General features: G+C 45.0%; 3 protein-coding genes and 1 pseudogene across 8 annotated transcripts; 3 read left to right on the top strand and 1 right to left on the bottom strand.

Moving 5' to 3' along the window:
• Nucleotides 1–22,663: 22,663 nt before the first annotated feature.
• Nucleotides 22,664–137,074, bottom strand: LOC147436252 (Urb2/Npa2 family protein). 6 transcript variants are annotated; one of them, XM_086489179.1, is made up of 13 exons: nt 136,665–136,801; nt 107,625–107,921; nt 107,070–107,550; nt 91,357–93,148; nt 89,806–91,239; nt 87,331–87,668; nt 85,743–87,240; nt 85,379–85,631; nt 84,824–85,295; nt 82,282–82,444; nt 81,961–82,064; nt 23,756–23,847; nt 22,664–23,638 (listed from the first exon to the last, which is right to left on the bottom strand). In XM_086489179.1, exons 4-13 carry the CDS (start codon nt 93,058–93,060, stop codon nt 23,562–23,564), a joined length of 6,135 nt encoding a protein of 2,044 aa, XP_086345305.1. In that variant the 5' UTR covers nt 93,061–93,148; nt 107,070–107,550; nt 107,625–107,921; nt 136,665–136,801; the 3' UTR covers nt 22,664–23,561. The 6 variants fall into 6 exon arrangements, with proteins under 6 accessions (XP_086345305.1, XP_086345303.1, XP_086345307.1 ...); XM_086489177.1 differs by lacking the exons at nt 107,070–107,550; nt 107,625–107,921 and having other exon boundaries at nt 136,665–137,074; XM_086489181.1 differs by lacking the exons at nt 107,070–107,550; nt 107,625–107,921 and having other exon boundaries at nt 91,357–93,006; nt 136,665–136,800.
• On the top strand, nt 116,232–117,076 carry LOC147436255 (uncharacterized). Its single transcript, XM_086488122.1, has one exon. It carries the CDS (start codon nt 116,329–116,331, stop codon nt 116,983–116,985), a length of 657 nt encoding a protein of 218 aa, XP_086344248.1. The 5' UTR covers nt 116,232–116,328; the 3' UTR covers nt 116,986–117,076.
• On the top strand, nt 117,354–118,907 carry LOC147436254 (uncharacterized). The gene is made up of 2 exons (XM_086488827.1): nt 117,354–118,795; nt 118,900–118,907. The coding sequence occupies exons 1-2, from the start codon at nt 118,210–118,212 to the stop codon at nt 118,905–118,907; spliced, it is 594 nt and encodes a 197-aa protein (XP_086344953.1). The 5' UTR covers nt 117,354–118,209.
• LOC147436253 (uncharacterized) lies at nt 118,790–121,423 on the top strand (annotated as a pseudogene).
• Nucleotides 137,075–144,179: the final 7,105 nt, after the last annotated feature.

Below are 144,179 nucleotides of genomic sequence, written 5' to 3'. Positions count from 1 at the left end.
TCAATTGATATTTTCGCCTTGAAATAGGTAAGTCCAAGTCACCATTAAAAATACATGACATAAAAAGTCAAAGTTGGGCAACAAAGCCACTAAATGAGCAAGGCATTAGTTCCAAAGCTTTAAGTAATATTTTTTGTGGTCTAAGAGTCTTATCTATCACGGGTACTGCTCAAGCTGGAAGAGTTGAGCATGTTTACATTGTGTTGTTCATGCTTCTATAGGTGAGCATAAGAGTCAAAGTCTATATCTATTTAAGTCGGGGTAAGACAAGGAAGAAGTCCAAAAGACACTGAGCACTGAGCACACTGAGGAATGAGTGGAGAAACTTCTACATTAAAAACCCTTCTAGGAAAAGTGGAAGCTATTGAGATGGCAGCGGATATCACATGTGCTATGTTCTTTCCTTAAAGTACCCATCAACTCCATTTCTCACACTGCATGCTTTTGTTGAACAGATTTCTCATGTGCATATAGAGTGTCCCATAGTTTGCACTTGCATTAGGCACTCTTTATTGTTTCTCCAAGACACTCACCTTCGTGGCAATTCGCAAACAGAGGATCATAGGGCTGGTTTTTGGCTTGCAAACGTAGATCTTGAAGTTTTAAATGATCTGATCCAGACAGCTTGTCAAACAGAGCAAGAGTGTGCAAGATACTAAAGTTTGAAACTAGAGGAGTTTGCAAAATCGAGACGGATAGGCCAACACCAGATGGGGATTAGAGTTGAGTTAAATGCATGGGCTTGAAGTGTTCATCTTGTGGAGCATGTCAATCTTTTTAGATCATCATTTGGAGTTCTGGATGTCAAGATATTGCTAGTTGAAGTTTTACCAAGGGCCAGTTTTGTGCCAGATTGGTCGCCTCAATCTGCCATTTGAGGTCTTTGGGGCCTCGGCAGCATTTGTATGTGAAGTATGCAGCAACAGAAGGCCATAGAAGTCTATGGCTCATCCACCGGGCTCACGGTTGCAAAGTTACCAGCCGAGGAAGCTTAGTGCAATTGACAGTGAAGCACCACCAGGTGGTTTTTCCAGTTTTTGGTCGCATTGGTTGGAGAGCCCGCGGCAAAGTCAAAAGACTTCATGGTTAGTACAAAGTGAATTCAGGGACCCAGTATGCAAGGGGGGTTTGACGGCTTGGCAAGCAGGTCATTGAGCAAGAAATGGTAAGCAGAGGAAGCACGGGAAGTGAAGGAAGGAAATGCAATTTTTGTTCTAAAGTTTTCTGTGAGCCTTTTGAATATTTTGGAGCCATTGAGGGTGTGTTTCCCTATGGCCTACCACATGGTGACCGATATAGTTCCATATTTGCAAGTCCAAGGTGAGGGCAGAGAGTATATGGTTTGTTGCATGGAACTGATAAGGGCATGAAAGGCGTGGTGTGGAGCTTTGGGCCCCTGGGCTATGGCAACTATGCGGTGGCACTGTGTGCGACGTGTGGCAGCGATCGATGGCCGTCAAGCCTTGTCGTGTAGCGGCCTGAACTTTGGAGGGGTTGTTACCCCATGTCAAATGGCACCTCGTTGCTATGCTAACGTGACAATGTCGCATGGGGGTGTTCCCACGTGGCCCTTTAAAGGCCGCGTCCTTTTTTAATTATGGAGAGAAAAGGGGGGTCTCCCACCCTTGTCACGGCTCTGTGACAACAGGGGGGGCTTCCCACATGACTTAGAGCTCAAGGCTGACCCAAAATAGCATAAAGGAGTGGTGTTCCATGCAGAGAAAGGCCAAAAATAGAAACAAGAGTTTGACTAAATTGGAGAGGCCTCACACACCCTAGCGGACAACTTTTTGGGATTTTTCAAAGGAGGTCTTTTAAGGAAGAGCTTACGGGGGGGGGGGGAGTTCTTAGAGCTAGAGAGGAAAGCTCTTGGAGAAGGAGATTTAGAGCCAGCAAAGGCACAACAACAGAGGGATTTTGATGCCGCTCTAAGTGAGGAGAGCTGCACAAAGGCGGATCCAGTGATTGTCAGGTTTCTTTTGTGCTTGATGGTGTCGTGCTGAGCCAGATGGTAGCGAGTTTTGATGGGTGTTTGTAGAAGTTCTTTTTGCCATAATTGAAGCAGGCCATAGCCAAATTCTCTGTTGTTTCTTCCCCCATTCTCGTGTTTGCTTTGCTCAAATTTTCTGGATTCGTGTGTGTGAGCTGCATGTGTCTCCCCAGGCCTCTGTGTGTGTGTGTGTGTGTGTGTGTGTGTGTGTGTGTGTGTGTGTGTGTGTGTGTGTGTGTGTGTGTGTGTGTGTGTGTGTGTGTGTGTGTGTGTGTGTGTGTGTGTGTGTGTGTGTGTGTGTGTGAGAGAGAGAGAGAGAGAGAGAGTGGTGTGCATTGTGCAAAGGTTGAAAACAGGCAAGATTGGTGTGGTGTGTTGTCAGTTGATTGCGTGAAGCATGCATGCAATGGTAGGCGTGCAGACGGTGATCTGTAGGTGTTGAGTTTTGAAGGTGAATTCTAGTGGATTGGGGTGCAATGAGTATCTTGGGCTATAGAGAGTCATATTGGTTGTGTGTTGGGTGTATATCCCTTTCCCCCTATCCATCTTCCGGTGTCCCCCACTGAGGAGCGTGTTGATGCTCTGAGTTGAAGTTGGAAGCGGCATTTGAAAGCTAACAAACGGTTGGCGTATGGTTGAAGAATGTTTGGTGGTCGGATTTGAAGCTAGCAGAGATGATGGAGCCAAGCTTTGGTCCCATATTTACAGGTTTTGAAGACCCAGAAGATTTGTTAGTTGATTTTGAGTTATGGATGTTGTCTATGCATATTCTGACAGATGCGAAGAAGTTTTACACGGTACCACCGCTGATGCACGAACGTGCAAATATTTGGTTTGATGGTCTAAAAAAAGCAAAGGTCAAAGTTCATGGCAAGAGCTACAGAGTTGGTTTTTAAAGCGGATTCAAGCGGTGATTACTCCTGAGGAGGCTGGTGCAAAGCTAAAGGCGGTACACCAAGATGTAAGTAAAGGCTTTGCAATTTTCTTTGATCAATTTGAAGCATGTTGGAAGTAGTTAGAGCTTGCTACTAGGGTCAAAGGCAGCCAGTACCTAGGGTTGTTAAAGTTTCTTCAGTGCCTGCATCCAAAGATCAGAGAAAAGGCATTCGGTGGGATACCTATGAAGATATTGTGTATTTAGCCAAGGTGAAATTCAGAAAGGTGATGCAAAAGCTAGAGTTGGGATTGCTAAAGCCTACAGATTATGGGCATGTGGCAGTTGTGGTGTGTCATATGGTTCAACCAAAGGCAGTGCCGATTGTTCAAAGTGCAAAGCCTGCTGAGGTAAGTCCTATGGTTGGTTATGTTCCTTGGAGGTTTCCAATTCATGATGTGCATGTGCTAATGGGGGACAAGCTTGTCAACAAGGATAAGCCCCTTGTCAAAGTGAACCAGTGTGCAAAAGATCTAGCAGGTGTTGGGTTTCAAGAGCAAATTGAAGGGGTAAATCATGTTCTTGTGGAGAGTTTGTATGAAAAGGTAGAAGAGTGCAATCAAGCTGCAGATGTCGAGTGCTTGGAAGGAGATGAAGGAAGTGTGAAAAGCCTAGATGAAGGTCAAGTTTTTGTGGAGCAACAAGAGAACATGGATGCAGATATGAAATTGGCATGTGATGCTAATGGAGATGAAGATACGATCTCGAGCTTTGGGGGAACAAGTGAGGAAGATAGAGTGGATGAATCCACATACTATGGCGGGAGACGGAGTGGGATGATCATGTTCTGATAAAGGTAAATATGCCTTATTATGTGTCTAATGATATGATGATTGCTAATATTCAAGAAGAGTAGGTTGAAGTCCCAAAGCAAATCAAAGAGGATGTGTTGTCAAAGGGGGCATGCAATGCTATATTGGTGACCATGCTGATGGGAAATGCATATCAAAGGAACCCATGTCTATCAACTTTGTGCGTGTCTTTAGGGGAAAAAATCACCCTACCTTTGTCTACAGAGATTCTGAGAACACTTGATGTGTCTCATTGGAGCAATCTCACTCCACCTTTGTCTATATAAATTTCACTGACATATCCTACATATCTGTTACCATATACATGTGGTAGTGATGTGTGTGAACACACTTAGGACTGCCGGGGCATTTTTTCCCTCTCTAGGAGGTTTTTACCCCCTTGCATTGTATATACGCCCATCACTCTAGGGCTAACTTATCTTTCTGTTGCACACTAAGTATTACACCTCCGTTGTGTGCCTTCACCTTCCTTTGTCTTCTCCAAGTTGTGTGTGCTTTCTTGCAACCCTAATTCCAACAATAGGTATCAAAGCAGGTTGCATCCTCCCGAGCTTAGTTGCCAGCAGCTCCATCACACATCTGCTCACTTCCTTTGATTTTTGTGAGCTTTGGTAAGCGTTCACAGGTCGACAAAATTTTTGGGCGAGCTCGTAGAGCTCACTCTGCTCAGATTTTGGATTCAGGCTCATTTCGGTCATCGTTTCCACTACAAGTAGTACTGTGCAGGCTATTTTGTCATTTTGTGTAGAAATTTTGTCAATGCCATTTTTGCATAACAGGTCCCTTACAGTCTTCTATGATTTGTGCTATATAGCATGTGTCGGTCCTGCTTTCCTTCTCCTCTTTCCGAGCAGTTTTCATATCAGGTGCAGAATTTACCATGGCTGACAATAACACAGATGTATTCAAGATGTTTGCTGCTGCTGAGGAAAAATTGGATGGGGCCAATTACCCTATGTGGGCTTATATGATGCAACATATTCTTGTGTCAAAGGGCGTTTGGAACATTGTGCAGGGCATTGATGTACGTCTTGGTTCTGAGGATACAGGCGATGTTGAGGATGTTGCAGGTCTTGCTGCAAGAATTGATGATGTTAGAGTTGTTTTGCCTACCATTGAGAAAGCTCGTTGGGGTGTAAAGGATGCATAGGCTCATGCATTGATTGCTTTGTCTGTGAAGCACACCATTACTCCTCACATTCGTTCAGCGAAATCTGCAAAACATGCTTGGAATATTCTGACTGGTCTTTATGCAAGTCGTAATGAGGCTAAAATTGCATTGCTGCATAAAGAGTTGGAGTCAAATATTATGCATGAGGAAGATGACATGGAAACTTTATTTGTTGGTGTCAAGGATATCAATGAGAAACTTATTTTTGCATGTGAAGTCATTTCAGACAGTTCTCTTATGCAGGCTGTTCTTGATGCCTTTTCAAATTCTTACCAGACTTTTTCTAGTACTTGGAGACTTATGACCCAAGGAAATCCCGAGTTGTCAAGTTTGATGCATTATGCACATTGCTATTGTAAGTCAATTTCCAAAAAAAAAAGGACTAGACAGCGTGCAGTTGAATAGGCCTTTGCTGCTGCTCAAAGAAAAGGTAGTAACAATAATGCAGTCACTTCTCGTCGTTCTTCTGCGACTGGAAAGTGACCTGTTTCTAATGCTTCTTCTGGAAACAATTCATCTGGAAATTCTAGCGATAAGAGAAAAAAGAAGATGTGTTGCCATTATTGTAAAGCTAATGATCACTTGATCAAGCAGTGTCCTAAGTTGAAGGCCAAAGAGGCTAAGAAGAAAGAGGGTGGTTCCACTGCAAATGTTGGTTCCACTACAAATACAGCTATTGTTGTGTCTTCTGTGAAAGGAGATTGTGATGCTGATGTTGATTCAGAATGGGCTTTTAGTGCAGAGTGCATCTATAATCATGTTGTCCATGATGCATGCATGTCAATTGTTGAAGATTCACATGCGTGGTATTTTGACAGTGGTGGTACAAAGCACATTACCTCACATCATGATTTTTTCACCTCTCTTGAGTTTGTCCCTCATGGGAATTCACTTACTTGTGCCAACAATGCCTCTTATCTAGTTCCGGGAGTTGGAAAGATTGTGCTTACTGTTGCAAATGGTAGTTCTTTCATACTTGTTGATGCACTTTATGTACCTAGGATCACAAAGAATCTTTTGTCTATATCTGCACTTGCTAGACTTGGACTTGTAGTCAAATTTGTGGATTATAGATGTACAATACATGATCTCAGCTTTGGTGATGAAATTGTTGCATATGGCATTTTATGGATGGATTGTATAAGCTCACTTTGTATGACAAGTGTGGGCAAAAGTTTGCAAATGCAATTGTGGATTCAAAGGCTATTTAAGATGCAAAACTTTGGCATGCACGTTTTGGTCATCTGAATTTTTCCAGTTTGCTGCGTTTGCAAAAATCTGATATGGTTGCTTCTTTGCTGCCTCTTGAAGCACCTATCAAACATGGTTGTGAAGGTTGTATTCTCGGTAAGATGCAGTGTTCTAAGTTTCCAAAGAATGGTTCAATTACAGCCACATGCAGGTTGCAACTTGTGCACAGTGATGTTTGTGGGCCCATGCAAACTCCGTCCTTGGGCAATAACCTTTACTTTGTGACTTTTATTGATGATTATTTCAGCCATGTATGGGTATATCCACTTAAAGCGAATTCCAAAGTATTTATGTGCTTCAAACAATTTCTCGCTATGACTGAAAATGTCTCGAAATGTACTATGGGCACCCTCTGTTCTGATCGAGGGGGGGAGTATATGTCTCATGAATTAAATGCATTTCTGGCTAGTCGTGGGATAAAACACCAATGTACTCTGCCTTATATACCTCAACAAAATGGTATTGCTGAGAGGAACAACACGTCACTTACGAAATTGGCACGATGTATGGTCAAAAGTCAAGCTTTACCGCGTTTGTTTTGGCTTGAGGCCATCATGTGTGCCACTTATGTACTTAACAGGTGTCCTACAAAATCTTTGAAGTCTATGACTCCATATGAAGCAGGGCATGATAGAAAGCCTTCTATTGAGCACTTGCGTGTTTTTTATTGTTTGGCATATGCTTTTGTGCCACGAACACAATGCAAAAAATTTGGATGATAAGGTTGTCAAATGTATTTTTGTTGGTTATAGTGCTGAAAGCAAAGGTTACAGGTTGTATCATCCACAAACAAAGCGTATCTGGTTTCACAAGATATTGTGTTTGTGGAAGATTCTATTCAGCCCTTGTTGTCATGTACTAGAGACAGTAATGTAAGCTCACAGAACATTTATGACACTTTGTTGCCTCTTTTTAGTGATGGAAGTTCGAATGTAAACTCCAATGAGGAAAATGTACAGCCTATGGGGTTTTCAAACAATGTTACGGATTAGCCTATCACTTATGCAGATGTACATGATGTACTTGATGAGGAAAGGGCTGAAAATGAGCAGGCTAGAGGTATGCCAAAATGGCTGGTGCATACATTGCGTGACAGTAAATTGGATGCACTTTTGTCTATTCACACTCATTCGGGCTCTTGCCATGCATCTTATGCATCAGATTGTTATGCTTTGGCTGTGTCTCGCTTACATGATGGTAAGGAACCTCTGTCTTTTGATGAAGCACAGAATTCAAAAAACTGGATGGCTGCCATGCAATCAAAATATGATGCACTTATAGAAAATGACACATGGACTTTATGTAATTTGCCTCTTGGCAAAAAGACCATTGATACAAAGTGGGTTTACAAGTTGAAACACAAGCGGAATGGTGAGAATGATTGCTATAAGGCTTGACTTGTTGCAAAGGGTTATGCACATCAGACAGGCATAGATTATGAAGAGATTTTTTCTCCCACTTGTCATATGATTACTGTGCATGTTTTATGTGCATTGGCAGCTCATTTTGGTTGGGATGTACATCAATCAGACATTGTTACTGCTTTCTTGAATGGTGACATATTTGAGGAAGTTCATGTAACGCAACCTCACGGTTTTGTCAAGAAAGGACAAGAGGATAAGGTGTGCTAATGTAACAAAACTTTGTATGGGTTGAGGCAATCTCCTCGTGCTTGGTATGAGAAGGCTGACACTCATTTTTTTAAACGAGGCTTTCGTAATAATCCAACAGAAAGCACATTGTATGTAAAGTGTGAGGGTGATGTACTTCTCACTGTGGTTCTTTATGCGGATGGTTTGTTGATCACTAGACCAAATGACAGACATATTTCTGAATTTAAGGCTGATTTGAATGCTACTTTCAAGATGAAAGATTTGGGGATGTTGCACCATTACTTGGGTATACAACTTGAGCAGTGTGATGGTGGTATTGCCTTGTGTCAAAAAAGTTACATAGAGACATTGCTATGTAAGTTTGGACTTGAGAATTGAAAACCTATTACCACTCCCATGGAAATAGGTTTGAAATTGAGTCTTCATGATACTATTGATCCTACAGATGGCACTCTTTACCAAACTGTTGTTGGATGCCTCATTTATATATGCAACACGAGGCCAGATATTCAGTTTGTAGTCTCACACATCAGCAAATTTATGCATAGCTCGGGGTCTAAGCATTGGCAGGATGTCAAGAGAATTTTTTCCTACTTGAGTGGAACTTTACATCTTGGCTTCTTTTATTCCAAGGGGGGATCATTGCCGCCAGACTTACATGATTTTTCGGACTCAAATTGGGCTGGTTGTTTTGACACACGTGTCTACAATTGGTTTTTGTTTCATGCTTGGCAGCTCATGCATATCATGGTTGAGCAAGAAGAAACCTATTGTGGTCACTTCCAGTTGTGAGGCTGAGTACAAGGCAGTCTTCACAGCTACGATTGAGTGTGTATAGCTCAGAGGCCTTATGGATGATTTGGGTGTTGGACAGGACACTGCCAACACTATCTACACTGACAGTCAGAGTGCATTGGTAGTTGCGAGGAACCCAATTTTTCATACTTGCACAAAGCACATTAAGGTGCATTACCACTATGTCAGGGAGAGGCTCTCAGCCAGACGCATCAGCTTGGCTTATGTGCCAACGCAGGAAAACCTTGCAGATCTTTTCATAAAGGTATTGTCTTGTGAGAAGTGAGAAGCATTCTGCAAAGCTTTGGGCTTACTCCCCTTTGTGGATTGATCATGTCCTTAAGGCATGGCACTTCCCTTTAATCTATGTGCCAGCTCTCGTTCATCGCATCCCTCCAGGGGGGATTTGTTACCATATACATGTGGTAGTGATGTGTGTGAACACACTTAGGACCACCGAGGCATTTTTTCCCTCACTAGGAGGTTTTTCCCCCCGTGCATTGTATTTACACCCATCACTCTAGAGCTAACTTATCTTTCCATTGCACACTAAGTAATACATTCTCTGTTGTGTACCTTGAGCTTTCTTCGTCTTCTCCAAGCTATGTGTGTTATCCTACAACCCTAATTTCAACAAATAGCTACATGCTCTATCTCCTGAGCATATTGGAGCTCACTCGCAAATGAGACATGTCTTGTCTCTTGCTCCTCACACGTAAGTGTCATCATTGAGACTATGTCATCTCACACCTCAGAAACTTGTAGTGGGTAGATGATATTGGACAACTACTGTCTATCAAGCATCTCATTGAGATCAAGCTTTATGCAATCTCAAAAACATAATACAATTGTCATCGCATAATATATTCACCATTAGATAATGATTAGCATACATTTCCTATACCCTCAATGTCACATGTTGATCCATCAACTAGATGCAAACGACCAAGTAGAATGTTGCATACTCATCTAGCATCCATCACGAGAAAGTGTCATCTCTATCAAACATAAAATCAAGAGGAACACTAGAGGTAAACATAACATCGACATCACTGATATACGAAGCCACCTCTCTAGTCTATGTCAAATCCATCTCTGCATCATGCATACATCTCCACCACTGCCTCATACGTCTGAAACAATGAAGTCTAATGTGCCATGTCTGACCACGATGCCAACAATGCATGTATCAACAAGAGCGAGATTGACATCTCTCACAAATCATCACTATTGACTTTGATTTGTCACACATGATGGATTTCATATCAGTGAAGAGAAATGCATATGCATCAAAGTGGGAGATCACTTGACCACTACATTTATCAAGCATAAAACCGCATCGATGCAAAACTCGTATATGCAATTAGTATCTCGACTAAGCTCTACCATGGATGTATAGAAGCAATGTCCAAGGTCTTCTCTAAACCAAGCAGGGTCCGCGCATAAACAAGTGTCAAGTGATAACGTAGGCACAAAGAGTATCACCTCAAGACTCAGATAAACAGCTCCCAACTGAGCATAAAGCTCATAACCATACATGCAAGTTGTGACTAAACACTATTCTCAAAGACGCATTTGACAAATAGTGTTGTGAATCTGATAATTGCATGACTCTACACCTATAAGCATTTAGAACCTGTAACTAGTGACTACTTGTAAACTGTATACAAAAGACTCACAATCATAATGTCCATCAATAAAAAAATAGTGCATACCAAATAGTGCCATGGATTTGATAATTGCATAAATCTACGGCTGTATACATTTAGAACCGATAACTAGTGACTACCTATGAGCTATATGCAAAAGACTCACAATCGAAATGTCCATCAATCAAAAATAGTGCATACCATATATTGCAGCCACTATGAGCATATAAATCTCACTCCTACAGGAGTCTATACAAGAACACTAAATCCCATCTCCAAGCTAACAACATCTACCAAAGAGAGTAAAAACTTGATCAGTGTCAAAAGTGGGAGTAGATCTTGACCACTAAAGCATCAGAGAGTAAGCTGCAAATACATACAAAGCACGGTGAGAATTTGGGGAAAAACAAACAAAGTTTTTAGCAAAATCCAAAAATCTCACCAAAACCGCACAAACCATATACACTATATCCATCAATCAAAAATAGTGCATACCATAAATCTACCTGCAACCACTATGAGCATATCATAAATCTCATTCCTACAAGAGTCTATACAAGAACACTAAATCCCATGTCCAAGCTGAGAAAATATACCAAAGAACTTGATCAGTGTCAAAAGTGGGAGTAGATCTAGACCACTAAAGTATCAGAGAGTAAGCTACAAATACATACAAAGCATGGTGAGAATTTGGGGGGGGGAAAACAGAGTTTTTAGCAAAATCCAGAAATCTCAGCAAAACCACACAAACCTTATACCGACACTCAGTGTCTTGGTAGAAAAATCCACATCTGGTATACATGAGCTGCCAAATCCTAGCAATCGAGCTCATTCTTGCACACATGGCTCTACGGACAACTACAACTGTTCAAAATCCCTGTAAACCTATCAATCTACCACTTGCGAGCTATAACTAGCTTACTCGTTATTAGCATATGCAGACATAGCAAATACCGCACAAAACATATTGGAAAACTTTTTGAAGTGATCCACATTGTCATACATGAGCATAATGGTTGTGCTGCATAATCCACACTGAAAAAAGTGCAACTTGTGAGTAGAATGTCTTGAACCTAGCACACTATGTCATCAGCCAGAAAGTTTGTCAACCAAAAATCAAACACATAGAACAAACAACCACTAGCAGTGGTTGAAGATTGCCGTTCAAGAATCGATGCCACTTATCGGAAGAAACTGCTTTGAAATGGTTAGTCGAAGCCGCTATGTGTCGATGTGTGTCATCACATAAGAAATCAATTTCAAGAGGGTCGTCAAGGAGACTACATCACAGCCAAGCCACTTTGGATGTGTACTAGAGGAGAGGCAATGCATCTCTCTCTCTCTCTCTCTCTCTCTCTCTCTCTCTCTCTCTCTCTCTCTCTCTCTCTCTCTCTCTCTCTCTCTCTCTCTCTCTCTCTCTCTCTCTCTCTCTCTCTCTCTCTCTCTCTCTCTCTCTCTCTCTCTCTCTCTCTCTCTATTTGTCTCTTGCTATGTCGAGGTCGAGAAAACAAGTTGTCGATATTGAGAAAACTGTGTGTCGATGCTAACTTCTGCCATCGACAGAAGTGCCTCGCCTGCTCAAGGAGGTGGGAGTTGCTCAAGTAAAAGTTTGGAGTGTGTCTGAGGGGAGAACTTGCCAATGCCAATGGTGTGTGTGTTCAAAAGCACACACCCTGCTTCTCTTTCTCCGATGCCGAATAAGAAGCACCTAATCTCCCTCTATCTCCAAAGTCAATGTCCAATGTTGGAGAAGCATCAATGCAAGAGTCAAATCTTATGCCCAAAACATTGACTAAAAGCTACCTTTTGATGTGCTATTCAAATGGAGATTCTGAGGACATAAACAGCTTCAAAAATGGGGTAAAACCTCAGGACACTCATTGGAAAGACTCTCAGCACGACGAAGAAGCTGTAGCAACAACCTAAACCAAAATCTAGCATAAACTACATGCAGGGAAGTGAATACTAGCTCTCTCTCTCTCTCTCTCTCTCTCTCTCTCTCTCTCTCTCTCTCTCTCTCTCTCTCTCTCTCTCTCTCTCTCTCTCTCTCTCTCTCACCTGCTCTAAGCTTTCTCTCTATTCCTACTACCATACTCCAAGCTTTACTTTACTTTCTACACAGCTTACTGTCAACTGTCGATTTGATCCAAACGGACCTTAGTTTGTGAAAAGCTTAGTTTTGTTGTGAAGCTCGTGTGCATACGATAGGGAGTGGGTAACCATTGGCTTTGATATCACTTGTGAGCATGTGATGTGTGCATGCCTAGGGGGAAGGCGGAGAAGCAAAAGCACTTTGTGTGGGTGGAGAATACAGAAGCAAGCTCTATCCCCTTATTATATTGTATATAAATAATAAGGATTGAGTGGTTGATGAGTCAGTGAGCGGTCAAAGATTGGAAGTTCGGCCCGGGACAAGGCACATCGCCTTTACCCCAACAGAGTATTCCTAGCATCAGAGCATTAGTGAGCCCAAAAAACATCATTGTCAATTTTTAGTGTTTGTATCTAGTATTGAAAGTTGGGACGATTCCTTAATCTTAATGTGGTATATCCGGATCGAATGTCAATCTTGGTGAATATTTTTCTCCATGGAACATTGCAAGCATTCAAAATAGTATTTCATAACCTTAATCCAAGCTTCTGCATCGTGCTCAATATGGGTTTCTTCCCCTTTGAATCTAGCGGGTTGGGCTTGTTTCATGATAAGGTTTTTCCTCTTGTATAACGGTATACAAGGTAGTGGATGGTACCTATGCAATAATACACTTATCAATGGCTTTATTTAAGACTTAAGACAATTTTTTCAAGGCAATTTACTTCCAAGAGCTCAAGGAAAAAACTCAATACACACTTTGAAAAGAATAGAACTGTTTTAGTATCATTATAAAGTATTTATAAGGTTTTCTTATCATAACAAGCTTCATGATTCTCTGAACAGATTTTCCTCAAACATATTGGTACAGGCGATACCTGTTCATAGCACCACTCTACAATGTACTCTCTCATGAGTACGGTAATCCTTTTATACATCATTCCTAGGTTCATAAATTACAAAGTGCACTTGTGATCATAAGAAAATTCTTGATGAGAGAAAATCCACTCACTAGGATGGAACAACTTTGATAACTCTATTGTAGATCTACTTGTTTTGAGTGACTACATGTTTTCCAATAAGGAAGTTTCCATCTTGTTTCTTGGTGGTGAGTTGAGGTTTGGAGCGAGCTTTCTAAGGGAGCTTGAGATGGAGCTTTTTTAGACATACCCTTGCTTGACTAACATTAAACAAAATCTCTCTTAATGGTCGTTCAAAAAAGCTCACTCAAAGTACGAATAAACTTTCTATGTTCTCTTTCATATTTTTATCTCCTATTTTTGTCACACCATCTCTCTAGCTCTATGCTCGTGTAAATCTATCTTTGTTTCTTTCACAACTAGCTTAAACAATCCATAGTGCATTGCAAAACCGATCCACTCCCCCCCCCCCTTCTCTCTCATATTTTAATCTCCAATGTCTTTTACACTACCTCTCTGTCTCGATGCAAAATCAATCCACTCCTCCCCCCCCCCCCCCCACCCCCCCTCTCTCTCTCTCTCTCTCTCTCTCTCTCTCTCTCTCTCTCTCTCTCTCTCTCTCTCTCTCTCTCTCTCATATTTTTATCTCCAATGTCTTTTACACTATCTCTCTCTCTTGATGCTCATGTAAATCCATCCCTATTTGTTTCTCAACTAACTTAAACATTCCATAGTGCATTGCAAAATCAAACCACTCCTCTCTCTCTCTCTCTCTCTCTCTCTCTCTCTCTCTCTCTCTCTCTCTCTCTCTCTCTCTCTCTCTCAATTAATTTAACTAAATTTCAAGAATTTCAAACAATTGGGAGTAATTTTTCAAAAACAACTCTTCCTTTAATTTCAAAATAAGGTGTGACGGCCCAATGAGGATACAAAAATTTCAAGGGTCAAATATGAACTCACTCTAGTACAAAATGTTTATTTTTCTCAATGGATTGTTGGCTCTACCTCTACAATACTTGGCTTTGGCATCGTGCATACTCCTTCAGTCGTCTTATGTGTATCAATCACTTATATCTTTCCCCGCTCTTGCATCCCTCTCAGGTCAATGGCATGTTTGTCCAAGATCATATGAAGTTTGTTGGCATATTCTTCGTTGTTTTTAAAAATGGTAACCATTTGACCCATTTCGCTCCCTAGAAATGCCAATGTGCCACAATCTCTATCGTACTGCACCACCACGTCATGTTTTCTTATGTACTGAGCGAGCACTTGGTACATTAGCCATGTCCACATTACACGTCTACTGTAGAAAACGCACTTCTTTAGGATGAACAATATATCAAAACACATTTGCACTTGTATAAAATGCCTCAATTTACCTCTCAATGGTGTGACATCTTCTTGTTTCGTCTAGTCTTCCTCCTTGATAGGATCAAACCAAGTGTCCTCCCATAATAATTCGATGGCTGTCAAAGATGATGGTAGCTCTATCTTAATCACAGAGACAATGAACGAACAATTCTGTTGTCACATTTTGGAATGTTCTATCATATTTCTTGATTTATTTCATGTATTTTCTACGTTATGTTGCCTTGCTGCTCATTAGACATGCTTTCTTTTCTCTCTCTTCAATATAAACCTCTAAAAGACCATTGAAATCTCCTAATGCATTTTGCATTCAAAAGTTGTCCGTTGATTCATTTCTTAATACAAAAAGTTTGATTCCGTTTAACTGTCAAATAAAGAGGTCCTCCTCAACCCCATAATGAAAGGGCAAAAAAGCTAGATATTTGACACCTAATAAGAATTTTCTTGGATTACCCCTCCTTCGCTTTTCTATTTGGAGTATTGTTTACTACCTTCAAACTGCAATCACCTAGCATTTCATCTTCTAAAATAACTGGAAACTAGTTGCTTTTTATGAAAACTACTATACCTCCAACTCACTTAGTTATGAGTGTTGCATTCATAAACTGAGAAGAATCATATTGGCACTTCATTGTGTGATCCAATCCTATTTCTTTATATGGTACATCTCATCTCCACTTTGCCAATTTGGCGATTGAGCTCATATTCTTTGGGACCAAGGTAGACTTTTGTGGGGGTGTAGATGGGTTTTGCATTTAAAGTGAGAATTTCTAATTTTATGGTTGGTATTTGTAAGGGCTCTTATTGGTACAATTCACTTGCTGTATATACTATATGTGGTTTGATTCCCTGATGGGGCCCAAATAAGTACATAATTTTCAATTATTTTGCTATTAATTCTAATTTTGAGGCCTTGGATATTGGCTTTTCCTAAGCTTCATTAAAACATAACTAGGAACCATGACTCGATTTATTCCTTCAAGATTGAAAACAACACTAGCACTTTCGACCACAAAAAAACAAAACAATTCATGACTGGATTGTATAGACTCCCATTCCACACTCTAGTATCTCCTTTTAGTATTAATAGGAAGGGTCAAAATGTTTCTCCAACATGCTCTCCTAGCCTTTCATTGTTGAAAAAAACTTTTCTGTTTTCTCTTCTTTTTTAAAGCATACAAGGCTCATGTTGAGTTACATTTTCTCTGGAAGTTTGAAAGTTTAGCTTTGTGTTGGGGTATAAAGCCCAATGTGGTCACCCAGATAAGTGGGCGGGCCACCAGGTATGTACACATATTCTTTTGTAAAAATCTAATAAGAACTCACTATGCTCTACACATTACAGTAGAGTGAGTTCACCATATCGTCGTGCTCTTCTTCTCGCACTCTCTCTCGCGTCGTACTTTGGCTCGTACTCCTTCAACTGGTATCAGAGCTCAGATCGAGGCTCGGGGCAGCACTGCAGGAGGCTAGAGTCACCAACTCAGATTGGAGTTAAATTCGACAGGCGAAGACACGGCCCCAAATCTCGTGGGCAAGCCCGATGGGCTTGGTGTTCTCAGAATTTCATTCTGAGGTCATCTCGGCCACCGTTCGGCTTCGACAAAGGTCTGCGCAGGCCATTTTCGACTACGTGGTCTCAGTGGGTGCAGATCCGACTCTGCAAATTTGGGGTTTTCGGCCTACGACTGCAGGTGCTGAGGATATCGACACTCCCAGAGTGTTGATTTGTGGTTGTCTACACATCGAAGGACGGCTCACAGTTCTTTGAGGCGTGTCACATACGACACGGGCGCATCTACACACAGATTGTAGGCGACATCCACTAGTTCATCAGGTAGCTTGTGTTTGCTGCTTGATATTCCAGATTTCATCCTGACATTGCAGGTACTTCCACATGGGATGTATTGTCAGAGATGATGCATGTCTGTTGAGGGTTTGCTGGCTGTGAGTCACGTAGCAAACAACCGCCGCAGCGATTACAGCATACAGTGGGAAATTTGTGGATGTATGAATTTGTGGGAAGTCTATGTACTGTCAGATTTACTGCAGCCTTTGTTGAGGGTCGAGTGAGGTTTTATTGAGCTGGGGGATTCTCGAATGTTGAGATCCTTTCGATGATACAGGTCTTGGAGCGATCCCTCGAGCACCCTTAGATAGGCAGCTAGGATCTATTGACTGTGAGTTAGACAGTTGGGATTGCATCTTTGCTTTACTGCCGTTGAGGCATTGTCGCAGTCTATGCTTACAGGACAGTAACAGAACAGTCAGAGACAGTACATGTGCAGGACAGGTTTACCCACAGCTTACAGTGTCAGAGAGACAGTGGTTTTTTGAGCTGTTTTTTGGTCTGTTTTTTGAGTACACCAGAGCCATTTTACAAAGGAGACTCCGCCGAAATTTATGCAGAATCCGAAGCTTTCTTGGTTCATTTGACAGGTTGATATTGGTTCAGAGGTCAGTTTACAGGGGAAACTCTGCCGAATTTTTCCCAGGAAAGTAAACTACTGTGAAGCGTAGCTATGGCTAGATCATAGGACACTGCTCTTTACAATATCAAGAAGCTGGATGGAACCAATTTCCCATTGTGGAAGAAGCAGATTTGGCACGTGTTGGTACAAAAGAAGCAGATAAAACCTATAAAGCTCAACGGGATAAAACCAGAAGATATGGACGAAGATGAATGGAGCGAAATGGATAAATTGGCACTTTCTACCATTATGCTGACTTTGGCAGAAAGCGTTTACTTCAATGTAGCAGAGGAGATGTCGGCTTATCAAGCATGGTTAAAGCTGAGTGATCTTTATGAGAAGCAGAGTGCAGCTTCACAGGTATACTGGCTTAAGAAGCTTGTTGACTTGAAGATGAAAGAAGGGACACCTATGTCCAATCATCTGAATGAATTCAACACAATCTATAGTCAGTTGTCAGCTCAAGGTGTCAAGTTTGATGAACCTGTTAGAGCTATGTTCCTATTGATCACATTGCCGGAAAGTTGGGACACTTTTCGCACAGCTTTGAGTAATTCTGTACCTCCAGATGGTTTGAACATAGCAGGTGTAGAAGGAAGTCTGCTTACTGAAGAAACCAATAGAAAGACAATGGACAAAGGCAAAGGAACAGCCTTAGTTGTCAGGGGAAGGACCAAAGAAAAGTACAAAGGTGGAAAGAGGAATCAGTCTCGTAGCAAGTCCCGCAGTGCTAAAGGCAAGAGTGACATAGAATGCTACCATTGTGGCAAGAAGGGTCACATGAAAAGAGACTGCAGAGAATGGAAAGCAGAAAAAGGCAAAGAGAAAGCTGAAGACCATGGTGAGAAGAACAAGTCCTCAGTGAAGATCCAAGAAATAAATGTGACAAACACTGTTGCAGAGGATGACAGTCTAGTGTCAGGAGACATCTACTTCTTGAAGAATACAATGGACTCAGCTCTTCTTACAGCATCTGATGGAAATGCACTGAGTGACTGGATTATAGACTCAAGGGCATCACTTCATGTGTCTCCAAACAAGGAGTGGTTTACCTCTTATGTGACCACTAAAGATCATGTTCGGCTAGGCAATGGGCAGACATGTGAGATCTTAGGTGTTGGAGATGTTCAATTGAAGTTTCAGAATGGATCTTCTTTCACACTGAAGAATGTGAGACATGTTCCCGCAATTACAAAGAGCTTGATCAGCACAGGTTTACTTGATGACGCTGGCTACGTCACCACTTTTGGACAAAACATGTGGAAGATATCCAAGGGTTCTATGACAGTAGCACATGGAGTAAAGTCTGGAGGACTTTACATGATTTATGTATCAAATGTCTCTAAAAATGTAATCAATGTAACCGAGCAGCCGAACGTTTCTTTGTGGCATAGCCGGTTAGGACATATGTCCAAGAAGGGAATGGAAATCTTGTCTCGTTCTGGTTATTTGCCTGGCTTTTCATTTAATGATTTTGAATTCTGTGAACATTGTCTGTATGGTAAGCAAACACAGCAGCCACATAAGCATAGAAGCAGAAGAAGAGATACACAGTTGGCACTTGTTCATAGTGATTTGTGTGGACCTATGCCTAACCTATCTCTAGGGGGAGCTTCTTACTTTATGACATTTATAGATGATTACTCGAGAAAAGTATGGGTTTACTTTCTCAAGCACAAGGATGAAGCGTTTAGTGTTTTCAAAACGTTTGTGACACTTGTGGAGAATCAGAGTGGCAAGAAGCTTAAATGCTTACGCACTGACAATGGTGGAGAGTATGTTTCAAAGGCCTTTCAGGACTTTTGTGAGTCAAAAGGTATAAAACGTGAACTTACTGCTCCTTACAATCCTCCTCAAAATGGTGTTGCTGAGAGGATGAATAGGACCATACAAGAGAAGGTCAGAAGTATGTTGTCTAATGCACAGCTTCCAAATGGGTTTTGGGATGAAGCTGTATCAACAGCTGTTCATCTTGTAAATAGATCTCCTAGCAAGGTTTTGCAGAAGGATTCAGTGTCAGAGATGGTATGGTCAAGCAAAATGCCCTCATACAAGCATCTCAGAGTCTTTGGTTGTGAGGCATATACTCACGTTCCAAAGAAATTTAGGAACAAACTTGAGCCAAAGAGTAGAAAGTGCATCTTTCTAGGCTATGGTAATTCTAATGAGATGGAGTACAGACTTTGGGATCCCGAATCCAGAAAGGTTGTCCGCAGCAATAATGTTCACTTTAATGAATCCAAATACCATTCTAAACCAGAGAGGGTTGAGGAGATTAGAAGAGTTGTCTTGCAAGAAGATGGACCTGCACGTGCAAGACAAAATGTCAGGGCTCAAGAGGAGCAAGGACAGGATAGATTGGAACCACAGGTTGTGGCTGAGCCTGAGCCACCTATTGTGCGTAGATCTGGACGTGTCACGCGACCTCCTGATAGGTTTGTTCCATCTATGAACTATGTCATGTTGACTGATTGCAATGAGCCTTCATGTTACAAGGAAGCAGTGCAAATGAAGGACTCCGGGAATTGGCAATTGGCCATGCAGTCAGAGATGACAGCTCTGCATAAAAACAAGACATGGAAGCTAGTTAAATTACCATAGGTAAAAAAGGCTCTACCTTGTAAATGGGTTTACAGGTATAAGATCACCGCTCATGATAGTCAGCCAAAGTACAAAGCAAAGCTTGTTGCCAAGGGCTTTAAGCAAAAACAAGGCATTGACTTTGATGAAGTCTTCTCTCCGGTGGTCAAGATGACTACATTGAGAAGCTTTCTTGCACTGGTTGCCATATTAGATTTGGTGTTGCACCAAATGGATGTCAAGACAGCGTTCTTGTATGGTGATTTAGATGTGGAAATCTATATGCAGCAGCCAGAAGGGTTTGTTGAGAAAGGCAAGGAAGATTGGGTATGCCAGTTGTTAAAGAGTCTTTATGGCTTAAAACAATCACCGAGGGCATGGTACCATAAATTCCACAACTTTATGCTTTCTCAAGGCTACAAACGTAGTGAGTTCGATTACTGTCTATATACAAAGAAGGCTAAGGATGGCAGTTGGCTGATCCTTATTTTGTATGTGGATGACATATTGATTGCTGGCAAGCACTTGGAAGAAATTTCAGCTTTGAAGTCAAAGATGGCAAAATCGTTTGACATGAAAGACATGGGTGAGGCAAGTCATATACTTGGTATGGGCATTGAGAGAGACAGATCAAAGAAGTTGATTTGGTTATCTCAAACAGAGTATATTGACAAGGTTTTGCAACGTTTCAATATGGAGAAGGGAAAGGCACTGAGTGTTCCATTGCCACCATATGTGAAACTTAGCAAACAAGATTGTCCTGTGTTTGAGGAAGAACGGGCTAAAATAGATAAGATTCCATATGCGTCTGCAGTGGGTAGTTTGATGTATGCAATGATTGCTACTCGCCCAGACATTGCATTTGCAGTGGGAGTAGTAAGTCGATACATGTCAAACCCAGGCAAGAAACATTGGGAGGCAGTGAAAGGAATATTGAGATACCTGAAAGCTACAAAGAGTATGCGTATATGATATGGGAGTCAAGAGCTAAGTGTAAAGGGTTTTACAGACTCAGATTATGCAGGTGACTTAGACAACCGAAGGTCTACGTCAGGGTATGTCTTTACATTGGCTGGTGGAGCAGTATCATGGCGTTCTAGATTACAAGATTGTGTTACTCAGTCTACTACAGAGGCTGAATATGTTGCAGCATCAGAGGCATGCAAAGAATCAATTTGGCTTAATCGACTAGTAACAGATTTGGGAATCAAAGAAGAGATGCCTGTGTTATATTGTGATAGTCAAAGTGCTATACAATTGGCTCACAATCCAGTTTATCACTCAAAGACAAAGCATGTGGAAGTGAAGTATCATTTCATCAGGGAAATGCTCGAGGATAAGCAACTTCAGCTTGTCAAAGTTCACACCACAGAAAATCCTTCTGATCTACTTACAAAAGGACTTCCCTCAGAGAGCTTTGCACATTTTCGCAAGCAGAGAGGTGTAGGGTAGTACATCACTTCTCTACATCTCTTGTATATTAGCTTGTATAGTAGCTTCTCTCACACTTAAAGTACCACATTGGACTTTAAGTGAAAGGTTGTTGGGGTATAAAGCCCAATGTGGTCGCCCAGGTAAGTGGGCGGGCCGCCAAGTATGTACACATATTCTTTTGTAAAAACCTAATAAGAACTCACTATGCTCTACACATTACAGTAGAGCGAGTTCACCATATCGTCGTGCTCTTCTTCTCGCACTCTCTCTCGCGTCGCACTTCCACTCGTACTCCTTCACTTTGTTGCCACACTAATAAGTTCATAGGATAATGAGCCAAAGGTAATTTGGACCAATATGTGGCCAAAATTATCAAGGCTCTCCTGAAAGCTTCCACGTGCCTTAGGGGAAAAAAGAAACCATGAGCACCTAAGAATAGGACACTTAAGCAACACAAAATAACATAATTGAAGGATGCCAATCTTTTGCCTTGTTTGTCATCCCAAAAACACACACACACAAGAAACTTGAACAAGTATGACCATTCCCGCTAATCAAGGGGATCGACACAAGTTGGGAGCACTGATTATGTGAATGTTTCATGCAAGACCATTCTCGACCGTCACAAGGCCAAGGGAGTTGGGTCAATGCCATGTTGACACCTCATCTGTAGCAATGGACCGCACGTTACAATCACGTTCTGTTGCACAAAGCTCACCGACATTGTTATAGTCGGATGCAACTCAACATTCCTTGCATTTACTTCGATACCAACAATTGGTTGTGCAGGCTACACATTACCACCGCTAAGTTGCCACACCCAGAGCTCGACAACAACATTCTACAATTTAACTGACACTTGGACAACTACTATCTACAACCCCCCAACACAATCCTTTGGCAGTTATAAGGCCTTTGACAGTTAACACCTTCAAAAAAAAATTATGACAAATTTCTAACCACATGCAAACGAATGTATCATTTCATTTCGCTAGAAAAAAGGGGAAATTCAAACCAAATCAATCTTATCAAGGAAGATATCTCCACATCTTGAAAATACAAATCACACACGAAAAGACTAAGAAGGGCATTGAATGGTGCACAAATGTAACCTTCAAAGTCAAACTCAACACAAAGATGAAGAGAGAGACAACATAATCACTCAATAAATCACATACTTATTATAAATTTCTGAATTGCTTTCTAGAATACTCTACTCTTGGATTACAACACTTTTGGTCAAGAGGAATTTTTACAAGCATTACATGCTCATTGCAACTAGTATGCATAATTAAACGAACCTCTCCATGGCAAGCCCTTTTGTTGTAGTCATTCTTGTATTTTAACGACTGATTTATTCAATCAAACACATTCAAACACTGAGATGAGTAAGTGTGGTATATGATGTGGTTGGGACCAAGGGGGAAATTGTCTTGTTGCATGATGTGGATTTGGTTATGATGGAGGTAGAATCACATTGAGTGGCATGCTGAAATGTACAAAGGGGCACAAACTTTTGAATCAAAGAGATTCTAAAGACATTGGGCATGTCCAAATAATGGTCTCTATAAAAGTGCAAAGGAGAAAAGAAAAAGAATGATTCATGATTTCCAGCTAAAACAAGGTAGCAAATAGTGATGCCCGAGGGATTTGCAAACAGATATTTTCATAGAGAGTGTAGTGCAAAAGAGCAACATCGAAAGGCAGGATCACCTTGAAAGCACGTGTCACAACATAAACCTACATGTCATCCACAAGAAGGCGATATGATTTATCCACTGTATGTTAATCTTGTGACAAAATCAAGTGGTGTCCTTAGGGCAAATCATCCACCCTCATCACCTTGCCAATTGCTATGCATGGAGCACTATTTCAAAATGAGGCCACAATTTCCCTTTCACAAAAAGAGAGTCAAAGCACTACAACAGATGTAGGTCTGATGCTGCCAACTCAGAACCTCACTACTATTGGTACAAGATAAGTGAATGCAGCATGGCCTACATGAGGCACAGCAAGTGGGAGAAGCAAAGACCAAAAGGAAAAGAGGAAATGGGGCAAAGGGTTTACAATGATGTCACCGACTTCTCGTTTCTTCAGGGCTAGCAACCAAACATGCTGCCGGAGCAGCAAAAGCAATTTGTGCTTATATTGCCTTCAAAGTTGTGCTCCTTTTTCAAACCATATTACAATGTAATCTATAATCTAATAACATTCTTTTCCACTCTTAAATCTTTCTAAATGATGTGTTAAGTCCACACAGAGGGTTTTTTGCTATTGTACAAGATGGGCACATCATCTATGACTTCAGCAGCTTAATTTGTACTTCACTGCAAAGGCTGACAAAATGCACATCAACTGGATATGGATGGGTATCAGCAAGCATTTTGCTTGCACTCTTATGCCCACAAGGTAGAAAATGGGGCAGCTTACTCAACTCCGCAAGAAATAGAACAACTCATTCTTGCACTGAGAAAAAGAACTTCACACTTTTCCTGTATATTTGAAGTGTTGCTCATACTCACGCCGTAGAGCTGTGAGCGTGCTTCTTCTTGGGCCCTCTGCAAAAGGAGATAACGTCAGAATGTTTTTTAACCGAAGAAAACAAGAATTTTGAATTAACTTCTCTGCGCTGCAATACATGAGGTCAAAAGGAATAGATGCCATGTTGCTTTTACCTCCAAGAACAGCATGTAGTTGTTGAAGATCATCAGTTGAGCATATGTCCACCAAAGCAAAGGCACCTGGACGGAGAGTTGCCTCCACCTCTCTAAACCACAAACCATAAAACGTCACAAGCAATCAATAAAAAGGAGGCTAAAACCATAATAAATCACAAAAGTCCTCCCTCCATGGAAACTTCTTGAGGATCACAACGACTCCTTTCACATCCCCATGACGTCAACTGTCTTGATCAGTTTCCATGCAAATCGCTCACAAATGTAAAATTTAAAGCTCTCTAGCACATGCAAATGTTAATGATAATGTGTGTGCAAAAATTTATTGACCAAAATTACACATGTAGGGATATAAACAAGCACTAGGCTCATAATTCCCTAGCTCTGAGCCCATTGTAAAATTTTGGGATCCTTATTAGCCTAGGAGAGCATACATTGAGCACAAACACAATGGTGGCTTGAACCAACATCCAGGATTCCATGATTAGAGAGAGTAGTGGGGGGGTGCAGCGCATCTTCTGGTCCCAGTTCTGGTATCAAGTCTCTTCTGATGCAATCTTTCTTCCATCCACCTCCGCCCTACCATGTAGTACTTTCAGTTTTTAGTAGTCTTATTTGTACCTTTTGTCCTCTTTTTCTAGATAGCCTAATGACACACCCATGTACATCATAGGCCAAATTCAGCAAGCCTTCTCTTCTTTGACTATTAGTCTATCTAATAAGCAAACATCTATCTCCATGATATTTATGCACTCATCTATGACAAAGTGAGTCCGCTAGCATCAACAAAGTTGTCCTGACATCTTTTTCTTTTTCAAGAAAACAATCATCTATTAATTAAAACATCTCATGGGCACTCGGCACAGTCCTACAGATAAAATGTAAAGCAATATGCCGATCATCACAGAGGGGTCATCCCAAAGTTCAAAGAATATACAATGAAACAGAACCAAGTCTATTTCTTGGTTCTGTCTCTCAAGCCTCCTAAGATATACATTTTTATCAAAGAAAATTCTCAGCACATCTCTGTCTAAAGAACATGAAGGGACTAAAGTATCCTCAGGAGAGTGCTCGGGCTCGCTGCTGCCCCCCCCCCGCTGCTCCTGCTCCCCCTCGCCATAGCCCCCCTTCGCCTTCGCCCTCGCGCTGCCCTCTGCCTGCGCGCTGTCTGCCCGCGAGCGCTGCTGCGCCTGCACCCAGCCAGCACGCAGCCCCGTCCGCTGCCCCCCCCGTTCGCTGCCCACTACCCTCGCCTCTCCAGCCCCCTTATCCTTCCCTTTCCCCCCCCCCCCCCCCCCCCGTTCCGAAGGCCTCGCTTGAACTGCCTGACAGTGGATTATCAGTTGGTTTCTTCTTGCCGAGCTCTCAAGCGTTTGCCTTCTCGTCCTCCCTTCTCCTTTAGAGCAGCAGACACTAATGGAGGCTCATGCTCCGCCCCAGAGGGACTCCTCCGAAGCCCCCTCGCCCGACTCCGCTGAGCCCACCATTCGACTTGCTCTTTCACCAACAGAGCAAGCGAGCCTAGCCGCAAAGGTAGTGCGTATGGTCATCTGCAAGATTCTCGGCACCCGACCCAGCAGAGGAGAGTTGCGTGACCTTCTCCAGGCCCGCCTTCTCGTAGAGGTGGGCAAGATCTTGGACCTTCAGATACTCGGACGAGGCTACTATCAGATCGAGTTTGAGGCCTCCGAGATGGCGTCCAAGGTCATCGCCATGAGTCCTTTGACCATCTGAATAGCCCGAGCCCACTTTCGACAGTGGAGACATGGTTTTGACCCTGCTTCGGATGTTCTGGTAGAGGAGGAAGACATCCCCATTTCCGTCTGCTTCCTAGGTTTGCGGACGGAGTACTTACCACTTTTGTCCAGAATCGGCTCAGCCATTGGGACGGTCCCGGAGACACCTCGCACGATAGCCTCAGTAGCTGCCAAGGCGGCTGGCATTCCCTCAGTTCGCGTTTTGGTCAGAGACACTCACACGCTCTCGAAGGTTATTCTTTTGCCTCGAGTGAGTGGAGGTTGGTTTAAACAGAGTGTGGAGTTTTCGTGCCTCCCGAACCAGTGCTTCATTTGTCGACAGACGGGCCATCTAGCGAAGGCTTGTCCACGGCGGAGGCCTCGGCCTACACAACCTCAGCCCCAGCCTGCAAGGGCTCGCCAACAGCCACAGGCAGAGACACAGCACACACATGCAGAGCCACCCTCTGAGCTTAGGGCTCCAGCGGAGGAGGGATGGCAGCAGGCCCGTGGTAGACGACGACAGGGGCCACCGCGTCAGCCTGGCACTCAGAGTGGTCCTCAGGCGCCTACTCAGCAGCAGTGGGTTCCCACGGGGAACCGTTTTGATCCTCTTGAGCAGGAGGACACCCTAGCTTCACCCTCGACCGCCTTGCCCCCCCCCCCCCCCCCCCCCCCCCCAAAGTTTCCCCCCTCTTCTCATCCTCCCCCCCCCCCCCCCCGGCGCCTCTCCTCCCCGCCCCTATGCCTTTGTCCCCCCCTCCCACCCCTCCTCTCCACCGCTTTCCCCAGCTCCTTCTCCCCCCTCTCCTGCTCTAGTTCCACAGTCGACCCAGGGGGTAGGGCCTTCTCCGGCGGCTAGGAGATCTCTTGGCAACGCCTTTGCCACGAGTCGCCTAGCGAGAGAGGGTCGGCCTTTCTTACGGCCCCCTCTGCAAGTACAGACATCTTCCCTTCCAACTATCCCTTGAGGTCTGACGAGCATTGACATCCGACGCCGATGGGACTTCTTCGACTACGGCTTCACTCGTTTTCTCGGCGACCCCTCAGCAGACCATGAGGCAACCTGCTTCAAGGTCCATGTTCTGTTCCTTGCCGCTAGGGGGACAGAGGCCTTGGACTCAGCAATTGGTTTCTCCTTCCCCCTTTGCGGCAGGGCCTAGACAGAGTGGAATCTCGACGTAGTGTTGGGATGGTTGCACACATGGGTCCTAGAGTTCTCTCACCACATGGGAAAACTAAGAGTTATAGACATGCCAAGTTTGCGATGACACCTCCAGACTCAGCAGGATGTAAGCACATTGTGGTTTACTTCTTTGCTGATACACAGTGCTTGCCATGCTATGTATATATTCATGAGGACTCATGGACAGAAGAGGTTGCTTTACGTACGGCTCGCTCTGCTTGGGCTTGGGCCAGGCACTCGTTGCAGTCACGCCTATCTAGAGGACGCTCGGATCAGATTACTCCCCATCAGTGTTACCAGGGAACGGACATTTCGGGCCTTGGAACGCCGGAACGGCGTTCCGGCCGGCTGGGATTTTCTGGAACGCGTCGGAACGGAACGGCGTTCCGGCTGGAAACTGTCACCGGAACGGGACGACCGGAACGGGCTGGAATGGGACGGAATGGACCGGAACGGCCGGAACAGCCCCAACGGCCATAAACGGCAGTTTTTGAAATTGAAAAAAATGACTGTTAGGCAGCCAAAGGCCATTTTCAGCAGTCAAAAAAGTATATAATGCCCCCCTCCTCCCCCATTCTTCACACACTCATCAAGCCTCAAGGCCCATTCTCCCTTGCTTGAGCCTTGCTCTCAACTCTCAAGCCAAGCTCATTCTCCCTAGCTTGCTCTCAACTCTCAAGCCATAGTGTGGCGCCGCGGCATGCCTCAAGGCTCAAGCTCTCAACCTCTCTCTCTCTTGGGCTAACTTCTAAGTTCTAACCCTCAACTTTCAAGGCTCAAGGCTCAAGCTCTCACGGAATCAAGCGGCAAGCCTCTCTCTCTCAATCCCTCTCTCTCTCTCTCAAAGTTCAAGATCAAGCTCTCTCTTTCACGGATAATCCATCATCCATGGCCTCTTCTTCTCGTTCAACCCCCTCCGTTCATGCGGGCAACACTCAAAAGGCGAAGGAATGGTCGTGGTGGGATGAAGTGACCTCGGAGGGCACCTTGTCGGCGGCGGGAGGTTCTCGTGCATGGGGATGCAAGCTATGCTCTTACACGCGGAAAGGGGGGCATGACAAAGTGAGGGCACACTTTTTTCGAGTGCCGGGACATGAGGTGAAATTTTGTGCCAACGTAACCATCGAGAAGAGGAAGGAGCTCGAGGAAAAGGATCGGCAATTCAACCATAAAGCCAAGCCGGCACGCAAAGGTATTGATCCAAAGACCCTCATTTTCCCTTCTTCCTCTCTACCCGGTGTAGGTGTTGGTGCATCTTCAAAAGGTCCAATTCGTCGCCAAAAGACCCTTACCACCTCTTGGGACCCAAAGAAGAAAGAAGAGGTGGATGCGGCCGTGGCCCGATTCTTCTATCACGACCATATCCCATTTGTCGCAGCGAGGTATGTACATTGTTTTATGATTCATCAATCTTCTCTCATTTCTTTCGTTATCGTCGTTTCCACTTTTTTGATACTAATCTCTTCTATGTTTGATCGAAATAGGTCGGAGTATTGGAAAGTCATGGTGCAACGGATAGGAGAGTATGGCACCGGCTATGTGCCGCCATCTTCAGAGGCTCTCCGAACCACCTTGCTCGATCGAGAGAAGGCTATCGTGGAGCAAGCAACCCTCAACATTCAACGTCTTTGGGCAAAACATGTCGTTTCCCTCATTGCTGACGGATGGAGCGATACAAGGAAGAGATCTATCCATGGTCTCGTCGCATACTCCAGTGGAGAGATGTACTTTGTGCACTCTCATGATGCCACTGAGAGTGGCAAGTCCGCCGATGTCCTCTCTGCAGAGTGGACAGCGGCCATAGAAACCATCGGTGAGCAACATGTGGTGGCCTTTGTCACAGATGGGGAGGCATCAAACAGGGCAGCAGCAGCTATCATAGAGGGCCACTATCCGCATGTGACAGTGTGCTTTTGCATGGCACACTGCTTGAACAACCTTCTGAAAGACATCGGCAAGCTAGACTGGATTGCTCCAGTCATTGCTGATGCAGTGAAGATGGTTACTTTCATCAACAATCACAACTTGGTTCGGAGTGAGTACCTCAAGAGGTCGGGCGGCAAAGTGCTTCTAAAGTATTCAGATACCCGCTTCGCATTCAACTTTCTTCTTGTACGCAGGCTGTCTGAATGTCAAAATGCGGTCCGACAGGTCTTCATCAGTGATGAGTTCACCACCTCCCCCTATGCAAAGACAGTTGCAGGGATTTTGTGCAAGGATAAGGCAGAGGATCTTGAGTTCTGGAAGGAGCTCAAGAGTCTAGATGCACAGGTAAAACCGGTGGTTCATTTGCTTCGAGTTCTGGATGGCATGGATCCTTGCATTGGCAAGATTTATGAGGCAATGGACCGCATGATTGAGCAGCTTGCACAGCTTGAGCCGAACGCAGGGCGATATGAGGAGATCCATGCGCTTTGCAGCTCGAGGTGGAATTCATATGCCTCTCCTTTACACGGGGCAGCGTACATGGTGGATCCAGAGTTCCAAGGTGCAGGGCAAGAGACAGATAGGGAAGTCATGAACCAATTTACAGAGATCTTAAACAAGATGGTTCTAGACAGAGATGGGCGACGCATTGTCAGAGATCAGCTGAGACAGTACAGAGAGATGCGAGGGTCATTTGGCAGTCCAGATGCTCAGATTGATCGCAGGAAAATAGGTTCAGTGCTTTGGTGGGAGGACTATGGCTATGATGGCCCTGAGCTTCAGAGATTGGCGATCCGTATTCTCAACCAGTCAGTTAGTACCTCATGCTTGGAGCAATTGTGGAGTACCTTTAGCCACATTGCTTCCAAGAAGAGGAATCGGCTTGGAGTGGAGAAGGCTAATGATCTTGTCTTCGTCAGCGCAAATTTGAAAATGCTTTGCAAGAGTACAGACAAACAGACAGATCCCTTTTACACAGTGGGAGATGGAGCAAGAGGCTTCTCAGGCGGGTGGAGATGCACATCCACCAACACCGGACCTAGACCTCGATGATGAGGAATGGGAGGATGTGCATGATTTACAGCCGGCTACTACGGATTGGGAGGCCTCTCAGGCTAGTGGCTCTTGAGTCTTGAGTCTTTGCCATTTATCCACCTTTTTGTATGGCTGCTTGAGCCTTGCCCTATTTGCCATTTGTAGTTACTAGCATCTTTATGGTATTTGTCACCTTCAGTCTTTTGGTATTGTGGTCACTGAAGTCTGGTTTGAACTTTGCCCCCCTTTGGTTTTTTTGTAGCACCTTGGCCGTTGGCGGCCCTTGAGGCTGGTTACTATGTTAGCCATAATTAATTCCAAAGTGTTATCTCTGACTACTACTCTTGCAATTATTTGAGAGCATTGTGTATGTACTATGGGCATTGTGTTTGCTCATTGTTGTTCATCTGGCTATGTACTCTGGGCGCCTCACATCCCAATCAAGTCATAATAAGGTTAAATGGTCTTCGAATCGTGTTTTTTGTGGGTATTAGAGTCAAAGGACTCTAATACTACTTGTATTCAAACACATAACGCTAAAAAAAATAATATTTGGGTGTTTTTTTAGCCTGCCGTTCCGCGCCGTTCCCGTTCCGGGCCCATTCCCGTTCCCCCGTTCCGCAGGGAGGCCCGTCGCCGTTCCTGTTCCGCGTTCCGGGTAACTCTGCTCCCCATCCAAGCCAGCTTCGAAGATAGCCCGTCTAGCTGCTGCGGCAGCATCTGTTCTCTCTCGCTCCCCATGAGGATCGTCTCATGGAACGTGCAGGGACTAGGTGGGCCCCAATTTCAACGTCAGCGAGGCCGATTGCGTCAGGAGCTTCAGCGTTGCCTTGTGGGAGGAGAGATTGATCTCCTTATGCTTCAGGAGCACCATCTATGTGAGAGCCGCATTAGACATTGTGGTCAGCTGCTTTTGGACCTGGAGCCATCCAGGGTGGGGTATGTATGACTATTGCGGACTCATTGCAGCAGGCCATTGTGGGCAAAGGGATTATTGTGCCAGGCAGGGCTCAGTGGATTACTATGCAGGTTCAGGGTAGCCTAGTGGGTTTCCTGAACATCTATGCGTCCAATGTGGCGAGTGCTCGTGCAAAGTTTTGGTCATAGATTGTTGAGTCTCTGCCGCAGGCAGAACATTGGTGCATAGGAGGGGACTTCAACATGTTGGAGGACCCTTCTGATAGGATTGGTGGCAGCCATGCTACTGTGCATGGAGTTGAGTTGGCAGCTTGGGAGAGGTTTTGTATGACTTTGAGGGTCTCGGATGCGTGACAGCACTCTGGTTTTGTGAGGCCCCCAGACAGTCTCGCCTTCTCTCGATCGGACCGCAGAGTGGGCGGAGTGAATCTATTGCGGATAGATCGCTTCTACACTAGTGACCACTTCAGTGACTTGGGAGGGTCAGTGGGCATTCTGGCAGGGACCTTCTCGGACCATGCATCAGTGATCCTCACAATGGGAGACAGGCAGAGGAGTGGGAGCACGATGCTTCGCATCCCAGAGAGGGTCTTGTTGGACTCAACACTCAGAGAGAGGGTAGAGTCTCTTTGGACAGAGGGCATGGACAGGCAGGATTCTCCTGCTGACAGAGTGGCCTCAGGCCTAGCTCACATTAGCCATTTTTTTCTCCAGGAGTCTCTGGCTCGCCGGGCTGCAGCGAGAGAGGCAGAGCAGCGTCTCAGACGGGGCATTGCTTAGTTACAGAGGATGCAGGAGCAGCATCCAGACAGTCCTTGGTTGGAGGAGCAGTTACAGCAGGCTCGACAGGAGCTTGCTAGCACAGAGGAGAGGCGACATGAGTTTGTTTTCCACCGACAGGCATCTCAGTGGACCCAGGTGGGCGAGTGACTGGTGCTTTCTTTGAGGTAGTGGGACCTCGGCACTCGCATGCCAAGGTCAGTCAGTTGAGGAGGCCCAACGGGTCAGTTGCTTTTGAGCCCGAGGATATGCGTGCAGTTGCTACTGACTTTTACCGTGAGCTACAGTCTGCAGAGCCCCAGTCAGAGCGTCAGGATGCATGCAAGGAGCAAGTTTAGGCACAGATGCCTTGTCTTGTGACTGAGGAGATGCGTCAAGGGTTAGAGCTGCCACTTCAGCTTGAGAAGCTGCACACAGCTCTTAGGGCCCTCCCCCGTGGTAGCTGTCCAGGTGAGGATGGGTTGACTCCCAGTTTTTTCTTGGAGTACTGGGACCTGCTTGGCCCAGATCTCTGTAGTGCTTTTCATTACATTTTGCACACAGGAGTGATGCCTGACAGCATGAGTGAGGGCCTGATCTACCTCATTCCCAAGGAGGGTGGCTCCTTGGATGAGATTCGACAGTGGCGCCCCATCACCATCCTCAACTCAGCCTACAAAATTCTTTCCAAGGCTCTGAGTTTGAGGATTCAGCCACTTCTAGAGAGCCTTATACATGGGACCCAGACAGGTTTTGTCAAGGAACGTAGTATCCTTGACAACATCTTTACTTTTTGGGAGGCTTCTGCCCTGGCACGGCTCCGTGGTGAGGACCTCGTGATTCTTCTTGGAAGGAGTTCTTGCTACATCGGCTTCGTGCTAGGGTGCCTCAATCAGGAGGCCCTTGGCAACCTTCGACCAGATAGATCTTTACAGAGATGCGCAGAGTTGGTTTGAGCAGGAGACTGGAGGACCGCTTCGTTGTGAGTTTGCTTCGATCTTGGGAGCTCTCACGGCGTGGCCTGGAGCAGAGACAGCCTACGTGCACGGAGGAGCGCCTACGGCAGCCCCTCGTCTGGAACCCTATGGTTAGCACTCAGAGAGGCCACTTGGTTGGTAGTCGGCCTCATGTTTCCTGGGGTCCCATGGCAGCAGGTCCAACACGTTCTTTAGGTGACTGGCTAGAGTTCACAGGTTTGTCAAATGAGGTGCAGGGGCTCCAGCTACAGGGCATGAGAGGGGTGCCAGGTGCAGAGCATGTGTCAGGACATCTCAGAGTCAGTTCCTGCTGAGTGGCTCACGCCTCTCGAGCCAGTAGCGCCCCGGTGGACGGGAGCCTTCACACAACTGGAGGTTCTCATCTCAGTCAGGGCCTGCTCAGAGACTGTCCCAGCCAGGGTTGTTCTCATCCGTCGGACGGAACGAGGCGTACGGTGGCGTCCGGTGGCGTCCGGTCCGGTCAAGGCATCCGTTGCGTCCGATGGTTTTTTAGTACGTTTGACCGGTTTTTTAGTCCGTTGACTGTGCTTTTTTTTGGGAGGTTTTTGGGTTACCTTTTGGCATAGGATCCCTCCCACCTATCCCCCTCCCCCCACCTCCCACATGCCCTGAGCCTCCTCTCTTTCTCTCTCTCTCTCTCTCTCTCTCTCTCTCTCTCTCTCTCTCTCTCTCTCTCTCTCTCTCTCTCTCTCTCTCTCACACACACACACACACACACACACACATTGCTTTGGATTCCATTAGACTCCTCTCTCTCTTCCTCTCCCTCTCCCTCTCTCTCATTGCTTTGGTCCTTCACCTTGGATTCCATTAGGCTCCTCTCTCTCTCTCTCATCCATCCTCTTATCTAACTCTCTCTTGTTCAAGGGCAAGTATCTACACTCTAAATCTATATATGGATGCCCTCTTTCTGTTCTTCTCCATTATGTTCCAACTCAAGGCTCAAGCTCATGAGTCATTCTCAAGCTCTCTCATCAGTCATGAGAGATTGCTCAATGGCTCAATGAATCCAGGATAAGCCCAGATTCACCCTTAAAAGGAAAGTGCAAGGTATAGACCCATGGTAGTCACCCACAAGACAATATAACCATCAGCTCCATCATGCATAGTATTGACTAAATACCACGACATCCCCACTGTGATAATCAATTGTCGAATTGTCCCAAGTGTAAAATCTAGGGTTAAGAATTACATGTTTTTATTTTTGAACGTACGTAACCATGTCGTACGACGTCTCATTTTCTAGTTCGATGAGTACCGTACGTCTTCGTATGTGGACAAAACGTACGTGACCGTACGAGACCACCCTGGTCCCAGCCCTGTTCTTCGAGCTTCAGGGTGGGGAACGCCTACAGCGAGTTGCAGTAGAGGTCTCGCAGGTAGCAGAGTGCTATTTTCAGAGGATCCGAGTAGTGGGCATCTGTGGGAGGACTTGTGTCATAGACCCTGACCCAACAGCTCTTAAGACTGGACACTGGAGGCTGTGGGCTTGGGAGTTGTCCTCTGGCACGAGTACAGTGGGATCCTAGTGAGTGGCTATGGAGGGACCCCTTCTCTTCTACAGACCACCCAAGAGTCCCGTTCTTTCAGTACACTGTTCGACTGGGACGTCATATACTAGCAGCACAGAGAGAGGCCCGCCCCGCTGCAACACCTCATTGGCAGGAGGGTCTCACAGTTGAGTTCTTGGCAGCCTTTTGGGAGAGACTGTGGGACTCCAGACAGCCGAGGCGAGTCACCTTGTTTCAGTGGTTGGTCGCACACAGAGCTACAGCAGTAGGGAGCTAGCTAGTGCATAGTGGTCTCTCGGCCGCATTTGCAGTTTGTGACCATTTGGTGGAGAGTCAGCGTCACTGTCTATGGGACTGTCCCTCGGCCCAGCAAGTGTGGCTACGATTTCTTTGGCTGATGCCTGCTCTCTCCACGGCTCGACAGTACACTTGGGAAGCAGCGGCTTGGTCCACCCTCACGGGCCCGGCACTTCAGTTTGAGCTATCTTCCATCAGTAGGATGATAGTGATGCAGGAGGGGCGACCTACACTCCAGCATGCTACAGAGCTTACTCCACAGGAGTGGTGCAGAGTGAGAGAGGAGTGTTGGGAGCTCATCAGTGGCCTGACACTCTTGTTCATCTGGCGGGCCCGCTGCTTCCGCATCTTTGAGGCTCGCCCTGTGCCACCAACAGAGACTGTTCGTGAGTTTTGGCTAGAGCTGATCCATACTCTCAGAGGACAGCTTGAGGGACTACAGGGCAGCTCCGACCGCATGCGGGAGTGCCGCGAGGCTTTCCTTCGACTCTGGCATCCTGGGCCTTTTTACACCATAGTCCGGGGTGTACTCCGATGGCATTACCGACCACCTGTGTGGCTCTTCCCTCCCCCCATCTCTTGATTTAGCCCCATTGTACATATACTGGTTTTTTCATTGGGAGAGTCTCCCACCATGTTTGTTGTAGCCCTCTCTTGAAGAGGTGGTTGTAGGCCTATGGGCAGTTTCAGTAACTAATAGAAGGATCTTTTTCTCGGAAAAAAAAACTATCCTCGGGAGCCTTATCAAGCTACAAGTCTTCTCCTCCTTTCCTTTGCTTCCCTCCTCACACTCTGAATCTAGCTTCCTAGTACCTAGATCCCTACAGAGGCTCCTGTCTCTCTAGAGCATCTATCTGTTTGTCTACCCTAGGTGCTCCACTCTCTGTGCACATCCAGCTGCTATATGTCCTGCTCTACCATAAACAAAACAGTGTCCTGGTAGCACGATAAAGAACTCTGTAAAAAATGTCAACTTATGTATCAAAGGGGGAGAGAGAGAGAGAGAGAGAGAGAGAGAGAGAGAGAGAGAGAGAGAGAGGAGCCAAGGAGGATTCCTCACAAGAGAAGAGAATCAGTCGGAGAGTGGGAGTGTGAAACGTCTTCAGACGCTAGTCCACCCTCACTCAAAACTACTCCCAAGCTGCCACCAATCGCTCAGATCTGTGACTAGACCACTGGTAATCAACTTGAAAATGACAGTGACAGCTAGACCCTCGCCCAAACCAGTAAAGATCCATCCCCTATCTCCATCTGTATAGATAACAATATGCTCTCCCAAATGTCAAGGAGATTCTGCGCAAGAACTGAACTAACCTGGTCTGATGTCTCAAACTGGACCCTGAAGCAGCCTCTCCCCAACGGGGATACAACTACAATCCTAGGGAAGGGCATGTCAAGAAAGCTAGCCTTGGGGTAGCAGCGGCGTGTATCCCACCACCTTGCATCCTCCAATGTGATCACTGAACTGTGAATGGGGCTAAGAGTACCTGTTGAGAATCTGACTCCAAATGGAAGAGCAACCAGGATCCAGTAAAAAGAAAGATCACACCTCCAAATTACTAGCGTCACACCAAGCGCGACTTAGATGTATCTATCGGTGCAGGTGACCCAATAAGGCTCCCTGGCCAAGAAAGCGGGTTGTGACTTACCAAAGTCTAGAACCAAGAAGGCTCATTACCACCAAGACCAAATAACTCCCCAGAGAGGGAAAATCCTACCTATTGCACAACAGATAGAAAATCCTTGCAACATGTCTCTGTATGAGGGTTAGCGTGAGGATGAGGGTGCAAGTTGCGTGATTGTGAGTGGGTTAATTGTATGCACGCTTAAGGGCTATACGGATTGCGAGAATAAAGAATAGTAGCTATGCAAGCTATGTATGCAGGCAGTTGAGAATGGAGCTAGCAGACTGCACTACAAGGAAAGAGGTGCAACGGGCACGAGGTGGTGCCACGCAGGTAGCAACACAGAAACAGCTTGGCACGATAGTCGATTGTATCCTGACATCTATCTTGGTAGCTATCTCATGATCTTGTGAAACCAGCCCGTAGGGCGGTAGACTTTAGCTTTCACCCGATCTTTACAATGTTAGCTTTCTGACACACAGGAACTTCACGAATAAGCCTGTGATTGGAAGTAACACTTCAAACAAACCACGGCCTGGTAGCTAGAGTGCTACCAAGCAGACAACAACACCCTGTAGGTCCCAAAGACTGGCGCCCCTTTCGGTATTTCTTTATTCTTATTGCAAATAAACAATCCGAACACTTTAACCTAACTCTCACCAAGCTGTCCAAACCTGTCCATGGCTGTAATTGTGGGTTTTTGACCCATTTTGCAACATAACGGCGCAAAAACCTCTGTAGGTCAAAAGTACACGTCAAGGACACTTTCCCCTGCGATTTGGAAGCTTTCCAGTGAGCTGCAGGTCAATTTCAACGTGCTGTAAATCCCTGTTTTATCACTGTCAGGTGCCCAAAGCCCTCTTTAAGCATCCCAAGGCTTTCCCGAGGCTCCCTTGGCAATGTCCTGCAGTTTCGGTGCAAAACCCTAAACCTACAGAAAAACACACAGGCTGTAATTTTCTGTTTTGGATCGTTTTGGGTGGAGCGAACACGTCTACGCGTGTCTCACGTGCTCCCGCACGCAATGGAACAGTTCCCTTTTGAAACGGACGAGTTTTCACGCGTCAGGAGAGATGCCTGACAGCATGAGTGAGTGCCTGATTTACCTCATTCCCAAGGAGGGTGGCTCCTTGGATGAGATTCAACAGTGACGCCCCATCACCATCCTCAACGCAGCCTACAAAATTCTTGCCAAGGCTCTGAGTTTGAGGATTCAACCACTTCTTGAGAGCATTATACATGGGACTCAGACAGGTTTTGTCAAGGAGCATAGTATCCTTGACATCATCTTTACTTTTTGGGAGGCTTTTGCCCTCGCGCAGCTCCATGGTGAGGATTTGGTGATTCCTCTTCTCGATTTTGAGAAGGCTTATGACAGAGTTGACTGGGACTTTTTGGAGGGCACTCTACGCATGATGGGCTTCTCAGATGCCTGGATTAGAGGGGTGTCAGCTCTGTGCAGATGGGCACACAGTCAGGTGTTGTTGTCAAGAGGTAGAGGTGATCGTTTCATGCTCACACGTTCAGTCAGATACGGCTGCCCTCTTGTCCCCTTCCTCTTTCTGTTCTATGCTGAGGCGATGAGCAGGTTTTTGGTTTCACAGCAGGTTAATTTACATGGCTTAGCGCTCCCTGTTCGGGGAGATGAGCTATTGGACGCTGAGTTTACAGACAACTCAGCCTTGTACTTGGATGGCCAGAGGCCAACCTACACAGAGGTGAGCAGGCTCTTGAGACTTTCTGTTGTGCATCTGGCGCACTGATCAATTGGAGAAAGACAGTGGCTTTCTCGGTTGGTAGTGCTCCTACGCCCGATTGGATGCCAGGTGAGGGTTTTAGGTGGATTCCCCCAGGGACTGCAGTTCGGTACTTGGGCTGTCAGGTTGGTTTGGACTTGTCTCTCCAATAGCAGATTGCTCCCCTCCTCTTGTCTATCAGGAGGAAATTGTTACATTGGAGCTCCGCACGACTTTCTCTGGCAGGCAGAGTTGTAGTGGCCAACCAAGTGTTGTTGGCTACTATGTGGTACATCACTTCTTGTTGGATCTTCTCGAGTTCTTGTATCAGCTAGGTAGAGAGGCTGATCAGGAACTTCCTTTGGTCAGGGCGTGATACTCAGATAGCCCGGGCCAGAGTGGCATGGTAGGTCATCACTCTTCCTTGTTCTCAGGGAGGGTTGGGGATCATAGACCCTGCACAGCACAGCAGAGACCCTCATCGTCAGAGGACTTCTTCCAGGTGAAGAGCCCTAGAAGGAGTTCTTGCTTCAGTGGCTTAGTGCTAGGGTGCCTCAGGCTAGAGGCCCCTGGCGACCCTCGACTCGATGGATTTTCACAGAGATGCGCAGAGTTGGCTTGAGCAGGAGACTTCGCTGTGAGTCTGCTCCGGTCTTGGGAGCAACTCCGGCAAGGCCTAGAGCAACGTCAGCCTACTTGCACGGACAAGCGCCTGAGACAACCCCTTGTTTGGAACCCCATGGTTAGCACTCAGAGAGGCCACTTGGTTGGTAGTCGGCCTCATGTTTCCTGGGGTCCCATGGCAAGGGGTCTAGCAAGCTCTTTAGGTGACTGGTTACAGTTTTCAAGCTTGTCAAAGGAGCTTCAAGGCATTCAGCTACATGGCATGAGAGGGGTGCAGAGCATGTGTTAGGGCATCGCAGAGGCAGTACCAGCTGAGTGGCTCACACCTCTCGAGTCAGCAGCGTCCAGATGGATGGGAGCTTTCACGCGACTGGAGGTTCTCCTCTCAGTTCGGGCTTGCTCAGAGACTATACCCTCCCTGTTTTTCGAGCTATAGAGTGAGGGACGTTTACACAGAGTTTCAATAGAGGCTCCACAAGTGGCAGAGTGTTGTTTTCAGAGGATCCAGTGGTGGGCATCTATGGGAGGACTTGTGTCATAGATCTTGACCCAGCAACTCTTGAGACTGGCCACTGGGAGACTATGGGTTTGGGAGAGCTATCCACTGGCACGAGTACAGTGGAATCCTGGAAAGTGGCTTTGGAGGGACCCTTTCTCCTCAGCAGACCATCCACGTGTCCCTTTCTTTCAGTACACTATTCGACTTGGACGTCACATACTGGCAGCACAGAGGGAGGCTCGTCCTGCTGCAGCACCTCATTGGCAGGAGGAGGGTCTCACAGCTGAGTTCTTGGCAGCTTTTTGGGAGAGGTTGTGGGACTCCAGACAGCCGAGGCGAGTCACTTTGTTCCAGTGGCTGGTTGCACACAGAGCTACAGCAGTTGGGAGTTGGCTTGTACATAGTGGTCTCTCAGCTGCATGTGCAGCTTGTGACTATCCTGTGGAGAGTCAGCGTCACTGTCTTTGGGACTATCCTTTGGCACAGCAAGTGTGGCTTCGTGTCCTTCGATTGATGCCAGCTCTTTCCACAGCTCGGCACTACACCTGGGATATTTTTGAGCGACGCAAATCTCAGCTTTTGGCCAGAAAAGCATAATTGCTTTTTGTTGCTCTCATTGAGAGAGAGAGAGAGAGAGAGAGAGAGAGAGAGAGAGAGAGAGAGAGAGAGAGAGAGAATTTGCTCTTGCTTTTTACTGACTCTCATTGAGAGAGAGAGAGAGAGAGAGAGAGAGAGAGAATCTGCTTTTGCTTTCAAGCTTTTGGGGCTCTGCTTTTGGGCATCCCTTGTAATCTTTAAATTAGTGGTGATGCCTCACTTCTCAGAGCATCTGGAAGCAGAGTCTGAGTGAAACCCTAACCGCTCTCTTGTACTTTGAACTGATTAATACAAAAAGAAATACCGAAAGGGGCGCCAGTCTTTGGGGCCAATATCTCTAGGCAAGGAACTCCGTCGGGCCAGTGCAAATCGATTGTGATCTGTGAATTGTTTTGAAGTGGTTATTTGGTGCTGTCACGATTGATTCTTGACTTGGAGTGTCCAAGTCAGTTACATGCTCCCTTCCTTGCCGGGACGCACAACAAGGGACCAAGGCTTGAGCCTCAACAGGCTCTACTGCGTGAGACAATTGTCTTGTCTACTATGACACTGGTGGCGCTTGCAGAAATTCCATCAACCTAGGATTCTGCACCAACCGAGAGAACACATTCACAGCGGCAACCAATTGTGTCCTAAACGCATCCTCGTCTAGTTGCCCAATCATACCCTTGACCTTGTGGAGCACTCAAATCAATAAAAGGTACAAACAAGGGTGGCCGCGAGCTCTCGCCACGCTCGAACACTGGAGGAGGAACAACATGTCTGTCCTATCAAGAGGAACCCTCTTCCCTGGCGTCGTTTGTCCTATCAGCCATAGTGTAATTCCAAGTTCCAGTGCTCTATGTCTTTGCCGCAAACCAACCAAGGCTCACTCTTTAAGGAAAAAGTGATTCTGTCCCGACGACGGAACCATGAAACTGGCCCAGTAGGGCTATAGATTTTAGCTCTCACCTAATCTTTACAATGTTAACTTTATAACACAAAGGAACTTCACGAATAAGCATGTGACAAAATTAACACTTCAAGCAAACCACAGCCTGGCAGCTAGAGTGCTACCAAGCAGATAGCGACACCTTGTAGGCCCCAAGGATTGGCGCCCCTTTCGGTATTTCTTTATTCTTATTGCAAATAAACGATCCGAACACTTTCATCTACCTCTCACTAAGCTGTCCAAACATGTCCATGGCTGTTATTGCGGGTTCATGGTTGCCACAACCTCGTGACAATCTTGTACATCTATGAATGGGTCAAAATATATACGTAGCACAAGTATAAAGCTAGTGGTAGTCGTAGATCCGAGACTAAAGGTACCCTAGCCTCAGTTTTATAGGTGTCCAATAGCAACTTAAAAATCACTCGTTATGTTAACAAGTATTAACAACACCAAAACTTATATAACAACTTTAACCATCACACAAAAGCGACTAAAAATCACTAAAAACCATTTGCGGGCTGCTTCTGTCAGCTTTGGATCTTTCAATTCAAATCCAGCTAGGCCCTTCCCTTTTTGGTCCAAAGCAAGCATGCCACATCATCACTTTGAGACTGTCATGGCACTGTTATTGACCATGATTATTTTGCCAAACTGAAATCTAATCATATCTGCAACTTGTCTCATCTTTGTCAAAAGTATGAGTATCACATCTGCAACTTGATTATTGCCTTTGTCAAAGTCATTTGTAACTCCGAGCTTTGTCCAAGAAAAAAATGAATCTGTATCTGTTTCGAGTTAAATTATTGGTAAACTGACTTGAGTTTTCTGTTGAGTTATGACCATTGGTTGGAAATCTGTAAGGTATTCCATTGGTTTGTTTGGAACAGTAAAATCCTCCTGAAGGGAAGTTGTAGATTGAGACAGAGTAGTGTTTGGAGGTATATCCATCTCTAAAGGCTTTTCTGTGGAACAAGCTGTGTCCAAAGATTCATTTGTAGCGACTAAAGTTGTGCTGCAAGAGTCTGTATCTGCTTTATCCTTTGTATCATTGAAGGTAAAGGCTGGAGTGTTCAAGTTTGAAGAATTATCATTCACCATAGCATCTGGTATCTATTTAGAGACAAAGACCGTATTCTGCAAGGGCGGTGACGAGGCAAATTTTCCTGCCTGGATCACGGCCAAAGAAGGGGTTATGTGCTTGTTGGTTGTCACATAAGAACTGGAATCTTCTGAATCTTCAGCTTTCTCAGCGGGTATTAAGGCTTCCAATTGAGAAGGGGGGGTTCGAGGGAGTTGTTGCTTCTTAGACCTCTGAAGGATCCTCTTGCACAAGGAAAGGATCAATAAATCTTCAACTTTACCACCATCAGACAAGAAAGACTTAAATGTAGGGTGTGTAACAGACTTGGACACTCCAAGTCAAGAATCTACTGCGACAACACCAAATAACCACTTCAAAACAGTTCACAGTACACAATTTAATTTGACACTGGCCCGGCGGAGTTCCGTGCCTAGAGAACAATCGGCTCTTGTAAGCAATGACATGGCCTTGTTGCATTAAGACCGCATCCAGACTACGACCACAATTATCACAATATACTTCAAACGACTTCTGCAAGTCTGGCAAAGTCAAAACTGGTCCAATAGTCAACTTCTCTTTCAAAGTCTGAAAGGCAATCACCTCTGTGCGTCCCCACGAGAAAGGGATTCCTTTCTGTGTCAAGATATGCAAAGGGGAAGCAACCTCTGCAAACTTTCGTATGGACCGCCTGAAGTACGAACACGGTCCCAAGAAGCTTCTAACTTCATGGACATTCTTTCTGTGTCAAGATATGCAAAGGGGAAGCAACCTCTGCAAACTTTCGTATGAACCGCCTGAAGTACGAACACAATCCCAAGAAGCTTCTAACTTCATGGACATTCTTCAAATCGGGCCAATCACGGATAGTGTCTATCTTGGCCGGATCCATTTGCACTCCTGCTACTGAGACAATGTGTCCCAAAAGTGTATCTCTGGTAGGAAAAATTCACTTTTCTTCGAATTAATCACTATCTTGTGATCTCATTGATTTCTCCAAGAATGAGGCAGAACATAGAGATCATCTGCTTCAAGTCTTTCAGGCATTACGAAATACACAAAGAAATACCGAAAGGGACGCCAGTCTTTGGGCCCAATATCTCTAGGCACGGAACTCCGTCGGGCCAGTGCAAATCTATTGTGATCTGTGAATTGTTTTGAAGTGGTTATTTGGTGCTGTCACGATTGATTCTTGACTTGGAGTGTCCAAGTCTGTTACATAGGGCATGGCTCGCGAGGGGGAACCTGTCCAACGTCGCAGCATTCACGACCGAGTACTCGACTAGGGTCGGATATATGTGCCACTAAGTAAGCCCATCTTGATATTGCTGATGATCCGTTGGAAGCTTCATATTGCTGCTTCTGTTTGCTAATCATTCAAATAAGAAGTTGGTTGCTGACAACTGTAACATTTCCAAGAATATTCATGCTGAGACTTTTGTTGCTCGCATGAAGGTACTTTGCGTCTCGTTGTCTCTGAGAAACCATGCTTTGGGTGAGAAAATTTGAGTTCCGAAGGCTTTTGTTTGAGTGGTTCTTCTTGGTCGACCATTGAAGCGTCGGAAGAAGATGGCGGATAAGCAGCATTAATCGTCCGAGAAGCTGTTGGGTGACTCCGAGAAGAGGTTTCTATTTGCATTTGATCCAAGCGAATGTGAATCGATGCGAGGGTTGATAAAATTGCTGCCATCTCCTTTTTGAAAACTGCTATCGGATCTTGGGGTAAAATATTGTCATCGCCATCTTGTAATTCGGCCATGCCGACTGTTGAGCGAAAGTAACTCTTTCTCTGAATAAGCTTAAGAACTGATACTTCGGAAGCGGAAACTGCGTCTGGAACAGGTTTCGGCTTTGGAGTCGGGGAATCGAGAATAATGATAACCTCCGGCTTGGGTAGGGTGAATCCGGAATGACAAGAATCTCGTGAAGGGAACAAATTTGCCATTGCTTGCGGGAACTTTATCTATGTACAAGAGATAGGGTACCGGAACCTCGAAGTCCTTGTCCATGGTAGAGGGGAGCCCCATACGTGCAAGGAGCCAGTGGCAAGGGCTATGCAGGAAGAGAACATACGAGGAATACGGTTGCCCACAAGGAAAAAGCCACATTGTTGTCCCATTTTCTTTTAATATCTCTTAGTGAGTTCACATTGGGTAAGTTTAGAGGTGGTCACTTAAAAGGTGTGTCCACATGGGCTTTTAAAAAATTGGGGCTGGCTGGTCAATTTAAATAAAAACCTTTGGGCTGAGTTCTTTTAAAGTATTACGCTGCTGGAATTGTACGTAAAAAAAAACTTGCGCTGCTTAAAAGGCTGACGCTGTTGGTTTTAGACATTACATGCTGCTGAAGTTTTATGTATAATAAAGGGCAGCGAAGAGGCATGCCAGCGAAAGGTCACAAGGGGTAGCCAGCGAAAGGGCAAGGGCAGCCAGCGAAGAGGTGTAAAGGCAGCCAGCGAAGGGGTTTTTTTTCAGCCAGCGATTCAGAAAATTGCAGCCAGCGCTTGCAGAAGTCAGCCCAGCGTTTGCAAAATTCAGGCCAGCCTTTTCGTAATTCAGCCCGTATGTGCAGAAATTCCGCCAAAGGGGTGTGCACACCAAGGGGTACTCAACTGAAGAGGTACACACTGGCGCTTGAAAGGGCACACTCTTTCGCATTAACCCATGCATCACCACGAGCACGACCGATACGGGTACACACGGCCATGCTGCTGTCTCTGGTGTGCTGTAGTATGTATTATACGAGAACACAAGTAAATTAAGTTACCTCATGTCGAGATGTGTGCGTAGGCCACCGTTCTTCGGATTCCATACAACACCAGGAAAGGGGTAGAGTGTAGCGTCAAGGGTGAGAGGCTCACAACCGTAGGGTCCCGGGAAAAAATTTTCTCTAATACCACTGTGAGGATTCTAGGTACTAATCCTTTATTAAGTACTTAAACTCATGATTAAGACTTAAGAAACTTGAACTGAACTCGGAAACAAGACTTAGAAGTCTCTGTGTTGATTGATCGAATGATTGTTAAAAACTGAGTACAATAGGCTCCTTATATAGGAGACAAAGAGACAGAAATGAAAAGATATGTCTCCTGGTGAAGAGACATGATTTTAGACGTAAAGACACATTCTTTCGGCGAAGAGCTGCAACCATTGGGCGAAGAGTCGCACCCGTGAGCGAAGGGGTGTGACCAGTCGTCCAAGGAGTGTGGCTTTTGGCGAAGAGGCACGCCTCTTGGGCGAAGGGGTGTGACCATCCAAGCGCAAGGGTTCTGCTTGGCATGGCCCTTCGCATATCTGCATCAACGAGTAAGTATGTAATGTAACTAAGTCACAAACGTGACAAACTCAGACATGCCAATGACCTATCCCCACATGACAATACATACACTAAAAATGCACCAATTGTCACAAACTGTTGACGTGTCAAGCCACTGAAGAACGGAGCCAACCTGCAAATCGCGGCCGAGGGCCTAAACCCTAAGAAGCAGCAGCAGAAGAAGAAGAAGTCCTACCAACTTATGGGACCCCGTCGGATGGGGCCCAGGGGACCTAAAGGCATCAAAGCTAAAGCAAGACCAACACACACACACACACACACACACACACACACACACACACACACACACAAAACGTAGAAGATAATGACGTGGCAGTTGTACCAACAAGTCGCAATGCGCACTGACATGCTGACGTGGCACCTGTACAGATTTCCGTGTTTTATGTTGATGACGCGGTAGTTGTACGGATTTTCGTAATTTGCGCTGCCAGCTTTTCACGCCAGTTTTTGGGACCAGATGCTTTTGAGTTTGAAGCTTTTCATGTAACTACTTTTCATAAGCCAAGGGCCTTTAAATTTGTGAAATGGGCTCATTCTCTGGCACGCTTCCAGGTGAAGGTGCAAAGCGTGGAGTACCGGCTTGTACAGAGTTGAAGCAATATAAAGAAATACCGAAAGGGGGGCCAAGGTTTGGGGCTAGTGCTCCCTTGGGGTGGAACTCCGCCACTCCCCGTCTCATGTGTTGTGCATCTCTTTCAATTCAGTTGTTATTTGAACTGCTTAAAGTTGTTCAATCTGTTCTTTTCCGTTGGCACGTGGTGCCCGTCCCCATTACAATGGTATCAGAGCTTCAGCCTTGTGCTTTTCTGAAAGCATACCGGTCCCACCAAAGAGCAGACAGAGCAAGTTGGCGCTTCCAAAGCTTACACGAGAAATTTTGCTCAAAGAATCTCCGTGTGTCCCGACCCCGAACTTATTAGCCACTGCCACCCTTACTCCATCGCACATCGGACGTGCTCACGTCTTCATCGCTCTGTCTTACAGGGCATAATCCATAAAGATCACTTGCAAGAGAAGGATCAAGGATTTCTTTTTCAAGCCACTCTTTTTTCTCAGAGGCAGTGCCATGCAGTGGTGGATGTCTATAGCTACCAAGCCACACACTCCCAAGGACTTGGCAAGCTTTCAAGAAAATTTTTGCCCGAAGTTTCCTTTAAGTTGCAGTTTTTGGCAGAGTGGGGTATCCCAAAAGGCTTGCCACAAAAATCCTAGCAGATTACAACTTGAAATTTCTGTTTATGAACTTGTTTGGTGATCCTGTTTGGAATTTGTTTGAAATGGATGGTATCTTTTTTAAACATGTCTTGGTGCCGAATTGAATTGTTTGACTTTGGTTTCAGTGCTTCGTGATTTACTCCCGGGTGGAGTAGTGAGAAATGTTGTTTTGGTATTGTCTGAACCTCGAAATGACGCAGATAGGATGTCTGGGGAGTGTTTTATTGTATGCTCGAAAACCTTGGAACGACACAGACGGGATGTCTGGGGAGCGTTTCGTTGTATGCTTAAAAACCTCCGAACGATGCAAACGCGATGTCTGGGGAGCGTTTGGTTGTATGCTTGAACCTCCAAGCGACGCAAGCTCGGTCAGGGGAGTGTTTGGTTGTACCAGTCCTCTAAACTCATGGCCCGGACCTTTTTAGGTTATTTGCAAGGGGGAATGACGAGGTACTTGTTGAGCAGCTTCATACCGCAGACCATCTGTCTCGGGAGAGTGCTTAGCGGCAGCGTTCGTTGTGTCTTGTAACATGCATATGTGAGCATTTGTGTTGCATTGTGATGTGCCAACCATTGAATATTCCTTATTGGATGAGATTTTTCTGGGAAGCCAACGACCCAGGATATTAAGAGCTCCAATCTGGAATGAGACTCCTTATCGGATGAGATTTTCTTGGAAAGCCAACGACCTAGGATATCAAGAGCTTCAATCTTGAATGAGAAAACTGATTGTCCCTTGGATTGTCCGTCGAAATGTCCCTCAGAATGACCATCGGAACTTTTTGAGCTACCTTGAGTTGTTTTGCAGATATACGGTAATTGCGGACGATTGCTCTCTTTCAAGAAGGGGGGATGTCACAAACTGCTTATATGTCAAGCCATTGAAGAACGGAGCCAACCTACAGATCTCAGCCGAGGGAAAAAAACCCTAAGAAGAAGAACCAGAAGAAGAAGAAGTCCTACCAACTTATGGGACCCCATCTGATGGGGGCCCACGGGACCTAAAGGCATTAAAACTAAAGCGGGACCAACACACACACACACACAAAGCGTAGAAGATAATGACGTGGCAGCGATACGGACAACCTACAAAACACGCTGACATGTTGACATGGCACCTGTACAGATTTACGCATTTTACGTTGATGACGTGGCAACTGTACAAATTTCCATAATTTGTGCTAGCAGCTTTTCACGCCAGTTTTTGGGACTAGATGCTTTTGAGTTTGAAGCTTTCCATGTAATTGCTTTTCAAGGCCAAGGACCTTTAAATTTGTGCCATGGGCTCATTCTCTGGCACGCTTCGAGGTGAAGGTGCAGAGCGTGGAGTACCGGCTTGTACCGAGTTGAAGCAATATAAAGAAATACCGAAAGGGGCGCCAAGGTTTGGGGCTAGTGCTCTCTTGGGGTGGAACTCCGCCACTCCCCGTCTCGTGTGGTGTGCATCTCTACAGTTCAGTTGTTATTTGAAGTGCTTAAAGTTGTTCAGTCTGTTCTTTCCGTTGGCACATGGTGCCCGTCCCCATTACACCAACACATATCCCAATCCTCACCGGATTTCGGATAACAATCACAGAATTCACACTGAACATTCATACTCAAATCCAATCTAGACCTTGGATAACAATCACCAATCACATTCACATATTGGTCCTCACAGGACTTTGGATGCTATCAATCCATCTAGCCATCACATGAAGGTCTCTATACCGATGGCTTGATGCACTAAAATCACCTCACCGGTGAAATCTCTTGATACAGAATGTTGCAATCAATCTTCTCATAGAAGCGTAAAAGTCCTCAGGTAGAATATGGTTAGCCACAGTACTGATTACTATGCTAAAAAGGCATAACCATAAGACTCCCACTCACAATCCTATAGATCTATTAGGAAGTGTGAATTGGCTCTCCTTATGCATCAAGCACTACATAATGTAGCAAGAAAAGTGTGTCGTGCTCTCTACTGTGGGTGCTCCTCAGTGCAATATGCGTGAAACCTCATTCCAACACAAAGAAAACACAACACAACAATGGAACGAGAAACTCAAGACACAACAATAGACTCAGAACATCATGGAACTCGACTAACTCACAGAACCAGAACAGACTCTGGCTGGCAACACAATCAGTTCCAAGCTCAGGACTCACAGGTACAATAAGGGTATCGAGGCTCCAATGTGCAGGGAGAGTGCAGACGTGCAGTGTTGGACATAACACCCAAGACTCAAGACGCTAGACCATAGAAAATATATGAAGCATACAACAACTAGACCCAATCACACATAAAAATACATTCATAAAGAGCGACCAACAGGCTCGCAAAATATCCAGTCCAACTACGTTTATCTCCAAACAGTGGTGGTGGTGAGTTCCGCCCATTTTGAACCCAAGACCGGTTGTAATTGTAACTGAAACTGCCTGTCCTGTGCAAGTGACATTGTAGTCCTGCTACAGGTTGCCCGCCATAAGACCACTCACCGTCTCGATGAGAGAAACACTAGAAAACCAAAGATGTTTGAGACCCCACTAGGGGACCTTCTCGTTGCGGCCAAACCTGAAGATATGTCTATGAAAAACTACAGTGTGATACGTGCCGTTGAAGAATGAGAGAGGATCAACTGGGGCAGCTCAATGTTGAGAGTCTTGTTGTGAGGGCAATATTATCGATGCAGCAAGGAGGCCATAATGTGGTGCATGCACGCCTCAAAGCTCTAGCACAGAGCGCCCCAGAGGATCAGCAAGAAAAGAGGATGCATGTCAGCAGTAGATCCTCTTCAGATGTAGACTAGTGATATGTAGGGAAAAGGCTTGCGGCAAAGAACTCACGAATTTCTGAGCATGAATCCAAACCAAATTCTGAGCATGAGCCCTAACCAGCGGTAGGCTCAAGCAATGAAATGCACCCAAGAGCTCTTAGCCTCCTTCCTGAAGAACTAGGGAGCTAGCCAAGAAGAGCATCTCAAAGAACCGGGTGAGGGGGGTGTTAGAGTTTTGCATCTCTAATGAACTTCCCAATGTGATCCCATTATTTATTTTGGATTTTACTTATTTGTCAAAGTCTGGGTAGGGCAATTTACTGAGGTTGGTATATATGCAACCCCTTGCCTCCATTGTATTATACAGTCAGTTATTCATTGCCAAGGTTGATTGGTTCTAGAGACTCTCTCTCTCTCTCTCTCTCTCTCTCTCTCTCTCTCTCTCTCTCTCTCTCTCTCTCTCTCTCTCTCTTTCCTTCCTTCCTTCCGCATCGTCCACTTTGACATGGTATCAGAGCCGTGTCGTTGAAGAACCTTGGTGGAGGCCGAGCTGCACCTTGAGAAGAAGAAGAAGCCGTGAGGAGTCTACCCTCCCCTCGTCGTCGGCATAAACTTCCCCACCTCTGCCTCCTGCAACGTTTTGAAACGCTGGCTGCCAGACCCTTTGGTGACTTCCCCTTGCTCCTTCCATAGTTGTCGCCAGCGTTTTAGAACACTAGCGTTTACAAGCGATACCTCCATCCGCGCAAGACTCCCTCCCCAGAACCCAGATTCTCCAACCCCGGCGTTTTAAAACGCCCACAACCTTGGCCGCGGCACTGTTCTTTTTTTTCTGCGCACGTGTTGAAACATCACAAACGGAAACCTTCCCTTCCACCCACGTATTGAGATGCTTCCGGCAGTAGGCGACTTTTTGTTGGAGCAGTGGTGCTAGGGAGTATGGAGACAAAGTGCCATGGCGTGTAGAGCGCAGAGAGAGAGAGAGAGAGAGAGAGAGAGAGAGAGAGAGAGAGAGAGAGAGAGAGAGAGAGAGAGAGAGAGAAGATCTCGACACACCAAAAAGCACGCTATAGTATTTGAAGAAAAAAACCTTACATATAGATGAGCTATCTTTCCCATGCAAGTTTCTAAAAGAAGTGAAGTTCACATGCATGCCTTAGGAGGAGTTTCCCACAGGCTTTGACACACAAACTAGATCCGGGCTTGAATACCCAACAACCCAAACCACCACCCCCCCCCCCCCCCTCCCCTAAAACCCCCCAAGCCCGAACCACTAACAACAGACTTGATACAAACTATGGCAGAGTTCAATCACCTGAAACCGTGAGTAGAAGTCCCTCCCCCTTGACAAAAACATAGGTGTGTGTGTGCACTTCCCCCAAACAACCATCAGTGTGAGACTACAAGAACTCAGAACCAAACATAAAAGGGTAGTCTTACCACCACTGATGTGTGGCAATGTCTATAACCCGTACATTTCATTAACAAATGACTGACATAAAAGCAACATAAAACAAACTGAAAACTACAAGACATCACTATATACGAGAAGCATCGGTGCTTCACCATCTTCATCACCTTCAACCATGTTGAGTTGTCGTTTTTTTTCTTTTTAAAACACTTATCCAAAGAATGATTGGTCTTTCCACAGTGGATGCAAGGATTTTTGTTGAAACAATCCTTAGTTTGATGATTGTTGCGGCTACATATCGCACAATGTCGAGTGCTAGTAGTAGGTGTTGTGGAAGTTGCAGTTCTAGTTGAAGTTGCAATCGAAGTGCAACCACGGGCTACATATGCACTAGGTTTGGAAGAACTAACACGTGATACTCGTTTCTCTTCTTCCTGCAATGAATTAATAATACCATCCAAAGAAGGCAGCGGATCCTTCTGCTTTAAAATAGTTACAATTTGACGAAAATCTGCAGGTAGGCTGTTAAGGAAAACAGCTATAAGGTCTTCATCTGGCACAGGGACTTCAACATAAATCAGTTGAGTGTGGATGCTTTTCAATCTGTTAGCTAAAGCTACAATATTCTCGTCATCGCGTATAGAAAGAGAATACAGCTCCATTTTAAGGCTCATTTTGGAGTATTTGGCTTTAGGACCAAACACTTTCTCTAGTTCCATCCAAGCAGCGTTTGAAGATTGCGTATCATCCAAATACTGAATAAAATCATCTTCAAAAGATACGCTTGCTCATCCTTGCGTTGTTGCTCGGCAGATAGCGCTCTCGTAACAGCAGCGGATTTGCCAGCGTCGTCTATTGATAGAGGCTTGACTACGCTCCAGAGATTCTTGCGCATTAGATAGCCCTTCACTTTGATTTGCCAGGTGTGGAAGCCAAATTACCTTTGATGCCATGCTTGATATGCTTTGCAGATTGAAGCGAGGTGTATTAATCGTCGCAGACAAAAAGCTTGTAGTAACTTTCTTTTGATATGCTAGAAAAATTTACCCAATGATAGCCTGTCTCCAACCTTTGTGATATGCCAAAAAAGCCCCTTGCTGATCAACCTCTCAAGCGGCATTTTGAAGTGCTTTGGTAATCCCACCAATTAATGTGCAAATGCCGGTAAAATTCTTCGACATGTTGCTCTACTGTCCATCCACACCTTGGCCATGCAGCATTTCAATATGCATGCAAAAATTGTACACAATTGAAGTCTACAGGCGTTTTGAGATGCAGCACGTCGGGCTCCTTTACTAGACAGCACCCAAAGAGACACCGTTTTGAATGTGAGCTTGTTGCCATAGCGTTTCAGAACGCATGCCGTTTCCATTGTCAATGTCTTCAACTGCAAGCGTTTCAAAATGTCTTGCAAAAGCTGTAGGACTTGTTGTTTCTGCTTGTGAGCGTTTTGAAATGCTTAAGATCACTACTACGCAGCGCGTTTTGAGATGCTCCGCCTGCGCCTAGGCCTACGAGATCTACCTACACAAAGATCCTTTGTCCTGTGCCTCTTGACACCTTGCTAGCGACGGTGTTTCAACATGTTGTTTCATGCCTAGATCTCCACACCTGCACGGCTCTGATACCAGTTGTTGGGGTAGTGACGCTAGGAAGGATGGAGCTAGAGTGCCATGGCGTTTAGAGGGCGAACAGAGAGAGAGAGAGAGAGAGAGAGAGAGAGAGAGAGAGAGAGAGAGAGAGAGAGAGAGAGAGAAATGAAATGAAATGATATATTAACGTCTGTAAAAGGCCAAAATGTAACGTGCACATCCAACCCTATGTGTACGTGGACAAGCTACTTTATGACAAGGGTTCAGTTAGCCTAGCTTAGGAAGTGTTCTGGCACTTTTGAGAGTCTGTTCGCAGACCGTGCGTGTCCAGACACTTAGAGTAGATGCATATCCTCTAGTTGCACACAGCATGATCATCATATTACAGTCAATACCCATCAGGAGCATTTTACAGTGCATAGAACCCATTTTCCCTATTTTAGCCATTTTTCACTTATTATTAATAAGTGACTTTGTTGGGAAACTAGGTAGGGAAAAATGACTAAGGAACTATATGAGAAAAGCTAGCGCTAGCACTTTCTGGCAGAAGAGGCAGCAGGACCAAGTGTCCAACAGTGCATCTTCTCAACAAGACTCCCCGGCAAGCAACCTAGCGTTTCCAGCCACCAAAGAAGCCAGCGCTTTCAACATTTGCAGATCAGCCCAGCGTTTGCAGTTGCAGATGAAGCCTAGCGACAGCAGATCATAGCAGACTCCCTAGCGTTTTTGCATCAAGCAGCAGATCAGCCCAGCATTTTTGCATTGCAGACCAACTTCAGCGTTTTGCAAATTCCCAACGACAGATCAGCATAGAGCATCAGCGTTTTGCATTTTCAGCACTTAGACTCCGTACCGCAGCCCCCAAACCTCGCAGATCTCACCTTCCCGCAACAGATCATCCCCGCACGGTCAGATCAGCAAGCGTTTGCAGATTCAGCCCGCTATTCGCAGATTTCAGCATCTGCGTTTTCAGTGCATCGTCCTCGCGTCGTCATCATCGCCGTCGTCACCGACATAGAGTCAATCAAAATTCAGCAGATACAAGATTTGCAGATTTCAGCCCTTAGCGTTTTCAGTTTTCAGCCCGTCTCGTTGTCGCCATCATTGTCGTCGACATCGTCGGCAAGACCACTGCATTCAGACCATTGTAGAGATTTGTGCAATCAATAGTAGACCGCTCTCGCCATAGAGAGAGGGACTCTTGGAGGAGGGTTTGACAACATTCTGGTGTCGTATTCTTCTCTCTCTATCTCTCAGTCTAAGCACCTTTATTCATAGTGTCTCCAACTTTGTTTGTGATCATTTGCACTCCCTCACTAAAGGATCGGAAGGCTCTCCCTTCCGTAAGTAGAAGGAACCTTGAACACAGTTCGGAGCACTCATCTTGAGCAAAGTTCAACATTCACTTCCGCTGCACCTTACATTGGTATCAGAGCTTTGGCAATGTTCTGTATCACTCAAGAAAAGAACCACAAGAATATTTTTTTTGCTTGTTGCGGTCACACATAACCCAAGCCCACTTGGGCGTGTCTATTCCTAATCGTGTTTTTGAAGAGTGACAGGAAATCCAAGAAAGAAGGGCTTGTCCAGCCTCCCCTTGTTTCTCTTTTCCTCATTCAGAGCGGGCCGTGCACTTAGTGGCCGGCCAATCGACGTGAGGTGGGGAAAAGCAACCTTGGTGTGAGCGCAAGGCCCCCAAGGGGTGCGCCCGCGGGAAAGAGAAGATCTTGGGTAAGAGAATATCCTTCTCTAACACAGATTGCAAGCAAAAGAAGAACCTCAAGAACTCAAGAACCCGAGAACCACAAGAACTCAAGTTCCTCGTGAACTCACGAACCCAAGACTTCAGTGTATGGTCACCACCCGAAGCGGAATGGATACTTCACATGGAGGTGATGAGCATGGAAGTGGCGAAGAAGAATTTTCCCCACCAAGAGGTTTTTCTGACCCTCCCCCTTCCCATCTACACCAAGGATTGCACCAAATCTTATGGAGGCTTTGGTCGAGACAATGATGGACATAATGTTACAACAAGAAGCGCAACGCGCTGCCTTGGAGCGCAAGCGCAAAGAAAGAAAGGCAATCTTGGATCGCAAGCGCGAAGAAAGAAAAGCAGAATTGGATCACGATCACGAAGAAAGAAAAGCAGAAAGAAAGGCCGACTCGGAGTGTGAGCACGAGCAAGTGTGCTTGGCGGCCGAAGAAAGAAAGGCAGCTATTGGGCTTGAGCGTGAGCAAGCACGCGAAGCCCAACGAGTAGCGACCGAAGACAGACGAGTGGCCTTGGAGTTAGAGCGTGAAGCACAGAGAGGCCAGCGTATGGAAGAGCTGGTCCTACAGGTACTCACCTCGAAACCCGAGCCGGTCAAAGATGTTGGTAGTTCATCAAGTATCAGAGACTCGAACTCCAACAACCCCGTCACAGAGAAGATCGCGTTCAATAAGTATGACGGTAAGATGGATGCTAGTGTTATTCATTCTTGGTTGCATCAATTTAATGCTTATTTTGCGACAAATAAGAACACAGGGAATAGCAAGGTTTTAACGGCAGCCATGTACCTTGCCGATGATGCCATTAATTAGTACCACGCATGACAAGAGGCACAGTTGGCCGCGCACCTAGGGGCAACCGACGAAGACGTGCCCCTTTCCTTCAATTGGGCCGACTTCCAAGATAAGCTCAAGGCGCGGTTCATGCCACCCCAGTACCTAGCACGATTGAAGGACGATTGGCGCGGTCTCAAGCAAAATGGTATGCCAGTCATGTCTTTTTCTAATCGTATTTTGCAACTCGGTATCCAATTACGCAAATCGAATGATGAGCGCAAAGACGCATTCCTTTATGGATTGGATGAGTATATCAAGTATGATGTCGAAGTACTTGATCCAATCGATCTCAACAAGGCGGTAGCGATTGCTCTCGCACAGGAGATGAAGCACAATAAGGGAAAGCCGAAGGAGAACGAGACTTCTCAAGGTACCACTCAAACTTCTCAGAACCCTCAGAACCCTCAGAACGGTAAGAACGGTAAGAATGGTAACTCTTCTATCCAATCTTCCTCTAGTCTCTCAGAAAAGAACTCTCCAACTGAAACTAAGGGTAAAGCAAACACAATTGCTAAACCTAAGCTCACCCCAGATGAAAAAGCAACACAAGGAATTTTAGGAGGATACATCACGTCAGAAGAACATAGCATTTATTCTAAGGAAGGTCGATGTTATCATTGTCACATCAAGGGTCACATAAAAAGAACATGTCCTAAGATTGAATCTAATGGATCTAAAGAACCCACAGAACCCACATCCTTTGTTAATGCCATAAATGAGAACACGAGTGTGACCCAAGTTTCTCATGATCCTCCCATTGATGAGTCTCTCATTAAGTCTTATGGTCATGTGAATGGTCAACACATGGTGGTCTTGTTTGATTCTGGTAGTATGCATGATGTGATTAGTCCCTCTCTTGTCGAAAGAGCCCGCTTGGAGGTTCACATGACATCTCCTTTCGAGGTGTCGAGCTTCGCTCCTGGTATGGACTCTCTCGTTATAGGAGAATGCCTTGATGTGTTGTTCATTGTTCAACAAGCGTCCTTCCGCAGAAAATTTGTCGTATCTCCTCTCTCAGGATGTGATATGCTTTTAGGCATTCGATGGTTTCGTGAGCATAACCCTCTCATTGATTGGGCGGAAAATACTCACTTTCAATGCCAAAAGTGACTCCCATTGTTATTCGTGGAGAGGAAGTTGTTCATTCTTCATCTCTCATTTCAAATGTGCAAGCGAAGATTGAAAACAATCAAGAGAAAGATACTCTCTCAATCTTGTCTTCTCCAAAGCACAACACACATGATTTGCATGATAAAGATGTGATTATTCACAATGATGATGATTTGCATGATAAAGATATGATTGTTCACAAGGATAATGGTTTAGTGGATACTTTGTCTAGTGAAGCTAACCTCATTGCAGATTCGATCAATCACGAAGAACCGATCTTGGCTCTTGAGTCGGAGTCCCAAGAACCCCCACAGGAAGTATTATGTGTGCGCATGATTAGTCAGCATGCATTGTTCGAGTGTTTCATTCGTGATGGTTTCCTGTATTTTAGCAACCGTCCTTATGTGATCCCTTTTCATAGGCATGCCATATGGTACAATGAACACAATTCACTCATGAATGAGCACAGATGTATGCGTATTACTTATGAGAAGATGAAATGTTTGCATTCAAGGAATTCACATTCCATGTCTCTTCTTGGGCATGACACAGTATCCGAAAGAGCACAAGAAGAATTGAGCATCAAGCATCGGCATTTCCATTGTGATTTGCCACAGTTGATAGCTTTAGATCAGAACGACAAGTTTCAATTCCATTGTTTGCGTGTGTTTGATGGACGGTTTGGCACTCCGTCTATATGTTCATTTACATTGCATGCACAGTCTTTAGAGAAGACTAGAATTTTTCCAGTCACTTTACATGAAATAGGTATGTTCATGTTTTTGTGTTGGAAGTGGTTTCAGGAATTTTCATCCTCGGGGATTCTTGAAGAAGGTAGATGCATGACTATAGATGAAGTTGAAGCATTGAAGGAGCCACAGATGACTTTGTGTCGCTTTCGACGCGGCCCAAAAAAGTAAACGTTACAGACCTTTATGAAGTTCAAGTATCGCATGACCCACGCATCAGAGTGGGCCGGCGAAGAGTCCTTTCCAGGATTCCTTACGCTGTTGGCGATCTCCCTTGACGCCATACAGTTCGGTACTAGTAACTCACTTTAAAAAGAAGGGGATGTCACGTGCACATCTAACCCTATGTGTACGTGGACAAGCTACTTCATGACAAGGGTTCAGTTAGCCTAGCTTAGGAAGTGTTCTGACACTTTTGTGAGTCTGTTCGCAGACCGTGCATGTCCAAACACTTAGAGTAGATACATATCCTCTGGTTGCACACAACATGATCATCATATTACAGTCAGTACCCATCAGGAGCATTTTACAGTGCATAGAACCCATTTTCCCTATTTTAGACATTTTTCACTTATTATTAATAAGTGACTATGTTGGGAAACTGGATAGGGCAAAATGACTAAGGAACTATATAAGAAAAGCTAGCGCTAGCACTTTTTGGCAGAAGAGGCAACAGGGACCAAGTGTCCAACAGTGCACCTTCGCAGCAAGACTCCCCGACAGGCAACCTAGCGTTTTCAGCCACCAAAGAAGCCAAGCTTTTCAGCATTTGCAGATCAGCCCAGCGTTTTGCAGTTGCAGATGAAGCCTGGCGACAACAGATCATAGCAGACTCCCTAACGTTTTTGCATCAAGCAGCAAATCAGCCTAGCCAACCTCAACGTTTTGCAGATTCCCGACGACAGATCAGCATAGAGCATCAGCGCTTTGCATTTTCAGCACTTAGACTCCGTATCACAGTCCCCAAACCTCGCAGATCTCACCTTCCCATAGCAGATCCTCGCCGCACGGTCAGATCAGCAAGCGTTTGCAGATTCTGCCCGCTATTCGCAGATTTCAGCATCTGCGTATTCAACGCGTCGTCGTCGTCGCCGTCGTCACCGACATAGAGTCAGAATTCAGCAGATACAAGATTTGCTGATTTCAGCCCTTAGCGTTTTGAGTTTTCGGCCCGTCTCATCGTCGTCATCGTCGACAAGACCATTGCATTCAGACCATGTAGAGATTTGTGAAATCAATAGTAGACCTCTCTCGCCATAGAGAGTGGGGCCCTTGGAGGAGGGTTTGACAACATTCTAGTGTCGTATTCTTCTCTCTCTATCTCTCAGCCTCAGCACCTTCATTCACAGTGTCTCCCACTTTGTTTGTGATCATTTGCACTCTCTCACTAAAGGATCGGAAGGCTCTCCCTTCCGTAAGTAAAAGGAACCTTGAGCACAGTTCAGAGCACTCATCTTGAGCAAAGTTCAACATTCAATTCCGCTACACCTTACACAAAATGACCTATGAGTCCAAGCTGTTACAACATAGTGAATCTGATACCATGTCCGAAACCAAAAAGAACTGAAACAAAAAATACTACTACTACAAACTGGGAATGTATGGATGTGCCAGCTAATACAAAAGGTGCCCAATACAATGTGTAGTACAATGAGAGGGGGAGAGGGGGGGGGGAGGGGGGGGGGGATATATGGTAGAGATCCATCCTCATCTGCACTCTGGACGTCAAGAAAGTATGGTTCGAATCCTCTGCTATAGTCTCCGTCGATACTGTGTAGTTCCTCTCCTTAATCGCGGTCATCTAGATCTCCCTAGCTCCAATGCTCAGTCTATGGAAATGCCAGTAGTGATAGTATGAGTGCGGGCAGAGCTCTGCAATGGTGGCTACTGCTCTGGGTGTCCAATATCTAGTGTAAAGAAACCTGTAATCTGTCTCTGGGACTGTCTCTCTCCAGCTCTCCTCAGTAAAGTGTCTCTATGCCTGTGTAACTCAAGTAGATATAGTCCAAGACATCTCTGATCCTCATAACTCATGACCCTAGAAAGAGGCCCAAAACCCTCTTTGAATAGACAATGAAAACGGCGTCGTATCTCATAGTACACTGTGCTATGGCATATGTAATGGGACTCTCTGGCTCTAGATGACATAAGCGGCATATCCTGCTATCTGCTGGTATCCTTCTGAATCTGCCAGTCTCAATCTCGAGTTGATGTGAGGATGTGCGTATCTGGCCAATGGCACAACGCAAACCATGAGAAAGATGTGTGTCCATATAGCTAGGTCGAATGTCAAACCCATCCCCTGTGAGGTGGAGAAGATGCTCTCTATAGAAAGCCATCTTCGTGCCGAACTCGACACACCAAAAAGAACGCTATATTATTATGAAGAAACAAACCTTACATATAGTTGAGCTATCTTTCCCATGCAAGTTTCTAAAAGAAGTGAAGTTCACTTGCATGCATAGTTACATGGGACGGCGGGTCAGGGTCGGGAACGGGGACGGGGACGGGACGGCAAAAGTCAGGAAACGGGGTCAGGACGGCAAAAAAAATTTTAGAGTTTTTTTGGCATTTTTTGACCTATACACATGCCACACACATAGAGCATCACTTTGACCACAAATTTACACTAAATAGACCAAAGAATATGAGTCATATAGACGCAAATGTGCTAATAAAACATCGAGAAATGAGGACCCAAAGGGTGGCTTTTATAGCCATTGGGGTGCTTCAAAGTTCAAACATATGTCTATTAGAGAGAAACTAGCCTCTAGAAATGATCACGTTTTCAAATTTTAAAAAAAGTCCCCTCCCATCCCTTGCCGTCCCCTCCCGTCCCCTGCAATCCCCGGGACGTTTTGCCTACGTTCCCACTTGGCAACCATTTTTCCGTCCGTCCCCTGCCGTCCCCACCCGTCCCCGTCCCGGAAATGGGCGTCCCCTGTCCCTAGGGTCCGTCCCCTGTAACTATGCTTGCATGCCTTAGGAGGAGTTTCCCACAGACTTTGACACACAAACTAGACACGGGCTTAAATACCCAACACTTTCCCCCTTGTACGGTCAAAACCCCAAACCCCCCCCCCCCCCCCCCCCCCCCCCCAAAAAAAAAACCAGCGTTTTAAAACGCTGTGGGTTGAGGAGGATCGGCCATCTTTGAGCTTTAAGGAGGGACAAGTTGGCTTGCCTTTGTGGCTTGAAGGGAAGTAACGAGAGAGGTGGGAAAAAGTTGCTGCGGAGTGGCTTGGGAGACAAAGCGGCGGACATTGGAGCCCAAGAGAGGGACAACAAAGTTTGCGGAGCCCACCTCGTGAGGAGCTCTCTATGCAAAGGAGTGGACCAGCTTGGAGACTTTCCGGCTTGGTTAGTGCGGCCACCCTTGGAGTGCGAGAAGGATTACCAGATTTCCAGATCTTGCAACTTCAACATGGGCCCCCCTTGCTCGAGCGTCAGCGACAAATTCAACGGCAACAACTACACTCATTGGAATTGGATCATGCGGCTCTCTCACTGAAAGGCTTATGGGATATTGTCAACGGCTCGAAGGCCCGTCCCACGAGAGATCCCAACAACAAGTACACCCGCCTTCAAGATGACAAATATCTCAAATCGTGTGTCAATTGGGATGCGGCTAATGCGAAGGCAATGTCGGCCATTGCGGAATCTCTTACAAAGGACATTTCTCCAACCATTCAGACTTTGAAGACTGCCAATGATATGTGGTTCAAGCTCATTGGAATGTTTGATCGGGATTCTAAGATGCAAGCAGTCACTCTTCTTGGACAGTTATTTGCCATCCAATTTCCACGAAGAAGTCCCATGCAATCATGTCTTATGAAGGCTAAAGTTATTCATGATCAACTATCGGCTATGAAAAGTGCACTGACGAGTACTCTGTTAGCTGCTTTGATTCTCACAAAGTTGCATGAGACATATGAAACAGTGTCTACGACACTTCAGCTACAAGTCACGAAGGAAAAGCTTGAATTTGATGACCTCAACTCTTTTCTCATTGAGGAGGAAGCCGTGTTGATAACTCAAGGCAAAATTCAAATTCCCAAGAGACAAGTGGGGAAGCACTTGCTACTTCGGATTCCAGAAAGAGGACCAAAAACCGTTGTTACAATTTTGGAAAACGTGTTCATTTGGCTAAGGATTGCAGATCCAAAGGCAAGACAGAGATTCTACCAAGGACAACGGTAAAAGCATGCATCAGGAGAAAAGCAATGATAGTGACTCAAGGAAGGACAACAAAGAGGTTGCTGAGTCTACACTGGCAAGGTCTCCCGAGTCCCGTCTTCTAGTCACATAGAGATTGGTGCCGCCACCAGCTTCAGCCAGAGAGAGGCTTGTGAGTGGCAAAGAGGGGCAAGAAGTGCTCCATATAATTTAATTGGACCCTTGTGTTGGAGTTCAAGTTATTGGTGTTTGAACCCGTAGGTTGGAGTTCAAGGCACATGCATCTCGCAAGGAACCAATCAAACATATCTAAAACACTATCGATGAGTGCACCAATCCATTATTCTTGGTCGGATCATGGGCAAGATATGTTCCACAGGTTTTTATCTTGGAGTATTATTTTTAGACGTATGTGTTCACAGTTCACGAATGGGGATTCTGTTACCATATACATGTGGTAGTGATGTGTGTGAACACACTTAGGACCGCTGGGGCATTTTTTCCCTCACTAGGAGGGTTTTTCCCCCGTGCATTGTATAAACACCCATCATTCTAGGGCTATCTATCTTTTCCATTAGACACTAAGTAATACACTCTCTGTTGTGTACCTTGAGCTTCCTTCGTCTTCTCCGAGTTGTGTGTGTTTTCCTACAACCCTAATTCCAACAATTGGTATCAGAGCAGGTTGCGTCCTCCCTGGCTTAGTCGCCATCAGCTCCAGCACACGCCTGCTCACTTTCTCCGATTTTTGTGAGCTTTGGCGAGCGTTTGGGCTCATTTTGTCCTCCGTTTCCACTACAGGCACTACTACACAGGCTATTTCGTCATTTTGTGCAGAAACTCTGTCAGTGCCGTTTTCAGCATAACAAGTCCCTTAGGTCTTCTACGGTTTGTGCTATATAGCACATGTTGTTTCCGCTTTCCTTCTCCTCTTTTCGGACAGTTTTCACATCAAGTGTAGCATTTACCATGGCTGACAACAACACAGATGTGTTCAAGATGTTTGTTGCTGAGGACAGATTGGATGGGGTCAATTACCCTATGTGAGCTTATACGATGCAACAAGTTGTTGTGTCGAAGGGCGTTTGGAACATTGTGCATGGCATTGATGTACGTCCTAGTTCTGAGGATACAAGGGATGTTGAGAATGTTGCACGTCTTGCTGCAAGGATTGCTGTTGTTAGAGTTGTTTTGCCTACGGCAGAACAAGCTCGTTGAGATGTAAAAGATGTGTAGGCTCATGCTTTGATTGCGTTGTCTGTGAAGCGTACTATTACTCCTCACATTCGTTCAACGAAATCTGCAAAACAGGCTTGGTATATTCTGGCTGGTCTTTATGCAAGTCGCAATGAAGCAAAAATTGCATTGCTGTGTAAAGAGCTAGAATCGAAGATTATGCATGAGGAAGATGACATGGACACTTTCCTTGCTAGTGTCAAGGATATCAATGAGCAACTTATTTCTGCAAGTGAAGTCATTTCAGACAGTTCCCTTGTGCAGATTGTTCTTGATGCCTTGCCAGATTCTTACCAGACTTTTGCTAGTACTTGGAGACTTATGACCCAAGGAAATCCTGAAGTTGTCAAGTTTGATGCATTATGCACATTGCTGTTGCAAGAGTCGCTTTCTAGAACAAACAGGACTAGACAGCATGTAGTTGAACATGCCTTTATTGCTGCTCAAAGAAAAGGTGGTAACAGCAATGCAACCACTTCTTATGGTTCTTCTGCGAGTGGAAAATCACATGTTCCTGATGCTTTCGCTGGCAACAATTTGTCTGAAAATTTTGGTGATAAGGGCAAAAAAAAGATGTGTTGCCATTATTGTAAAGCTAATGAGCACTTGATCAAGCAATGTCCTAAATTGAAGGCCAAAGAGGCTAAGAAGAAAGAGGATGGTTTCACTGCAAATGCTAGTTCCACTACAAATGCAGATATTATCGAGTCTTCTGTGAAAGGAGACAGTAATGCTGATGTTGATGCAGAATGGGCTTTTAGTGCAGAGTGTACCTATAATCCTGCTGTCCATGATGCATGCATGTCAGTTGCTGCAGATTCACATGTGTGGTATTTTGACAGTGGTGCTACAAAGCACATTACCTCACACCGTGATTTGTACACCTCTCTTGAGTTTGTCCCTCATGGGAATTCAGTGTTAGGTGCAGCGGAATGAATGTTTGCGCTTTGCTCAAGATGAGTGCTCCGAACTGTGCTCAAGGTTCCTTTTGTTCTTATGGAAGGTAGAGCCTTCCGTTCTTAATGAGAGAATGCTATGATCACAACAAAGTGAATGGACATTGTGCGTGCAAGTGTATGAGACTGAGAGATAGAGAGAGAAGAGAGATACGACACCAGAAACTGTTGTAAAATTCTCCTCCGAAGGCCCCACTCTCGTCGGCGAGAGTGGTCTACTTATGATTGCACAATCTGGTACAATGGTGATGCATGAGACTGATGCAAGTCTAGACTATGTCAACGATGACGACATTGATGATGAAGTCAACCTAAGGGCTGAAATCTGCAATCTTTCTACTGCTGTCCAAAAATGCTATGGGCTGAAATCTACTGATCTTTTATCTGCTGAATTCTGACTCTATGTCGATGACGACGATGCGACGACGATGCGATGAAAGCGCAGATGCTGAAATCTGCGTTTTCCGGGCTGAAACTGTAAACCTTGCAGAAACTGACCGTGCGGCGAGGAACTGCTGCGGGAAGGTGAGATCTGCGAGGTTCGGGACTTAATTTGCGATGTCTAACTGCTGAAAACTGAAAACGCTGGTACTAGGGCTGATTCTGTCGCGATAGATCGGCAAAACGCTGAGGTTGCTGGCAGATGCAAAAACGCTAGGGCTGAAAATGGTGTTTCTGTCGCCGAGGTTCTGCAAATGCAAAAACGCTAGGCTGATCTGCTGGGGTCTTGTCCCCAGGCATCTGCAAGGGCAAAACGCTGGCTGATCTGCTGTGTCTTGTCCAAAAACGCTAGCCAAGCTGCTGAAGGGCAAAAACGCTAGAAGTCCTTGGGCTCTGGTGAGAAGTTGCCTGTTGAGCAAGGTGCTCCTGCTGCCTCTCCTGCTGCCTCTTCTGCCATTGAGTGCTAACTTGGGTTTGCTTATATATTTTCTTAGCAAAATTGCCCTACCTACTTTTGTTGGAAAGTCGCTTAAAAATAATAAGTGAAAAACGTCAAAAATATGAAAAATAGGCTAAATGCACTCGAAATTCCCCTAACTGATTCTAATGGATTCTGATGGGAATACTGATGATCATGTTGTGTGCAACCAGAGCATATGCATCTATACCAAGTGACTGGGCATGCACGGTCTACAAATAGACTCACAAAAGTGCCAGATCACTTCTAATCTAAACTGACTGGACTGAACTGAACCGAACCGAACCCTTGCTATTTTGTAGCTTGTCCACGGACACAGAGGGTTGGATGTGTCACGTGACATTCAATAACTTGTGCCAACAATGCCTCTTATCCGATTCAGGGAGTTGGAAAGATTGTGCTTACTGCTGTAAATGGCAGTTCTTTCACATTTGTTGATGCACTTTATATACCTGGGATCAAGAAGAATCTTTTGTCAGTATTTGCACTTGCTAGACTTGGTCTTGTAGTCAGATTTTTTATGACAGATGTACAATACAATGAAATTGTTGCATCTAGCATTTTATGCCGTGGGCTGTATAAGCTCACTTTGTATGACAAGTGTGGACAAGATTTTACAAATGTAGTTGTGGATTCTAAGGCTATTTCAAATGCAAAACTTTGGCATGCACGTTTTGGTCATCTGAATTTTGTCAATTTGTTGCGTTTGCAGAAATTTGATATGGTTGCTTCTTTGCCGCCTTTTGAAGCACTTGTAAAACATGTTTGTGAAGGCTGTATTGTGGGTAAGATGCAGCGTTCTAAGTTTCCAAAGGATGGTTCAGTTAGAGCCACATGCAGGTTGCAGCTTGTGCATAGTGATGTTTGTGGGCCCATGCAAACTCCGTCCTTGGGTAATTACCTTTACTTCGTGACTTTCATTGATGATTTCTCCAGGCATGCATAGGTATTTCCGCTATTTCTGGCTATGGCTGAAAAATGTCTCGAAATGTACTATGGGCACCCTCCGTTCTGATCGAGGGGGGGAGTATATGTCTCATGAATTTAATGCATTTTTGGCTAGTCGTGGGATAAAACACCAATGTACAGTGCCTTATACACCTCAGCAAAATGGTGTTGCTGAGAGGAAAAACAAGTCACTTACGGAAATGGCACGATGTATGGTCAAAAGTCAAGCTTTGCCGCATTCGTTTTGGCTTGAGGCCATCATGTGTGCCACTTATGTACTTAACAAGTGTCCTTCGAAAGCTTTACAGTCTATTACTCCATATGAAGCATGGCATGATAGGAAGCCTTCTATTCAGCACATGCGTGTTTTTGGTTGTTTGGCATATGCTTTGGTGCCACAAACACAGCACAGAAAATTGGATGATAAGGCTGTCAAATGTAATTTTGTTGGTTATAGTGCTGAAAGCAAAGATTGCAGGTTGTATCATCCACAAACAAAGCGTATCTTGGTCTCACAGGATGTTGTGTTTGTGGAAGATTGTGTTCAACCCTTGTTGTCATGTACTAGAGACAGTAATATCAGCTCACTGAACATTCATGACACTTTGTTGCCTCTTTTCAATGGTGGAAATACAAATGTAAGTTCCAATGTCGCAAATGTACAGCCTATGGGGGTTTCTGAAAATGTTTTAGATCAGCCGATTACTGATGCAGATGTACATGATGTACTTGATGAGGAAAGGGCTGAAAATGAGCAGGCTAGAGGTATGCCTAAATGGCTGGTGCATACTTTGCGTGACAGTAAATTGGATGCACCTTTGTCTAGTCGTACTCAATCACGTTCTCACCATGCATCTTATGCATTACATTGTTATGCTTTGGCTGTGTCTAGCTTACATGATGTTGACGAACCTCTATCTTTTGATGAAGCACAGAATTCAAAAATTGGATGACTGCCCTGCAATCAGAATATGATGCATTTCTAGAAAATGACACATGGACTTTATGTGATTTGCCTCTTGGCAAAAAGGCCATTGGTACGAAGTGGGTTTACAAGTTGAAACGCAAGCCGGATGGTGAAATTGATCGCTATAAGGCTCGACTTGTTGCAAAAGGTTATGCACAACAAAAAGGCATAGATTTGAAGAGACTTTTGCTCCCACTTGTAGTATGACTACTGTGCGTTTTCTATGTGCATTGGCAGCTCATTTTGGTTGGGATGTACATCAATCTGACATTGTTACTGCTTTCTTGAATCATGACACATTTGAGGAAGTTTATGTAACATAGCCTCGTGGTTTTGTCAAGAAAGTACAAAAAGATAAAGCGTGCACATGTAAGAAAGCTTTGTATAAATTGAAACAATCTCCTCGCGCTTGGTATGAGAAAGCTGACACTCATTTGGTCAAACAAGGCTTCCGTAACAGTCCAACAGAAAGCACATTGTATGTAAAGCGTGAGGATGATGGACGTCTCATTGTGGTTCTTTATGTAGATGATTTGCTGATAGACCAAATGAGAGAAATATTGCTGAATTTAAGGCTGATTTGCATGCTACTTTCAAGATGAAAGATTTGGGGTTGTTGCATCATTAATTGGGTATACAGTTTAAGCAGTGTGATGGTGGTATTGCCTTGTGTCAGAATAGTTACATAGAGACATTGCTATGTAAGTTTGGACTTGAGGATTGCAAACCTATTGCCACTCCCATGGAAACAGGTTTGAAATTGAGTCTTCATGATGCTGGTGATCCTACAGATGTCACTCTTTACCAAACTGCTGTTGAATGCCTCATTTATGTATGCAACACGAGGCAAGATATCCAGTTTGTAGTCTCACACGTCAGCAGATTTATGCATAGCCCAGGGTCTAAGCATTGGCACGCTGTCAAGAGGATTTTCCGCTACTTGAGTGGCACTTTAATCTTGGCTTGTTTTATCCCAAGAAGGGATCATTGCAGCCAAACTTACATGCTTTTTCGAACTCAGATTATGCTGGTTTTTTTGGCACGCGAGTGTCCACAAGTGGTTTTTGTTTCATGCTTGGCAGTTCATGTATATCATGGTTGAGCAAGAAGCAACCTACTATGGCCACTTCTAGTTGTGAGGCTGAGTACAAGGCTATCGTCACAACTACGATTGAGTATGTATGGCTCAAGACGCTTGTTGGCTGATTTGGGTGTTGAACAGGACACTACCAACACTATCTACACTGACACTCGGAGCGCATTGGCATTAGCGAGGAACCCAATTTTTCATGCTCGCAGAAAGCACATTGAGGTGCATTACCACTATGTCAGGGAGAGGCTCTCAGCAGGAGAGATCAACTTGGTTTATGTGCCAACACACGACAACCTTGCAGATCTTTTCACAAAGGCATCGTCTCGTGAGAAGTTTGAAGCTTTTCGCAAATCTTTGGGCTTTTACACCCCTTTGTGGACTGATCATGTCCTGAAGGCATGGCACTTCCCTTTACTCTATGTGCCAGCTCTCATTCGCCGCATCACTCCAAGGGGGATTTGTTACCATATACATGTGGTAGTGATGTGTGTGAACACACTTAAGACCGCCGGGGCATTTTTTCCCTCACTAGGAGGTTTTTTCTCCCGTGCATTGTATATACGCCCATCATTCTAGGGCTATCTATCTTTTCAATTGCACACTAAGTAATACACTCTCTGTTGTGTGCCTTAAACTTCCTTTGTCTTCTCCAAGCTGTGTGTGTTTTCCTGCAACCCTAATTCCAACACATTCTTGGGCATAGTATGGTCTATAGTTCAAATTTCCTAAAGAGGCAACTGATGCTCGAGATGGCATTTTTCTAAGGTACAAAGTTAAGGGTAGCAAATCTGAGGTGTATCCAGCATCACCAATGTTGCTAGGGTATCCATGGTAGCTTCTTCATCAAATTGCTCTCACTATTTATGTCCACTATGAGCTAAAAAGAGGGTGTTAGTTTTGGCATCTCAAGTGAACTGCCCAATGTGGTCCCATTATTTATTTTGTCTTTTAGGTAATTATTTTACTTATTTGTTAAAGTTTGGGTAGGGCAGTTTACTAAGGTTAGTATATATGCAACCCCTTGCCTCCATTGTATTGCACTCAATTATCCATTGCCAAGGTTGATTGATTTAGGAGACTCTCGCCAAGGTTGATTGATTTAGGAGACTCTCTCTCTCTCTCTCTCTCTCTCTCTCTCTCTCTCTCTCTCTCTCTCTCTCTCTCTCTCTCTCTCTCTCTCTCTCTCTCTCTCTGCGCACGCCCCACCCCCCTCCCCCCCCCCCCGGCCCACTGCTCGCTCGCTGCCCCCCCCCCCCGCCCCCGGTTCGCGACGGCCAGGCCACCGCCCAACCCACTGCTCACTGCCCCTTTCCCGCAACCCTCGCGTAGAGAGAGAATGAGCTTTCTTTCCCAGCGTAGAGAGAGATTTTGGTCCAAGAGCGTAGAGAGAGAGAGAGTGGTCCTAGAGTGTAGAGAGAGAAAGAGGCGTTTTTTAGGCATAGAGAGAGAAAGAGGCGTTTAAGGCGTAGAGAGAGAAAGAGAGTTTTTCCAAGCGTAGAGAGAGAGAGGGAAAAAAAACTGCGAGCGTAGAGAGAGAAAGAGCCTGCACGCGTAGAAAGAGAGAGAGAGAGAGAAGAAAAAAAAAATTGCTTCGCCTCTGTCCCTCTCCCCCCTCCCCCTCCCCCTTCCCCTCTCTTGTTGCGGCCTCTTAATAGTGAGAAAGCAAAATAGCAAGGATGACCCGGTGGAGGATGCCATCCAAAAGTGCAAAGAAGAATTGAGCAAGTCCATCAACCAGATCAACCGCCACCTCTTAGGTACTATTAACGAACTCGACGCAAGAGTGACAGTACAGGAAAGCACGATACAGACTCTCGAGGATCGCTTGAAGGCCCAAGATGAGGAAATCGCAATACTCAAGAAAGAGCTTGCAGAGGTGCGATCGTAGAATGTCCTCAAAGAGGGAGAGCTTCAACCCTCTGTCATTGAAGAGCTTAACACGATTAAGGAACAAGTACAGGCCATCAAAGAAGGTGGGGAGCAACAAAAAGAAATGACGACCTCGTGGGTAGATGTCATCACAAAGACCCAGCAAAAAGCAGAAAAGGCCGAAAAATGGATCGAGATTGTCAAGAAAGGGAAAGGCAAAAAAATAACTCCCACCCCCACACCAACCATCATCAACTTGACACTAGAAGAGGAGCAAAGGAGACGTGTGCGGGCCTTACACGTAAGGATATGTGGCCTCAGAGACCAAGATAATGTAGACAAAGAGGTGAAAGAACTCATGACCTTGGTGGGGGTAAACGAGCAGACGCATACGAGGGCTTGGAGAGTGGGCACTAAGAAAAGTGGGAGCAACGGAGAAACCTCGAAGGACAGGGCACTCGTTCTCCGCTTCCCCTCCATGGAAGCGAAGAAAGACTTCTTGAAGAAGAGACCGACCATAAAGAAGACGGGCATCTTTCTTAAAGATGACCTCACCCTCTTGCAGATTGCTCATATGCAAGAAGTAATGCCAAGAGCAGCAAGGGAAAAGGGGAAGACTGCTTTTTACAGGGATGGAAAGGTGGTGATATTGGAGCGACGCCCCGCATGACGGTGCGAGACCTATGGGACCACATTAAAGATGGCAACCTGGAATTGTAACGGGTCACTCCGTCTTTATGTAAGGGCCTTTGAGGATAGCTTCACGGGGAGAGACATCATTTTCTACTCTGAGACGCATCAAGCACCGGGACAATCCATGCCACAGATGAGCAGATATAGATGCGAGACAGCCTGCAGACAGGAGACCAGATCGGAGCATCGAGGACAGGGCTCAAGGGGAGTGGCAGTTCTATTCAGGGAGGAACTGCAGCCAATGATATATATAGCACGCAACGATGAACAGGCTAGTTATATGTGGGTGAGGCTCAGGGCAGAGACGAGCAGATACCTCTACATTGCTATTTGTTACTTTCCTCCTAGTACGTCAATATATGCATCACCTAGAGGACAATCCCCCTTTGCTATTTTGGATAATGACATATGGGAGTTTTCTAAGGATGGTGACATTATCATACTAGGGGATTTCAATGCTAGGACTGCCCACCACCAGACAATATTTTATGATACTTCCGAAGAGATGCTCAAGGAGCTGGACATCACAGAGATGGGTCTATCCAGACTATCACAAGATGAGGAATACACTGAATATGGCAGATACTTGATAGATATGGGAACCGCACACAGATTGGCCATTATGAATGGCCTACAAAGATTTTCGACAGCTGGAGGTTTTACTTGCTTTCCACACCAACATGGTGCCAGCACAGTGGATTATGTTATGGCCCAGCCAGGTCTCATTCCATTCTTTCAAGATTTCATGGTGGGCACTAGGCCAGTTGGAGTAGCAGTTGATCATGCTATCGTGTCTTTCACCCTGACCTTTCAGTTCAGCACAGCTCCATTAGGAGAGGTCCCCACACACACTCGGTATACCTTCATGAGGGAGACGGATTCTGTGTATATGGATGAGATATACAGGCAGCTATGAACTCACTCAGATATTGACAAAGACGCTCCATGATGGAGCATCAGAGGCATACCCCCACAGCCAGCCCGCACAGAGACGATCTGGGAACATGCCCCAGAACAGTTGGTATGATGAGGAGTGCAGAGAGAGGAGGATCAAACTACAGTCACGGATTATCTTTCGCCGCCTAGTGCGACGAAAGAAAAGGGCCTATCTATCTCAACTAGAGCGGGATCTATATCAGCTATTTATAAGCCAGGACTCAGGCGAAGCATGGAGGCTATTCCACGAGCATTCACCACCGCCCGCGGTCACCTCCACTGAGACATGGGGGGAATATGCCACATCTCTCTACACAGCATCAGGGCAACCACCTCTGCCAGACCCACCAGAGACATGCCCAGAGACTTTACTGCCGAGAGGGTAAGGAAAGCCATTGACAGGATGAAGACAAGGAGAGCGCATGATCATGACGGTCTGGTAGCAGAGCACTTCATACATGCCAAGGATATGCTTGCAGAGCTCCTAGCTATGATGTTTAATCGAGCCATGTATGAAGGCTTCCCGGAGACCTGGAGTATGTCTACGAATGTGAATTATTTTCAAGTTAGGAGATCCCATGATTCCCGCGAATTATCGCACCATCATGGTTGGCCACACATTAGCTAGGTTGTATGCATCCGTTCTTGAGCAGGAGCTGAGTAGATAGGCAGAGCGAGAGGGAATAAGAGCACCAGGACAAGCAGGTTTCAGGAGAGGTTTCTCCACTCTTGACCAGATTCTGACACTCAGAGCTATTATTGAGGAGGGTAGACACCATGGCAAGAGAATCTATTGTAGCTTTGTGGATTTCCACGAAGCTTTTGACACAGTGCCGAGAGCCAGACTTATACACAAACTACAGGACATGGGTGTGCCTACAGAGCTGATAAGGGGTATTCTAGCTCTATACAGGACAATGATGGGGTGGGTACGCACCACTGTGGGAATGTCTAACATGGTCCACTCCACTATTGGAGTAAAGCAGGGATGCCCATTATCCCCGACTCTTTTTGGGATGTATGTGGATGAGTTTTCAGACTGTGTAGAGCGGCAGGGGGACAGAGGGGCTCAGCTAGCAGGGACATGGATTCCGTTGTTACTATATGCTGATGATATTGTGCTGATTTCAGACTCCCCGGAGGGGATGCAACGTCATTTGGATGCTCTGCATACATTTGCTCGTGACAATGGATTGTCGGTCAATCTGGGGAAAACCAAGGTTATGGTGTTCAACACCACACCACAGTGGGTCACGAGGTCGGCACCCACATTTATGTATGGCCAGGAGATTGTGGAGTACACAGATGCATATACCTATCTTGGGGTAGTATTCGGTGGACCGGTGTTTTCACTAAGGAGAGCATCAGAGACTAGACTGGCGAGAGCATATGCAGCTTTGAGAGGACTGGAGAGGATGTGTTCGCAGGTTCAGTTTCAGGAACCGCGAACAAAGCTTTGGCTCTTTGACACTCTAGTGACTCCAGCTATGCTCTATGGAGTTCAGGTATGGGGACCCTCAGTAGACCACCATGGGAGATCTGGCAACACAGATGGATGGAGATGTATGGAGAGGCCTCTGGTCTCTATGATGGCTCGGATAATTCGGGCTAAGGCCTCAGTACCACATGAGATTATCCGAGCCGAGCTAGCCGCCCCCCCCCCCCTCGTGGTGGAGGCACTGACGAGATCAGTTTCCTTTATGCACGGTCTATGGGATCTCCCCAGAGACAGATACGCTCGGCTTGCCCTGGAGTCATCTCGACAACTAGCTCTACAAGGCGATAAAGCATGTTGGTATGGACAGATGGCATCATGGTTCCAGTCACATGGTCTCAACATGGATAGATTACCTCCGTTTCAATACTCCTTGGATGCACCCTCCTTGTCTCTCACACAGACAGAGATCACCAGGCTCATACGTCAGGATCTGATTCAGCTAAATACCAGGAGCACATGGATACATCCGACACAGGATTTGGGCACGAAGATGGCATTCTACAAAGAGCATCTTCTCCAACTCACGGAGGACGGCTTTGTGACTAGGCCAGCTTACATGGATACACACCTATCTCATGGGATAAGATGCGCTATTGGACAGATACGCACATCCTCACATCAACTCGAGATCGAGACTGGCCAATTCGAGGGGTGCCGACAGGAGCCAAGATATGTCACCTATGTAACTTAGAGCCAGAGACAGAGCTGCACTACACCTGCCACTGCCCGGCATACTATGAGATACGCGGACGCTTCCACTGCCTGTTCAGAAAAGGGTTCGGACCTTTTTCTAGAGTCATGAGATACAAGGATTAGAAGTGTCTCGGATTGTTCCTGCTAGAGCTGCGCAGACTTAGGGAGAGCTTGTTGAGGACATCAGGGGAAAGACAATCTTAGAGACGAATCACAGAGTTCTTTAAACCAGACAGAGGAGAGCAAACGGAGCAGTCATTACAGCAGATCTCAGAGCCTACTCATAGTAGAGGTACACTGCTTGATAGAGCCACTGAACTTGGCAGATCCAGACGTCCACGACCTCAGGGGGTCTCCCACTACCGACGAAGGTTGCAACAGAAGATATAGATCACTCTAGCTCGACATGCAAGACGCCCAACCAGAATTCTGACCATGGAGGAGGTCGATGAGATCCGACAGCGACCGATGAGAGATTTCATCTGAACCCACAAACCCCCCTCTCCCCCCCCCCTATTTCCTTTCTCCTTAGTGTTTTAGTGTTAGTCCTTTGTAACTTGGTAACTTTGTAACTCTGTAATTTCCGTACTCAGACATGGTATCAGATTCACCAATTGTAACCTTTTGGTCTCATAGGTCATTTTGGCCTTTTGTAGACGTTAATATAACATTTCATTTATAATATTTCTGTATGTGTGTGTGTGTGTGTGTGTGTGTGAGTTGATGAGATTCGACAACGACCGATGAGAGATTTTATTTAAATCCACCAAATCCCCCCCCCCTATATCTCGTCTCAATTCCGAATCAACTTCAGATTCATTGCCTTTCTCCTTAGTGTTTTAGTGTTAGTTCTTTGTAATTTTGTAATTTCCATACTCAGACATGATATCAGATTCACCAATTGTAACTTTTTGGTCTCATAGGTCATTTTGGCCTTTCGAAGACGTTAATATAACATTTCATTTCATTTCTCTCTCTCTCTCTCTCTCTCTCTCTCTCTCTCTCTCTCTCTCTCTCTCTCTCTCTCTCTCTCTCTCTCTCTCTCTCTCTCTCTCTCTCTCTCTCTCTCTCTCTCTCTCTCAGGCACGAAGATGGCCTTCTACAAAGAGCATCTTCTCCAACTCACGGAGGACAGCTTTGTGACTAGGCCTGCATACATGGACACACACTTATCTCATGGGATAAGATGCACTATTGGACAGATACGCACATCCTCACATCAGCTCCAAATCAAGACTGGCCGATTTCGAGGGGTGCCGGCAGGAGCTAGGATATGTCAACTATGTAACTGTTACCATATACATGTGGTAGTGATGTGTGTGAACACACTAGGACCGCCGGGGCATTTTTTCCCTCTCTAGGAGGTTTTTTCCCCCGTGCATTGTATATACGCCCATCACTCTAGGGCTATCTATCTTTCCATTGCACACTAAGTAACACTCTCTATTGTGTGCCTTGAGCTTCCTTCGTCTTCTCCAAGCTGTGTGTGTTTCTCTGCAACCCTAATTTCAACAATTGGTATCAGAGAGGTCACGTCCTCCCGGGCTTAGTCGCCAGCTGCTCCAGCACACACCTGCTCACTTTCTCCGATTTCAGTGAGCTTTGGCGAGCGTTCGCAGGCCGACAAAAATTTTGGGATAGCTCGAAGAGCTTGGTCTGCTCAGAATTTTGATTTGGGCTCATTTCGGCCTCCGTTTCCACTACAGGTAGTACTGCACAAGCTATTTCGTCATTTTGTGCAGAATTTCTGTCAGTGCCGTTTTCAGCATAGCAGGTGCCTTATAGTTTTCTACGGTTTGTGCTATATAGCAGAGGTTGTTCCCGCTCCGTTTCTCCTATTTTCGGGCAGTTTTCACATCAGGTGCAGCATTTACCATGGCTGACAACAACAACACAGATGTGTTCAAGATGTTTGCTGCTGAGGACAGGTTGGATGGGGACAACTACCTTATGTGGGCTTATATGATGCAACATGTTCTTGTGTCAAAAGGTGTCTGGAACATTGTGCAGGGCATTGATGTACGTCCTGGTTCTGAGGATGTAGGCGATGTTGAGGATGTTGCAGGTCTTGCTGCAAGGATTGCAGCTGTTAGAGTTGTTTTGCCTACGGCAGAACAAGCTCGTTGGGATGTTAAGGATGCGCAGGCTCATGCATTGATTGCGTTGTCTGTGAAGCGCACCATTGTTCCTCACATCCGTTCAACAAAATCTGCAAAACAGGCTTGGGATATTCTAGCAGGTCTTTATGCAAGCCGCAATGAGGCTGATATTGCTTTGCTGCGTAAAGAGCTGGAGTCGAAGATTATGCATGAGGAAGATGATATGGACACTTTCCTTGCTAGTGTCAAGGATATCAATGAGCAGCTTATTTCTGCAGGTGAAGTCATTTCACACAGTTCCCTTGTGCAGACTGTTCTTGATGCCTTACCAGATTCCTACCAGACTTTTGCTAGTACTTGGAGACTGATGACCCAAGGAAATCTAGAAGTTGTCAAGTTTGATGCATTATCCACATTGCTATTGCAAGAGTCACTGTCCAGAAAAAACAGGACTAGACAGCGTGCAGTTGAACAGGCTTTTATTGCTTCTCAAAGAAAGGGTGGTAACAGCAATGCAGCCACTTCTTATGGCTCTGCTGCGAGTGGCAAAAATTATGTTCCTAATGCTTCTGCTGGCAGTACTTCGTCTAGCAATTCTGGTGATAAGGGCAAAAAGAGGATGCGTTGCCATTATTGTAAAGCCAATGATCACTTGATCAAGTCGTGTCCTAAGTTGAAGGCCAAAGAGGCTAAGAAGAAAGAGGGTGGTTCCAATGCAAATGCTGGTTCCACTACAAATGCAGCCATTGTTGAGTCTTCTGTGAAAGGAGACTGTGTTGCTGATGTTGATGTAGAATGGGCTTTTAGCGCAGAGTGCACTTACAATCCTGTTGTCCATGATGCATGCTTGTCAGTTGCTGCAGATTCACATGTGTGGTATTTCGACAGTGGTGCTACAAAGCACATTACCTCACATCGTGAATTGTTTACCTCTCTCGAGTCTGTCCCTCATGGGAATTCAGTCACTTGTGCCAACAATGCCTCTTATCCACTTCAGGGAGTTGGAAAGATTGTGCTCACTGCTGCTAATGGCCGTTCCTTCACACTTGTTGATGCACTTTATGTACCTGGGATCAAGAAGAATCTCTTGTCTGTATCCGCACTTGCTAGACTTGGACTTGTAGTCAAATTTGTGGATGACAGATGTACAGTTCATGATCTCAGTTTTGGTGATAAAATTGTTGCATCTGGGCTTTTGTGCCGTGGGCTGTATAAGCTCACTTTGTATGACAAGTGTGGACAAAACTTTGCAAATGCTGTTGCAGATTCAAGGGCTATTTCAGATGCAAAACTTTGGCATGCATGTTTTGGTCATCTGAATTTTGCCAGTTTGCTGCGTTTGCAGAAATCTGATATGGTTGCTTCTTTGGCACCTCTTGAAGCACCTGTCAAACATGTTTGTGAAGGCTGTATTTTGGGTAAGATGCAGCGTTCTAAATTTCCAAAGGATGGTTCAGTTCGAGCCACATGCAGGTTGCAGCTTGTGCATAGTGATGTTTGTGGCCCATCCAAACTCCGTCCTTGGGCAATTACCTGTACTTCGTGACTTTCATTGATGATTACTCCAGGCATGCATGGGTATTTCCGCTTAAAGCGAAGTCCGAAGTTTTTATGTGCTTCAAACAATTTCTGGCTATGGCTGGAAATGTCTCGAAATGTACTATGGGCACCCTCCGTTCCGATCGAGGAGGGGAGTATATGTCTCATGAATTTAATGCATTTCTGGCTAGTCCTGGGATAAAACACCAATGTACAGTGCCTTATACACCTCAGCAAAATGGTGTTGTTGAGAGGAAAAACAGGTCACTGACGGAAATGGCACGATGTATGGTCAAAAGTCAAGCTTTACCGCATTCTTTTTGGCTTGAGGCCATCATGTGTGCCACTTATGTACTAAACAGGTGTCCTACGAAAGCTTTGCAGTCTATTACTCCATATGAAGCATGGCATGATAGAAAGCCTTCTATTGAGCACATGCGTGTTTTTGGCTATTTAGCATATGCTTTGGTGCCACAAGTGCAGCGCAGAAAATTAGATGATAAGGCTGTCAAATGTATTTTTGTTGGTTATAGTGCTGAAAGCAAAGGTTACAGGTTGTATCATCCGCAAACAAAACGTATTCTGGTTTCTCGGGATGTAGTGTTTGTGGAAGATTCTGTTCAGCCCTTGCTGTCATGTACTAGAGACAGTAATGTAAGCTCACAGGACATTTATGAAACTTTGTTGCCTCTTTTCAGTGGTGGAAATACGAATGTAAGTTCCAATGACGCAAATGTACAGCCTATGGGGGTTTCTGAAAATGTTTTAGATCAGCCTATTACTAATGCAGATGTACATGATGTACTTGATGAGGGAAGGGCTGAAAATGAGCAGGCTAGAGGTATGCCAAAATGGCTGGTGCACACTTTGCGTGACAGTAAATTGGATGCACCTTTGTCTAGTCGTACTCGTTCAGGCTCTCGCCATGCATCTTATGCATCAGATTGTTATGCTTTGGTTGTGTCTAGTTTACATGATGTTGAGGAGCCTCTGACTTTTGATGAAGCACAGAATTCAGAAAATTGGATGGCTGCCATGCAATCAGAATATGATGCACTTATAGAAAATGACACATGGACTTGATGTGATTTGCCTCCTGGCAAAAAGGCCATTGGTACGAAGTGGGTTTACAAGTTGAAACGCAAACCGAATGGTGAGATCGATCGCCATAAGGCTCAACTTGTTGCAAAGGGTTATGCACAGCAAAAAGGCATAGATTATGAAGAGACTTTTTCTCCCACTTGTCGTATGACTACTGTGCGTTTTCTATGTGCATTGGCAGCTCATTTTGGTTGGGATGTACATCAATCAGACATTGTTACTGCTTTCTTGAATGGTGACATATTTGAGGAAGTTTATGTAACGCAGCCTCGCGGTTTTGTCATAAAAGGACAAGAGGACAAAGTGTGCAAATGTAACAAGGCTTTGTAGGGGTTGAAGCAATCTCCTCGTGCTTGGTATGAGAAAGTTGACACTCATTTGGTCAAACAAGGCTTTCGTAACAGTCCAACAGAAAGCACATTGTATGTAAAGCGTGAGGGTGATGTATTTCTCATCGTGGTTCTTTATGTTGATGATTTGCTGATCACTGGACCAAATGAGAGACATATTGCTGAATTTAAGGATGATGTGAATGGTACTTTCAAGATGAAAGATTTGGGGCTGTTGCATCATTAATTGGGTATATAGTTTAAGCAGTGTGATGGTGCTATTGCCTTGTGTCAGAAAAGTTACATAGAGACATTGCTATGTAAGTTTGGACTTGAGGATTGCAAACCTATTGCCACTCCCATGGAAACAGGTTTGAAGTTGAGTCTACATGATGCTGGTGATCCTGCTGATGTCACTCTTTACCAAACTGCTGTTGGCTGCCTCATTTATGTATGCAACACGAGGCCGGATATTCAGTTTGCAGTCTCACAGGTCAGCAGATTTATGCATAGCCCAGGGTCTAAGCATTGGCAGGCTGCCAAGAGGATTTTCCGCTACCTTAGTGGCACTTTACATCTTGGCTTGTTTTATCCCAAGGGGGGATCATTGCCGCCAGACTTACATGCTTTTTCGGACTCAAATTGAGCTGGTTGTTTTGACACGCGAGTGTCCACAAGTGGTTTTTGTTTCATGCGTGGCAGTTCATGTATATCATGGTTGAGCAAGAAGCAACCTACTGTGGCCACTTCGAGTTGTGAGGCTGAGTACAAGGCAGTCTTCACAGCTACGGTTGAGTGTGTATGGCTTAGACGCCTTATGGCTGATTTGGGTGTTGGACAGAACACTGCCAACACTATCTACACTGACAGTCAGAGTGCATTGGCAGTTGCGAGGAACCCAGTTTTTCATGCTCGCACAAAGCACATTGAGGTGCATTACCACTATGTCAGGGAGAGGCTCTCAGCAGGAGAGATCAGCTTGGCTTATGTGCCAACACAGGACAACCTTGCAGATCTTTTCACAAAGGCATTGTCTCGTGACAAGCTTGAAGCTTTCCGCAAAGCTTTGGGCTTACTCCCCTTTGTGGACTGATCATGTCCTTAAAGCATGGCACTTCCCTTTACTCATGTGCCAGCTCTCGTTCACCGCATCACTCCAGGGGGGATTTGTTACCATATACATGTGGTAGTGATGTGTGTGAACACACTAGGACCGCCGGGGCCTTTTTTCCCTCTTTAGGAGGTTTTTTCCCCCGTGCATTGTATATACGCCCATCACTCTAGGGCTATCTATCTTTCCATTGCACACTAAGTAACACTCTCTATTGTGTGCCTTGAGCTTCCTTCGTCTTCTCCAAGCTGTGTGTGTTTCTCTGCAACCCTAATTTCAACAGTAACTTACAGCCAGAGACAGAGCTGCACTACACATGTCACTGCCGGGCATACTATGAGATACACGACCGCTTCCGCTGCCTGTTCAGAGAAGGGTTCGGACCTTTTTCTAGGATCAGAGGTGTCTCTGATTGGTCCTGCTAGAGCTGCGTAGACTTAGGGAGAGCTTGCTGAGGACATCAGAGGAAAGACAGTCTCAGAGACGAATCACAAATTTCTTTACACCAGCCAAAGGATAGCCAACGGAGCAGTCATTACAGCAGATCTCTGAGCCTACTCATACTAGAGGTACACTGCTTGATCGAGCCACGGAGCTTGGCAGATCCAGACATCCACGACCGCGGGGGGTCTCCCACCACCGACGAAGGCTGCAACAGAAGATACAGATCACTCTAGCTCGACATGCAAGACGTCCAACCAGAGTACTAACCATGGAGAAGGTCGACGAGATCCGACAACGACCGATGAGAGATTTCATCTGAACCCACAAAAACCCCCCTCCCCCCCCCCCCTCAATTTCCTTTCTCCTTAGTGTTTTAGTGTTAGTTCTTTGTAACTTTGTAATTTCCGTACTCAAACATGGTATCAGATTCACCAATTGTAACTTTTTGGTCTCATAGGTCATTTTGGCCTTTTGAAGACGTTAATATAACATTTCTCTCTCTCCTTGGTCTCTACGCTTCCCCATCGTCGAGGGTGAGAGGGGGTGGGTAGGGGCGAGAGGGTAGGCTAGATAGGGTTGAGGGGGGTGAGTAGGGGCTGAAAAATTTAGAAACACATGCCTGCGTCCATCAGGTGGCACACTAAAGCAACCCTAGAAGCCTGCAATCCACCAGTACATAGTACATTCAGAGACTTTTTCAGCCATAGCCAGAAATTGTTTGAAGCACATAAACACTTCGGATTTATCTTTAAGCGAATATACCCATGCATGCCTTGAGTAATAATCAATGAAAGTCACAAAGTAAAGGTCAAGGAAGTTTTGCATGGGCCACAAACATCACTATGCAGAAGCTGCAATCTGTATGTAGCCCTAACTGAACCATCCTTTGGAAACTTCGAATGCTACATCTTACCCAAAATACAGCCTTCACAAACATGTTTCACAAGTGCTTCAAGAGGCGGCAAAGAAGCAACCATATCAGATTTCTGCAAACGCAACAAATTGGCAAAATTCAGATGCCCAGAACGTGTATGCCAAAGTTTTGCATCTGAAACAACCTTTGAATTTACAACTGCATTTGCAAAATTTTGCCCACATTTGTCATACAAAGTGAGCTTATACAACCCATAGCACAAAATACCAGATGCAACAATTTCATCACCAAACTGAGATCATGACAGTACATTTGTCATCCACAAATTTCACAACAAGATTAAGTCTAGCAAGTGCAGATACAGACAAAAGATTCTTTTTTATCCCAGGTACATAAAGTGCATTAACAAGTGCGAAAGAACTGCCCTTCGCAAGAGTCAACACAATCTTTCCAATTCCCTTGATTGGATAAGAGGCATTGTTAGTACAAGTGATTGTAATCCCATGAGGGACATCCTCGAGACAGGTAAACAAGTCACGATGAGAGGTAATGTGCTTTGTAGCACCACTATCAAAGTACCACAAGTGAATCTGCAGCAAATGACATACATGCATCATGGACAGAAGGATCATAAGTGCACTCTACACTAAGAGCCCATTTTGCATCTACATCAGCATCACTATCTCCTTTCACAGAATACTCTACAATGGCTGCACTTGTAGTGGAACCGGCCTCTTTCTTCTTAGCCTCTTTTGCCTTCAATTTCAGACACCGCTTGATCAAGTGATCATTAGCTTTACAATAATAGCAACGCATCTTCTTGCCTTTTTCACCAAAATTCCCAGACGAAGTGCTGCCAGCCAAACTATCCCAAGCCTGTTTAGCTGGCGAATGTGAGGAGTAATAGTGCGCTTCACAAATAATGGAATTAACGCATGAGCGTGCACATCTCTAACATCCCAATGAGATTGCTCAGCCGTAGGCAAAACAGCTCTGGCAACAGCAACCCTACCACCAAAACCTGCAACATCATCAACATCGACTGTATTCTAAGAGCCAAGGCGTACATCAATGCCCTATACAACATTCCAAACGCCCTTTGACACAAGAACATGTTCCATAAGGTAAGCCCACATTAAGTAATTGTCCCCATCCAATTTATCCTCAGCAGCAAACATCTTGAACACATCTGTGTTGTTATCAACCATGGCGAGTGTCTGCATCTTATGTGAAAACTGTCTGAAAAGAGGAGAAACAAAGCGAGACCAGCATGTGCTATATAGCACAACCCGAAGAAGACTGTAAGGGACCTGTTATGCAGAAAATGGCACTGACAAAAATTCTACACAAAAGGATGAAATTGCCTGCGCAGTAATACCTGCAGTGGAAACAGAGGCCGACATGAGCCCGAATGGAAAATTTGAGCGAGGAAAGTCTATGTCATCTTCCTCATGCATAATCTTCAATTCCACCTCTTTACACAGCAATACAATTTTAGCCTCATTGCGATTTGCATAAAGACCAACCAAAATATCCCAAGCCTGTTTAGCTGATTTAGCTGAGCGAATGTGAGGAGTAATAGTGTGCTTCACAGATAATGCAATTAATGCATGAGCTTGCGCATCTCTAACATCCCAACGAGATTGCTCACGGCATATTCGCCTTCTTGTTGTTTCAGATGTCGTGCAACGGAGGAGACTATGCCACACTTATTGTGGGATGGTCGTTGCTCTGTATCCTTAATTTATAGGTGTCGGCTGCGCTTCGGCTCTGTTTCCCTTCCGCCACTTTTTACAGATGGTTTTGGCTTTTTAGGACGCTTAAGTCTCCGCAGTCTTTTTTTCTTTGGTCAGATTTTGGGTTCTGTGGGCCATCTGGCACCATTGCAACTCCTTGATGTTTCAAGGCATTGATGTTGCCCTGTTTCCCCATTTTAAATTGTCGCTCGGTCAAGTGCTGCATTTCACTTATGAGGCTGGGGATATTACTCTTGATGTATACAAGATTTACATTGATGTTTCTAGCCCTCAGAGCATCATACAGCTTTGTTTTTTGTATCTCTTCTTTCTGTGGGTTTTCCTCGGTTTGAGGTTTCCCACTTGTATATTAATCAAATCCGATTTACAAAAGAAAATTGTGTGAGTGTGTGTGTGTGTGTGTGTGTGTGTGTGTGTGTGTGTGTGTGTGTTTCAGTTGTGTTGAAGTGCTTAGCCACAGATGAGACCATTAACCTGTACATGACAACAATAAAACAAATCTAAATATTTTTTGCGTTGAAGTGCTTAGCCTTAACCTCTACATGACAACAATAAAACAATTCCAAATATTTTTATATTATGGCACCACAAAGACAGCTTTAATGGTCTCAACTCACTTCAAATGCAATCATTTATTTCTACCCTCTGAGTTAAGAAACACTAGTACGTCCCCATGGCTATTGTGAAGACAGTGAAGAGCAAGATTATTTTTCAGCAGGAAAAGAATTGTACCTTGACAGCCCTTTGATAGACATGCCACATCCAGAAACAATACATACGTAATCTGAGAGCATATGTGTAATATAAGATCCTATAATAGTTTTGTGCTCTGCAACCTGATTCAATAAAGAACGTCACAAAATAATTTAAACCAATAATTCAAGACTCAAAGATAATTCTTGTCTACCAAAAGGAAAAAAAATTATTGCATATGCATCCTCAGGCAAACATCAAAAGGAAAAAATTTCTTAATGCCTCTCATGTGCAGGCACAACGACAAAAGTGTCACGTACTTACACCTTGCAGTCACATTACAAAAATAGTCAAACTCACCTCTTCATAAACTCTTCTCAACCATCTTGCACACTGCAGAATAGATTGTATGTCCAGTTCAGAGAAACTCTGTTTTCTCTCAAAAGAGAGCTCCATCACCTCAAGAAAAAACAGGAGAGCACGTAATGACTCCCCCAGAAGGGCTACACAATGCCCACTTTCTCTGACAAACCAAAAAACATCAGATGTCTTTTGTTAAATTAAACTTCCGATATAGAGACAAGAAATTACATCTGATTTCTCCCAATTCATGGCATGATCTTCCAATATAAATTAGGCATAACAATTTATCAAAATCTCGACTGAACAAAAGATAAAACATAGCAACAAAAGCCACAAATTAAAAAAAAAATTGTATCCATCAGCTTCAAAATTTCGTACGAGAATATGAGGGCTTGTTTCTCCCTTCTTGAAGAATAATTACTGGGAAAAAGAATGTACATACACATGAACCGGAAGGTGGGCACAATCCCACACTTCATTCTGACTTGATATACTTGGAATTTTTGCTCTCGGATCTGAGGGTAAGCACCCTATCTGAAGAAGCCTCAATTCCATATTCTAAGCGTTAAGAGACGAGTCTCTCAAATTTGACAATATACCTTCATAAGTTCAGAATAGTCTGAACTCACGAATTATAAGAGGGAATAAAGCACTCATAAAACTATAAAAGCAAGGGACACAAGAAAAGAAAAGAAAAAGAAAAACAAACACAAGTCTTTGTGAGGGAATCCTATTACCTGGTCTTTATGACTCAATGGATTTGAATCTTTGCTCCCAGGTCTGAGAGTAACCACCTGTCTGAAGGAGCCTTTGTTCCTTGGTCTTAATGTTAGAGAAGAGTCTCTCACATTTTGAGAACCTTTGCTCTCAAATTTAAGTAGAAACTCTTAATATCAAGTCTTAATGAGGGAATCCCTATTCCCTAGTCTGGATCGCAAGAGCTTACAACTCTCAGATCTATGGAACAATCCCTATCTTAGGAACTACTCCCTAGCTAAGATAAGTCTGATTCCTTTGCTTGAATCTTGGGAGTGTACAACTCTCGGATCTGAGGACAACGACCTATCTGACGAAGAATCGAGTCCTCGGTCTAATCTTTAACATCAGAACTGAACGGTGGACTTTAGCAGAGGCTCTCACATGAGAGCCTTCTTCTCCCCTACTTAAGGAAGAAAACCTGCAACCAAACATTCAGGCAAGAGAGCAACTAAATCAGAACAACATCACCTTTCAAGACTTGGAGATATAAACGCAACTTCTGACTTGGGAACAACAGGAGAAGAGTCCCGTCCACTGATCCAACACGCCCGATTGATGCGATCTGGAGTCTATCTGATAATTCCACCCCGCTGAGGACTTCTATGGGCAGTATAGAGCGACAAAAGCAAACCCTTCGAGGATGAAATTATCTCAAATAAGCATTTCTTCATGTAAAACTATGTGTCGTGGTGTGGTCACAGTCGGGGCTTTAGTCGCATGAAATATGAAACAAAACTCGAAACAGCACAAGACAAGGTAATGAAACAACCACAAGATCATTTATTTTTTCGATCTAGTGATAATGGAAAGATGCAAGTGCCCTTTTACTTGTTGTTCTACACGCACCTGAGAGCTATGATGTGCTCTCTCACACTCTCTATCCACTGATAGCTGCCAAATGTCTACCTTTTCCTGGCTCAGAGATTTCTCTATGCTAAGCAGCTTTAACATTTCATTGTGCTTTTTGGCCAGGTCTGAAATAAAGGAACTTAGGCTCCTACTTTGATATCATCCAAGGCAAGCGTGTGAGCACATAAGGGGGTGTCACTCTGTGTGATCCAACACTTGTACTCTGTTGTTGTGAAAGAAACACCCACAGGGCGCGGCCGCTGGCTGTGGCAATTCAAGGCCACCAGCTCTCTTGTACAAGAGCACGCTAAGCTCTAACGGTTGGATTCTCTGAAGCCTCTTTCTCTTATTCAATAAAATTTTTCACAAAAAAAGTCTAAAGGATCTATTGCCAGATTAAAGGATATATGTTGGAACTTCTCCTCTTCAGTTTGGAGTTACAAACAAAGCCCACCAATTTTTCAACTGGTTAACCATCCCAAAAGGTTCACTATTGTAATATTTAAACTAAGCATGAAAAAGAAAGCCATGGTCACTCTTATTTGACGTATAAATTCTGATACTTATATTCTACTTTATTCTTGCAAATGTCTTCTATATAATTGATTTGACAGCATGTGCATACGTCATACATCTTACATGATCTATGAGTGTCCTCTCCTCACACTAAGGTCGGTTGTAATATTGCTTAGCCCAAAGCAGAGAAAATTAGGAGCAAAAAACTAGCAGATCCCTTAGCAGGCAAATGATTAGAATTCTTTTGCTTGGGAATGTGGGACCTACTAGGAAGAGTTGTTTTCTTAAGAGGAGAGAAGTTTCACCCATAAGAAACACAATTAGAAGAGAAAAGACAACAGCAGCTCCAATGCAATCTGCTAGATAACACAAGGGTTGAAAATAAAATCAAAGTCCAAAGCATAGCACACACTACCTGGTTCTATGCCTCAGAAGATTGCGCAGCAATTTACAGCATGCTGTGTAAATTTCCACTACCAGTCGGTCATCTGGAATCAAAATCTCATACTCCTTTGAGCCCGACAAATCACTTGCTGTAAATATAAGTTGCATCAATTTCTCTTTCTGTATGTTCCTTTGGTAAAAATGTCTGAACAAATCAGCCGGGCAACTCATCGCTTGAGCTAAATGATTTGCATTCATGGGAAAGATCACCTCACGGGATGAAAAAGTGATCAAAATTTCAACACATTTCCATACCGTGCTCCCTAGATTATTTAAGCTCACACTGCTGACAGCAGAGTGACAAGAATCATGTTTCCAAGTTGCAGAAGGTACCCTTCGATGACTCCGTCCATAACACCAGTGATGAGATTTTGCAATCAGGTGGAAAATCACGGCAAGGTATCTTGCAGTATACCGTGACAAAATTTGTAACCTTTTAGTTCCTGAAAAATACCATATCAATGTAAACTCTCTCAACCCACAACGGAAAGAAACATGTGGTTACTCAAAAAGTAGTCAAACTCACCAGAGACAGCATCTAAAACTAGCGAAAGGCATTCAATGCCTCCAAGCAAGATACTGCCTAGTTTCAAACTGCCAACCCAAGCCCCTATCTCATTTTCTTTTCTCCTTCGCCTGCCTTGAAGTCCCAAGAGACTACGTTCAATTGTTTGTAGTGCCAAATGGAAATGTAATCCGAGAGGTTTCTTCATGAAAACTCTGAAACAGCTTTGTAAGGAAAACTTCAGTTCAGTGGAGGAATTCAAACACTCCACTGTCTGCATATTCAAGCAACACAAAAGGTCAGATTCCTCATAGCCCATGAGTACCAAGATAAGCTATAACATCCATCATTAACTACTGAATTCCTATAAACGAATCCTTCTCACCTGAATTCTAGAAAGAAGAGCTCCATGTAAAACTAGCTGCAAGTTGACCAGGTCTACAAACGCTGCTGGTGAAAGAATTGGCCTAGTATAAGGGAGAGAACTCCCGATAGATTCCAAGTACTTGATTACACCAGGCAACAGTAACAAACAGCTAGAACCCTTCAGCTGCGGCAACTCAACCACTTCCTGCAGAATCCTGCTTGCTGCTCCCACATGCAACTGCATTGCTGTTGTCCACTGCAGATTGGAAAGTCCCGCTACTGGATCAACAACATTTGGTGAATGAAACAAGCTCTTGAGCTTCACTATAGCAGCCATGGCCATGAAGAGCTCTCCTAGCATCCAAGAATGAGTGTCCAGCTTTCCAGATAGCATCTCCCTGATCATCAAAACCTGTGGTTCTTGCATCTCGAGGAAATCTCCTGAGGCTTGTGCAGACATAAGCCTCTGCTCTTCTGTTGCATTTGATGCAGAAGATTTTAAAAACTCAGTCTCTTTGTCAGCCTCCATTACATCTCTTTCAAAGTCCATTTGTTCACCAATATCACTATCTTCACTCATATCTGCATCAGAATCATAACCCATTCCATCTTCTCCATCTTGAAATGTGCAACCTTTGTCAGCTTCTACAACGCGATCCACTCCAGATTCAGAAGTAGATAAGTTTTTTCTCACATTCTCATTGGCCAGTAACAGGTCATGCAATCCATCTGTCACAAAGTTTTCTATCACTGTCACCCAAGCCAACAATCCGTCAGGAAGCTGACCCACCCACTTTGTATTTCCATCCTTATCTGAGTGGCATTTCTCATCAAGGCATTCCAAAGTGGATGTAAAGCTCCATAATACTGTGCTTATTGCACCCAGTAAGGCCAAAACCCCAAATGGACACTCTTGTAAAGTGCTCCTCTCTTCCCTGCTAGAACCACCCTCTGTACTTATATTTGACAAGACACCTAAGACTTTCGATCTGTCCAGCTTCATTAGGTCAGAGCAATTTTCCAATTGAGTAGCCAGTGTATTAACAAGAACCAACAGAGAATCCAGAGTGGCAACACCTTTTGCAGCAGGAACTTTCCCCTCCTTGTACCTCATTAGAAGAGAATCCAAATGCTCTCTAAATAAATTCTGACTGACAAAGGTGAAGAGTCCTATAGTGCACTTTATATAAGAAATCAGCTTCTCCTTGCTAAAAGCCCGCAATGCAGTATCTGAGATTTTAGGCACAAGATCATTGAAGCACCTTGATATAGCATGCACTGAAAGTATAGGCCAATACATGGAACAGGTATTATGTAGCAAGACAGTTGCGATGCCAGAGCCTTTGAGATCCATATTGGATGAATCCTCATGTAAGATCAAAGATTCTAAAGACCTACTACTCGCTACGAGCAGGTCCATAACCCCAATCAACCTTTCAACGTCCATGCTTGAAACGAACTTAGTCATATCCAGCCGCCATTGACACCGGATCTTCAGAAGCCAGACTAACAATGAGCTGATTCATCAATATATGCATAATAGATTAGACTTCACGCACCTCTTGAAGACTTGCACTCCAGATACAAGAAACTTTGCAGCATCATACCTTTCAAGTTTTGAAACAAAGCTTATGAAGCTGGCTGCAGAACTCAAGTTTATGAAACCTTTGGGCGCTTGGATTACAAGATTTAGTAAATATGTGCACTTCGTAAGTTTTCTGCTCTCTGTATCTCCAGAATTTGAATCAGAATCTCTTTTCTCTCCTATTACATCTTGGCTCTTCGCAATGCGCATCCAATGCTCACAAGCAGGTTCTTGGGCAGCAATGCCGCTTTGACTTTCTATGTAGCTCAGAGATGAAGTTATGGATGAATCTACTTTGAATGTTGATAAAGTCTCCAGCACTTCTTCAGAGATAGAGTGTAAGAACAAGCTACGAATCGGCTAAAGCAAACAATTAGATTTTAAAGGTTCAGTTACTTTTTGTTGTGAGCTATTCAACTTAAACGACCCAAAAAATACAATTTGGTGTCCATTAATTCAATCAACAATAAAAGTTGACATGCAATGGCCTTGATTGTGAGCATCACTCTTACAACGAGCTTCCATAAGAAAAGATGCTGCACTCACCCATAAATTTTTGAAAAACTGAATGCTTTATGGTATTCAGAACAGTCCACCAAGTTAATCAATAGAAAAACTTCTCATGTGCTAATCTCCTAACAAGAAAATCACCTTATGACTACAAATAGCTTCTGCAAGGGTAGCCACCTAGCATGTCACTTACGCTCATGGAGTCAATAACTACACATTTGATCAAGTGGCTCCCTAAGCAATCTTCATTTGTCAACCTCCCTAGACCAGACTAGCTTGTGTGTACCTTGTTATTCATTTTTTTCATATTGTAATCAAATGATTCATCTCCCTTGTCTTGCATCTGTGAATACTTACATACATTACAATGTGCTTCACCAAAACATCTTACATTCACTACCATTGATTAAACTAGAAGGAAATGGCAAGCAAGCAATCCGTGGGGCCATAATAAGAAAGGAGAGAGGGGAGAATGCAAGAGGATAGATGAGAGAGTGTGAAAGGTTTGAAGCAACGTAAGAGACCGAGACATGTCAGCACTTACATACTTTCATTAAGCCACATAACACAGATTAACACTTACCAGTATGGCAAAACGATTGCCTAAATAGTGAAGACTGAAGATTGGAAGTCCATAAAATTAAAATGCTTATACATTTTTTGACATGGAATCGCTCAAAACCCATGAATGGCCAAAACAGAAAGAAGAAAATTGCCTAATACAAAAATTGGTTTTGTAAAGAATGAACTGTTCCGAAACATGTCGTACTTACAGCAACCAATAAAACGATATAGATGACACGTGTCAAGTTGTAACAATTTGAGTATGTCTTTCCTTGGTATATTACATCATATAGCACAATGACATGTTAATTACTTGTTGATATCAAAGATCATTGACTCAATCTTTCAATTGACGTATGATGATCTTTTAGCTTTGTTAAAAAGGTAAAATATGTTTCAATTTTCAGTAATCAAAATAAGCCTCCAAAATTAAAATCCAGTTGTATTTCATTGCATCTTTGTTTCACCAAACAAATTTTAGGCATTTTGAGGTTTCAAGTTCTCGGATGTCTGAAACAGGTGTTTGTGTCGGGAAAGGAGAGAAAGGGGGGGGTATATATAGATTCGGATAGAGCCTAGAGATTGAGGCATTGAGAGTTTTTTTTTTTTTTTTTTTGGGGTGGGGGGTGGGGGGGGGGCGGGCTAGACTAGCTCTTAAAGTGGAGGGTTGTAACGCAAGCTTGAAAGCTTGAGACTCGTCTTGATGCAAAAGGAAGGTTTTGAATAGGTAACGGCTATGCCTTATGAGGCCTACGACATATGCAACATCATTCGATCATCAGGCCCTTTAAGCCTTTCCAAGGGCCAAGAGTCCATGGGGCACTGAAAATGAGAGAGAGGCCCAAGGAACAATGGGGACATAGGCCATTTGCAGTAGGACGGAGCTTGAGTAGTTGGCACTGAGCATGGCCTGAGGCTTGAGCAAGGTACAATGGCAGCTGAAAAGAGCTACATATAAGGCTACAAAATGGACCCAGTTTAAAAAAATGTGTACTAGTCACTGGAAGCAACGTGACTATTAAATACTACAGCTTCGGAAGAACATGAACCATAGAGGTCCATCTGTCAAATGTCAACTGACCTGCAGTAGATGGGTTTATTTCTCCAAGGTAAAGAACCTTATGAAGTAGATTGAAATAATGTTTCAAACTAAAACATACTTGACAAACAGTGAGGGGCATGCAATACCTTGAACATGCAAGCACTTCATTGCAGCAAAAGCCTTGGAACAGCGATAGCTTCTGAAATTTACTCTAATGTGAGAAATATGCCACTTTTATTCGTACCTAGCTTTGATTGTTTAAGAGGATTGAGCTATAATGAGCACACATCTCGAGCATGCAAAAAGAGCGGCAAGACCACCTTAAGATGCATTATTGAGCCCACAGAAAGAAATTAAACAGCCATAAGAATGCGCACATACCGCTTGCTCGTAGAATGAATCATCCTGTAAGAGACAGCTTGTCACAGAGAAGGTATTGCAGTCAACCCTCGCTTCATTTTTCTTTTCAGCATCAAGAAGCAAGGTCTTTCGAAACATAAAGCGGCTAAACATAATGAGGCCATTTTCAGAAGCAAACTCAGACCAAACATCGATATTTTGACAGAGCAAGGCCCATCTTGCTGCAGGCAATGTTCTCTTATCAAGGCTATTGATCACTTTGTTCCAATGTGAGATCTCATCAAGGCGCTTGCTTTCAAACTTTGAGCTTGAAATCCATTTTGTCATGAAGTTAGTCAAAGAGGAAGCTTCTAGTTTGAGCTTCTTGCAATGTTTTCGCAAAATCTTTCTATCCACTTTGCTCAGCATCTCTCTTCTCAAAGGCCCATCAACATACTGAGTTTTTGAACCCTCCTGGCCTTCATTGTTTTCAGAAGTTGTTGGCACTCTTTGATTAAGCAAAAAGCTAATCGCTTTAATTTGTCTTTTTAAATCCGAAACACTCAACATTGCAACACAGTCAAGTGTATAAAGCAAGAAGTCAACCTTTTTCTGTCCTGTTTCCCAAAGCCACCGATCAATACCAAGCAGAAAGTCCAAAATGGAAACAGCCCCTTTTCTTGCTAACGAAAAAAACCCCTCTCTGCCTGAAAAGTGCTCTGCGCGAAAAACCTCTCCCATTAAAATTGACATCACAAAGTCATTACATGCTAAGCATGTTTTTTTGGCCTGCTTGTGAGGCATTAAACTGATGCACTTTCTCCGCAGCAACTTTACAGAAATATAAAGACGAAGCATGAACTCCCAAAAAAGCACAACAGTAGCAACGGTCCACATCGAAGTATTTACACCATCTTGACATGACTGAACTGCTTCAGTGGCCAAAGCACTAGCTTCAATGGCCAGACAACTACCATTAAGGTCTGATATTGGGTTCTCTAACCCTGAAGCACATAAATTGACAAAATTTGCAAGTACATTACCACCACGCAAAGCACTGTCCACTAAATAGCCAAGAGACTCCATTACAATCCCGTCTATGCAAGCTTTCAATAATGCCTCGACCTGTATGCTGTTGGATGCTGTGACATTTGCATTCTCGATCACACAAATAGATATCTCCATAAGAGCTTTAATTGCGGCTTGCCTGCTTTGATGACACTCATTCAAACTAAACACTCTAGCTAACTGTACAAACTTCAAGGTTTCCTCCAAGTCTCCTTTGAGTGACCTTATGAAAGAAGCTGTTTGACCTTCAGGAACTTCTTTCATAATGACAGCTAATGTCATCAAAAATCTTGGTGAAAGAAAAATTGATGTTAAGGCCTTGCGCTGAAGCTTGTCCAAGGATGGACGTTGATCTAAATCCGCAAGATGCCTCAAGAAGCTACATAGACAAAAAATGGGTCGATCAACCTGTATTTTCACAAACCATATGGAAGCATTAGATTTGCTCAGATGTCACATTGCCAGAATATACCCTTGCCATAAGGACAATATCAATGTTTGAAGTATGCTAAAAACAAGACCAACCTGCCTTAATTCGCTGAAAATCTGAATTACTCGAGAAGCTAGATTTATAGAGAGTTCAATATCATGCTGCACCTCAGACTCTTTTCCACACTTTTTAGCTGCAGTAAATTGTACGGTGGTCGCAGAGAGTAATGTCTTCCATATGACCTGCAAACCATTCTCGAAGACCCTGCATTCAAGTTCCAGAATATGGCCAAAACCCAGGAGAACTTCTTTTACCATGGCCATTAAGAAGTGATAAGACTCCTCAGACCAAAGACATGTTGGAGCTGCTCCATTGAACAGCTCTGGCAGGGTATTACTACAATGGATTAATACATTGGCCACGTTTTCCATGTAGTTGAAATGTGTAAGACTTGGTGTGTCTTGTGTTGCCAAATACACCTGCTCTTCTATTGCCACCACCAAGAGACTGTTAACAGCACTGAGTACAACCTTTGCCATAAATAAGCTTTCAGGTTTTTCTGAGAAAAAAGGATAAATCTTCTCAAAACGCCTCATGAGTGGAGACAAAAATTCCACAAATACTGCAAAAAAACCTTCTTCCCGATTCATTTTCTCTTGACTCTTGTCAGAGTTAGAATCCATACCCAAACCAAGTGACTGACTCTCTCTGCCATTCAGTTTCTTACCAGATTTCCTTGATGTGAGCTTAGACTTAACACCATACAAGATGGCAGACCTTGAGAATGCTTGACCCTTGGTCTCTTTGATATAAGTCCTAAATATCCAATCAAAAGATCCGATCGTTGAAACCTTTCCTTCATGTACAAAAAGATCAAGCTGCTCAAAGAGGAGCTTGTGATAGCTCAACAAGGAAGCTGAAACACTTGTAGCCTTCCTGCTGTTAGATATGTCCTCCATTTCCACTGCAGCACCACTGGCTGAGCAATCTGCTTGCTTCGACAACTTGCACACATTAAGATATCCTTCAAGATGGAATGGATGGAACAAAGTATACTTCAAAATATCTTTTACAGCAAACACCAGACTTTTAAATTCTGTTGCACAAAAACCATCTATTCCTTCGTTTTCAAATATACGAAGGTGTGCTAGTAGACTAAGGAGACTCTCCAGCAATTTTTCAACAACAAACATGAACACCTTACGAGGATTGGGTGAGGCCTTCAAAAAGCTAGCAAAACCTCTGCACATAAACAATATAAGCTGAAGAAGTGCACTTGATCCGTCCCCAAACATATCCAATTTGTTTCTACGCGTATACATGGTTAAGGCAAGCTTCAAAAACGACCTTGCAGAAGACACCCACAAATCCAATTTTGGCCTGAAAGACCGTTCATGACGAGCAAAGAGTAGCTTAACAACATCAAGCAGCACCAGAAAGAAAGCTGTTGTGAAGCTCCTTGTTCCATAACCAAGATCGGTTTGCCTAGTGGATAGCACGTCTCTGGAAAGCACAATGCTTGCCTCATCAAGTATGCAAGAGAGTGCTTGCATAATGCTTAAAGAAATGGAGCCAGCTTTCCACTGCATACCTGATAAAAGACACCATCTGAAGACCAACCAGTACCTCTCATCCAAGTGAGCTGGAACCATGCTGTCCTCAACCAAGCCTGTCTTCACCTCTTTCTGTTTTGAGTCCATCGCAGGATTCAGCGGATAAGCTTTACACGCGCTTGATATCAGTGTCTGCACCCATTCAGAGAGAGATGCAATAAAATGACTTGGAGGGAATAAACGCATCTCTAAGAAATGTTTTGGTTGTCCAGAAAATGGTGAAGGCAGCTGTTGAGTTTGACTCTGAACAAAATCAAATGCCACCTGTATTTTCCTGAACAAAACAACATTTATTTATCTGATTACTTCAAAAGCTGAAACGGAAAAAGTTACATTGATAAAACTTGCAATTTCAATTTCCATAAATTTATCTAAAAACTCATAAAGAAAACAAGGCATACTCCACTACAAGATATGAAAGCAACTTCAGAGGGCAACCGAAAGATGAAAACTCTTGAGCATACGAACAATTGAAAAGAGGGGCGCTTTTCTACTCATTGCTCAACCACTATGCTGCAATATTGATACAAGAGAAAAGGTGCCTCTCTAATATACCGTGGTTGCCCTTGAATATGGCAAACACCTAACCGCAATACAACAGCTCCATGCCATCATAAATAAAGGCGTCAAAAGAACCGAAGTGCGAGATTAAGCGTCAAAAGCCCCAGCCTTCCCACCCCCAAAAAAAGGGCGCGGAGAAACAAACGAGGCAGTGAAGCAAATAAAGAAGATGATCTCCAAGCTACCTAGATCACCTAAGGACATGCGTCGGATGACCATAGCCCCCATCCAACAGCACCCTCTAGTTGGGCTAGCGGCACAGGCTTTAATGGCCATATCCACATATTATCTTCATAAAACCCTTGTATTTCAAGCACTTTGACTGGAGCAATCCTTTGTTGATGTCTACCACAAGATCTTGTTGACCTAATGAAGATGGATTCTTCTATTTTTGTTGTTGCAAAATGTGACTTTGGAATCCACTTCCGATGCATGGTGCAAGCTTTTGGGAGGTAAAGGCCTTTGACTGTATCTTTGCTTTCTTCTAGCTATGTCTGACTCACCCCTTGGTTCAAGATTCCTCAGTGCCTTCATTGTCCTTGTCCGGACTCCGAGGAGATAGGCATGTACCCTTAAGACCAAGCGTCCCACATCACCCGGCCCCACCTCCTCAAGGTGACCTCCTACATGCCTAGCCTAATGGGCTAGCCACTAGCACTCTACCAATGAAGATCGTCGTGTACAAATGAGGCTTGAGCCTTCTTTTATAGATGACCAATCATATTGGCCGAGCTCACACTATGTCCGCCAAGACACTGCCACAACCATTGTCCTTGTCAAGTGCACATCTAATCCTATGTACATGTGGACAATCTAACTCCTATTTCTAGGGTTTGGGACAGCTAGGAAGTGTTCTGGTACCCTTGTGAGTGTGTACGTAGGACGTGCATGTCCAGGCACTCTAGAGTAGTTGCATACCCTCTGATTGCACATGAGCACAGCCAGTGTCTGCTAGGTGTAGGCATTGGGGAGTGTTCCCATACAGCTGTATTGGTACCGAGCTAGGTATTTCTTTGCATGTGAAGCACCTCTTATAAGTGAGTTTATTAACTCATTAAGAAGTGACATTTTTAGAGCTGCTTGACCCAACTTTAATCCCATATATATGTGACCCTAGGGGTCACTTCTCAAGCATAAGTCAGTACCTCAGTATCGGCACCGAGTACCTGCAGTACCTCAGCATCTTTGGCGTTTTTGAGCCCATCAACACCAATGTTTTCAGTTTTCAGCCATAATCTTGTTGCACCGTCGCAGATCCAGCCATCAGTACTAGCATTTTCAGATTTCAGCCCAAGACAGCAGATCAGCCAGTGTTTTCAGATTCAGCCCTCAGATCAGGTTTTTCAGTTTTCAACCCATCGACGACATCAGCGATAGTTGATCATCCCATACCCTCCTCACAGTCGCAAATCCCATTCGGCATCCCTAGTGTTTTGCATTTTCAGCCCTTGGCCTCGCAGATCCAAGCACCTACAGCAAGAGCAGTCACCGTTTTTCAGTTTTCAGCCCATCGCCGACATCGTCAACAATTGATCAGCCCATGGATTGGGTTACCACTTACGCTAAACAAAAGAGATCTCCAAGGACTTCAAGTTGGACAGCGGGTTTATTTGAAAATAGCCAAAGATTCCAAAAAATACATCAGCATGGATGGGCTAAAACCACTAACAAAATGCTTGCTACTATTACATGCAAACTCTAATTGCAGGTATCTTTCCCAAAGATTGTCGATGAGAGACATATGCTCTCAGCATATCCACTAAAGCATGATTCATCCTTTTTGTCTACCCATCAAACTCATGGTGATCAAATGATGGCATAATCAACTTCATCTCAAGGTGAGCAAATACATCTCGCAATGATCGTCCATTGAGCTCAAGAGTCTCTATCACTAGCGATATCCTTTGGCAAGCCATACACCTTATAAAGTTGATCGACAAATAAAAATACTAATCATTGCTATTTATATATTGTTTTCATTGATATGAATTTTACCAATTTCGTGAATCTATCAACCACAACCCAAATGGCATCATTGCCATGACTAGTATTTGGCAAACCAACTATAAAATCCTTAGAAATAATATGCCACATGTGAAAATAGGCAGCGGAAAATACAATGAAGACATGACTAGCCTCTAATACGATGGACACCTCAACTTAAATCTGGCTCAACTCCGCTAAGATCCGAGAGCACCTGCAATGCCACACACATATACAAGGTAACTGTGAAGAAGAGAAATCGCTAAGTTAGAAAGAGAGAGGACATCTGAGAGAGAGAGAGAGAGAGAGAGAGAGAGAGAGAGAGAATGAAATGAAATGAAATGTTATATTAACGTCTTCAAAAGGCCAAAGTGACATATGAGACCAGAAAGTTACACTGTGGTGGATCTGATACAAAGTCAGAGTAACAAAATGACAAAATGCTGTGGTAGTAACTCCTCCGGGTGTCCAGTGGCAGCTCTAAAGAAGTCTGTGATCTGTCTCTGAGACTGGCTAATCTTTCCTCTCATCAGGCTCTCTTTGTGTCTGCGTAGCTCGAGCAAAAACAAACCCAAGCATCTCTGATCCTCGTACCGCATGACTCTAGAGAATGGTCCAAAGCCCTCTCTGAACAAGCAATGGAAGCGGCCTCGTATCTCGTAGTAGATGGGGCAGTGGCATGTGTAGTGCAACTCTGTCTCAGGCTCGATGTCACACAGGGGGCATGTCCTAGCCTCTGTTGGTACTCCGCTGTATCTCCCAGTCTCGATCCGCAGCTGGTGTGAAGATGTGCGTATCTGGCCAATAGCACATCACACCCCATGAGACAGGTGAGTGTCCATGTATCTGGGCCTCGTCACAAAACCATCCTCTGTAAGCTGGAGGAGATGCTCTCTGTAGAAAGCCATCTTCGTGCCTAGCTCCTGTATTGGCTTGCCTAATACCTGGAGCCTATCTACTATTGTATCTATCTTCAAGTCGGGAGACCCTATGGAGCCTGGGAAATATCGCACCATCATGATTGGACACACACTGGCACGGTTGTACTGAGCAGCAACTAAGTAGATGGGCAGAGAGGGAAGGGATGCGCGCAGCCGGGCAAGCAGGTTTCAGGAGGGGTTTTTCTACTCTTGACCATATCTTGACACTCAGAGCCATCATTGAGGAGGGTAGAGAGAGAGAGAGAGAGAGAGAGAGAGAGAGAGAGAGAGAGAGATGAAATGTTATATTAACGTCTTCAAGAGGCCAAAGTGACCTGTGAGGCCAAAAGTTACAATTGGTGAATCTGATACAATGTTTAAGTAGAAAAAGTACAAAGAACTGAAAAAGTGAAACTGAAATGAAATAGGTGGGGAGGGGTGATGGGGTGAGGGCTGATATAATGGGTTAGTTGATACAAGGCTGAGACAAAGATGGATCAAATGAGATGGAAATCGTGAGATGAGATCCCTCATCGATCACTGCCGAATCTCATCAATATCCTCCATGGCCAATACTCTGACTGGTCATCTCGCATGTCGAGCTAGGATGGTCTGGATCCTTTGCTGCCACCTCCGTCAATGATGTGAGGCCCCCCGTGATCGTGGCGCCTGGATCTGCCTAGCTCAATGGCTCGATCGATCCGCGTACCTTTGGTGTAGGTGGGATCTGAGATCTCTTGTGATGACTGCTCCTCTAGCTGGTGTAAAGAAGTTTGTGATCTGTCTCTGAGACTGGCTCTCCCGTGATGTCCTCAGCAAGCTCTCTCTACGTCTGCGTAGCTGTAACAAACTTGGACACTCCAAGTCAAGAATCAATCACCACAGCACCAAATAACCAAATCAAAACAATTCACAGATCACAATAGATTTGCACTGGCCTGGCGGAGTTACGTGCCTAGAAATATTGGGCCCCAAAGACTGGCGCCCCTTTCGGTATTTCTTTATATATTAAAATCAATGTCAAAGTACAAAGAGCGGTTAGGGTTTCACTTTCAGACTCTGCGTCCAGATGCTCTGCAGAGTGAGCCCCTCACCACGTATTTAAAGGTTACAAGGGATGCCCAAAAGCAGAGCCCCAAAAGCTTTCAGTTCAAAAGCAGGAGAGAGAGAGAGAGAGAGAGAGAGAGAGAGAGCCAAAAATAAAGCAAATTCTCTCTCTCAAAGGCCAATTTGCGTCGCCCCTGGAGCTGCTTTTCAATTCCATGATTTCCGAAAATCCGTACACTACTGCCACGTGGCACTTTTGCGGATTCCAACCACTTTAGGGTTTCAACCAGCATTTAGGGTTAGGGTTTCCAAAAAATTAGGGTTTCTGCAAATTAGGGTTTCTGGCAGAAATTAGGGTTTGCAGGAATTTTAGGGTTTCTACTGTCGATAGCCACATCATCACTTTGTGACATACCCCCCTCTTGAAAGCATTGTAATCGACCGCAATTACGCTTGCAAAACCGACAGAAGCCATAAACCGTCTTAGCAGACACTGACTGTTAGTACCTACGTACTAGGAACACACATCTAGCACATGTACCAAATCGACAGTCACATCACAGGACATCACTAGACATCACAGAACATCACATGACATTCAACATTCATTCAGATCTTAGACCATGATTTATCGGCAATGTAGCTAGCAACCGCATCTAGGTCCAATCGGGACCTCATCGATGTCCGATTAACCCCTATTGCAACCATGTCTATTCGAAATCAATCAAACCAAAATGCTGCAATCAGTTCGTCTATCAGTTCTTGCACTTAAAAGAAGTCAAGAACAAATGAATATCGTAATCAGGAATTCCATTTCATTAAAGTCATACAGCAGAATACTGTCAGCTTTCAGTATCCCTGAAGCTCAAAGAGACATCAATGACTCTAGTATCTAAATCAAGGCATCTGTTGACAAAGGAGCGGAGTGACTCCCCTCTTGTGCATCCCACTGTACCAGATCTCCGGCCAAGCTGAATTCAGGGTTCAGTTTGGAATAGACTATGCTAAACCAAAAGCATCAAGGTAAAGTTTCACAATCTGAGGAGTATCTGCTAGGTCCTCCTCCTCCATCCATTTCGCATCCAACACAGGATAGTTCTTCAACTTAACCAAGAACCGCCTTCGGACTTTACCTTTATTCTTTGTATCCTTATGTGCCAAAATCTGTTCAGGAACAAGGATCTCCTCGTTTTCTTCCACTTCGGATTGCTCATCAGGCTCCCCATCATCAAGCACATCACCCTTAAAAGGTTTCAAGAGACTCACATGGAATGCGTTATGAATCCTCCAAGTATCTGGCAGTTTCAATCGAAAGGAGACATCATTTATCTTTTCAGTGATCTGAAAAGGTCCGTAGTATCGCATATTAAGCTTTGGAAAAAGCCTCTCCTTTCCCTTTTTCTTTCTTAGGCGTGCCTTCTCAAAACGTAAGAGCACCCAATCATCCTCCTTCAATTTCAAGTCGCAACAATGGCGATCCGCTGCCTTTTTCTATTGTTCTTGAGACTTCTGCAAAGTCTCGCGAACCTTGGCAAAAGCCGTATCCAAATCTCGAGTATATTCATCCGCTTTAAAAATCTTATCTTTCGTGCTCAGGAAGGGTGGAACCTTCGCAGCACCTTCAACAATCTCAAATGGTGTCTTCCCCGTCGAAGAGTGTATCATGTTTTTGTAGGCAAATTCCACCAAAGGTAGGTACTTTTCCCATTGAGTCTTCTGATCTGAGATATAAGACTTCATCTAGAACCACTGAGTTTGCAATCTCAGATTGTCCATCAGTCTACAGATGGAACGATGACGAGAACTGCAACCGCATGCCAATGTTCTCCCAAATTGCCTTCCAAAACAAACTCGTAAATCTGGGGTCTCTGTCGAAGACAATCGTCTTAGGCATGCCATGTAATCCGAAGATCTCGGCCACAAACAATCTCGCTAAGTGATCCGGCTTGACTGTTTTCTTCACTGGAATGAAAATGAGCCTGTTTGCTAAATCTGTCAATAACAATCCAGATACCATCGTGACCACTCTGTGTTCTCGGGAGATCAAAAATGAAATCCATTGCAAGACTTTCCCAGGGGCGGGTGGGCATGGGTAAAGGCTGTAACAATCCCTGTGCCTTATGCATGTCAAGCTTGACCTTCTGGCATATTAAGCAACTGCGCACAAACTCTTCCACATCCTTTTTGAGTCTCAGCCAAAAGAAGTATCTCTCTACCCCCTTCATGGTGGTAGCAATGCCGCGATGACCCGTAAAAGGTGGACAGTGGCATTCAGTCATAACCTTTTCTCTCAACGGCTGTGTAACACATGGTTTTTCTCATCAAGTAGCCTTCCCGAATGGAGTATCCTGCTACTGTCTCCCCATCCTATATCCATGTGAAAATATCTGCAAAAGCTGTATATGTGGCATATTGATCGACCATATCCTCGAAGCTCCTATGCTGTATCGCGAAAATAGCCAAAACCAACGGCTTCCAAGACAAAGCATCTACCACCACATTCTTCTGTCCCTGTACGTGGACAATCTGGAAGTGAAAACTGTGACAAGATGTTCGCCCACCGCATCTGCTTTTCCGAAAGCTGCTTCTGTGTGACAAGAAGTAGCACAAACTCTGATGGTCTGTAAAGATAGTAAAATCCGGTCCGAGTAGGTAATGCGGGCACTGAGTAAGAGCATGGATAACCGCCAAAAGCTCTTTCTCATATATTTGTGCTGTCATCTCCGGCCTAGAGAACAATCGGCTCTCGTAAGCAATGACATGGCCTTCTTGCATCAAGACCGCACCCAGACTACGACCACAAGCATCACAATATACTTCAAATGACTTCTGCAAATCCGGCAAAGTCAAAACTGGTCCCGTAGTCAATTTCTCTTTCAATGTCTGAAAGGCAGTCAGCTCTGTGGATCCCCACGAGAAAGGGACTCCTTTCTGTGTCAAGATATGCAAAGGGGAAGCAACCTCTGCAAACTTTCGAATGAACCGCCTGTAGTACGAACACAGTCCCAAGAAGCTTCTAACTTCATGGACATTCTTCCAATCGGGCCAATCACGTATAGTCTCTATCTTGGCCGGATGCATTTGCACTCCTGCTGCTGAGACAATGTGTCCCAAAAAGTATATCTCTGGTAGGAAAAATACACTTTTCTTTGCATTAATCACTAACTTGTGATCTCGTAATGCCTGAAAGACCTGAAGCAGATGATCTCTGTGTTCTGCATTATTCTTGGAGAAAACAATGATGTCGCCAAAGAAAGTGCCAACAAATAGCCTGTACTCTCGAAAAATCCTATCCATCATCCGGTTAAATGTCGCAGGAGCATTGGTTAAGCCAAAAGGCATCACCAAAAACTCAAATAACCCAAAAGTAGTCCGAAAGGCTGTCTTGTAGACGTCTCCCGACACGATTCGGATCTGATGATATCCACTCTTCAGGTCAATCCTGCTAAAGCACGAGGATCCCTGTAACCTGTCAAGTATATCATCGATCCTCGGAATCGGAAATCTGTTCTTGATGGTGATTTTGTTGAGAGCTCTATAATCGATACACATTCTCCAAGATCCGTCTTTCTTCAAAACCAACAACACTGGAGAGCAATACGGTGAAGTACTAGGCTGGATAAGACCCTTTTCCAAGAGGTCTTTCACTTGGTTCATAATCTCTTCATTCAGTGCTCGGCTCACACGGTAAGGTGGCCGTTTCGGTGGTGTGCTTCTAGGTATCAAATCAATGGTATGATCTTCAGGGCAAGCAGGTGTTAACTTGCCTGGTAGGCCTTCTGAGAAGCAATCGGCGTAAGAGTGGAGAAAATCTTTGCGTTCTTTATCAAGTTTAGACATATTTGTCCTATCCTTAACGCTCAATTCTTTCATAAAGATAGAGTAAACAAACAAACTGGATTTCATTAATTTTGAAATGGCCGAAGCCGATACAATAGGGACAGACTCGCCCTTCAGTTTAATATCAAGTACAATTGTTCTTCCCTTCTCTGTAGTCAAAGTCGCTTTTCTCGCCCGATAATCGACCACGGCGTTGTTCTTGTGGTACCAGGGAATCCCTAAGAGAACATCACAACCCTCCAAAGGCATTATGAAGAAGTCCTCATGCCCCAAACACCCCTGACAATGCAACCGAAGTTTGCCAATGACAAGTGTAATGGCTACGTCCCTGCCGGGTGCCGCTAGAACTGCCTCCGCAAGTGGTCCCATCCGATCGAGAGTGATCTCGAGCCACGCCGCCAATTCCAGTGAAATGAAGTTGGCCTTGGCTCCTCCATCAAAGAAGATCAGGGCCTCTTGATCTTTCACTTTGCCCCAAGCTCAGCAAAGTTCTGTACTCTCGTCCATGGTGTCAAGATCGATACCCACACAATCTGGAACCAGTCCTGTTTTCATCTTGCCTTTTCGTCCACATTCCTCAGCTGCTCTCGAACTCTCAGGCCTGTCATCGTTCTTATCATTCTGTTCTTTCTGTGCCTTTTTAGGGCACTTCGCGGAGATATGTCTATGTTCCCCGCATCCAAAGCACTTCCCCTCCTTGATGAATCAAGCTCGCTCCTGAGGAGTAAGCTTGGGTCGTGGATCCTTTTTCTCTGGGTTGCTCTTTTTCTTTCTACTTTCATTCCCAGAAGTCTGTTCGGCTCGTTGTGTCATGGCCTCATATGTGGGGTAAGTCAGACTACCAGAGTGAATGGCAAAGCCCTGCTTCGCATGACTCATCAACTCCTGAATAGAAGCTGACTTCTGCTCCAAGCAGTGATCTCGGATCTCTGTAGGTAGACCCAAGGTGAACATCTCAATCTGTTCTCTGAACGAGATCTTCTTGAATGAAGAGGCGGGTAGAAAAGAGCTCTAGAATCTTTCACAGCAAGCATTGATTGTATCTTTCTTGGTCATCCGAAGATGGTTCCAAGCAGCTCGTATATCTCGTTCATACTCTTGCGTCAACCAACAAGAAATACAAAGCTTCTTAAATTTCAGCCATTTAACTGGCGCAGTCTTGTTTAGAAGAAGCGTGGACCACCAAGTGCGAGCATTCCCCTTAAAATAAGAGGCAACTCTCCGAATCTTGGAGTGCTCTGAATACCGTCCTCACGCGGAAGCGATGTCAAACTGCTGTATAAAAGACAGCCTTCGAAGCATCTGAGTATCCTGAAAAAGTATCAAATTTGATCGTGTGGCCACCTTCCTTAAACTCTCGGACTTTCTTGCTTTTATCTTCAAGAAAGTCATACTGGTTAGCTTTATAAACATTTGTAAGGTGCAGCGGAATGAATGTTATTATTTTCTCAAGATTAGTGATCTTTACTGCTCAAGGTTCCTTTTAGTTCTTAGGAAAAGAGAGAGCTTTCCGTCTTGTGGAGAGTGCTATGATCACGAACAAAGTGAATGGATATTGTGCGTGCAAGTGAATGAGACTGAGAGAAGGAGAGAGAAGAGATACGACACCGAGAGGTTGTAAAACCCTCCTCCGAAGGCCCCACTCTCGTCAGCGAGAGTAGTCTACTTGATTGCACAAATGCGTACAATGCAAATGCAATGGACTGATGCAACGGGAACTATGTCGGTGAAGACGATGAAGATTTTAGGGCTGAAATAGATGCTTCTTTATCTGCTGTCCAAAAGGGGCAAAAGCTGAAAACCTGTGCCACTTTCGGGGCTGAATTGGCTGGTTTTTCTCTGCTGTATATGGCTGAAGTCGACTGCTTTGTCGGCTGAAATTCTGAGGGAAAAACGCTGTGGAAACCCTACTCCTTTAGGCTGCGTTTTTGGTGTTGACAACTTGGCTGGAAACGCTGCCACAGCAGGAGGTCTCAGGCTGAAAAACGCTATCCCAATGATGGTCAAAAAACGCTGCAAGGGCTGATCCTTAACGATCCCAAAAAATGCTGCAAGGGCTGATCCTTAACAATCCCAAAAAACGTTGGCTGCTGTAATCTTGAAGGGGGAAAACGCTGCTCCTGATGACTGCTGGCTGGCGTTAGTAGTTCTTGGGGGGCTGCTGCCAAGGGATGATGGAAACGCCAGGTTTGAGGGTTGAGGGATGGCGATGCTGATCCTGGAAACGCCAAGGGAAGGGAGGGCCTCACCAAGGGATTGGAGAGGGTCTTGCTGAGAGAGGGTGGGACACCTGTTGCTTGGGGAAGCCTGCTGTGTCTTTGCTCATCTGCCAATTTGTGCTAACTTGGGTTTGCTTATATATTAACTTACCCAATTTACCCTACTGAGTACCCAACAAAAGCCACTTAATAAATAAGTGAAAAATGTCAAAAATAGGGAAAAAATGGGATAAAGTCATCTGAAAAATCCCCAAACTGTCTCTGATGGAATCTGATGGAAATGCTTATGCTTATGCTTATGCAACCAGAGGATATGCATCTACTCTAAGGGACTGGGCATGCATGGTCTACGAATAGACTCACAAAAGTGCCAGATCACTTCTAATCTAACTTGACTGGACTTGACGGAAACCCTACTATGGTGTAGCTTGTCCACGGACACATAGGGTTGGGATGTGTCACGTGACATCCCCTCCTTTTTAAAGTGAGGTACTGGTACCGAGCTGCATGGCTTCCTTGTAGTCTGCCAACAACTCTGGATAATCCTTGAAGAACTCTTCGTCTACCCACACCGCTTCATGGGTTCTTCGATCTTTGAACTTCAAAAAATATTGTCGTACTTGTTTCTTCGAACCATGGCGAACCCGATGCAACAAGACTTGCTCCGGCTCCATGACTTCTGCTTCATCGATGATCTCCGGTTCTTCTTCTTCCGAAACGTCCTTTGGAGGTGTTCCCTGAAATACTTTCAACCAAGAAACATAGAAAACGTTGTGCATTGACCATGAGTTAGGCAACTTTAATTTCATTGAAACCTCATTAATATTTTTGATGACTGGAAATGGACCATACATACGAAAAGATAACTTAGGACATTTCTTTCCAACTTGCTTAAGACGATGTTTCATAATCCGTAGATACACCCAATCTCCTTCCTTGATCGAGACCTCCTGACGATGCTTGTTAGCCTGTCGAGAATAAGATTCCTGAGCCTTGCTTAGCCGAAGCTTCACACTCTCAGAAATCTCATCCAATGACTGACTCTCAGCATTGGCATCAGGCATTTGACTGACCGATCGAGTCAACAGTTTGACTAGAATCGGCGGCCAAAAGCTGCCTCATACGGAGTTCGACCAATAACAGAAGAGAAGGAATCATTGAGAATAGCCTGAACCAATGGGAGATAAAGCTCCCATTGAGACTGCTGATCATGAACATAAGACTTCAACACATCAAAAGCCAACTGATTATAAATTTCTGTTTGACCATCTGACTGTGGATGAAAAGCGGATGAAAAATTCAACTTTGTGCCAAAATTTTCAACAAGTGCACGCCAAAAGTTGGACGTAAACTTAACATCCCTATCTGAAACAATGGACTTTGGAAACCCACAGAGGGGGTACCATGCTTTATGAACAATCGTGCAACATCTTGTGCAGTAACTGTGACCTTACAAGGAATCAACATGCATGATTTGTTGAAACGATCAACAATAGTTAAACATTGAATGTTCCTTGAATGCTGACTTGGTGGTAAGTTAGTCACAAAATCCATAGAGATATCCTGAAAAGGTCCCTCGGGAATAGGCAGCGGAAGCAAGAGGCCTTGCTGCTTACCCCAAGGAGCTTTTACTTTTTGACATATAGTGCAATGTGTGACATAACTAAACACATCTTTACGCATTTTAGGCCAATAGAAAAATCGTTCAATCTTTTCCAATGTGGTGTTCATACCCCTGTGCCCACCCGTGAGAGAGTCATGTGCATCATGCAATATGGCTGGCCTGAGAGAGGGCAACACACATAGACGCTAACGAAAAAATAACAATCCATCACGAATGAGATAGTTTTTTTTTTCCGAGTTCCGAGAAAAAGATCCTTCTATTAGTTAATGAAAACTGCCCTATGGCTACAACCACCTCTGCAAGAGAGGGCTACAACAAGCATGATGGGGAGACTCTCCCACTGAAAAAACAGCATATATACAATGAGGCTAAATCAAGAGATGGGAGGAGGGACGAGCCACACAGGTGGACAGTAGTGCCATCTGAGCACCCCCTGGACTATGGTGTAGAAAGGCCCAGGGCGCCACGGTCGAAGGAAAGCCTCGTGGTGCTCCCGCATGCGGTCTGAGCTGCCCTGTAGTCCCTCAAGCTGTCCTCTGAGAGTATGGATCAACTCTAGCAAAAGTCACGAACAGTCTCTGCTGGTGGCACAGGGCGAGCCTCAAAGATGCATAAACAGCGGGCCCACCAGATGAACCAAAGTGTCAGGCCACTGATGAGCTCCCAACACTCCTCTCTCTCACTCCACCACTCCTGTGGAGTAAGCTCTGTAGCAGGCTGGAGTGTAGGTCGCCCCCTTGCATCACTATCATCCTGCTGGTGGAAGATAGCTCAAATTGAAGTGCCGGGCCCGTGAGGGTGGACCAAGCCGCTGCCCCCCAAGTGTACTGTCGAGCCATGGAGAGAGCAGGCATCAACCAAAGAACTCGTAGCCACACCTGCTGGGCCGAGGGACAGTCCCAAAGACAGTGACGCTGACTCTCCACCAAATGGTCACAAGCTGCACATGTGGCCGAGAGACCACTATGCACTAGCCAGCTCCCTACTGCTGTGGCTCTGTGTGCGACCAGCCACTGAAACAAGGTGACTCGCCTCGGCTGTCTGGAGTCCCACAACCTCTCCCAAAAGTCTGCCAAGAACTCGACTGTGAGACCCTCCTCCTGCCAATGACGTGCTGCAACGGGGAGGGCCTCTCTTTGTGCTGCTAGTATATGACGTCCCAGTCGAACAGTGTACTGAAAGAACGGGACTCTTGGGTGGTCTGTAGAAGAGAAGGGGTCCCTCCATAGCCACTCACCAGAATCCCACTGTACTCGTGCCAACGGACAACACTCCCAAGCCCATAGCCTCCAGCAACCAATACTTATCAAACTCCGAATCTGCATACTGATTCTTCATGCTGTCAAAAGACTCACCCTGTATAGAAAATGTGGTTCTTGACTCAAGAGCCAAAATCTGTCCTTTGCGACTCAACGCATCTGCAACAGGGTTAGCTTTTCCAGGCACATACTCAATCAAACCTCCAAATTGCTCAAAAAATTGTGACCACCGCGCTTGGCGATCACTCCAATGTGCACTAGGCATAGACTGGAGCCACTTGAGGGCTTGATGATCTGTGCGTACTGTAAACTCTCTACCATACAAAAAATGCTTCCAATGCTTAAGAGAGTGAATGACAGACAAAAGTTCTTTATCATAAACTGAATAATTCTTTTCCGCACTATTGAGCTTCCGGCTAAGGAAAGCTACAGGACGACCATGCTGCTGGAGCACAGCGCCTATGGCGACATTGCTCGCATCCGTCCATACCTCAAAGGGATCATCCCAAGAAGCAAGAATAAGGCACGGAGCTTCCGTCACCGCAACCTTGAGAGCTGCGAAAGCCTCAATGGCTGCCTCGGGCAAGTCTACGCGCTGACGACGAGTCTTTACCCCTTTCAAAACATCAGTCATAGGTGCAGCAATGCGTGCAAAATTCTCTATGTGTGAACTATATGCTTGACATAAACCAAGAAAAGAACGCACATCATATGCAGTTTTGGGCAAATCCCAATTACGAACCTGTTCCACCTTTGCGGGGTCTAGCTTGACGCCTTCTACAGAAATGATATAACCCAGATAAGTGACTTCAGTAAGAAAAAATTCAAACTTCTTAGCTGCAATGTACAACTGACACTCATCCAAACGAGTTAATACCCTTTCAACATCTCTTTCATGTTGTTCCCACGATGCAGAAAAAATGAGAATATCATCTAAAAAGATGAAAACACATACACCTACCATGTCGCCGAAACGACCTACCATGAGACGATTGAATGTACCCACGGCTCCTGTCAATCCAAAAGGCATAACAATATACTCCCATTGCCCTCACTCGGTGCGAAAGGCGGTTTTGAAAATGTCGCCTTTGAATACCCGTACCTGATGGTATCCACTTTTGAGATCGACCTTGCTAAAAACCTTTGCCCCATTGAGCCTATCAAGGATATACTCAATGCGAGGCATCGGAAACTTATTCTTGACAGTCATCTTGTTCAATGCCCTGTAATCAACACACAAATGAGACGAACCGTCCTCCTTGTAAACGAACAAAATAGGGACAGCAAAAGGACTTACACTAGGACGTATGAATCCTCTAGCCACCAACTCCGTGAGTTGTCGCTCTAACTCTTCCTCCTGTGACTTGTTCAAACGGTAGGGGGCCTTACTAACCGGCTGTGCTCCCTCCATAAGCTCAATGCGATGGTCCTCCGGCCGCTCCGGTGGGAGACGAGGTGGAAGATCATCCTGCAAAAAGAGATGTTTAAATTTCGTAAACAACTCTGAATACTTACCTGGAGCCTGAATACTCTGGGAAACTGGGGCAGCATAAATGAATGCCGCTTGTGCTCCTCGTCGTAATTCACGCTTTACCTGTACATGCGAGATGAGAGGCAAAGAATGCAAGCCCTCCTCAGCACGAATGATGAGGGGGGAATCAGATTTGGCATGTAAAATGAGAGTGTTAGCTTCAAAATCAACGAGAGCGTTGAGTTCACAAAACCATTTTATGCCCAAAATCATCACATCCTGAGAGAGGAGACACAAGAAATTTCCTTCGAAAAGAAGCTTGTTGAACGGTAAACATCACATCAAGGCACTCCTTCGTGATGAGAGAGTCCATACCAGGAGCGAAGCCAGAAACCTCGAGAGGAGATTTCTGACTAGCCTCTAGGTGAGCTCTCTCAACAAGAGGGGGACTAATCACATCATGCATACTACCTGGATCAAACAATATGATGAAACGATGTCCTTTTACATGACCATAACACTTCAAGAGAGATTCATCAATGTGTGTGTCAGAGTCAAGAGAAGATGCTGGTTGTGTTGTGACAGAGTTTGTGGTAGTTGTGGGTGCCTTTGGTTCTTTAGGTGGGACTGTCTTAGGACAGTTTTTCTTAATGTGACCCTTAATGTGACAATGAAAACATCTACCTTCTTTAGCATAAATCACTTGTTCTTTCGCCGTGATGTATCCTCCTATAATTCCTTGAGAAGCTTTTTCATCAGGGATTAGCTTAGGTTTTGCAGGTGTCTTAGCTTTACCCTTAGATTCATTGTTAAGAGTTCTTTTCCGAGGAATTAGAGGAAGAAGGACTAGAAGAATTACCATTCTTACCGTTCTTTCCGTTCTTACCATTCTATGTGTTCTCGGAATTCTGCGGGGTTCCTTGAGAAGTCTTGTTTTCCCTAGGCTTGCCTTTGTTGTGCTTCATCTCGTGGGCGAGAGCAATCACTACCGCTTTGTTGAGATCGGGTGGATTGAGTACCTCCACATCATACTTGATATACTCGTCCAATCCGTAAAGAAATGCCTCCTTACGCTTCTTATCCGATTTGCGTAATTGACTACCGAGCTGCAAAACCCGATTAGAGAAAGACATAACCGGCATACCGTTATGCTTGAGAGCTCACCAATCGTCCTTCAGTCGTGCAAGGTACTGAGGTGGCATAAACCGCGCCTTGAGCTTGTCTTGGAAATTAGCCCAACTAAAAGAGAGGGGCGTGAAATCGTCGGCTGCCTCTAGGTGTGCGGCTAGCTGTGCCTCTTGCCATGCCTGGTACCAATTTATGGCATCACCAGCAAGGTACATAGCTGCCGTCAAAACTTTGCTATTGCCTGTTTTCTGAGTTGTCGCAAAATAAGCATTAAATTGATGCAACCAAGAATGAATAACAGTAGCATGCATCTTACCGTCATACTTACTGAAAGTCAACTTCTCTGTGACTGGATTGTGTGAATCCGCATCGTGGCCTGCGCCACTTGACGAACTTCCACGATCTTTGGGTGGTTCGGTCTTCGAGGCTAAGACTTGGGAAATAAATTCTTGATTACGAATCTCCCTTTGAGCTTCTCGCTCGGTGTCCCTTTCTGCTTTGCGTTCTTTTCGTTCAGCACGCTCACGTTCGAGAGCAAGTCGCTGTTCTTCTTGTTTTGCGGCAAGAGCAATGCGCTCAGGTTCCTGAGCAAGGCGATTTTCTTCTTGTTTTGCACAAAGTTTGTCGTTTCTTGCATCGCGCTCGCGTTCTAAAGCAAGGCGCTTGTTTTCCTGTCTATCCATCATGGCCATCATTTGCTTCATCATTGCCTCCATAGGGTCTGGCGTAGATGGCGAAGGGGGAGGGTTGGAAAAATCTCCTGGTGGGGAAAATCCTTCGTCGCCTCTCTCATGCTCATCACCTGAATGCGAAGTATCCATGCCGCTTCGGGTGACGACCGTGCACTATGATCTTGGGGTCTGAAGCTCGCGAGGAACTTGGGTTCTTGAGGGTCTTGAGGTTCTTGAGGTCCTTGATTCGTGAGAATCTTGGGTTCTTGAGGTTCTTGAGGGGTTCTTGCGCTTCCAAATCGAGTTGGAGAAGGATCTTCTCTTCACCCGAGTTCTACTCCTTTCTGCGGGCACACCCCTTGGCGGCCTTGCACTCACACCAAGGTTGCTTTTTCCCACCTCACGTCGATTGGCCGGCCGCTAAGTGCACGGTCCGCTCTCAATGAGTGAAAAGAGACACAAGGGGAAACTGGACAAGCCCTTCTTTCTTGGGATTCCTGTCACTCTTCAACAAAACACGATTAGGAATCGCCACGCCCAAGTAAACTTGGGTTCGTGCGATCGCAACAAGCCAAAAAAAAAAAAATCTTGTAGTTCTTGTGGTTCTTTCCTTCAGTAATGCAGAACACTTCCAAAGCTCTGATACCAATGTAAGGTGCAGCGGAATGAATGTTATTATTTTCTCAAGATTAGTGATCTTTACTGCTCAAGGTTCCTTTTAGTTCTTAGGGAAAGAGAGAGCTTTCCGTCTTGTGGAGAGTGCTATGATCACAAACAAAGTGAATGGATATTGTGCGTGCAAGTGAATGAGACTGAGAGAAGGAGAGAGAAGAGATACGACACCGAGAGGTTGTAAAACCCTCCTCCGAAGGCCCCACTCTCGTCGGCGAGAGTGGTCTACTTGATTGCACAAATGCGTACAATGCAAATGCAATGGACTGATGCAACGGGAACTATGTCGGTGAAGACGATGAAGATTTTAGGGCTGAAATAGATGCTTCTTTATCTGCTGTCCAAAAGGGGCAAAAGCTGAAAACCTGTGCCACTTTTGGGGCTGAATTGGCTGGTTTTTCTCTGCTGCATATGGCTGAAATCGATTGCTTTGTCGGCTGAAATTCTGAGGGAAAAACGCTGTGGAAACCCTACTCCTTTAGGCTGCGTTTTTGGTGTTGACAACTTGGCTGGAAACGCTGCCACAGCAGGAGGTCTCAGGCTGAAAAACGTTGTCCCAATGATGGTCCAAAAACGCTGCAAGGCTGATCCTTAACGATCCCAAAAAACACTGCAAGGGCTGATCCTTAACGATCCCAAATAACGCTGGCTGCCGTAATCTTGAAGGGGGGAAACGCTGCTCCTGATGACTGCTGGCTGGCGTTAGTAGTTCTTGGGGGGCTGCTGCCAAGGGATGATGGAAACGCCAGGCTTGAGGGTTGAGGGATGGCAATGCTGATCCTGGAAACGCCAAGGGAAGGGAGGGCCTCACCAAGGGATTGGAGAGGGTCTTGCTGAGAGAGGGTGGGACACCTGTTGCTTGGGGAAGCCTGCTGTGTCTTTGCTCATCTGCCAATTTGTGCTAACTTGGGTTTGCTTATATATTAACTTACCCAATTTGCCCTACTAAGTACTCAACAAAAGTCACTTAATAAATAAGTGAAAAATGTCAAAAATAGGGAAAAAATGGGATAAAGTCATCTGAAAAATCCCCAAACTGTCTCTGATGGAATCTGATGGAAATGCTTATGCTTATGCTTATGCAACCAGAGGATATGCATCTACTCTAAGTGACTGGGCATGCACGGTCTACGAATAGACTCACAAAAGTGCCAGATCACTTCTAATCTAACTTGACTGGACTTGACGAAAACCCTGCTATGGTGTAGCTTGTCTACGGACACATAGGGTTGGGATGTGTCCCGTGACAAAATTCTTCTTGTTCGCATAAAAGTTTCCGTCATCGGAATCTGAGCTGTTTGTAGACGAGTTCTCAATAGAATTGTCAGTCTCTGGGCGAGATTTAGCCTTCTTTGCCTTTTTCTCGCCCTTTCCGAAGCGTTGTTTCTTGCTTCGCTTTTTACCCTTTCTGTCTTCTTCGCTCGAATCTGAAGAGCTAGACGAACTGTCAGAAGAAGAAGAAGAAGAAGAAGAACTACTCCTTCAAAGTGAACACGCTTCTTCTGTTTCTTTGCTTTGTCAAATGTCGACTGACGACCCAAATATCCCGGGAAGTCAGTGCTTTTGTTTTGCTTTTTGCTATGCTTTTTGGCTTTCCTTTGCGCGTCAAAAGCTGAGCAATCCGTGTATCAACCACCTCTTGTAATTCCTTCTCTGAATATTTCTTGTGAGCAGAAGGCTTCTTGAGAGCGGGTTTCGGGGGTGGTGTAGTGGTTTTCTGCCACTGCTCATGCACTTCCTGAAAAGACGTCTCGCTCATATATTTTGCAAATTTTGGGTCCTTCGCAAAATTGAGCATCATCTTCGTTGCATCGCCGATCAAATGACGACACTCCATCTCTCGTCGCTCTGCCTGAGTAGGCCGAGGCGGGCCATACTCTCTGCCGTAATCTTGTTGTGATCCCTGCCCACATCTCCAGATGTAGAGGGAGTCGACTAATCCTTGCGTGAAGCCATAGGTGCCGCGGAAAAAAAAGAATTGGGGATCGGATTTCCTGTAGAAGAGAAATCGGCCGTGCTCTGATACCATTGTAACAGACTTGGACACTCCAAATCAAGAATCAATCACCACAGCACCAAATAACCACTTCAAAACAATTCACACATTACAATAGATTTGCACTGGCCCGACGGAGTTCCGTGCCTAGAGATATTGGCCCCAAAGACTGGCGCCCCTTTCGGTATTTCTTTATATATTAAAATCAATGTCGAAGTACAAAGAGCCGTTAGGGTTTCACTCTCAGACTCTGCGTCCAGATGCTCTGCAGAGTGAGCCCCTCACCGCGTATTTAAAGGTTACAAGGGATGCCCAAAAGCAGAGCCCCAAAAGCTATCAGTTCAAAAGCAGTCTCTCTCTCTCTCTCAAGAGAGCCAAAAATAAAGCAAATTCTCTCTCTCAAGGCCAATTGTGTCGCCCCTTGGGCTGCTTTTCAGTTCCGTGATTTTCGGAAATCCTTACGTTGCTGTCACATGGCACTTTTAGGGTTTCTAGCCACTTTAGGGTTTCAGTCGACAATTAGGGTTAGGGTTTCCAAAAATTAGGGTTTTTGGCAGAAATTAGAGTTTGCAAGAATTTTAGGGTTTTTGGCTAAAATTAGGGTTTCTACTGTCGGTAGCCACGTCATCACTTTGTGACAGTAGCTATAGTAGAAACAATCCAGGACATCTCTTGTGAGGTGCAGCGGAATGAATGTTGAACTTTGCTCAAGATGAGTGCTCCGAACTGTGCTCAAGGTTCCGTTTACTTACGGAAGGGAGAGCCTTCCGTTCCTTTAGTGAGAGAGTGCAATGGACACAAACAAAGTGGTGAACGCTATGAATGAAGGTGCATGAGTTTGAGAGATAGAGAGAGAAGAATACGACACCAAAATGTTGTCAAACCCTCCTCCGAAGGCCCCACTCTCTATGGCGAGAGCGGTCTACTTATGATTGCACAAATCTCTAAAATGCTTTGGACTTGCCGATCGGCGATGATGAGGACGACGACGAGACGGGCTGAAATCTGAAAATGCTAAGGGCTGAAATCTGCAAATCTTTATCTGCTGAATTCTGACTCTATGTCGATGACGACGACGCGCTGAAAACACAGATGCTGAAATCTACGTTTTCCAGGCTGAATCTGCAAACTACGCTTGATCTGACCGTGCGGCGAGGATCTACTGTGGGAAGGTGAGATCTGCGAGGTTCGGAACTTGTTCTGCGATGTCTAAGTGCTGAAAACTGAAAACGCTAGTGCTTGTGTTGGTTCCGTCGCGGTAGATCTGCAAAACTCTGAAATGCCTGGCAGATGCAAAAACGCTAGGCTAAAAATCTGACTTGTGGTGGAAATCTGCTAACGCTAGGGCTGATCTGTTGTTGCTGTGCAAATCTACTAATGCTAGGAGTCTTATGCTTCTTGTTGTCGCCAAGCTATTGCCAATGCAAAAACGCTGGCTGATCTAGTCCAAAAACGCCAGCCTTCTGTTGTGATGCAAAAACGCTAGGCCTCTTGGGGATTCTACTGAGAAGTTGCCTGTTAAGCGTGTGCTCATGCTGCCTCTTCTGCAAGAAAGTGCTAACTCTGGTTTGCTTATATATTATCTTAGCAAAATTGCCCTACCTAGTTTCCAACAAGTCACTTAATAAATAAGTGAAAAATGTCAAAAATAAGAAAATTCTGACTTGCGGTGGAAATCTGCTAACGCTAGGGCTGATCTGTTGTTGCTGTGCAAATCTGCTAATGCTAGGAGTCTTATGCTTCTTGCTGTCGCCAAGCTATTGCCAATGCAAAAACGTTGGCTGATCTGGTCCAAAAACGCCAGCCTTCTGCTGTGATGCAAAAACGCTAGGCCTCTTGGATGTTCTGCTGAGAAGTTGCCTGTTGAGCGTGTGCTCCTGCTGCCTCTTCTGCCAGAAAGTGCTAACTCTGGTTTGCTTATATATTATCTTAGCAAAATTGCCCTGCCTAGTTTCCAACTAGTCACTTAATAAATAAGTGAAAAATGTCAAAAATAGGAAAAATAGGTTTAATGCAATGGAAAATTTTCCTGATGGATTCTAATGGGAATGCTGATGATCATATTGTGTGCAACCGGAGGATATGCATCTAATCTAAGTGTCTGGTCATGCACGGTCTGCGAACAGACTCACAAAAGTGCCAGATCACTTCCTATCCTAGATTGACTTGACTGAACTGAACCCTGGTGATGTTGTTGCTTGTCCACGGACACATAGGGTTGGATGTGTCACGTGACATCTCTGATCTTTGTATCTCATGACTCTAGAAAAGAGAGAGAGATATGGGAAAGGCTCTCCATGCTGATAACAAACTGCAAATACAAGTGACCAAGGGTGATCCCGCATAGATCTAGCATGCCCTCGATGGATAGATGGATAGACCTGTCACCCATTCTGGCCATTGCAGGGCTGATTTGCAATTGTCACCGATTTGGCCCATAGCCATGAACAAGGCTGAATATTTGCAAGTATTGAATGTATTGATATACTTGTTGATTTTGCAAGAAGCTCTTGAGAAGCTACAGGAGAGATGCATGAGATTCAGATGCTTGTGAAGCTACAAGTGTTTGACATGTGCACGGCGCCGAGGAGAAGGGAAGCTTGCAAAGCATGCTGGGTGACCCATAGCCTAGCAAAGGATGCAGAGAAAGGACCAAGACTACTGGCGCCTAGCATCTGGCAGAGTATGCAAGGCAAGTGGACACTCGGATGGCTCATGCAAGTTAGCTGGAGTCCATGCATAGCAAGTAGCAGTTTATTCAAGTCAACTAGAATCCGTGCATGGGAGGTAGCAATCCATGCGAGTCAATTGGAGTCCATGCATGGCAGGTGGCAGTCTATGCAAGGCAACTTGGGTGCATGCAAGGGAGGTTGCAGTTCAAGCATGGCAAGTACCAAGCAACCCTAATGAAGAGTAGTTCAAGCCAAGGTTGTAGACGTAAAATTTGATTTGTACCGCCTTGGTCATCCAATACTAACGTACTCCTTGAATTTACTTCTATTGCTTGACTTCTAAATGTCGCAAAAGAATTGTGACTTATTTAGTTCAGATTTTGCATGCCATGAAACTCTGACAATTGTATTTTCTAAGTGTGTCTAATCAACAAACATGCTCTATATACACATACAAGGTCACACAAACACATGCTCTATGTACCATACAATTGTTTTTTTCGTACTTTATGCATCGTATTTAACGTCTTTATCCACCGTGGTTCAAGCATGGCAAGTACCAGGCGACCTTAGTAAAGGGTGGTTGAAGCATGGCAAGTGCATGACAACACAAAAGCTCCCATTTTCAACCAAGGTGCCCACACACACAAATGAGGAACCGGCCACTTGTCCAAAACAGCCCATTAGAGGCTCAGACAGAAGAAGAAAGTGCACACGCTTGGCACTTGGACTCTATGTAAAAACACACACACACACACACACACACACACACACACAACTCTATTTAAGGGCTCATTTAGCCAATTGTGAAGACTATTGTTGGCTCTCTCTCTCTCTCTCTCTCTCTCTCTCTCTCTCTCTCTCTCTCTCTCTCTCTCTCTCTCTCTCTTCGCGCGACTGAACCTGTTCCCACTACTGCCTGTAAGGCCCTGCCCATCAACAGTACGGCGCCCAGCCTGTCTGCCCAACTGAACCCGTCAGCAGTCATTTACCAGAAACCCTGTTATACCCGTCAGCAGTCAACAGATACCCAGCATATCGCCTGTTCCCACTGCCACTGCTCGTCATTTATACCAATGGGCCTCACCCTTTGAGCCACTCCCCTTGAACCGTCCTGAATCCGACCCGGCTATGGCAAAAGGGGCCACAAAGGACGACATGGCCAAGATGGAGGACAAGCTACACGCCACGATTAAAGAAACAAGAAATTGACCGACTCCGCCATCACCAATATCATCAACCGCCTCTCCAAACTTGAGAAGGAAGTAGAAGTCTTGAACAAAGAGAAAGAAGAATGGGCAAGGGAGAAGGAAGCTAAAGAAGAGGAAAAAAAGAAAGAGCTTGAGGGATGGAAGAAAGCCCAAGAAGGATGGAAGAAGGAGAAGGAAGAGATGCATCAGCAAATGGCCATCCTCAAGGCCTCAATGGCATCCCTTACCCCCGAGGAAGGGGAAATCAACAATGACACAAAGGAGGCCATCAAAGAAGAACTCACTAAAGCCCTTACAGAGAGCTTGGAAGACAAGCTCAAAGCCACGAAGGAGGGATGGGTAGAAGTGGTCAAAAAGAACCTCAAGAAAGAAGCGAAAGAGGATGCCCACAAGGAAGAAGCTTTCCTTGTACACACCACCCTTGAAGAGGAGAAGATGCGGAATGCCCGTCGCCTCAATATACGAGTCACCGGCATTGAAGAAGGGAAGGAATCCACCCCCGAGAAAGATGGTAAAACCTTATGCAACACACTTGGCTACAAAATAGAAGACCCAACCCCCTTCACCAAAGCTTGGCGAGCCGGCAAAGACCTCACCAAGAAGAGGCCTCTTATACTCCAATTCCCATCGGAAGAGGCACGCACCCTTTTCATCCGAAAGAGGGTAATCCTACGAGGTCTCACGGGCCCCCCTATCTACTTAGATGACGACCTCACAAAAATGCAAGTGGAGCATAGAAGAGCATGCATGCCTCGGATCCAACAAGCGCGCAATGAAGGAAAACGAGCCTCCTATCGTGACGGCCGGGTCATCATCGATGGCAAGGCCGTAGCATAGGAACTCGCGGCCTATGGGACACTATATGAGGAGATACACATAGCAGTTTGGAATTGCAATGGCTCTTTGTGGACACACCCAGGGAGATCGGAGGAGGTGATGCATAACAGAGACATCATCCTACTCACAGAGACACATGAGAGCTCAGAGAGAGGTTTACCTCGAGTACAGGACTATCAGTGGGAGTCTACACACAGGAAGTGCACACAGCACAACACCGCTAGAGGATCTGGCGGAGTAGCAGTCCTCTACCACCGCTTACTCCATAGCAAGATACGGATAGTAGCTCGTGACCCAGGAGCACGCTACATGTGGGTGCGGATTGAGCTCTCTGAGGAACACGTTCTCTACATTGCCATTTGCTACTTTGCACCCAGTGGTTCTAGATTCGCACAGACAGGCAGAGGAGAGACAGATGAGGCTCATACACAGGGCGGGGAGGAGGAGGATGATACACTCACACCATATGCATGCCTCAGGGAGGAGATCATGGAATACTCCAGGCTAGGAGAAGTTTTCCTCACGGGAGACTTCAACGCCAGGACACAGAGTAGACAGTGTGACATCTACGACTTTGACGACCCAGAGCTACTCTCCACCATGGAGAACACAGAGGCAGAGAGGACTTCCAGAGACACCACCACACCGACACCATACGGGCGACATCTACTTCGTTTGGGATCACAGCACCGTCTCATTATTTACAACGGGATGGCGCAATGGCCATCATCTGGAGGCCTGACTTGCATACCACCATCAGTACCCGGCGGCGGCGGCACAGTGGACTACATCATCGGCTTCAGAGAGGCAGCTCACCTCCTCACATCCTTCACCATCCCCCCATTACCTATTGGGGTTGACCATGCATATCTGGCTCTCTCTTTCACTGGCTCACCCATCTCACACACACCACCTACACTCACACCACACACCACCATACATTTCACACATGAGCTAGCCAAAGTTTACTCATCACATGTCTACGAGGGGATCTACACTCTCGACCCAGATACACCACTCTCTACACTCACTAGCCAGCTTTCCGCAATTCTACACACCTCGGCCCTCAGCTGCTTTCCACATACTACCCACACTGGTAGACCTCCACCCTCTGGGACGATGCCCCAGAACCGGTGGTACGATGAGGAGTGTAGGGATCTATACAGGCAGCTATGGGCTCGATGAGCCTTGGAGGAGATCACTGAGAGCGAGGTCAGGCGACAGATGAAGGCCATCACACGCCGTAAACGGTGGGCCTTCGAAGAGGCGCAGGAGCTTGAGCTATACCATCTTCTCATGAGTACTGACTGTGCCACCGCATGGAGGATTCTCAAAGAGCCACGCCCCACCACCCCCTTGGAGGATCCTCAGATTTGGCATGACTACGCCGAGCGCCTATACCAGATACCTGGGCAACCACTGATCCCGGAGCCATCCGACCCCCGACCTACCACCTCGACTTTCTTCACATCTAGTATGGTGAAGAGGGCTATTCGACGCCTCCAGCATGGCCGCTCAGCCGACCACACTAGACTACAGAGTGAGCACCTCATCTATGCAGCAGACACCCTCTCCCCCTTGATAGCACGTCTCTTCAACCGCGCTTTGGTTGAGGGACTACCAGAGGAGTGGACCATGCACACCATCGTGCCTATCCACAAATCTGGTGACACCTTGGACCCAGGGAACTACAAGACTATCATGATTGGCCACACATTGGCCAAACTATATGGAGCAGTTCTTGAGGCAGAGCTCAGCACATACGCAGAGGCATCAAGGCTACGCGCACCAGGACAGCCAGGGTTTCGACGCACTTTCTCGACCATCGACCACATCTTCGTGCTTCGCTGCCTGATCGATGGAGCGAAAGCACGGAAGAGACGACTCTACTGCTGCTTTGTGGATTTCCGCAAGGCTTTTGACACTATCCCTAGAGAGAGACTCTTTCAGCGTCTCCAGGAGCTACAGATACCATCTGAGATGATATGGGCCATTCATTCTTTGTATGCACAGGTCATAGGCAGAGTGCGGTGCCCAGGTGGAGTATCGGACCCCATTGCTAGCACCATTGGTGTGAAGCAAGGATGCCCCCTCTCCCCGACCCTATTTGGCCTCTACATCAATGAGATAGCAGACTACATCCTACGAGCAGGCGGGGCGGGCTCCGACTTGGCAGGTACACCAGTCCATATTATGCTCTATGCAGATGATATTATTCTAGTTTCTGAGACACAGGAGGGACTACAGAGCCACCTACGCGCCTTGGATGATTTCTGCACACATAGAGGGCTCACAGTGAACCTTGGCAAGACCAAGGTCATGATTTTCCACACCTCCAGGACAGTCCGAAGTAGAGCAGTGCTCATTGTAGCAGGTGGACAGGTTGAGGTAGTTGATTCATATATATACTTGGGGGTGACTTTCACTGGCACCACTGGCAAATTTTCCATGACCCAGGCAGCCAGAGACCGACTTACACGAGGATATGCAGCACTGGCCACCTTAGAGCGCACTGCGCAGATGCCACCAGGCCCACTTCCAAGAGCCCCGTACCAAGGGGTGGCTTTTTGACACTCTAGTTACACTTGCCATGATGTACGTTGCCGCAGTATGGGCACCAGGGCTACCAGCATCTCTCTGGACACAGATAGAGCGTCCACAGATCATTATGATTTCTCGTTCGCTCCATAGCAAACCATCAGTACCACACGACATCATCAGAGCAGAGCTAGCGGCACCCCCGATGCTAGTAGAAGCCCTCTTCCAAACAGTTTGCTTCATCCAGCGCATGTGAGAGCTGCCACCAGACAAACTCACCCGCAGAGCTTTCGAGGCATCGATACAGCTACACCAAGAGGGGGACACCAGAGCATGGTACTCGCAAGTCACAGAGTGGTTCACATCACATGGCCTAGACATCACAGACTTGCCTCCTTTTCAGTATGATCCCGACTCCCCACACATACGCCTCTCACACCATGAGAGGAATAGAGTTCTCAGACAGGATCTCACGCAGCTATACATCAGAGAGACATGGATCACACCCAGAGAGCCTCTTCCTACGAAGAGGCAGTACTACAGAGACCACTTCCTGACCATCCTAGCAGATGGGTTCATCCAGAGACCGAGGTACATGGATGTCTACATGCCGCACAGAGCATGGGTCGCCATTGGACAGCTCAGAGTATCATCACACCAGCTAGAGATTGAGGCAGGGAGAGCTGCACGTCCCCAGAGCAGAGAGGATATGCAGACTTTGCACAGCAGACATTGAGAGTGAGGAGCATTTTGTATGCAGATGCAGAGCATATGAGGAGATCAGAGGCAGATACCCGACCTTGTTTGCAGATCAGCCCACCTTACATCAGATTCTTGAGTCCAGAGACCAGCGACAGTTCGGCCGCTTCCTCATAGAGGCACACCAGCACAGGGACTCTCCTTCAGACATCATCAGTCGTGAGAGACGAGCGCCAGACACAACTCACAGACTTCTTCCAGAGGGACACAGTAGTACCACCATCCCAGACTACTCAGAGAGGAGTGACTCTACAGCAGGCTGAGGAGGTCCGAGCTCGCAGGCGTCCACGTCCCCACGGACGTAGGGCACCCCGACTTCACCAGAGAGAGATCCAGGAGATTCAGGAGCGCTACTACAGATCTCTAGAGGAGTGACGCATCCGGGCTTTTGCAGACCCAGCCGCCATCCTACGGGGATTTTTCACACCTCACCCACCCATGCATCATGTCTTACACCCTGATTACGGGACTGGATGGAGCTAAAGATCTAATAGCACTTTCTCTCATGATTGTATATACCCCAGCATATAGGATTGCATTTTTTCCCTAGTTTAGAGCTCCACCCCCCCCCTACCCTTGTACCACCTCCCTTCTCTCCCAGTCATTACACAGGATAGCTATTTTTTGCTTTGTACCTTTTATCCTTCACAGGATATCCATAGGACACTTACCCCCATGTACTTTGATTTGTCTCATAGGCCGATTTCGGCCTCTTATGGACGTTAAAAAATCTTTCTTTCTTTCTTTCTCTCTCTCTTACCCATCCCAGCTAGTTGTTTAGCTAGTTGTTTAGCTGCTTAGTCAACACCTAGCAGTTTAGGATTCCATAGTATTTTATTTTGTCATTTTGTCATTCTGTCATTTTGTCATCTTGTTACTCTGACTTTGTATCAGGACCACCACATTGTAACTTTCTGGTCTCATAGGTCACTTTGGCCTTTTGAAGACGTTAATATAACATTTCTTAACATTTCTCTCTCTCTCTCTCTCTAAGGTCTCTTGGGATAGTTTCCTACGACGTTAAAACGATCTTCCTCTTCTTCTCTCTCTCTCTCTCTCTCTCTCTCTCTCTCTCTCTCTCTCTCTCTCTCTCTCTGTGTGTGGGTGTGTGTGTGTGTGTGCGCGCGCGCGCTCTCATAGAAGTAGGGTGTCACAAACTACTGATGTGTCAACCACTAAAGACGAAAGGGGTTAGGACTCCCTCATCCTAGCCCTAGCCAACTTGCAAATCCCGACCGAGGGCCTTAAAACCTAATTGAGGAGGAAGAAGAACTTCTCCAACTTCAAGAGCCCAACCGAGAGGCCTAAAAACAGAAGGTGTCACGTGCGCATTGCACTTGAGCCACATGTGTCATGGACAAGCTACTGCTACAGGTCAGCATCAGTCTTAGTTACTATAGCTTGGCATCTAGCCTGGCAACTTTGTGAGCCTCTATAAGGACGTGCATGATCAGGCAGGTCATAGTTGCATACCCTCACTTGCACAGTTTAGTCATTTAAGCATAAAGGCATATGAACAGTCACTTAAATGAGTTATTAATAAGTGACTTTGACATAAAATTTATAAAAAGTAGGTAGGACAAATGGCTAAAAAACCTAAAAATAGTCACTTGGCCTTCAGTTTTGAGAACATCAAAACCAAGTACCAGTAGGGCATCTAGCGCCCACAACACCTCGGCACCTAACGTTTCCATCGCCAGCACCCCAACATCATCAACGTTTTGCATCAATTCAGCCAAAGTTTTGCATTAGATCAGCCTCAGCACAAAGTATTCAGCACTTAGCATTTAGCCATTGTATCAACATTTGTGCAAGTAATCTAAAGCAAGTACTTGCTCCGGGGTCCCTTGAGGGTGGTTGCGACCCGACATGCAATGTTCTCTCTCTCTCTCTCTCTCTCTCTCTCTCTCTCTCTCTCTCTCTCTCTCATTGTGTTCACTTCTCTCGATTGAAGAAAAGAAACCTTGTGTTTGTGCGGAGTACTAGATCTGAGCTAAAACCCTTAAACCCTTCTGCTGTACCTATCAACGTTATCAAAATCCGGGACATGCTTCGGCTTCACGAACTCAAGGGAAGAATCAAGAACCCAAGGAACCTCTCTCAGATTTTTTTCTCTATTTCAAAGAAATTTCGAGTCCTTGCCCCAGAAAACACATGTTGCCTACAGATATTACCCACTCCCACCCATTAGTCCATTGTACATCGGGCGCGCTCCCGTCCTCATCGCTATGTCTTGGATACTTTTAACTTTTAAGGCATAACCTCATCATTATGAACGAAGATCGGCATCAAATACACGATCAAGATCTGGAGTACCAGGATCTGCTTGCCTCATATGCAAGAAATTGGAGAATGGATCCCTTATCCTCTTCTGCATTCCCATTTGCATGTAGCGTGCATCCACTTCCGTCGACGTGGAACCATTGGACATTCCTCCGAGCACTGTGTTGGCTCTTACGCATGATGGTGTTACGAGATTGGGCACCCTCCAGTCGAACCGCTACCTAGTAATTCGACCGATGAGCATTCAAAGGACGAGGCAGAGGTAAAGGCGCTCCTGATCTCAGCCTTGATGACTTCGACTTTCAGGATGTGGAGATTCATATTCCGCCTTCTCATGAAACAAGCACTTCTTGGATTTGATGTGTCATTGTGTGCTCACCCCTCCCTAGTTAGGCTATCACCTTTTTTTGCCTCTATCACTTGCCATTTTGAGCCCTTGAAGCATGTACTTATCTACTTGTATTCGCCTTAATGGCATCAATGTTTTATTGGCGTGTTTTGCTACTCTCATGTTTCTCGTCTTTTTTGGTGCAATCCGATGCTCAAAGTGTTCTTAGCACTATGGTACATACATGTAGCTCAAAAAAATTGAGCTAAAAAGGCTCAACCCCTAGAGAGCATTGACCCCTAACCTTGGCGCCCCTTTCGGTATTATTTTATATTGCTTCAACTCAGTACATTGCCAATACTCCATCCTCTACACCGTCACACACAAGCATGCCAGAGAATGATTCCTTGGCTCATATTTAAAGGCCCTTGGCCTCTCAAAGCAGTTTACATGAAACGCTATAAACTCAAAAGCATCTGGTCCAGAAGCATCTTGCCCAAAACCTGCCAATGCAAAATAAGGGATTCCGTACACTGCCATGTCAACACTTGTCAGCAAAAAGCCGAAATCCGTACTGCTGCCACGTCGACATGTTAATGCAAAATCCGGAGGTGCCGTACAGCTGCCACGTCATCTTTCCAATAGCGCGATGATTTTGTGTGAGTGTGTTTGTTTGTGTGTGTGTGAGCTACTTTATTTTATTATTATACCCTTGGGCACTTGGTCCCCATCGGACGAGGTCCCATAAGTTGGTGGGAACTTCTTTTGCTTCTTCTTTTGTTGCTGCTGCTTCTTAGGGTTTAGGTTCGTCGGCCAAGATCTGCATGTTGGCTCCGTTCTTCACGTCAATAGTTTGTGACAGGTAGCTTTGGATAGATTTTAGAGCTAGCTTTTGAGAGCAGATGCTTTTGATATTAAGTGCTTTAGGACAGATGCTCTTGGGGCTCTATGTCACAAACTGCTGACGTGTCAAAGCCCGGAAGAATGGAGCCAACTTACACATCATGGCCGAGGGGCCTAAACCCTGAGTGAAGAGGCGGAAGCTATAGAAGATGAACCCGGATTTCGCGCTGCCTTGTTGACGTGGCAAACTGTACGGAATCCCGTGAATTGCGCTGACATGATGACGTGGCAAACTGTACAGATTTTCGTGTTTTGCGTTGATTGCTGACGTGGCAATTGTAGGGAATTCTGTGATTTACGCTGACAACTTTTGGGCATTGCTTTTGGATAGAAGCTTTTGAGTTTGAAGGCTTTTCATGTAAACTGCTTTTGGGGCCTAGGGCCTTTAGATATGAGGCCACGGGCTCATTCTTTGGCATGCTCCCTAGAGAAGGTGCAGAGTCTGGAGTACCGGCTTGTACTGTGTTGATGCAATATAAAGAAATATCGAAAGGGGCGCCAAGGTTTGGGGCCAATACTCTCTTGGGTGGAATTCCACCACTCCGTGTCGCGTGTCGTCTCTCTCTCTCTCTCTCTCTCTCTCTCTCTCTCTCTCTCTCTCTCTCTCTCTCTCTCTCTCTCTCTCTCTCTCTCTCTCTCTCTCTCTCTCTCTCTCTCTCTCTCTCTCTCAGTTCAGTTGTTATTGAAGTGCTAAAAGTCTGTTCAGTCTGTTCTTTTCTATTGGCATGTGGTGCTCGTCTTGTGACAGTGGTATCAAAGCATCAGGCGTGTGCTTTTTGGAAAGCATACCGGTCCTACAAAAGAACAGACATAGCTATTGGAATTTTATTTGAAGTATCTTAGTGCTCCAACCCCGGACTTATTAGCCACTCTGAAAGCATATCGGTCCTACAAAAGAGCAAACAGAGCTATTGGAATTTTACTTGAAGTATCTTCGGGTCCCGACCCCGGCCTTATTAGGCACTCCCACCCTTACTTCACCGCGCATCGGGCGCGTCCCATCTTCATCGCTCTGTCTTACAGGGCATAAGCCATAAAGAACCCAAGACATGGAATTCATGGATTCAATAGAATATTTGCAATTTATGCTCAATGAGCTCCACGACATTCTTTCGCGGCATCCTCAGCAACATCTTCCGATGCTGCAAAGTTTTCAACAATTTTTGTACTAAATGTTACCCCCTCTGATGCCCCAGGTGGTACCTCCTCCTCCGGCATCAGAAAGTACGAGAGCTTCCAACTGGCAACCTTCTCAGCCATCTTTTCCGATCGGGGGAGTTTTCAGGAATATGGTGCAACCATCTGACCCTGGTCCAATGCAACCGCCTGTGCCACCACCATTGCCCCCACCTCCACCACCGTCGCCGCCACCGCCAAACTACAATGGTTGGAGCCCATATGGATACCTTTATTATCCATACCCGGAATATGCGCCTAACCAACCCAAAGATGGCGGCACGACAATCAAATTTTTCACTTTTTCCGGGGTCAAAGATCGCAAGAAAGCAATGCAGTTCCTACAGAAATTCGACAACATCTATGCTTTGGGGACCTATACAGAAGAATCCAAGATTTCTTGAGCAACGGGATTTCTTAAAGATAATGCTATGCAATGGTGGAGTTCAATCACGACACAACCACATGCTCCAAGGACCTGGAGGCTGGCAAGCTTTCAAGACAGTTTTTGCACGCACGTACATGACTTCTATGTTTGAAGTCCAGATTTTGGCAGAGTGGGGCAACTTGAAAATGCTTGCCATTGAAACCATGGACAACTATAACCAAAGGTTACATGTACCTTCCAGTGTCCTTTAGGATCGTTCCCTTGGAGGCCCAATGCGAGCGATACACCATTGGACTACCATCACCATTGCAGGAATATTGTCTCTCCAAGCAAGTTTCCACCATGCAAGAGCTTATGGACCATGCCGCGGTCGGCTACAAACTAATGAAGGGCAAGCTAGGGTTTACCATAGAAGAACCTCCGGCCACATAACCACAACTCTCGGCAACAACGAACAAATTCTCGAGAGTCTCGTGAAAACCAACCGCAAAGGCCTCATTTAACGCCTCAACAACGAGACACCTTATTACAAGAAGGCTGATGCTTTGGATGCTTTCAAACAGGGCATAATCATTCTAGTTGTCCCAAATGCACTGATAGAGGAGCCGACACCCGCACCAACGGTCAACAGAACCCCAGCGCCACCTCCTGCGAGCTAGACCCGCTATTGGACTAGTTCTTGATATTTATGGCATATTCCTTGAGAGTACAAATGAATTGTGTCGAGCATATGGCAAAGTCAATGGCTTCAAAGCCCTTATTTTCTTTGACCCCCGAAGCTACAGAGAAGTTCATTGTAAGGTGCAGCGGAATGAATGTTGTATTTTCTCAAGATTAGTGATCTTTATTGCTCAAGGTTCCTTTTAGTTCTTATGGAAAGAGAGAGCTTTCCGTCTTATGGAGTGCTGTGGTCACGAACAAAGGGAGTGGATATTGTGCGTGCAAGTGAATGAGATTGAGAGAAGGAGAGAGAAGAGATACGACACCGAGAGGTTGTAAAACCCTCCTCCGAAGGCCCCACTCTCGTCGGCGAGAGTGGTCTATGTCTTGATTGCACAAAGGTGTACAATGCGTATGCAATGGACTAATGCAATGGGACTATGCCGATGACAACGACGACGGTGACGACGGCGACTTGAGCTGAAATCTGGGATCTTCTTGATGCTGAATTTCTGGGACTGTTTCGGTGGCTGAAAATGACTGTTTTGGGCTGTGTTCTTATGGCTGAAAATGGGGAACCATCTGCAACCTTTTCGGGCTGATTTGCTACCTTTGCTAAGGCTGAAAATCTGCGTTTCGACTGCTGAATTTCTGATCCAAAAACGCTGGAATTTTTATGGTTTTCTGCGTTTTTTAGGGTTTCTGCATTTTTAGGGTTTCTGAAAATGCTGGAATCCGCAGGTATTCCAAGGCTGAAAACGCTAATGAAGCTGAGTATCTGCTGTGGATTGAAAACGCCAAGGGGAGTGGGAGGATGGCGCGGGGTCATAAGGGGGGTATTGCTGAGAAGTTGCCTGTTGAGCGGGAAGCTCCTGCTGCCTCTTCTACCATTTAGTGTTAACTTGGGTTTGCTTATATATTAACTTAGCAAAATTGCCCTACTGACTACCCCAACAAAAGTCACTTAATAAATAAGTGAAAAATGTCAAAAATAGGGAAAATGGGATGAAGTCACTTGAAAAATCCCCTAACTGATGCTAATGGATTTTGATGGGAATTCTGATGGTCATGCTGTGTGCAACCGGAGGATATGCATCTATGCTAAGTGACTGGGCATGCACGGTCTACGAATAGACTCACAAAAGTGCTAGATCACTGCTAATCTAGACTTGACTTGGCTGACTGAACCTTGCTGTGGTATAGCTTGTCCACGGACACATAGGGTTGGGATGTGTCACGTGACATTCATCCATCCAAAATTCTTAAAGCAGATGCACTTCGATTATGATGCAGAGGGTGAAGAAATTGAAGCTGAGCTAGCCACGGGGCAAACTCAGAAAGTGGTACCGCTCATTGGTGCTCTTCCAGTGACTATCCAAGATTATCATGGGAAAGCTGATTTCCACATCATGAAGTTGGGCAATTGCGACATTCTCTTGGGCATGCCTTGGCACGACGAGAATGATGCGACTCTCCGGGGTTCAAAACCGTACATCACCGTGATGCAAAAGGACAAGCCAGTCGTCCTCAAAGTTCGGTTGTCCGAACAAAACCTCGTATGAACTCTCTACTTGTTTTTCTTCATAGCTAGAAAGTATTGTTTAAATTTGTTTGAAATGGATGGTATCTGTTTTGAACTTGTCTTGGTGCCGATTTGAAATGTTTGACTCTGGTTTTAATACTGGCTTCAATGATTGGTGATTTTACTCCCAGGTGGAGTAGTGAAAAATGTTGCTTTGTTATTGTTTGAACCTCGGAACGACGCAAACAGGATGTCTGGGGAGTGTTTCGTTGTATGCTAGGAAATCTCCGAACGACGCAACGAGATGTCTGGAGAGCGTTTGGTTGTATGCTTGAAAAAGATTGCTCTTGTTACTCCCGGTTCGGACCTGGATGGTTATGCGGGAGGAGTATTAAGAAGTCTAAGCAGTGGTTACTCTCAGCACCTCCAAACGACGCAGGCTGCGATCTGGGGGGCGTTTGGTTGTAAGAGGCCTCTATGTCTCCCGGCTCGGACCTTTTTAGGTTATGCGGGAGGAGTGATCACGGAGTCGTTGAATATCTCCCGGCTCGGACCTTGTTAGGTTATGCGAGAGGAGAGACTTTATGTTTCTATGTTTTGTAACATGCATATGTGAGCATTTGTGTTGCATTGTGATGTGCCAATCACTGAATATTCCTAACTGGATGAGATTGTCTAGGTATGTAATTTTCGTGCATCAAGACACCCATGGAAGATCAGTGCGGTATGGGTGTGATGGCTAATTTTACTATGCCGGAATATCAAGAGTTCCGATCTGGACGAAAGGAGAAGCCAACTCCTTGATCAAAAGAGCCAAAAGGAGAAGCCAACTCCTTAAAAAAACAAAAAAAAAGAGCAAATTGATTGTCCCTCGGAATGTCCCTCGGAAAATTTTTGAGCTAACTTGAGTTGTTTTGAAGATATGTTGTAATCGCGCACGATTACTTTCTTTCAAGAAGGGGGGATGTCACAAACTGCTGACGTGTCAAAGCCTTGAAGAATGGAGCCAACTTGCAGATCATGGCCGAGGGGCCTAAACCCTAAGTGAAGAGCCAGAAGCTGTAGCAGATGAACCTGGATTTCGCGTTGCCTTGCTGACATGGCAGACAGTATGGAATCCCGTGAATTGCGCTGACATGATGACGTGGCAGACTGTACGGATTTTCGCGTTTTGCGTTGACTACTGACGTGGCAGTTGTAGGGAATTCCGTGATTTACGCTCGCAGCTTTTGGGCATTGCTTTTCACCCAGAAGCTTTTGAGTTTTCATGTAAACTGCTTTTGGGAACTAAGGCCTTTAAATATGAGGCCATGGGCTCATTCTCTGGCATGCTTCCTAGAGAAGGTGCAGAGTCTGGAGTACCGGCTTGTACTTTGTTGATGCAATACAAAGAAATATCGAAAGGGGAGCCAAGGTTTGGGGCCAATACTCTCTGGGGTGGAGTTCCGCCACTCCGTGTCGCGTGCCGTCTCTCTCTCTCTCTCTCAGTTCAGTTGTTATTTAAGTGCTAAAAGTCTATTCAATCTGCCTTTTCTATTGGCACGTGGTGCCCGTCTTGTGACACTCTGCTTTTGGGCATCCCTTGTAAGTTTACAAGTGCCCAGAGGACCACTTCTTGGGAGCATTTGGACGCACACTCTCAGAGAGAGCCAGACCCCTCAAGAGTTGTATTTTTGCGACATAATAATAAAAAAATACCGAAAGGAGTGCCAGTCTTTGGGGCCAATGCGTCTTGGCTCGGAACTCCGTCGAGTCGTGTCCTCTACTTTCTCTTTTCAAGTTGTTTTGAAGTACTAAAAGTGTTGCCAAGTGTGTAGATTGCATTATCTCTGTGTTTCCATTCCGTCCATCCTCGGAAGTGATTACATTGCAAGGTAAGGGGGCTCTAGTCAACAAATAAAGGAGGACTTGTAGTGTCACGTGACACATCCCAACCCTATGTGTCCGTGGACAAGCTACACCATGGCAAGGTTCCCGCCAGTCAAGTCAGTTAAATTAGCAGTGATCTGGCACTTTTGTGAGTCTATTCGTAGACCGTGCATGCCCAGTCACTTAGCATAGATGCATATCCTCTGGTTGCACATAGCATGATCATCGGAATTCCCATCAGAATCCATTAGCATCAGTTAGGGGAATTTTCCAGTGCATTTAGCCTATTTTCCTATTTATTGATATTTTCACTTATTATTTTTAAGTGACTTTCCAACAAAAGTAGGTAGGGCAATTTTGCTAAGTTCAATATATAAGCAAACCCAAGTTAGCACTTTCTGGCAGAAGAGGCAGCAGGAGCTTCCCGCTCAACAGGCAACTTCTCAGCAGTACCCAGCTCATGACCCTCTAGCGTTTTTGCATTACCACCCCATCATTGGCGCTCCCTTCCACAGCAGGCTATAGCCATCAACAGCAGCACCCTAGCGTTTGCAGATCCCTGTGATCGCCAGCAGATTTCCTAAGCATTGGTAGCGTTTTTTTCACATCAGCCCATCAGCGTTTTTGAGTTGCAAATTCAGATCAGCCTAGTGTTTTTGGCTAGCAGCAGGACTCATCAGCGTTTACAGTTTCAGCCCCTTACCGCATCAGATACACACAGTTTTCAGCCTATGACACAGTAGTAGATCAGCCCCAAGATGGTTGCAGATGCTCCCCCATTTTCGGCCATAAAAACGCGGCCAAAACAGTCATTTTCAGCCACCAAAACAATCCCGAAATTCAGCGATTAGAAAATCTCAGATTTCAGCCATCGAGTCGTTGTCGTCATCACCGTCGTCGCCATCAGCATAGTCCCATTGCATCAGTCCATTGCATACGCATTGTACACCTTTGTGCAATCAAAATAGACCACTCTCGCCGACGAGAGTGGGGCCTTCGGAGGAGGGTTTTACAACCTCTCGGGTGTCGTATCTCTTCTCTCTCCTTCTCTCAGTCTCATTCACTTGCACGCACAATATCCACTCACCTTGTTCGTGATCATAGCACTCTCCATAAGACGGAAAGCTCTCTCTTTCCCTAAGAACTAAAAGAAACCTTGAGCAATAAAGATCACTAATCTTGAGAAAATACAACATTCATTCCGCTGCACCTTACATTGGTATCAAAGCTTTGGAAGTGTTCTGCATTACTCAAGGAAAGAACCACAAGAATTTTTTTTGCTTGTTGCGATCGCACGAACCCAAGTTCACTTGGGCGTGGCAATTCCTAATCGTGTTTTGTTGAAGAGTGACAGGAATCCCAAGAAAGAAGAGCTTGTCCAACCTCCCCTTGTGTCTCTTTTCACTCATTGAGAGCGGACCGTGCACTTAGCGGCCGGCCAATCGACGTGAGGTGGGAAAAAGCAACCTTGGTGTGAGCGCAAGGCCGCCAAGGGGTGCGCCCGCAGAAAGGAGTAGAACTCGGGTGAAGAGAAGATCCTTCTCCAATGCGATTTGCAAGCGAAAGAAACCCTCAAGAACCCCAAGAACCCAAGACCCTCAAGAACCTCAAGAACCTCAAGAACCCAAGATTCTCACGAATCAAGGACCTCAGGAACCAAGACCCTCAAGAACCCAAGTTCCTCGCGAGCTTAAGACCCCAGGATCATAATGCATGGTGGTCACCCGAAGCGCAATGGATACTTCGCATACAGGTGATGAGCATGAGAGAGGCGACGAAGACTCGTCCCCACCTGGAGATGATTTCTTCAACCCTCCCCCTTCGCCATCTACGCCACCAAGTGACCAAACCCTATGGAGGCACTAGACAAGCAGATGATGGCCATGATGGATAGACAGGAAGACAAGCGCCTTGCTTTAGAACGCGAGTGCGACGCAAGAAAAGAAAGAAAAGAACTAAGGAAGGAGGAAGCGGCAGCAAGAAACGCAGCATTGGAGGCCGATCGTGCCGCTCATAGATTAGCCTTGGAGGCCGAGCGTGAAGCTCGACGAGAGCTACGTACTCAAGAATTGCTTGCCCAAGTCCTAGCCTCGAAGACCGAACCACCCAAAGATAGTGGGAGTTCGTCAAGTGGCGCAAGCCACGATGCGGATTCCAACCATCCAATCACAGAGAAGTTGACTTTCAATAAGTATGACGGTAAGATGGATGCTACAGTTATTCATTCTTGGTTGCATCAATTTTATGCTTATTTTGCGACAACTAAGAAGACAGGAAATAGCAAAGTTTTGACGGCAGCTATGTACCTTGCCGGTGATGCCATACCACGCATGGCAAGAGGCACAGCTAGCCACGCACCTAGAGGCAGCCGACAATTTCACGCCCCTCTCTTTTAGTTGGGCTAATTTCCAAGACAAGCTCAAGGCGCGGTTTATGCCACCTCAGTATCTCGCACGATTGAAGGACGATTGGCGCGCTCTCAAGCAAAATGGTATGCCAGTTATGTCTTTTTCTAATCGTGTTTTGCAGCTAGGTACCCAATTAAGCATGTCGGATGATGAGCGCAAAGAGGCTTTTCTCTTTGGATTGGACGAGTATATCAAGTACGATGTCGAGGTATTCAATCCAATCGATCTCAACAAGGCGGTAGCGATTGCTCTCGCACAGGAGATGAAGCACAACAAGGGAAAGCCTAAGGAGCACAAGACTTCCACAAGTACGAGGCAAACTTCTCAGAACCCTCAGAACGATAAGAACGGTAAGAATGGTAACAATGATAACTCTTCTAACCAATCTTCCAACAGTCTCTCACAAAAGAATTCTTCAAATGAATCTAAGGGTAAGGCTAACACAATTGCTAAACCTAAGCTTACTCCATATGAAAAGGTAGCACAAGGAATTGTAGGAGGATACATCACGTCGGAAGAACAAAGCACTTATTCTAAGGAAGGTCGTTGTTTTCATTGTCACATTAAGGGTCAAATAAAAAGAACATGTCCTAAGCTTGCATCGAATGAATCTAAAGAACCCACAGCACCCACTACATCTGTCAATGCAATGAATGATAACATGGGTGTGCCCAAAGTTTCCAGGAACCCATTGATGATTCTAAATGTTATGGTCGTACGTCGGGGCACCGTTTTGTCATATTGTTTGACCCAGGTAGTATGCATGATGTGATCAGTTCCTCTCTTGTTGAGAGAGCCCGCTTCCAAGTTAGTCCGAGATCTCCTATCGAGGTCTCTGGCTTTCGTCTCGGTATGGACGCTCTCATCACGGAGGAGTGCCTTGATGTGTTGTTTGCAATTCAACAGACTGCCTTCACTAGAAGATTTGTTGTTTCTCCTCTCTCAGGATGTGATATGATTTTAGGCATTAAATGGTTCCGTGAGACTGATGCTGTCATAAAATTTGCGGCTAACACTATAACTCTCAATGCCGACAGTGATTCTCCTACTATCTTTCATGAAGTGGACACTGCTCCTTCTCCATCTCCCATTGCTAAAATGCAGGACAAGGTTGAAAGGATTCGAGATAAGGAGACTCTCTTAGTCTCTTTTTCTCCACAGCATGACATACAGAACTTGCATGATTATGAGAAGCATGATGATTTGAATGATAATGATTTACATGATGATTTGGGTGAAAAAGACAAGCATGATGAATTGCATGAAGATGATGTGATTGTTCACAAGGATGATGTGTTAGTGGATGCTTTTCCTAGCGAAGCTAACCTCGTTGTAGATTCGATCAATCACGAAGATCCGATCTTGGCTTTCGAGTCGAGGTCCAAAGAACCCCCACAGGACGATTCGATCATTCAGGACGAACCGATCTTGGCTCTCGAGCCTTGGTCCAAAGAACCCTCACAGGAAGTATTATGTGTTCGCATGATTGATACGCACGCATTGTTTGAGTGTTTCATTCGTGAAGGTTTCCTGTAGTTTAGTCAGCATCGTTATGTGATCCCTTTTCCTAGGCATGACATACTATATGTTGAGCGCGTTTCTCTCATGGATGAGCATGAATGTATGCGGATTGTTCATGAAAAGCTGAAAAGTTTGTATGTCAGGAAGTCACATTCCATGTCTCTTCCGTGGCGTGACACACTTTCCGAAAGAGCACATGATAGTATGAGGACCAAGCATGGGCATTTCCATTGTGATTTGCCACAGTTGATTGATTTCGATCAAACAGAAAAGATTCGAGCGCATTGTTTGCATGTGTTTGATGAACAGGTTGTCACTCAGTCCCTATGTTCATCTACATTGCATACACAGTCTTTAGCAAAGACAAGATTTTTTTTCCTTCACTTTACATGGAATAGGTATGTCATGGTTTTGTGTTGGAGATGGTTTCAGGAATTTTCAACCATGGAGATTCTTGAAGACGGAAGCAGCAGGACTCTAGACGAAGTTGAAGCATCAAAGGAGCCACAGAAGACTTTAAGTCACTTTCGGCGCGGCCCAAAGAAGCAAGCGTTGCAAACCTTCATGAAGTTCAAGTATCGCACGACCCACACAGCATAGTGGGCCGGCAAAGAGTCCCTTCCAGGATTCCCGATGCTGTTGGCGATCTCCCTCGACACCATACAATTCGGTACCAGTACCTCACTTTGAAAAGGAGGAGATGTCACGTGACACATCCCAACCCTATGTGTCCATGGACAAGCTACACCATAGCAAGGTTCCCGTCAGTCAAGTCAGTTAAATTAGCAGTGATCTGGCACTTTTGTGAGTCTATTCGTAGACCATGCATGCCCAGTCACTTAGCATAGATGCATAGATGCATATCCTCCGATTGCACACAGCATGATCATCGGAATTCCCATCAGAATCCATTAGCATCAGTTAGGGGAATTTTCCAGTGCATTTAGCCTATTTTCCTATTTATTGATATTTTCACTTATTATTTTTTAGTGACTTTCCAACAAAAGTAGGTAGGGCAATTTTGCTAAGTTCCATATATAAGCAAACCCAAGTTAGCACTTTCTGGCAGAAGAGGCAGCAGGAGCTTCCAGCTCAACAGGCAACTTCTCAGCAGTACCCCCCTCATGACCCTCTAGCGTTTTTGCATTACCACCCCATCATTGGCGCTCCCTTCCACAGCAGGCTATAGCCATCAACAGCAGCACCCTAGCGTTTGCAGATCCCTGTGATCGCCAACAGATTCCCCAGCATTGGTAGCGTTTTTTTCACATCGGCCCATCAGCGTTTTTGAGTTGCAAATTCAGATCAGGCTAGCGTTTTTGGCTAGCAGCAGGACTCATCAGCGTTTACAGTTTCAGCCCCTTACCGCATCAGATACACACAGTTTTCAGCCTATGACACAGTGGCAGATCAGCCCCAAGATGGTTGCAGATGCTCCCCCATTTTCGGCCATAAAAACGCGGCCAAAACAGTCATTTTCAGCCACCGAAACAATCCCGAAATTCAGCGATTAGAAAATCTCAGATTTCAGCCATCGAGTCGTCGTCGTCATCACCGTCGTCGCCATCGGCATAGTCCCATTGCATCAATCCATTGCATACGCATTGTACACCTTTGTGCAATCAAAGTAGACCACTCTCGCCGACGAGAGTGGGGCCTTCGGAGGAGGGTTTTACAACCTCTCGGGTGTCGTATCTCTTCTCTCTCCTTCTCTCAGTCTCATTCACTTGCACGCACAATATCCACTCACCTTGTTCGTGATCATAGCACTCTCCATAAGACGGAAAGCTCTCTCTTTCCCTAAGAACTAAAAGGAACCTTGAGCAATAAAGATCACTAATCTTGAGAAAATACAACATTCATTCCGCTGCACCTTACATGTAGAAGGTGGAGATGGGCCAAATAGGGGGACCGATGTGTGAGAATCAACGAAGGTTTTTTTTTTTTTTTTTTTTTTTTGGGGGGGGGGGGGGGGGGGCTAGGAATCCAAGCCCACACCTAGAGAAGGACCCTGTTCTCGAGGCACAAAGCTGGAAATCATAGAGGTCGAGTTGGAGACAAAGATGGAGGAGGCAGTGGCTAGAAATCAAACTCCATGCCAAAAGGTCCAAAATCTTTGGGAGCTTGAGTGGGAGCCTGAGTCGAAGGAGGGTGCAGACCTTGTAGCCTCAAATAAGCATTTAAACTAGCACAAAGACTCTAGGCAGTTGTAGGGACCTATGAGGGAGTTGGTGAGTGCGCCACGATAGAGAAGGACCTCGAGTCGAAAAGGAGGTGGTGGTTTTCCTCCTCGTCACCGAGAAACTTGTTGCAGCTCATCAACACAAGGACCCTATGGGGTGGATCCTGTTATTGGGGAGTGGCCTTCTACTTTTCAATGATGAGGTAAAGTGCAAGAGGCCCGGGCTATACACCCAAACTCATGCATTGATCCAACCAACCACTAAGACCACTCGACCGCGGTAACCAACATTCATTATATCGAGCACGCAGACTAATCTAGACACACACACCTTGATGTGTGGTGTGCCAGGGCCCCAGCCCATACTAGATCAAAAAGAGAGCCATGGACCACATGTGCCAAGGTGTCATGCCTTGCTAAAGCCCAAGGTCCATGGGATCAATGCATCTTAGCAAGAGCATTTGACGTTGATCTCCCAAGAGTTTAATCTCCAACTAAAATGCTCAACTCTCCATTGAAGTTCTTGAACAACCGGTTTGGTATGTTAGTAATATTTCCCCCTTGAATGATGGTATATGCACGTATATGTAGTGGGGGATGGTCCCCTCCCCTAGGCTGATTGATTCGTATTCACATTTTTTGAAGGATAAAAATTCTTAAATTCTTTGCACATTTCTTTGCAAATGTGTGACACCTAAAATATCAGAGTACTGGCTCCATTTTCAATGCGGCATAGACGTCTTTCATGTAAAAACTCAAAGACCATGCTAGACTACTTTGAGCAACAGCCATCCACCAATTTGGACTTATAGCCCACAATTTTCAGTACAAACATCTCCTGTCGACCATACTTTCTTTTCCAAGCAATGACAATGTTTGCAAAAAAGCAGGGATTTAGTGTATATTTAACCAGCTAAAACTGCGAATTCACGGGGATCTAATGCTTGAAAGTGGTTTTCTTCCCCTGCCGTGCTTTAACTAATGAAGCAAAGGCATTTAGTTAGAGAGCCAGTATTTCCCAAGCAATGAGGGAAGAAAAGGGTTCAAAAACTTAAAAGAACACTAATATCCCTTGAAAACGTTTTTCTTATCGTGTAGTGCTCTAACTAATTAAGCAAAGATGTTTAGTTAAAGGCCAAGACCTGTCATTGAAAACTTCTCGATTTCTGATGAGTTTGAGGAGCTCAAGACACGATAATGAATCAGCAACAATATTTGAGGCGGCGACATCAGCTTCTTCTTGACCAGCTAGCTTCAAATCTGTTTTGCTCGTTTCCTTTTTCATCTTCCCCCTTGCGACTTCATTTTGACCCATTCCTACATCAGAGCTTTGAAGCTTCCGCTTCTTCTTACTTCTCTGACCTGCTTTCTTCCCATTCATGTCCCCCCAGTTCAACCTTTCTCTCTTCTCTTTCTCGTCTGCTTCCGGAGTCAAAACTCTTTTTCTCTGCAGCTGTTTCATCCGCTTAGAAGGTGGGAAAGAAGGTTGAAGGTTAAGGACGCGCGCGCGCGCGTGTGTGTGTGTGTGTGTGTTTTTTGGGGAGGTTTTTGGGGAGGGAGAGAGAGAGAGAGAGAGAGAGAACCTTTAATACACCAATTATTACAAAAGCCTCACTTAATGTAAAATTTTAATTTTTTGGTGCTGGTAGAGTGAAACAAGTTAATTATAAAATAAAGTGACTTGCCTTTCACATGAAAAAATAAACTGTAAATTATAATTAGAATTTTAAATCGGCAACTTTTACATCTTAAAAAAAGATAGAGGGGCAGGAGAGAGAGAGAGAGAGAGAGAGAGAGGGAGAGAGAGAGATCTTTCCCTCTCTCTAATTCTCCAGAAACACACACAAAAGAAAATCATAACAAAAATAGAGAAAAAAGAATATGCTATAAATTTAATTTCAAAAGCATGTAAGACACAAAATGGTAAAACAAATCTCATTATGACTTCTTTTCATAAAACTAAAACTAACAAGCATAAGAAATGTTAAGGGGGTCTTTGCTAGTGTTTCAAGGGGTGAATGCATGGGGCGTGAGTTAGCTCTGTACGGGCGCTCGCGGGTAGGGGGGCCTTTGGAGGCCGTTGCACTATGCTTGCTTGTGTGTGCACCTGCGGGTGCTAGGGAGCTAGGTAGAGCTGTCAAGGAATAGCCGCGGGGGAAGGGGTCTCTAATCGGCGATGCAACTCCTATCACTCCCTTGCTTTCATCAATTGGCCCCTTTTCTGGAGATCGGGTTGTTGGGCAGTCCCCCGCCATCATGATGGAAAAGGAGCAACTCTGGAGCGGTGGTTCTTAAGATTTAGCCTTAAAGAGCAAACAATGATTTGAAGGTATCCAGTAAAAACCATCATTGCAACCAAACACTAAATCTTTTGCCACCCAAGCCAAAAACTTACTCAATCTAGAGATAACTATCTCAAACAATCATCTCAGACTCATGATTGTTTTGAGCTAAGGAAAAGTATATTTGATCATTCTAAAGAATCTCATCGTGCTTATTTTATAGAAACTAGTGTAATTAATTGCTTCATATGTAACCCACTCAAAGTAATGATAATGTTAAGACCAAACACTACACATCAAAAACTCATGCACTTACCCAAAAAAAATCATCCCACCACACCTCAGCAGACCAAAATTGAAGAAACAATAGCTGATTTGGTCATGAGTTGAGTTTAATAATCAACCCTTCCACTAAGTCTAAGGTTTTCAACATTCTCATGCTCCCTTCGCTTCCTTCACTCAATGATGTGGGCTACTCTCCTCTTGTTGTATGGACGAGCGTGAAGAGAAGAGAAGTTATTAGCATCGTAAAAATTCTATTTGATACGAGAGTTCCACCCCACACACATCATAGTGTTAGCAAATTCATTACAAAGTCTCACTAACAAGAGCATCTAGAAAAGCATCCATTTTTTTATGCACCCCTTTTGGTCATGAGGGGTGCATATACATAGAGAGAAGGGTTGGACATGGATTCAAACAAGCCCAAATAGCTACTTTGCATACAATTTTCATCTAAGTATATCCGAGCATAGGACAACCGAGGGTTGAAACGCCCCATTGGTCCATTCAAAGAAGAGGATTAGTGAGTGCTTCAAAGCAAAACTTTAAAATTGTCACGAGGAAAGAGATGAAAAGGTGAAACTTGAAATTTATCTTGGGGTTGGCTCTTTTCACCTCTTTCCCAACAAAAGTTTCAACTTCTAGGGTTAGACATGGACAAGCAAATTCAAACAAGCTCAAATAGCTACTTTGCATACAATTTTCATCTAAGTATATCCGAGCATAGGACAACTGAGGGTTGAAGCGCCCCATTGGTCCATTCAAAGAAGAGGACTCGTGAGTGCTTCAAAGCAAAACTTTAAAATTGTCACGAGGAAAGAGATGATAAGGTGAAACTTGAAATTTATCTTGGGGTTGGCTCTCTACACCTCTTTCCCAACAAACGTTTCAACTTCTTAGCCTTCCTTCTTCCTCTTCTCTACATGGACCAATAGGGATGTTATTTTGTTTCTTTATAAAAATATTCCCTTGCATTTGACGACAAAAATTAGCGTCCAAAAGAAACTATAGTTCAACTTTTTGGAGAGGTTAATGGTCACTTATCGGTATGGTTGTAAATGGAATGAGCAAACACTAAAACAATCTTTGTTGACATTGCCTCAACATAAGGGGACTATGATGTTTGTGGGATGCTCATTAGCAAAGTTTGCATTTTAAGCTACAATTGGTTGGGCATTGAATGATTCTCTAAACAAAACAATGCTATCTACCTACAAAAGTAGAAACAGGATCTTTCTGCAAATTTTGAGGTCTTATTGAGTAATCCTTACCCCTCCTTTCACTCTTTGCCCCCACAAATCATACCTTGAACTTCATGCTCTCTCTCTCTCTCTCTCTCTCTCTCTCTCTCTCTCTCTCTCTCTCTCACACACACACACACACACACACACACACACACACACACTCAAAAGATAGCATAGAATACATTACATGTGGGATAATTACCTTATTCACTTGGGAGTAATAATCCTAAAGTACTTTGGTTTAAACCAAACCCAAAGTCGGCTATTATATGATTAAATGGAGAATATAATAGTATGTTGACGTGCGCATAAGGTACCCACTCCCTGTTGTTGGGTATGCAATCCCGCATTCAATAGTGTCTAAGCCCGTGAGAACAAGTCTCAAGACATGCAGCTATAGACCATCGGTTTAGTGGAGTTTAGTGGACTTTTTTAATGTACCGAAATCTCTCTCTCTCTCTCTCTTTCTGCTGAACCTGCTTCATCTTGCCATGAACCCCCATTGACTGCATCCTCCATAGCTTCGCAGCCCATCACCTGCATGGCGTTCCCAAACCTCTTCTTTTCTACCCCCATCGCCCCCACTTGCCCATAACAGAGAAGAAATTGCCAAGATACTCTCCCACGGACCCACCCATTCTATGCTACTTAAGAGCATTTGGGTGGAATCCTTAAACACTCAAATAGAGGAAATTATGATTGGCCCCTACGGCATCACTAAAGTCTCTCCAGCTATTGCTAACCAGGTCCCCGCATATCCTCCATCTCTCTTTGTGGACATCTATAACACGTGTATTAATCTTATGACACCTTTTTGGGTTTATGATGGATGCAGGTGCCAGGATTAATACTTGCATAAGTTGAGGTTATGGATAAAAGTTGAAGGAGTTACTGAATTTTCATATTTATTGTACTCAATAGCCTTTCATGAATGCATCAATTTTCCTAAACCAATGTCTCTGAGTCTTGATTAATGTAGTCATTGTAATATTCTTTGCTTACACACACTAATGGTTATTCTGGTAATTATACCATCAACAAGCCTTCAATCATACTACATCAATGGGCCCCTAAGACATGCAGGAAATTGTGCAAACATGGAACATAGCATTACAATCCTTGGGATATGGAGATAAGCTGCATGTGGTCCCCAGCCTATACAAGGGCTTTTTCTATTTATTAAGGACCCTACCTTTCACAACATCAATATACAGCATGATCTGCATAACATAAAAAATGATGAACACTTTGAGCTAATGTTACTAGCCGTCTTAGATATCCCCACTTGGCTTAGATTATATGCCATGGCAAAAGAAAATCCACCTACTGCAGTTTCTAGATTGCATGAGTTGATAGCTAACATCAATACTATTCTTGAGGAAGATACCAGGGAACAGAAAGAATGGCAAGGGCACTCCCCCTCTATCATGCAACGCTTCATGGAGATGCATGGAAGGAATCGGAGGAATGACCCACTCATGAGGCAATGAAGACAGAGCATACTACAAGGCGCTTGGAATTCCCATTGTCCCCCCCTATGAATACTACAAGCAACCTAATCCTTGAGGAGCTTGATGCGGATGAGACCGAAGTCATAAGGCAAGAATTCTTTATTAATAATTCCCTTATGGAAAAAATCACCCCCCCTAAGGATACATACACCGACCCTTTCATACCAAATCATCTACTAGAGGTTATGCTTCAAGACACAAATCAAAAGGTATAGCCTTTGGTAATTTTCTCTTGCTAGCCCCCATCAATGAAGGTTTTTTGCTTGCTTTACTGAATGACAAAGACAAAGTTACTGCAAAACTTGGGTAGAACCAAATCCTAACCACCAACTCCTCCAATATTTTGGAACCCTTCTTGATGGGTTGCCCATTACCATGTCTATTTTTGAGACCCAAAGGTGTTCACAATACCTAGGGTGTGTTCTTGTTGTAAAGGGAGTGGTCTCTTGGATTGGTCGAGATCAGTACTTCACTAACCAATTCTGGAATATACACAGACCCTTTATAAAATGTGGGTGTGATTTCGTAGGGGAATAATGCAAGGACAGTAATGTTCATGGTTTAACCTCGCCTTATGGCTCATGATACATAAAGTTGTTGGGGTAAAGGCCTTTGTGCCTTGCCCGACTGCACAGGCTATGTACGCTCGCCCACTTACCATCACCTTGCACTCCTTCTCCTTCTTCACCTTCCTACACGCACCACACTACATGGCTCTCTTCAAATGGTATTAGAGACACGTCTGCGATCGACGTGGGTGCGATGATGTCTCGATCATCAACACGGACGGTGATATCGCAAGCTATTGTGGAGCTTGGAGCTCAAACTGGAGCTTGGTGGTGGTAGATCTAACACGATGGAGTTGGGTCGGTAGAGATCCAGGTGGATCTCGGACTCCCATCCCTGTGTGCAACCCCTCTCAAAGAGAGGGAATCTTTGAGAGATTGGAGATCTGCTGGAAATGTGGATCTGCAGGGAGATCTTTGTGCAGAGAGGAAATGAACAAGTAAATGTGGCAACTCGACTATGTGAAGCTCAAGCTTGAGCTTGGAAAGCCTTTGAGCTAACGGACAGCTGTAGGGAATCAACATTTGTAGCAAATAGGACTGTGTATGGAGGGAGAGGAGAAACAAGCTCCATCCAAAGAGCTTAGCAAGCTTGACTTTCGAACTACAAGGGTGCAACTCAGAGTCGAAGGCACCAAGCAAGTGAAAACAAGCAGCAAATCGACTAAGCAAGGAGCCTCTGTGCAAGGAGCATAGCTTGGGAGTGTGTGTCACATGCACACACACACACACACACACACACACACACACACACACACACACACACACACACACACACACACTGTAACAAAATTGGACTATGAACATTGAGAATAGCTGGATTAAAAAAACTGTAGTGAGCATTTTTATGAGAATTCTTTAAGAGCATAAGGAGAAAACTTGATTAGGAATAGCAAATAACCTTATACTTAATTAGCTTGGCATGAACAATACTTTGCACGAGAGAGAATCAGAGAAATTGACAACATTTGAGGACCGGATGATGTGGAGCCGGTCCGCCCTCCAAAAGACTTTTGTATTATAGCTTCTTCCATAAAGAGAGACTTGGTACAATACAAGCTTTGTGTTCCTTAAGACCTTGATGGGTGCAATGAAGATAGAAAGCTTCATGCCCATAACTTAACCTGATGATTTAAGCATTAACTTGTCCCCGGCCTCAGTCCCAAGACCTCAAACACCTTCAAAGGTGGAGAGAGCTAGTAGGGGATGAGGGTAGGGAAGACGAAGAAGAAGTATTCTTATGAGAAACAAGTAGTGTCCTCTCATACCATTACTCATAGAGCTTAACATAGCATAGTAGCATAGTAATGGAGATGAAGAAGATGGCAAGCATAGCATTGAAGCATGGCTTTCTTAGTTGGAATTTCATTCCATAGCCAAGAGTGTTGGTGTAGGCTCTCAACTTCTCAAGCTTGGAGAAGGAGATGAAGTTCTTGCAATTTCACAAAGTGAGAATGAGAGCATGTGAGAGTGTGTGAGACGAATTATACCCCCAAGCACACCTCCAACTTGCCTTGGTTGACCCCTCCTTGTAGCTCATGATTGAATTTGATTGGACCCCTGCAAGACTAGCCAATCACATGCTTAGTGCATATCAAGCAACAAGGGTAGCATTTGGACAAGTGTCCTTCTTACCCCTTTGAGAGAGAGGGTTTGATAATGCGTAGATAATTTTGTTGGAGTTAAGGCCTATGTGCCTTGACCGGTTGCCCAGGTCATGGGCGCCTTCCCACTGTTACCCTATACTTATAGTGAGTATACTGTATAGGGGGAGCTGCCACTTCACAGTCTCCCCACCCACATCGTGTGTGTGTCTCCTTCTCTCTCTCTCACTCTCCGTTTGTGGTGCTCCCCGATCCCATTCAAATTTAATTAAACTAAATGCTCATTGGACCCCTTTAAAGCTTAGCCAATAGGATTCAAGCACACCATGAGGGCAACATGAGGAGGAGCTTGACATGTGTCCCTGTTGCCTCTTGTGGAAGGGGTGACCCTTGAGAGGGTGCAAGTGGTACTCTCACATCCCCTACTTGTAGGGCTCAGCCCCCTCATTGTAGGCCTTGGTTTGACTTCAAGCTTCTCAAGCACCTTGTTCCATAAGCATGACAAGCACCTCAAGCATCTTAGTCAGCAAGCACGACAAGCACCTCAAGCTTGGGCCGGGTCAAGCTCATCCCTAGCTTGCATAAGGTCCTAGGTCTAAGGACTTTTAACACTAACCTTTGGAGGTCTCTAATGAAGCTAGCCCTAAGTTCTTTTAAGCTCCATTAGCTGGCATTTCTCTTTGCTAGACCATCTCCCATTTGGACTCATTGCCTTTGGTCCCGTGCTGAGATAAATCTAAAAGCACATGCCTCTATTCTAAGTCTTGTTCCCGTTTATTCTCCCACATTAAATGATCAATTTAATATGAGAAAATCATTTGGGTTAGTTAGATATTAGATTTTATGACATTACCTCTCTCTTGAAATCATAGTCTTAACTGTCGCAGGCCTGTCTTCTCTTGAGTTGAGTCTGCTCCCAAAGTAGAATGACAAATTATCTTTGGTGTTTGAGAGACGTCGTCATCACAAACATGATTCTAAGCATGCATACTACTTAAGTTTGTGCACAATAAAAAGAGAACTAGTCTTATAAGACAAAAATATTTTTCATTTAAAAAGTATTTACATTTGCTTACTCTAATGTAGCATTGTAAGCATTGACAAGGTTCATACTATCCTTAAGCTGTGTTCCTTGCATCCATCTAGCATCTTCAAAAGGATAATTTTT

Source organism: Adiantum capillus-veneris, chromosome 18, assembly GCF_014529385.1.
Source record: "Adiantum capillus-veneris isolate H3 chromosome 18, ASM1452938v2, whole genome shotgun sequence".
Taxonomy (NCBI): domain Eukaryota; kingdom Viridiplantae; phylum Streptophyta; class Polypodiopsida; order Polypodiales; family Pteridaceae; genus Adiantum; species Adiantum capillus-veneris.
The sequence above is the reverse complement of the archived record's forward strand: the minus strand, read 5'-3'. Positions and strand labels throughout refer to the sequence as shown.

Coding starts and splice junctions, on each gene's coding strand:
- LOC147436255 (XM_086488122.1), top strand. CDS start 116,329: ATGCATCAGCAAATGGCCATCCTCAAGGCCTCAATGGCATCCCTTACC.
- LOC147436254 (XM_086488827.1), top strand. CDS start 118,210: ATGAAGGCCATCACACGCCGTAAACGGTGGGCCTTCGAAGAGGCGCAG.
- LOC147436252 (XM_086489177.1), bottom strand. CDS start 136,984: ATGAAACAGCTGCAGAGAAAAAGAGTTTTGACTCCGGAAGCAGACGAG. Junction 91,240..91,356: donor TTTTCAGCGAATTAAGGCAG/GTTGGTCTTGTT, acceptor GTGAAAATACAG/GTTGATCGACCCATTTTTTG. Junction 87,669..89,805: donor ATTCATTCTACGAGCAAGCG/GTATGTGCGCAT, acceptor TGTTTGCTTTAG/CCGATTCGTAGCTTGTTCTT.